General features: G+C 40.9%; 9 protein-coding genes across 18 annotated transcripts; 8 read left to right on the forward strand and 1 right to left on the reverse strand.

The window, feature by feature from the left end:
- The first annotated feature begins 966 nt into the window (after positions 1-966).
- Positions 967-12,019, forward strand: tgfbi (transforming growth factor, beta-induced). Its single transcript, XM_067247150.1, has 17 exons — positions 967-1,109; positions 1,333-1,431; positions 4,724-4,788; positions 4,979-5,136; positions 5,311-5,475; positions 5,682-5,828; positions 6,057-6,198; positions 6,400-6,612; positions 6,750-6,887; positions 7,110-7,252; positions 8,094-8,230; positions 8,912-9,042; positions 9,955-10,079; positions 10,380-10,482; positions 10,699-10,766; positions 10,968-10,992; positions 11,365-12,019. Exons 1-17 carry the CDS (start codon positions 994-996, stop codon positions 11,424-11,426), a joined length of 2,037 nt encoding a protein of 678 aa, XP_067103251.1. The 5' UTR covers positions 967-993; the 3' UTR covers positions 11,427-12,019.
- Positions 12,020-15,148: 3,129 nt separating this feature from the next.
- Positions 15,149-23,480, forward strand: smad5 (SMAD family member 5). Its single transcript, XM_067247151.1, has 7 exons — positions 15,149-15,268; positions 17,404-18,440; positions 19,283-19,561; positions 21,133-21,246; positions 21,548-21,769; positions 21,960-22,216; positions 22,420-23,480. Exons 2-7 carry the CDS (start codon positions 18,038-18,040, stop codon positions 22,561-22,563), a joined length of 1,419 nt encoding a protein of 472 aa, XP_067103252.1. The 5' UTR covers positions 15,149-15,268; positions 17,404-18,037; the 3' UTR covers positions 22,564-23,480.
- A 3,728-nt stretch (positions 23,481-27,208) lies between these two features.
- Positions 27,209-34,030, forward strand: syvn1 (synovial apoptosis inhibitor 1, synoviolin). 2 transcript variants are annotated; one of them, XM_067247360.1, is made up of 16 exons: positions 27,209-27,389; positions 28,162-28,310; positions 28,400-28,492; positions 29,098-29,250; positions 29,530-29,578; positions 29,911-30,014; positions 30,212-30,338; positions 30,452-30,551; positions 30,872-30,937; positions 31,223-31,339; positions 31,454-31,635; positions 31,796-31,948; positions 32,103-32,246; positions 32,462-32,645; positions 32,808-32,935; positions 33,150-34,030. In XM_067247360.1, the coding sequence occupies exons 2-16, from the start codon at positions 28,176-28,178 to the stop codon at positions 33,335-33,337; spliced, it is 1,923 nt and encodes a 640-aa protein (XP_067103461.1). In that variant the 5' UTR covers positions 27,209-27,389; positions 28,162-28,175; the 3' UTR covers positions 33,338-34,030. The 2 variants fall into 2 exon arrangements, with proteins under 2 accessions (XP_067103461.1, XP_067103462.1); XM_067247361.1 differs by having other exon boundaries at positions 31,454-31,608.
- A 126-nt stretch (positions 34,031-34,156) lies between these two features.
- gpr137 (G protein-coupled receptor 137) lies at positions 34,157-38,315 on the reverse strand. Of its 2 annotated transcripts, none has more exons than XM_067247363.1 (8): positions 38,252-38,315; positions 36,610-37,175; positions 36,422-36,471; positions 35,918-36,149; positions 35,556-35,705; positions 35,330-35,458; positions 34,774-34,889; positions 34,157-34,674 (listed from the first exon to the last, which is right to left on the reverse strand). In XM_067247363.1, exons 2-8 carry the CDS (start codon positions 36,985-36,987, stop codon positions 34,578-34,580), a joined length of 1,152 nt encoding a protein of 383 aa, XP_067103464.1. In that variant the 5' UTR covers positions 36,988-37,175; positions 38,252-38,315; the 3' UTR covers positions 34,157-34,577. The 2 variants fall into 2 exon arrangements, with proteins under 2 accessions (XP_067103464.1, XP_067103463.1); XM_067247362.1 differs by lacking the exon at positions 38,252-38,315 and adding an exon at positions 37,833-37,899.
- pld7 (phospholipase D family, member 7) lies at positions 38,019-43,961 on the forward strand. Of its 3 annotated transcripts, none has more exons than XM_067247357.1 (12): positions 38,019-38,324; positions 38,711-38,818; positions 39,020-39,967; positions 40,111-40,298; positions 40,553-40,736; positions 40,858-40,975; positions 41,436-41,563; positions 41,789-41,992; positions 42,208-42,347; positions 42,588-42,753; positions 43,077-43,176; positions 43,491-43,961. In XM_067247357.1, the coding sequence occupies exons 1-12, from the start codon at positions 38,232-38,234 to the stop codon at positions 43,685-43,687; spliced, it is 2,574 nt and encodes an 857-aa protein (XP_067103458.1). In that variant the 5' UTR covers positions 38,019-38,231; the 3' UTR covers positions 43,688-43,961. The 3 variants fall into 3 exon arrangements, with proteins under 3 accessions (XP_067103458.1, XP_067103459.1, XP_067103460.1); XM_067247358.1 differs by having other exon boundaries at positions 40,858-40,972; XM_067247359.1 differs by having other exon boundaries at positions 38,301-38,486.
- A 399-nt stretch (positions 43,962-44,360) lies between these two features.
- polr2g (RNA polymerase II subunit G) lies at positions 44,361-47,250 on the forward strand. Of its 2 annotated transcripts, XM_067247249.1 has the most exons (8): positions 44,361-44,472; positions 44,906-45,015; positions 45,139-45,298; positions 45,792-45,842; positions 46,056-46,121; positions 46,242-46,313; positions 46,466-46,499; positions 46,653-47,250. In XM_067247249.1, the coding sequence occupies exons 1-8, from the start codon at positions 44,461-44,463 to the stop codon at positions 46,664-46,666; spliced, it is 519 nt and encodes a 172-aa protein (XP_067103350.1). In that variant the 5' UTR covers positions 44,361-44,460; the 3' UTR covers positions 46,667-47,250. The 2 variants fall into 2 exon arrangements, with proteins under 2 accessions (XP_067103350.1, XP_067103351.1); XM_067247250.1 differs by lacking the exon at positions 46,653-47,250 and having other exon boundaries at positions 46,466-46,507.
- Positions 47,251-47,709: 459 nt separating this feature from the next.
- On the forward strand, positions 47,710-53,079 carry eef1g (eukaryotic translation elongation factor 1 gamma). Its single transcript, XM_067247251.1, has 10 exons — positions 47,710-47,751; positions 48,685-48,843; positions 49,150-49,213; positions 49,382-49,524; positions 50,321-50,464; positions 50,580-50,709; positions 51,035-51,239; positions 51,399-51,571; positions 51,887-52,011; positions 52,486-53,079. The coding sequence occupies exons 1-10, from the start codon at positions 47,740-47,742 to the stop codon at positions 52,642-52,644; spliced, it is 1,314 nt and encodes a 437-aa protein (XP_067103352.1). The 5' UTR covers positions 47,710-47,739; the 3' UTR covers positions 52,645-53,079.
- Positions 53,080-61,937: 8,858 nt separating this feature from the next.
- Positions 61,938-95,153, forward strand: ahnak (AHNAK nucleoprotein). 4 transcript variants are annotated; one of them, XM_067248327.1, is made up of 8 exons: positions 61,938-62,185; positions 69,401-69,460; positions 75,521-75,576; positions 75,720-75,876; positions 76,091-76,290; positions 76,394-81,782; positions 82,140-90,179; positions 90,894-95,153. In XM_067248327.1, exons 4-8 carry the CDS (start codon positions 75,720-75,722, stop codon positions 94,001-94,003), a joined length of 16,896 nt encoding a protein of 5,631 aa, XP_067104428.1. In that variant the 5' UTR covers positions 61,938-62,185; positions 69,401-69,460; positions 75,521-75,576; the 3' UTR covers positions 94,004-95,153. The 4 variants fall into 4 exon arrangements, with proteins under 4 accessions (XP_067104428.1, XP_067104427.1, XP_067104426.1 ...); XM_067248326.1 differs by having other exon boundaries at positions 82,140-89,996; positions 90,354-95,153; XM_067248325.1 differs by having other exon boundaries at positions 82,140-87,497; positions 87,855-95,153.
- A 5,592-nt stretch (positions 95,154-100,745) lies between these two features.
- On the forward strand, positions 100,746-118,248 carry klhl4 (kelch-like family member 4). 2 transcript variants are annotated; one of them, XM_067247265.1, is made up of 11 exons: positions 100,746-101,332; positions 107,780-107,947; positions 109,201-109,337; positions 109,592-109,788; positions 111,998-112,210; positions 112,672-112,858; positions 113,507-113,731; positions 115,019-115,181; positions 116,098-116,310; positions 116,889-117,060; positions 117,210-118,248. In XM_067247265.1, exons 1-11 carry the CDS (start codon positions 100,884-100,886, stop codon positions 117,267-117,269), a joined length of 2,184 nt encoding a protein of 727 aa, XP_067103366.1. In that variant the 5' UTR covers positions 100,746-100,883; the 3' UTR covers positions 117,270-118,248. The 2 variants fall into 2 exon arrangements, with proteins under 2 accessions (XP_067103366.1, XP_067103367.1); XM_067247266.1 differs by lacking the exon at positions 107,780-107,947.
- Positions 118,249-142,884: the final 24,636 nt, after the last annotated feature.

Below are 142,884 nucleotides of genomic sequence, written 5' to 3' on the forward strand. Positions count from 1 at the left end.
CCAGTTCGAGTCCCGGTCAAGCCAACTGACGTTGTGTCCTTGGGCAAGGCACTTCACCCTACTTGCCTCAGGGGAATGTCCCTGTACTTACTGTAAGTCGCTCTGGATAAGAGCGTCTGCTAAATGACTAAAATGCAAATGTAAAATGTAACCAGCTTTAATATACTGTACATATTGGATGGACTACCAATGCGTTTTTTCAATTGAGAGGTGATGTGTGGGAGAGACAAATGTGTGAACGAAATGGAAATGTTGTCACTGTTCCCAGAAGTATGACTTCTCATATTTGGCAGGAACCTTTGTGTTAAGGTCAAAGAGTGAGCATTTAGACTGTCTGAAGATATTGGCTCTTATTCTTCTTGCAAGATACATTCATTAAATTATCATATATTATTCTGGAGTATACACCGTGATTGTGTTGTCCTGCTTGGCACGTAGGGTCAATCAAATGCCTTCAATGAAACAAAGAGGTCTGTTATCACAGGCACTCTGATCCCATGCAGGGCTATGTACTTCATCAACAGTCTTGTTCCAATCCTCTCTCCTACACTCAGACAAAATGTTAGCTGAGCTCTACATCACTTCACATCTAGGGTTAAGTAAGATCACATAGTATCCTTGTAAATGCCTATTTGATTTGTGCATGCACAGTTAGGCATCCCCCCTCCCACCTATAAGTTTAAGAGCTGTAAATATTTTGCAAGTATCATGCCAGGAGGACATATTTCTAAAGTCAGTGCATGGCAAGATCTGTCAAAATAGGTTTTGGCCAATGACACCTTGATTGGCTACATCTGTGCGCTTTCATTTATCATGGCAGTGCACTTATGAAAGTGCCCTTTATTTATTAATTTTTTTGAACAGGAGCATGTCTGCCTTGCGCGCCAGGCCCCTCCCCATATCCAAAGAGTAACTCCTGTATATATTCATGGACCGAACACTCGCGGACTCGTCTTGTGCGTGTAAGGAGGCGGAATAGTGGGAAACGCCAAGATGAAGAACTTAACTTTGCTCGCTTTGGCACTCACCTTGATTGCAACGATTTGTGTTGCAAAATCGCCCTATCAATCAGTTGTTCAACACAGTAGAATAAGAGGCCGACCACATGGGTAAGTTTTTAAAACGTGACAAAACTTGTGCGTAAAGTTGTGCGTCTTAGAATCCCAACGGGAAGGTATATTTTAACGTACCGTGAAATACATAATTACGATATTGTATCCATGTATCAAATTATACTGATATGATACATGGAATGATACGTTACAGCTACATCGTTTTCAATAGGTGACACAGATGAATTGATTATTTGAAGCTTGGCTTGATTATTTTCAGACCGAACGTTTGTGCGATGCAAAAGATTCAGGGGACCGACAAGAAGTACTTCACCAACTGCAAGCAGTGGTACCATCGCAAAGTCTGCGGCAAGGCCACGTAAGTGTAATTAAAATGATGCAGTTTTGTAAAACAATAATAGCATTTTTTATCTTCTATCCACAAGCAGATTGTGGTTGTGATAGATAGAAAGAACATGGTCCAAAACATAGAATTTAGACAAGCATTATTAACTGTTCTCATAACCGGCGCATGATACAGATACCAATGTTCAAAATGTAGGGTGCATCTTAAAGGTGAAGGCTAGTTTAGTCTTATAAAAGTGCTGTAAAACTGCTTTAACATCAGCTTGCATTAGGCATGATTAGGTGACACTTAAATAACTAGAATTATTTCCACTTTAACAGTAGCCCAAAGGATTCTGTCACAGACCACAATTGCTAACTGCGGTAAAAATGCTTTTCAGCAAGGTTTATTTCAAGTAATTTGGGGATTGGAGTAGCCAATAGAAAATCTTGTTCAGATTAACTTCACTCAGCACTTCTAGAAGCTTCTGAAGTGGAATTTTTGTTGGGGGGGATGCCTTCCCCTCTCTGTTGCGAAAGCGGTTCTGTTCTCTAGGTATTGCCAGAATGTGTAATGCCATCAGACTCCCTCCTCAGCTTCTAACAGCGAATGCCAGCATTGACAGCACCCGTGGGGAAAATGCAGTCTTGTAAAGGTGTTAATGACTTTAATGGTCAGGCTTTAAATGTGAGCATCAACAGCATTTATCCAAGATAAAGGCATCTTTTTAAAATCTGCTACAGGAAAATTGGTCTGGAACAACCCAAGTTTATTTTGTCAGCAAAAGGCAAAGAACTCCGCAAAACAATGACACGATGCAAGATCATGAGACTAACTCTAATCATAACTTGGATTCCATCTTTAATTTTCCAAGTATTCAATCTGTACGTCAATTAACATCATTAGTTTGCTGCTCTTTTCATGACTGACTAAACCTCTAAACATGTTACGTTTTAATTGTATGTCCAACTGCTGTGGGAGCATAATGAAGGCCTTGTGTTTCAATCAATCTGTCATGGTAGCATTAAATGGCATGGCAGGCGCAAAGGGAAGTGGATAACTCATATTACTAACATCAATCTTTCTGGCCTGTCTTAAGCCATGGGGAGCTGCTGTGGACTTAACAGCGAGTGCAATGACAGGCTGCCTCTCGAGGAAGCTCTAGTGTGATTGACGTTGTGGGGGGGGGGGGGGGGGGGGGGGGGGGGTTATTAGTTACTCGCTCTAACATTCCACTGAGATTGAGCTGTAAGGTAAGGAAACCCATGTGTAGACCATTACAGCATTATGCTGAATTGCCCATACCTTTACTCTGTGTGTGAGAGAGACCATAGATGTGTGCGTTTGAGCATGTGTGTGTCTCGAGAAGAATGCTATAAAAAATATGTATATAATTTGAAGAATTACATACAAATTCAAATTTTGGAAAAACAAGCGAGTAACAGGTCTCGCAACAGTGTGTCTTTCATAGCGATTCTCATGAAAGTGAAATAGGAAGTCAACTTCACTGTAGGCGAGAGATCTAGGAAATGACGGCTTCTGGGGATAATGCTGAGTGACTTACATCCTCCTAACACACACAAATCATTCATAGTGGACTCAAAGCGTTTTTCCACGGGTCACTTAGAGCTACAGACACCGACATTCAAAGGGACTAACCGGCTAGTGCAAACACTGGGCTGAGGCTTTTATCATCTCAAATGTTATTAGATTTACAGACGGTCACAGAGTGAGGTTTTTGAAGACCGGGGGTGTCTGAGCTTTCACAGCGAACAATCCTGGTCTTTGTGTGAGGGAGCCATAATGTGGAGTGTGGGATGTAGAGAACGGGAAAGGGGGGAAAGGGGGTGGAGGGCACAGAGAGGTGGTGGTTGCAGCCGGAAGGTCGAAGGTCACGTGAGGAGAGACTCATTAAAATCTCTGTAACCTGTTGCCCCTTCCGAGACCCTCCCTCAACTTTCAGACAAACAAGACACAAAAAATGTGTGATGATCAGAAGTTATTCTAAAAATACCAAAATATGACCCTTGCGAGATAAGAATGTTTTTAGTTTCAGCTCTTGTCATCTGTACCTAATAACTACATAATGTGTTAGTGATAGAATACCTTGAAAGATAACAAATATTTAACAACAGCATGCTAAATCTGTTGGAAATCCAAATCCATTAAACATGCAGATTTTATCGTAAGCCAAATGTTTTCCCGGCACGTCTGTTAGATAGCTCTGCTCTGGCTTCTTTGGAAGTTCAATGCACACAGTGTTTGAAATATGTGACCCCAACTGTTTATTTAGTCAGAAATCCATGGCTACCGTCTTTGTTTATACTTGTAGGGAACAAATAGGAGTTGGGTTACCATCTGTTTTGATAATCAGCTCAGTCTGGTTGCCAGACTCCACAGTTTTACAGGGTTTCCCCCCTTTCAGAGAGTCAGGACTGTCCCTCATGTTTTCAGCACCCTAACAACCCGCCTCTTTGACTTCACCAGTAGCCGATTGCTTACATATTTTTGCCAGCCCCTGTTTCTTTTACAAGTTTTCCACACTTTGATAATGCTCTGTGATGCTTTAAGGATGTTGATGTACATGTGTGTATGGATAGACACATGAATTAACAAGACATTCCCTTCTTTTGACAGCAATGGGTGAACAGTGTTGAAATTTGATTTATTCGATTGGAATGGATCAACTCCTTCTGCTAAGTAATCGAATTGCACTTATATGTATCCAAAAAAAGGCTAATAAGCAGTCTACCCTTTCTAGGCAGCAACTGGTGAGAGAGTTATTTTAATATTACAACTCCTGTGTCATAGTCCTGTGTCCTGTCTTTTTTCTCCTTAGTTCATGACAGCAAACTGCTTGAACCTGCCAATGAATATAGTTAAAAACATCCTTGTCACTTAGTTGAAATGCTTGTTTTTTGCTATTTATATGAAGACAGATCGCTCCGACTCACATTTTTATAAGCTAGCTTAGTGGACACCTTAGCTTGGCAGTTGGATGCTTTGTTTTTACTGGCGAGACCCTGGGTTTCAGCACCGGCCCCATAGTCCCCCTTCAGGAGTTTCACTTGGCCAAATCTGTGTCTGTGGATTCCTCCCCTCTCAAAGGAAATGAGTTTTATTACCTTCAGAGACCGACTGGGCCCAGTTCTGATTTATTGTGGAAATATCCTTTAAATGCACAAAATGGAGAACTATGTAGCCTGCAGTTGCATCAAAATTTGGATATGGATAGTCATTGTTAAGTCGGATAGGGGGACATATCTATTTGAATATGCTTTTGGATGAAACATTGAAACTCATACTTATGTTACTTGGTTCACAGGGTGATCAGCTATGAGTGTTGCCCTGGCTATGAAAAGGTCCCAGGAGAAAAAGGTTGTCCTGCAGGTAAGAGATGCAATTGTTAAATGTCATCACTGCAAATAGTTGCGTTAATATTCCTTGTGGTATTGTATGAAACATGAAAAGTATAGTTTTTATTTAGTCAACTGAGTCAAGAGCATCATTCATGGCATCCATGGCACACCATGTCCTCAAGAACCGACATTGTTGAGAAAAATACTTATGTTTCTTCCAGCCTTGCCTCTGTCCAACATCTACAACACCCTGGGCGCGGTGGGAGCTGCCACAACCCAGATGTACTCTGACAGGGCCGATCTGAGGGAGGAGATAGAGGGACCTGGTAGCTTCACCTTCTTTGCCCCCAGCAATGAGGCCTGGGCCGCCCTTCCCACCGTGAGTCACTGACTATCAGGGGTTGTCGCATACACTCATGCACATGCAAACACACACACACATCTACATGCACAAAAACAGACACATCACACTCTCTCACACTCAGACACTCTTATCCTTCTGGGAACAGCTCAAGTCAGATTGTAATGATTAACTGTAATAGCTGTTTTCTAGGAAATCCTTGATGCTCTGGTGAGCAATGTCAACATTGAGTTGCTCAACGCGCTGCACTACCACATGGTCAACCGTCGTTTGACCTCAGAGGAACTCAAGCACGGCTCTGCCTTCTCCTCCATGTACCAGGACTTTAATGTCCACATTCACCACTACCCCAATGGAGTGAGTCCGATTTGTTCCAACAACGTTTTGCGCTTTTGTTGGAGCTCAGTCTTTATAAATGAGGGAATGTGTCACTTGAGTTCAATCATAAACCTATTTTCTGCCTTCCTTAAATGTTGCTGCAAACAACAAGTCTATGTGGACAATGGAAAGCCTAAATGGCCCAACATGAGACTTTAAACAAATCTATATTTCTCTTGATACAGATTGTCACAGTGAACTGTGCCCGCTTGATAAAGACCGATCAGCATGCCACCAACGGCATTGTTCATGTGGTGGACCGGGTCATCACAGCCATCACCAACAACGTGCACACATTCCTCGACACGGACGATGATCTGGAGACTCTTCGTGTACGTGAATCACAGTGAATCCCCTTCATTATCGTACGGCCTTCATTTTAAGCATTCTATAGATTACTGGTAAAAATCCAGGAATTGTAATGCAGTTATATGATTCACTCTCTTAATGGTCACTCTCTTCCGCTTCAGATGAAATTGCAACACACCCATCCTGTTGTGATTTGTAATAAGGAACTAATAATGTGGCCTTTTTTGTCACGTTTTATGTGTCTGTTTCAGACTGCTATTGCTGCTGCTGGGCTGACTGCCATGCTCGAGTCGGATGGTCATTACACAGTGTTTGCTCCCACCAACGAGGCCTTTGAGAAGATCCCCCCCGAGATGCTCAACAGAATCTTGGGAGACCCGGTGGCTCTGAAAGGTGACCTCTTTAAGAAAGTTGACTAAGACTGACAGAACTTTTGACAGTGGGAACAACAGACAAAAATACAAGCACGCTTAAGATTCATACACCACTATACTGACACTGTCACCATTTAGGTCTGACACCATACTCAAGAGAGAAGAAAGATGGACAACATGGACATTTAATGTAGGAGTTGGACTTGTTTTCTCCCCTCAGACTTGCTAAACTACCACATCCTGAAGAACATGCAATGCTCAGAGGCCATCATGACAGGGACCCCAATGGAGACCCTGCAGGGCACCATGCTGGAGGTTGGCTGCGAGGGAGATGAGATGACCCTCAATGGCAAGGCCATCGTCCAGAAGAAAGATCAGCTGGGCACAAACGGAGTCATCCACTACATCAACGAGTTGCTCATCCCAGACTCAGGTAAGCTGTGCCTTTTTTTAATGGAGAAAGGGAAACCGGGGAACCTCAGGTTGGTTTACCCAACATCCAAGGAGGATTGTGGTAGGTTATATCGGCATGTTCGGCCTTTCATTTATTACATCTGCCTCTTGTTTTAGCCAAGACCCTGCTGGAGCTTGCCCAGGGATCCGCTGTGACCACGGCAACCAAGCTGTTTGTTGATGCTGGTCTCAGTTCCCACCTTACCGGCTCTGAGGCCCTCACCATGCTGGCTCCTCAGAATGAGGCTTTCAAAGGTCGGGTCTCTCTTTTTATTGAACTCACTTTTTGTTTGCAGTATGTCATTCACTTGCACATGCCTTCTACCTCTCTCTCTCTCTCTCTCTCTCTCTCTCTCTCTCTCTCCCTCCAGTTGTTTTTTTATTTATATATTTATATAACGTCTTTAATCTTGACTCATAACCTTATACTTTACACCCTCGCTATCAACATTGAAAATGTTTACTGTTGTTAAACAGGTAGCTTATCAATGACTAGCCCAATGAAGAAACTGATGACAAACCATATTCTGAAGAACCAGCTTTCCTCAAAAAGCCTGTACCACGGACAGTTGCTGGAGACCCTGGGAGGAAGCAAGCTAAGAGTCTTCGTCTACCGCCATGTATGTTTGGACTCATTACATGATTTACAGAAAAGAGCAGTTACTTCGTTATTTCAATTGTACCGATTAGTGTTGTAACAACACTGACACACTAGACTGTACCTCAGAGATAGTAGATTGTACCACTGTGCTAGAACATTACAAAGATATGTGCTTACAAAGGCCTAAATAAACATAGACAAAGCTTATATAGGTAACATAGTAATATCTATGTCACTTGAAGTCGTTTTTGCTGTAACTGAAGTGCTACAGTAATTAAAAAAAATGTCCCTCCAAAAACAGGCATGAGGCCAGAAAACACAATAGTTCCCATAGAACCCTGGTTCTACTGTATTCGTTATTCCTCTGGTTCTTAATCTTCCATTCACAGCCATGTTCTCTTGGGTGGTACTGTAGACTAAGGTTTGTGAGGGTTCTCACATTTCTGCTTAGTAATGAAATTTGCAGACCACAAGAAATTTCCTTTCAACATGGGTAACTCTTTCCAGACACTGCATGTGAGCCATCAGTTTGAAAAAGAAGGGGGAGCAACTGGTATACCCGACCTAGGTCAAAATCGGTTCGAAATCCTCTCATAAATGCATAAGCTTGGTTAACGGAGCTTGTCTGCTCCAATGGAAATAGTGGAATACACCACAAAGGAAATGAAAATAGATTAAAAGACTGTTCACCTGTGACTTCAGGCAAGGTGAACATCAGAAAGAATTTCAAATACTGTTTGACCCAGAATTGACACCTACTACACGTCATTGTGTCGTGAAGTATACTCGACTCACTGGAGTGCTTTTCTGATGAGTACTGTCATTTTCATATATATTGCCTGTTTTGTCTGATTCTGCAGAATCTGTGCATTGAGAATGCCTGCATTGCCGCACATGATAAGACTGGTCGTTTCGCAACCATGTTCACTGTGGACAAGGTTCTGACTCCTCCCATGGGAACTGTCATGGATGTGCTGAAAGCCGATGATCAGTTCAGGTGAGAGATCAATGCTCTATTAGACAAGTCTTCTTGCAGTTAATCGAACAATAATTATTGTACTTAAAAATCCAAACCCTGTGAGGTCCTTACTAATAGTATACTTAATAATACAGAAAAACAGGATAATGGTTTGGTCATGCATTTAAGGTTGTATAAATGTCAGCCCTTGTAATGTCAAGTTTAATAGACGCAAGAGAATGTGCCTTTCAAAAGTCAGTGGAGCTCTATTGAACAGTTACTGTACCCTGAGGGTCTATAACTATCATTCCACTAAAGAAAATTAAGGACTAGTGCCCTGATCAACATAATGCACAAAATAGGTTTCAGAAGTTCTGCGAATTAAGAGGGTTTAGTACTGTATTTTTCTTTGAGGTCTGGACGTTAGTTAGCTTGATACCTTGGGGAGAGTCCCTTTAAACCTCTGTAATCGTTTCAGCAGACTGAATGGAGGGGAATGATCTTCTGCAGTCCAACCTCATTGTTAGTCTTTCCTCTCTGTTCGTTTTTTCCTTTCTTTCTTTCTTTCTTTCTTTCTTTCTTTCACATTTCGATATAATTCAGATACCTGATTTTAGGACTTCAGAAACACATTTCTCTGTCATTATTGTAATAGACTATTTTCTCTTAGAACTACTTTATTCTGCTCTTCAAAATCGTAATTTACTGAATCCCTCCCAGTCTGCTGGTGGGTGCCATTCAGACTGCAGGTCTGACAGAGTTGATGAACCAGCCAGCATCCCACACAGTCTTCGCTCCCACCAACAAAGCCTTCAGCGCCCTGCCACCGGCAGACCTCAACAAACTCATGGGTAATGTAGAAACAGTACACACAAACACACCCAAGCACAGACAGCATAGATGTTCACTAGAACCGTTATCTTGTCTGGCTCTCAAGTCTCAGTCTTCCATACTACAGTAAAAACTCACCAGGAATTAATTTAACCAAAAGGTTTTGTTTGCCCGCTTTCTAAAACTCACCTTTCAGTCTGAAACTCTGACTCAAGTCACCGACTCAAGTCTCCATCTCTGACACACACATATACACGGACTCTCTGTACTCTTTCCGTGACTGTGAACATGAACAGAAATCCCCTTCTCAGCCTACAGTACAGTAGTTACACAAGACCTCAGACACAGGAGCTATGTTAAGCAGAACTATGTACCATCAATGTTTATGTTTCAGTGTTATCTCTGTACAATCATATGTTTTTTCTGAAATACAAACGAAGAATGTTGATCCATAAACTAGACAAGGGGATTTGCCAGTACCTGAACACAATAGGATTCACACACAGTTCTATTTATTAAGGCAATTTGTGTGCTAGTGGTACGGTCTCCCTTGCATTGCAAAATTCCACGATTATTTGATTTGGACACAACCCTGCAACCTCTTTAACAAGAAAATCTTTTAACAAGGTTTCAAAATAGTATAACTGAAGGAGAAAATAGTTTAAGAGAGCCCACCTACATTCAGTGGATGATTACAATATGGCATGCACACATGAATGAATCTTGGCTATAAGGCAGTGCCAAACAGCTGTCTTTAAATGAATCCAGTTGTACTGTACTTTCCTCACACGGTTAAACCAATATTGCAACAGACTGATTCATTCTCTGTGTCTTCATCCTTTGCCTTAGCCTGACTTTGATTCTGGTAGAAGGCCAGAGTACATTGCTAAAATACAATATATTGGTTCTTACTTTCCTGTTTTACTACACAGGGAACAAACAGGAGTTGGCCAAAGTTTTGAAGTACCACATTGGAGAGGAGCTCCTGGTCAGTGGAGGGGTGGGGTCCCACAACAGAGTCAAGACTCTGCAGGGAGACAAGCTGGAGCTGGGCATGGTGGGTAAACAACTCCTGATCCTGGCAGCACAAGCTGTTAACCGTAACTGTCACTACCGTATAGATAAAACTGATGTATCAACGTTTAAAAAACAAATATCTATGGTCACTGAATCACAAATCTAACAATTCAAAATGTCTGTGATTCTAGTTTGTTGTCCCTGTGGACCTCACTTGCACTGAATATTAATGTTGGTATAGATTGTTATACATCTGCTCAGTCAGAAGCAATTGACAGATCTCCCATCTGTAAAGCACACCACCCTCACAGAAATGTTTTTTTGTTTTATTTTTTGTCAGCGTAACTACACCGTGTACGTCAACAAGGTTCCGGTCATCCAGGCCGACCTGATGGCCACCAACGGGGTCGTCCATGCTGTTGAATCCATCATCAAGCCCCTGCGTAAGGAAAATTGACTGTCTCTACATAAATATCCATTTTGCGATTTATATTATACAAGCCCAAAGTGTTCAATTTGGTTCAACTGCAAAGAACGTCTTAAATTTTGTGCTAATAGGTTGTTATATAAGTGTTTCGACTTGTTTCGACATAGATAATGTTACTCAGAATACCAATGTCTTGCAATCCTTTGTCTCATTTTATCTATTTTTCATCCAGCACCGAAGGTTGACAGGGAACAAGCCGATGGGCCTGTTGGCAAAGTCAGACTTGCCTCTGCTTCAAGAGTAAGAATCTTTATGCCTTTATTTCAGTTAGATCATTCGTCATATAGTTGTTAGATCCTACTGTCCTTAGGGAGCTATCATTTTGAAGTGTGGATCTACCACAGCAGATAGATCCACAATACATAGAAAATAAGGTGTTTTCTTTTTACAATTCAAGTATATTAAGTATTACTGAAAGCTGTTTTTTGTTTTTTTTTACAGATCGACTCCCAGGTGTTCAAAAACGGTGAGTTCTTTACCATCTATTCTTCTCACAGCCCACAAGGCATGTGTCAAACAATATGATTTAGCATTCATATTAAATACAATATACTCATTATATGGGATAAGGAATGACCATTTATCACACAAATGTATAGACCAGTACATTGTGTAGCTGTTTTATATTTGCAGTGGAGATAACACTCCAGGCTTCTGCTAGTTAACCCCAGTAGATCAAGATGTTTTTGGTCTAAGGGTGACATTTGCCTTACTTGACAAATTTTATGGTAGGGCCCCAACACAAAAGTGGGGTTCCAAATCACGTCTGCTACATTACACTCCAGAATTGTGTATTTCATCAACTGTCCCACTAATGTTGTTATAATTTGTTTTTCAGATGACCTTTTCCAGAAGGTGATGAAAAGTCATTCCAGTAGGACAATGACTCGCGTCCAGTAAAGCCCAGTAAATTAAGACCACACACATTTGCAATGACGTGATGATTATTCCTGTTGTTAATGGAATATGTTCTCATCTTGAACTCTTAAAGGGTCATCAACCTAATGATTTTGTCAAAAATTGTCAACTAGTTTGTCATAACCCAGTACTAGGTGAAAACAGAAATGAAATATTTTCATGGAATATGTTGTACAATTGCTTTCATATACAAGTGGCCAATATTTGGATTTGAATAGCTGTATCCTTTTTAAACCAAAAAAATGAACAAATAGAGCCATTTTTATTATGGCCAAGATCAAAAATTCCAGAGAAGAATTCTCTCAGAAATGTATACTGTGTTTTGTTTTGATATACATGTAGCATGTTTGCATGGTATGAGCTGGAGTAACCCAAAAAATTGGACACACGCAACTGGAGAATACTTTCAGAAAAAGTGGTTCTCACATCATTTTTGTTAAACTGTTAAATCTGTTGAAAATTTACTCATATGCAAATCACACACATTCAATTTGTAACATAATGTAGCAATATATTTTTTGTGGAACCAAAGATCAATGTCTGCACATTTCTAAATAAAATCTTCATTTTGTAGCCATAGAGTTCAGGTTTGAAATAAGTCACGCGCCAAGGGTACTGGAACTATTTTGCTGAAATCTCATAGTCTATGCAAAATTTACATTATTGCTCCTGTTTAAATTACAGAGATTCCTTCTGAAAGCTTCCATTGAATGTCACTCATATATTAGATTATGAGAATGGGCACAAGAAAAAGAACATTTTCGTGAGATATCAAGAAAGGAATCCAAAACCAATACCTATCATTACCAACTCAGCTTGAATTTTATTTCAACTTTGAAAAAGAGCTTTGAAGTTCCTTTATAGTGTATTTTGTCTGGAGGGAAGTACAGTTCTATGGAAAGGACGCAGAGTGGGGGACCCTCAGATATGAGTTACTATGTTCCATGAGAACCCACAGGAAGGAGGGCTTTTAAAGGGAAGCTTTATTAAAACCAAACGGCAGATATATGGATGCAGTAGCCGGCTATTAGTTGGCAGCCCTTGCAACGAGCGATTTGGAACATTGAATGAAACATTCCAAAAGTGTTTTACACTCCTGCCCAGACACTGGCAAACTGTTTGAGCCACAGGGGACAGGAGGGTGGGGGGGGGGGGCACCACTTGAGAGTGGTGGTTAGACTCGTAGTCACTGCTGACTGGATGCCAAAAAAACGTTTAGCAAGTCTAAATATTGTAATAAAAAACAAAACACAAATGAACACACAATTATCAAGCAAGCAAAGGTCATTGTGTTCACTAGAGCATGGAATTCCCTCAGCTGTAATTTAGGTTGAGGTTTTTTCAAAGCATGTGTTTCTCAAGGTAACAGCTGAACAGAAGGCCTCAGAAATTAGTTTGTGTATAGTTAGGAGTTTAAGAGCTCTTTACAAATTCATAAGGAAGAATGTGCACTGCCAGAGACGGTTAAATATAGTTTATATTTTTGTGAACCAGCGGACACAATGTACCGAAACATATTGTTAATACAAATCTGCAATGACATCATGTTAGGTCATTGAATTCAAAATTTAAACAAAGTGAGTGAGACGTATTCCTAGACATGCAGTTGTCCCTGGAGGTTGAAAGTCCTACTTGAGCTTCAACCATGGTACATCTAAGATTATTTGATTTCTGTTGTGTTTTAATCTTCTTCTGTCTATTGTTTGAATTTAACTATTCATTTTTTCTCCTATTAGTCTACATGTGCATACTGCATGCATCTGTATGTTACTGCTTTAAATATTTGTACTCCTTTTAGAACATGAAACCAATAATCTCAGACATATTTGTTTCACCACATATTGTACTTCAAAACATGTGGCAATCTTTGATATATTTTTTTTTTTACAAAAACTAAATGGGTAAACTACCAGAAAGAGCAGCTCTAATAGGTTCTTCCGTAATCACTTTGAAATCAAATGAATCATAATAATACTAATTCTCTCACTATACATTTGTTTCTAGCATTTGCTGGGAATCTTGGGAGGTTTTGTTCTGCAAGTAATCCTTCCTCCCCTACTGACTGATCCAAGCAGATGTTAAAGCTCTAAACGGAAGGCCCCCAAGTCCACAACATACATGACCTGGGCTACATCTGTTGGCCTCTGCTATGGTCTATTAACAAGTGGTGGCCTGACCCACAATGGCCCACTTATTTCAGCCACAGAACACCCAAGATGAGGGGAGTTTTGTGACCAGACAAAGTGATGTCAGAGACTAGTTGTTGCTCAACATTAGGGTGACCAGACGTCCTCTTTTATCCGGACATGTCCTCTTTTCGAGACCTAAAAAATGCGTCCGGCAGGCATTCCAAAATTGTCTGGGATTTTGTCTCCTCGGATATTTGTGTTTCTCTGGGTCGACCTCTGACTGTAGAGAGAACTGTCATTTTGATCAGATAGTGCGGCATGCAATACACCACCAGCGACCAGCACCCCCCCCCCCTTAACATAACTTTAAAACACTCACCTCTGATGGTGCTATATCAGTGTAACTAATGGTATCTCTTCAAAGTGCTAGATTACCACCACTAGTAGCAACTGAGCTTGTAGCCTACATAGCCCTACAGCCTCACTCAAGTAAGGGACTCAACTACTTAGTATTCTTTAGACTTCATTAGTCGCCAAGGATCGCATAGAGTGCAGATAATATTTGTATACTGTCTTTCAAATGCCTTCATCTTTCACACACATACCTTCATATCAGATGTTTCAATCTGATATGATGAAGAATTGTTTTATTTTAACTTGAATGTCCTTTGAATTACTACTTGCTGTACAAGCGCCTCTATGAAAGGAGGAGAAGGCTCTCATGCTAAGGTACAGGCTGCCCACTGCTGGCCTATCTCATTTGCACTGTAATAGATGCCTACATTTAAAGGCTAATTTCCAGTCAAACCTCTAAGAATTCAAAGACTAAATATGCATACCATTTAACTTCAATTTTAATGCAAATAATGTCACAATCGTGTATATTTTGGCAGAGGATCACCTGGCGTTTGATCCTACATAATTTCACACAGACATCTCAATTTGTAATTTTTTTTTTAATACAAATAAAAAAAGAGATTCAATACCGCACGGATGCCTTTTGAATATCTTCAAATTTAGCAGCAAGAGGGACAAACGTAATTTTATTTGAGAAGGAATGAGAGATAAAGAAACTGCTCTCAGTGTGAGCGGTTTCCAATTGGTCGCCACTTTCGTGAAGCGCACTCCAGACATACTGGAGCCAACTTGTGTGACGTCCCCCAGCCGTAGCACTACCCTAGACTCAAAAGTTGTAACACAGTAACACTTGAGTGATTTAAGAAGTAAGTTACATTGCATCCATCTACGTAAATGCAGTGAACGTGAACATGGTAATGCCATCCACGACATTTTATTTGAGATGTGCTGTAGTTGTTCCGTAGCCTACTAATCCGCAGCCTTGCGTGTTTATATCAGTGGGCTCCACTAGGCTATATGTTCGTATCATATTTACAACCATTGATTCAAAAAAAAAAAATCATAGTGATAAGTGTATAAATGAATGGACATTTGAATACCAGTTTCAAGCCAATTATTTTGGAATTAGATTAACTAGGGAGTTATTCATTACAAATTTACAATTTAGCGGAGGGATATGCGTTCCGCCTCTCCAGTCTTCTTGACGCCAGCTAGAACATGGGAATCGGGAGAGTGGGGAAAGACATTGAAAAAAGGAAAATGAAAAAACAGTTTCTTGCCTGAGCTAACTATAGAAGGGGAATAAGGAAGCTTTCGGCTTGCTTCAAATCTTCAAAGGTATGCAATTTATTCATAGATTGTCCGATAGGTAAGATCAATGGGCACACAATTACTAGCTTCATTTTGATCAGTTTTACTTGGATACTTTTCCAGAGGGGGTGGGGTGTAACTGGCTAGGCTCTAGCTAGCGCTAGCTAGATGAGTGCTAGCTAGAGAAGTGATACAAAAGTTATTTTTTCTGTGGAATAGTGCAGTAACGGGGTAGCCAGCCAGCTAAGTTTCCAAGCTGGTAAAATAAAAACTTTAAACTCGGGTAATTTCAACTTTAAGTGTCCGAAAAGGGGTTTCTTGGTAGAAAAAAGTCTTCGTTTGAAATTCGAGTTTAGGTAGCTAGTTTTGCAGGTAGCTACATGTTAGCTAGCGTGCTAATTAGCATGTAATGTGTCTAACCTACTAGTACTCATCATTGAAGTAAGATTGAGCCGTTAAGGTTAAGTCGTCCTGAAAAGCTAACGTTAGCTAGCTGGTTCATATCCACGTTAGAGACATGGCTTTAAAAAAAGTTTGCGAATTAGATTCTAATTCCTCATTCTAAATCAATTGTTGGGTCAAGTACTTTGGAAATGCCAATGGAATTGTGGAAGGGAAACATGATAATATCAAAGTTAAGTGTAGCAACTTGCTTATTGGAAAAGCAAGTTTCAGGTCTACAATCCCGGAGTGTGGTGTTTCAACATTTGAGTCATTTTCTATTTGCCATGCACAATGTGTGATGCAAGAATACCAGTACGACCGAGTGGGTGTTTGTTAATTAAGCAATATCCCTTGACTATCCCTTTCTTCGGGGACTGGGGAGACTCGTGTGTACACTGTTCCGTGCTTAGTCACTGGAATCTTCTTTTGTCTGTCTGCCTGTTTTGACGAACAGGACATGTTAAAGCATAAGATTTCCACCATTATGTCTTCAACAGCATTGTGCTTTGTCCCATGCATTAGCCATAACGAGCAGGGATAGCATAGGGTACATAACGCATCCTTCCCCAGTAACATGACTTGGATGTACATCATTCTGGCATAAGGACGCCTGTTTTGTCTACTCCAAAGCATCTAAAAGTAGTACACTGGTTTAGGATGGGGTGTCTTTGTGGTGGGAAACAACTGGCGGAAGAGTAACTACTGTCAGCTCCACCCTTGGTGTGTGTGTGTTTGTCCATGTGTGTCAGCCAACATGAGTCAAATCTCCCTTGATCTTTGTAGGGAAAGAATCTGCTTCTGTGTCAGTTTTTTCACAGTTTTGGCTGGTAACGGTGTCACTGAACTGTGAGCTAACAAGACTAACTCGCACACTTACACTAGTGAACTTCCACATCTTGAATGTCTCATTGTTTCACAGCAGCAATGGAAGTAACAATTGATGTCTGTCCCTTCTTTTTCGAGTTCCAGCCCTAGCACTTTGCGGTCAGATATTTAGACCGGCCCATACTTTTTTCCAGAGGTTTCCATGTAGTCTTTTTTTTTATGTGTCCTATTTCTAACAATGAGGCGTGAAAGTGGGAGAACGGTGAAGCTGGACAGCTGTGTGGCGTGGAGGGAGGGAGGGACAAGGACGGGGAGTGCGAGGGAGGAAACGGCCCTCGGCAGCCCTCACATCCTCTCTGCCCTGGCTGTCTGCTTCACAAGTCCTCCAACAGCTGCAGCCAACTACAGACTGCCTGTCTGACTGACCGTGTGACTGCACGTCTGCTTGTTTGTGTGTGCCTGACTGCCTGCCTGTCTTCATGCCTGGCTGTCTTGGCCGTCAGATGGTTTGTCTGTCAGTTTGCCTCTAGCCCGTCTGTCTCTCTCTAGGTTTTCTGTCCGTTTCTGCCTGTCGGTTGGACCATATTTTAGAAAGCCTGCGCCCGATTGTTTTGTTTGACTGTCTAGCTCTCGGAGAACTGGGAGGGGAAGGGACATGTCAGACAGATGTGAAACGATATTCAGCTTGCTGTCTAGGGCTATCTTGGGCTGCCTGTAGGAATGTAAAAATGTAGAGTATATAAATGTAGTAATGTCAGCAAGTGATACATTTAGTCATTTAGTGACTAGTCATTTAGTGATAGGCATCTAAAGGCTGCCTATCTAGGATACTTGTATAGCCTACTGTGCAAGAAAGGTTTCTGACCGAGCAACTGCTTTTTCTGTCTCTCCAGGTTTCTGCCTGCAACCTCTGGGACTGGCTTTTCCCCGTAGCTTGGCATGGGCCAGGGGCCACAGGCTGGTGAGAGATACAAACAAGCGACAGAAAACCAAAAAGGAGTTTGAATAGCAAAGCGCTTCTCTCTCCCATCCTCCATTGAGGCTACGCGTCGGGACCTCCGGCTGCAGCTTTCACTCCACGAGCTGCATCCAAGCATCTTGGAAGACGGCGACGTCCTGATCTCAACCCGTCCCCCGTCCCCCCCTCTCCCCATCTGCTCCCACCCCTTCCCTCCCCTTCCCAGGTTTGTGGCTGGCTAGCTCCTGCACCCCCCCCACCCCCCCACACCCCCCAACCCCCTCTGTGGCGCTGACCCAGCTACGTCCACCTCGCTGAGGGCCCTTCCTGAGCGCTGTGCAGCTGCATCCTGCCTCAAACTTCCTGTCATTGGCTGTACAAGGCTATAGCCTCCTCTCTACCTCCACCCCCCCACTCACACACACTCACACACCCTATTGACCGTTGACCACACACACACCATCCTCCACCCTGTTGACAGCGGTTCAAGGAGAACCCCGCCTCCCATACCCATCCAGGTGCATCCCTCCTGTCCGCATCCTCTCCCCCCCCCCCCCACCTCCTCCACCATGACCTCCATGTCCAGCCTGTTCTCCTTCACCAGCCCGGCCGTCAAGCGCCTGCTGGGCTGGAAACAGGGGGACGAGGAGGAGAAGTGGGCTGAGAAGGCGGTGGACGCCCTGGTCAAGAAGCTGAAGAAGAAGAAGGGGGCCATGGAGGACCTGGAGAAGGCCCTCAGCAGCCCTGGGCAGCCCAGCAAGTGTGTGACCATCCCACGCTCTCTGGACGGGAGGCTCCAGGTGTCTCACAGGAAAGGGCTGCCCCACGTCATCTACTGCAGGGTGTGGCGCTGGCCCGACCTGCAGTCCCACCACGAGCTCAAGCCCCTGGAGGTCTGCGAATACCCCTTCGGCTCTAAGCAGAAGGAAGTCTGCATAAACCCCTACCACTACACGCGGGTGGAGAGTCCGGGTAGGTAGCCACAGAGTACACGAATGATATGTTTAAAGGGAATATTAAAACTCAAATGTAGATTTCGCCATGGGCCCCAAGTTGCTAAAGTTAATATTTCAAGTCCCACAAATGTATATGAGCTGGTGTTGCCAATTGTGTCAAATTGGTTCAAAACCAGTAGAAATGTTGCATTAGCTTGCCATGATTCAATGTAAACATGCGCTAGCTAGCTCTTGAAGCTAATGTTCTCTTAAGCAAAGCTCCTCATTAGACCGGCAGCATTAGTTTATTGAATCTCCTCCATTACGTGGAGAATCAATACTGAAATTCTATTAGATTACTGGTTTCAGAGATGTCAGTGGGATATTGTGCTAGGAGTTAGCCGAACTAAAAGCCCAACTCTAGAGATGTCCTACTGGAAGGCCTTACTGACCTTGCATCTGACTGACATGTTGATGGTCGTCTCCAAAGGAACAGTCCAAGGCCAGATATCACATGTCACTCAGCTGAGGAGGCAGAAAACACTTCTTGCCCTCAACTATTTTGTTTTGAATAAATGGCCTTGAAGCCCTGAGGACAGTATGTGCACAACAAAGTCAATGATATAGTTCTCTTGGAATGTTGCCGAAGGACCTCTACTTTCAGATTGGCCCTTATTTTTATTCACTGACTAGAACTAATTCGTGGATTTGTGTATTTAGCCTGCGTAGAGTCGTAGCCCCCATCCTATGGATTGTGTATGACAGGCTGTAGTTATTGTCCAGTATGTCCAACATGTAAGCACACCGAACCTTCACATTTCTCTATTGCTGTTTTCTTCTTCTTCCCCCTCATTCTCTTCCTTCCCTCTAACTCTCCAGTCCTCCCCCCGGTCCTGGTGCCCCGGCACAGCGAGTTCAACCCCCAGCACAGCCTGCTGGTCCAGTTCCGGAACCTCACCCACAACGAGCCGCACATGCCCCTCAACGCCACCTTCCCAGAGTCCTTCCAGCAGCACAGCGGTGGCAACGGAGGCGGTAGCGGAGGCTCCTCCTTTCCCATTTCGCCCAACTCGCCCTACCCCCCCTCGCCGGCCAGCAGCGGCACCTACCCCAACTCCCCCGCCAGCTCGGGCCCTTCCAGCCCCTTCCAGCTGCCAGGTAGACACTCGGGAGGTTGACACCAAATTCTGCCTTCAGCTCACTCTCTGTAAAGCTGTTGCACACACAGGCGTTTCATTGATATACTGCACACTCCGGTCATTTAAGTTCAAGAATCTGGTTGAATGCGTGAATAACAGTGACATCTTTATCACACACAGGGAGTGGTTAGGCTTTAGAAACGTTGTGCTCTTTAAAATCTCTGCTGAGTGGCATCTAACAGGGTTGTCTCTTTTGTTCTGCCATGTTGAGTATGTCAAACACTCCATGTTTTCCTGAAAAGTAAACAGGCCCATGCATTGGAGTTGGGACAGGAATCAACTAATTCTCAGAACACTCGGTTTGATTACATTTCAATGAAAATCCGATTAAGTTACGACGGTTGGCCATTTAAAGCAGGTCCCTGACAGAACAATGCAAATGCCGACCAAGCAGAGCACCCAAAGCCAGGGTGACTGAACCAGGCCCACACCCCGTCTGGGGTGAGTCTGTGGAGAGCTTGTGCACGCGTACGTGGGCTGTTACCATGAGCTGGGCACAGGCCCGGGGCCTCCATTCTGCAGAAGCTCCGGATCTGCTGATGCACGCTACACTTCCAGTCCATGGACTGCAGCCAGTCAGGCATAATGAAGTTGATGGGTATTGGTGGTGGTAGGGGGGGGATGCAGATTAGATGCAGTATGCAGTGTTTTTATTTGTATTTTATTGTGCTCAATTGGCCCCATCATTGATTTTAGGGTTGATCCATGCAACACTGGTGTGTATTTCTGAAGGGTTCATCAATGGGGTAACAGGAGGAAAGATAAATGGCCTGTTTGTTGATTGATACAGACAGTAGAAAACCCTCCAGCCTGTCTATTTTTTATTGTATTTCTTAGGGTACATAATCAATTACTATAAAGTATTTGTGTATATGTAACTACATCACAAACTACATCACTATCACAATACATACAGAAATTTTGCTTAGATTATTACATATGACAATAAACAGGGCAAATGGCTCTTCAAGGGTAAGTGGTTGTGGCAAAAGTACAGCTGAATATTCAATCAATATAAACATCCATTAACCCCAGTAGAGCTTCCTCCTCCTCAAACATTCTCTGACTTGTGCATTATAAAAAAATTTTTTTACTGCAAGTAATGCTATATAGTTTATAATAATCTAAGTAAAGTGCCCCTTTTTAAGGGTAGGGTAATACTCTAAGCAGGATTTCTTTTCATTCTTTCCCTATCTTGACTCACTCAGTCATAATGTGACAACAATTTCAGACTGTTGCTGAGACTCAAATCAAATCAGTAAACTTGCTTCAAGGGGCTTTAGTTGTTATGCAAGTCTGCCTGGGCTGTGTATAATTTTGGGGGGGAAGTGTAAGACATGACAGTGGACCCTGTTTCCGGGAAAAGATCTTGTGATGGGGGGTCTGACTCCTCCACAGGCAAAGAAGAGTATGTGTGTGTGTATGCGCCTGTGCAGCCATTTGTCATCAGCAGCAGCTGGTCTCCTCTAACTGTTCCTTTTGTTGTGTGTGTGTGTGTGTGTCCCTTCCCCCTCCCACACCTTCCCCCAGCTGACACCCCACCCCCGGCCTACAGGCCCCCTGATGAGCAGATTGGCCAGGAAGGCTCTCAGTCCATGGAGACCGGAAGCAGCATGGTGGTGCCTCAGAACATGCCCAGAGGAGGTAAGGCACCCCAAAGCAAGTGTCTTCCTGCAAGTCACATGAAGGAAAAGCAGAAATGTTGTTGAGGCTATAGAACCCAAACATCAACTTTTAAAAGAAAGTTCTGCCTCATCCAAAATGTATGAAAATAAACGAAACCCTTGTTGATTTTATACGCTCGGCCAATGAGGGGCGTTCTATGTGCACGCTTTGTTTTTCTCTGCGGGTCAATAATCTATGCACCCGTTCCACTGAACAGAGCTGTGCTTAACCCGGTGGTCTTTCCTTCCCCCTCGGCCTCGCTTCATCTCTGTCTCTCCAGATGTTCAGCCGGTGGAGTACGAGGAGCCCAGCCACTGGTGCTCCATTGTCTACTACGAGCTGAACAACCGGGTGGGCGAAGCCTACCATGCCTCCTCCACCAGCGTCCTGGTGGACGGCTTCACCGACCCCTCCAACAACAAGAACCGCTTCTGCCTGGGCCTGCTCTCCAACGTCAACCGCAACTCCACCATCGAGAACACACGCCGGCACATCGGCAAAGGTAGAGGATGATGCAATCAAATGCAAACTTGAACTAATGTCTAGCTCCCAAGGTTAGAGAAGCCAGATTCGTCAATAAGTGCGAGGTTAGGGAACATGGAATGAGTCGGCAAAGCCAAATGTGATTTGTGGATGAAATAGAGGGAGGTGGCTAAAGCGTGCACATGCGTGTCTTCCGTCCTCCTCTGCAGGGGTCCACCTGTACTACGTGGGTGGGGAGGTGTACGCAGAGTGCTTGAGCGACACCAGCATCTTCGTCCAGAGCCGCAACTGCAACTACCACCACGGCTTCCACCCCACTACCGTGTGCAAGATCCCCAGCGGCTGCAGCCTCAAGATCTTCAACAACCAGGAGTTCGCCCAGCTGCTGGCCCAGTCCGTCAACCACGGCTTCGAGGCCGTCTACGAGCTCACCAAGATGTGTACCATCCGAATGAGTTTTGTCAAGGTACTGGAGGGAGTTGGCGGCTTGAACCCTTTGATGCTTTTTTTTTGGCAATGATCAGAGTTGAACCATTAATGCTCTTTATGTTGTTTAAGGAAGTTATCGAACCTTGACTAATTACTTTGGATTTATTTGACGTTCTTGTCCTCTGCCAAACGTTCAGGGGTTTCCTGTATCAATGGTCTTATTTTCTCCGTTCTCCACAGGGTTGGGGAGCAGAGTATCACCGACAGGATGTGACTAGCACCCCCTGCTGGATAGAGGTGCACCTGCATGGCCCACTCCAGTGGCTAGACAAAGTGCTGACACAGATGGGCTCTCCCCTCAATCCAATCTCCTCTGTGTCCTAATGATGGCTCCTACACAGGGAAAGGGAGGGGGTTCAATAGGGGGTTCTTGTACTCTTCTCTTTTTTTTTTTTTTATTGATACTTTTTTATTTTGCAATGTTCTATGAGAAAAGGAGGTCTTAAAGGCCAAACTGTTTACATGCTGACTGTAGAAGGGCTCCTGAACCCTAGAGCATCAGCAGAATTATGTTGTGAAAGAAACTGGGGCTGCAAGCGAATAGAAAGGAGCAGCATGACATGGACACACTACTGCTCACACACTAGCTACCAACTTCTGCATTGAATGAGAGTAGACTGGAAAGCATGTACCTGAAAATGTTCTGATTTTGCATAAAAAAATGTTTCCATCGTTTTTGAATGATTTTAACTTTCTATATGTTTAGTTTTTTGAAAGAAACATTAATTGTGTATCGCTCACTACTCAATCTTACATCAGTCAAACAACATGCAATTAATCTGAACGTGTCAGCCCCTCCCTAAGGTTTGTCTAATGCCAGATATTTACATAAAGTATAGCTGCCATTATATGTTTACCAGACTCAAATCTCCTAAATGTTTCCTTTTTATAGTTTCTATTGCTAGTAACAAAACTCTTGAGTTACTGCCTTTTAAATAAAGTATGTCTAACTATTAACTTTGATATGGGAGAGCAATTACTGAATGTTTCAAACAGCTGGTAAGCTAAGAAAAAAACTTCAGTGACATTTTTTTCAAAAGAAGTACGCATTTGTATTATAATTAAAAATCGACGTCCAGTTTTTGTCCTACTACATTAAAGTGAGATTTTTTGTAGGCTTTAACTCGCTTTATTAACAACGTTGTTGCACACATGGATTTTTTTTAATGTAAGGTAAGTTTTGATTGGGTACCGTGGCATTATGATGATCTATATTATCACTAGCACAATGAAACTAGAGAGGATACAATTTCTGGGGAAATTGTAGGGTGTGCTTGCTTGCGTCGGTTGCACAGGGGTCTGTATATTTTATATAAAAATGCATCGGGCCTACTTATTATTTATAAAGATTACATAGATTTAAAAGCATCTTTTTTTTGCTGCTCATTTACAACTCAAAATACGAGTGAAGTGTAGAATGAAATATGACGTCTTCTCATTTCCCCTGCAAGAGGCAGCTGACAGGCTGAATCAAAACGAATACATTTGGCAGACCGGTGTACAAATGGACCTAATCTCTATGACTTAAACGTCCTTTTAAGTTGTCCCTTCTCGTGATATTTTCAGGCATTTAGCCTACTCATATTGCATTCATTCATTAATAAAGAACCCCCTTTGAAGATTATTCTACGACTTTACCGGCAGAAGATAGAATCGCGATTCAAACAGTACCATCTGCTAACTGAAAATATGCCCCCAAAAACGTAAATAAGCTTGACATTTATTTAGTGGAAAATAGCTCATTCATAAAAAGCTCACTGGTAGCGATCATTGTCAGTAACAACTCAAAATGCGATATAGCCCTGTGTGGAGAAGCTGCCCCGGTAAATTCTACTACTACAGTACAGTACTACTAGTAGACTACTGCTGTGTTCGTCTTGATAGCGATTGCGTTGGTTGAATTCGATTAAACGTTCCGTTGTACGGTTTAGGCTGAAATTAATTATTTTCATGAACAGATCGACAAAGTTTAGGCTGTGGCAATGAAGTTCAGGTTAGTAGTCAGATAGTTTCCCTACTGAAAGACTTTTGAGTAAGGGGAGTGCCGAACATGTTCTGTTGCCGTTTGACTTAAACAGCTGAGGAGTTGTTGTTAGCTACTCACACTAGTGTCTCGGGTACAGTAGGCTACAGCGTTGCAGTGAGCTACACTGGTTTGAAACCACAGGTAATGGTAATTTCACCAACAAATCGTTTACTAATGTCAGAATAAATCCTACAACGAAAATGTATATGTGAGGAATGTTTATTTTAACGATTGAAAACAGATACATCATAGACCACTGTAGTATGTGTTGCCCGGGCAACACAGGCTAATGTCATGATGCTAATATGTCAGTGAAATAGTAGACTACTGTTTCCGAAAGTAGATGTACTTCCTTAATAATATCAGCTTATATTGTACATTACACATCACAATTGTGTGTCATATCACAAAGTAAAATGAGTAAATATTTATCACCCTGGCCTCTTTGTTTGTGGCGTTTCTGCAGCTGCCTTGCAGTAAAGCTATAGTTAGCCTAGCTATCCCCCAAGTTAACAGATGCCAAACGAATGTTCTGCCAAAGGTAGTCACGCGTGTTTTCGTGACATTATTGCAGACCGGTGTAAAAATTGACCTAATCTCTATGATTTAAACGTCATTTTAAGTTTTTCTCTTCTCATGATATTTTCAGGCATTTAGCCTACTCATATTGCATTCATTCATGAATAAACAACCCCTTTGAAGATTATTCTACGACGTTACCCGGCAGTAGAAGATGGAATCGCAATTCAAACGGTACCATCTGCTAACTGAAAATATGCCCCCCAAAACGTAAATAAGCTTGACATTTATTTAGTGGAAAATTGCTCATTCATAAAAAGCTCACTGGTAGCGATCATTGTCAGTAACAACGCAAAATGCGATATAGCCCTGTGTTGAGAAGCTGCCCCGGTAAATTGTACTACTACGGTACAGTACTAGGCTACTGCTGTGTTCGTCTTGGTACTGTAGCGATTGCGTTGGTTGAATTGGATTTAACGTTCCGTTGTACGGTTTAGGCTGAAATTAATTATTTTCATGAACAGATTGACAACGTTTAGGCTGTGGCAATGAAGTTCAGGTTAGTAGTTAGATAGACTTTTGATTTAAGTAAGGGGAGTGCCGAACATTTTCTGTCGCCGTTTGACTTCCTAAACAGCTGTGTACTGTAGCTAGATGTTTTTGTAGTGTGTCTCGCGTAAGCTACAGCGTTGCAGTGAGCTACACTGGTTTGAAACCACAGGTAATGGTAATTTCACCAACAAATCGGTTTCTAATGTCAGAATAAATCCTACAACGAAAATGTATATGTGAGGAATGTTTATTTTAACGATTGAAAACAGATAACGCTACATCATAGACCACTGTAGTATGTGTTGCCCGGGAAACACAGGCTAATGTCATGATGCTAATACTTCAGTGAAATAGTAGACTACTGTTTCCGAAAGTAGATGTACTTCCTTAATAATATCAGCTTATATTGTACATTACACATCACAATTGTGTGTCATATCACAAAGTAAAATGAGTAAATAGTTATCACCCTGGCCTCTTTTCTTGTGGCGTTTCTGCAGCTGCCTTGCAGTAAAGCTATAGTTAGCCTAGCTATCCCCCAAGTTAACAGATGCTAAACAATGTTCTGGCAAAGGTAGTCACGCGTGTTTTCGTGACGTTAGTGACGCAGTGACGTTAGTAACGTCAGTGACTGTGGCTAGCAAATTAGCCACCGTTAGCTTCACTTTTCGCCACAAAAACTTAATTTAAGCTTAAACCATGCAACGGAACGTAAATTCCAATAGAAGCAACTCAATCGCTACCAAGACGAAACTTTTGACACCTACGTTGTCTATGTAGGCCAAGTATTTACTGAGTTTTAGGGGGGCAAAAAGAAATAAAAATAAAAATAATAATAATAATAATATATATGTGAGAGAACAAAGGTTGTGCTCTCGCCGAAGGCTTGAGCACACCCAATAAAACAGGTTACTGGTAACAATGACTGCGCTTACTTGTCTTCTATTACATCCCTATTGACAGTAACTCATTGTATGAAAGGGTATGGGCTAATGAATGAAATCAAAATGTATTTGTATTGCTCTTTTCTTTTTTTTTTTTACAAGCAATGCCACAGCTGTGATGGGATGTTTAGAACAAATCTAAAGTGAATGCACGTTATATGTTTTTATTTGGCAGCGTTGTATATTTAACGTATTTATCCAATCGAGTCGTTAAATATGATCTCAATTTTTTTATCAATAACGTCAAGAACGGAGTTTCCCCTTTGGATTAATTAAGTAGCCTACTAACCTACCCAGTCCTAGATAACGATATTTGAATGAAGAGTTGGTACAGTCATAGCTTGGAAAGCGGTATGATTGGTGAAAAGGAAGTCAACTTGCCAGGCTTCGATAGGTGTAATAATCCTCTTTTAACAACGATTGGTCCGCGTCGGGTTTGTGTTGTTCGTAACTTTCTTTCATTTTTTCTTATACAGTAAATTCTGTTACACGAGTCAATTTACCATGATCTTCCAATTCAAGACAGGCATGCATGCATAGAACACTTGTCCACAATGTCACCTATACCGTGGCACTGTATTAGGTAAAGAACCTAAAAACAAAAATGTGTCAAAATTATTTACACACATCGACCAACATTTTGACTGAGCATACGTGTAACACTGTGCCGTCGGAATGCATGAGCCAGCAAACCAAGCGCACACATTATGCACTAGTTCATTCTGTCGCACCACAATCAGTACTGATGCTACCAAAGCTATAATCAATGATATTAGAGTAATGTGTCAAGAACTACAACATTGATTAAAACATTGATGTCATATGACATTATAACAGTAATACCTCGATCAAATGTTTCCTGAACGCTGAGATCATTGGTGTGGAGTGCCCCGGATATGAGGTGGCCACTTCAAGGAGCAAGCCAAAGATAAACACGTATCAGAAACAGGCTTCAGCAAGGGGATTGCAGCATATTGGGTTGGGAACATGGAATAGTACATACACATGATAAAATAAGGGGTGAGCAGATATATTCGGTTATCCGAGTTTACGCGTTTTACAAGGTGTTGGGCAAATCAAGTGCATTCCTGTGAAAGCGACAAAGATCGGTAAGTTTCGCAGTGCAGTGACAGCTACTGTAGCTAGCCTATCTTAGCTAACTAATGTAGGCTAGCTAGCTTAACTAACGTAGTTAGCATAGCTATAAAGTCTGTGATGGTTTAATTGGATGCAAGTATTACACTAGCTACTGTAGTAAGCCTAGAGAAACGCTAAATGGTAACCTCAATTAAGTATGTTAGCTACATATTTACATTCTGACTTGAGGCAAGTTTATCTTTCAAACCAGAACATGTTGCTATCATTACCACTGTCAAGTTAACCAGGTAGCTAGCTACCGTACATTTATCTCTTCTAGTATAGAGCAGTGTAGACTAATACCCGTCGAGTTACTAGTGTAACTATCTAGCTAACCACCTGAGCTGAGACGGCTAGCAAGAAATGTTGGGGCTGTTAAATTGTTTGATACCCTGATAGCTAAACCTTACATGTTAGCTAAAGCAAGCTGGCTAACATTAAGTTGTTCCCATTAGAGATAACTATGCCACTGTACTTTCATTTATTGGACACTACAGAATAGGGTATATTTGGAGAATGCACTTTATTTGACGTTATGCTCTAATGTCAGGTTAAACATTAGGATTTTCATTTCCTGACATGCATATTTTAACCCAATATTTGTTCTTTTAGTTTCACTATACATCTAGTAGGCTTGCTAGATGGTTTATTTACATAAACTGTTGCTATCTCTTAACAGTTTATTTGAGTTACTGATATTGTTTAAACTGTTCTATCATATTCCAATTTTGTTCTACCCAACAGCTGTGCCTGAGCCCATGATGGTACGTGCAGCCCTCGTAACTGCCACCAGTCTGGTGCTGACTGGAGCAGTGGTTGCCCATGCCTATTTTCTTAAACACCAGTTCTACCCCACAGTGGTGTACCTCACCAAGAGCAGCCCCAGTATGGCGGTGAGTCCAGAGGAGCAAACACACACACACACTTAAATGAAAACATTATGTTATGTCTATCTAATGCTGATTTCCCTCTACCGTGTCAGGTGTTGTACATTCAGGCATTTGTTTTGGTGTTCTTGTTGGGGAAGTTCATGAGGAAAGTCTTTTTTGGACAGCTAAGAGCAGCTGAGATGGAGGTCAGTGTCATCATATCACACGTCACAGTTGGTTTACATCAAACTGTTCTTGTCTAAATGAATGTGTTGCTCAATGACTGGATGGAGTCCCTGATAATGTATACTGCTGCTTATAATTCTGTTTATGCCCCCCAGGCCTAGACTTTTTATTCTGCTCTGTCTAACCAGATGTGTTTCTCCTGTATTCACTTATCAGTTAGCTCTGAATAAAGTCATTGGATCCCTACCAATGAGCTCTGCCAAAATATTATCATAGACTGTTGAATCAAACTAATTTTCTCACAAATTAAAAATACCATATGGCAAAACAAAGTTGGCCCTCAGGGACAAACTCATGAATAAGTATGCGGTCTGACTGAGCTGGCAAGTTAAACAGAATGTGAGGTTTAACAGCCTGCATTCATCCTGGTTACTTACATACTGGGGTTGATCGGCAAGGAAATTGTGTATCAGTTAAAGTAATAATTTGTCCCTGCTGGTGATAGATTGAGTGTGAGTTTTATCATGTTTTTTACACCCTATCTGTAATTTCAGCGTTTCATTTCCACACCAGTATGGTAATGGAGCTATTGTTCCAGTCTGAACTTCTCCTTCTTCCTGTCTAGCATCTGATTGAACGCTCCTGGTACGCAGTGACTGAGACGTGCCTGGCCTTCACAGTGTTCAGGGACGACTTCTCCCCTCGTTTCGTGGCTCTCTTCACCTTGCTGCTCTTCCTCAAGTGCTTCCATTGGCTGGCTGAAGACAGGGTGGACTTTGTGAGTGACTGGAAAGCTTTTATTCAGCTGAATGAGTGCGGAATAAACCTCAGCTCATTGTGCTGGGAAGGTGGGATTTGTGCATTGTTGATTTATTTGATTATTCTAAGAGCGCTTTTCAAATGTATTGTACCTGATGTGCCTGGCTGTCAGATTTACCTCATGTCTATGTGACTGGTGTGGTTTCACTTGTTCTTTTAGATACCGCCATGGAATGTCTGTCGTCGGCCATTGTGGTAGATTTCTAAACCTAATGTTTTTTTCAAACTCTTCTCTCAGATGGAGAGGAGTCCAAATATATCCTGGGTTTTTCATTTCAGAGTCTTATGTGAGTATTCCTTAAAAAGACCCACCTCACTACTGCAATACTGCTGCATTGAGGGGGCGTTTGATGATATGCTCTACTGATACTTTCAGTACAGAACGTTTTTTTAAATTAAGCTGTATGCAAATGAATGAGGATGCACCTGTTGTAGTCACAGTGCACCAAGGAAAGAAAAAACAAAAAACAGTCAGGGTGACTTAAATTGCTTTCTCACAATAATGTGACATTTCCTCAGGGATCAGTCAAGTACCTCTCTACTCTAGAAGCCTGCACATACACACAGGTTTTTGACTGGTCTCCTGTCTGATCCATTGTCTCTCTTGCTCTGCACACAGCCCTGATGGTGCTGCTCGCAGTGCTGGACTTCTTATTTGTCAACCACGCCTGCCATAGTATCATCACTCGTGGAGCCTCTGTCCAGCTCGTTTTTGGATTTGAGGTTTGTAGGCCATACCACAGGGAGATGATTTAATGCCCTAAACCTGGTCCCATTTGAGGACAATGACAGTGATCCTCCTCACTTTGATTCCTGGATGGGTGAAAACTAAAGGGGGAATAAGGAACAATGCACTTTTTTCAAGATTTAAACCACTCAGAAGAGATGAAGTGTAAAAAACACTCTTTTAACCCCCTCAGTACGCCATCCTGATGACCATGGTGCTGACCACCTTCATCAAGTACACCCTCCACACCGTAGACCTTCAGAGTGAAAACCCCTGGGACAACAAGGCTGTCTACATGCTATACACAGAGCTCTTCACTGGTACAGCCACATTTCATGACCAGTCTGGCGTCCCTGTTTAGTTTTTATGTTAGTTCATTTATTGCCCACTTTTTGAACCCAAAGCCTTAACACACATTTTTGTCTTTATCTAGGCTTCATCAAAGTTCTCTTGTATATGGCGTTCATGACCATCATGATCAAAGTACACACCTTCCCCCTCTTCGCCATCCGACCCATGTACCTGGCTATGAGGTGAGCTCTGGAGCAGCTGTGGTACAACTGGATAACCTGATTCCAGCTGGTGTCTGTCCTTAGCATGCTGCCTGTGTACAATAAGGATCTGGATTGCAATTGGATTTGTAATCTTTTGAAATGCTTTACATTAGTCAAGTGCAATATTGGGGTGGAGTTGCATGTTTTGGGATAAGGTCTTTGGTGTATCAAGTTCAGATAAGTAACTGAAATTGTTCAAATTCTTTGGGCAACATCTACTCCAGGGTTTATATGTTGCCACCAAGCCAAAACATATTGCTGTTTGACATATTCTATGTAATCTGTTCCTCGTTTCCCAGGCAATTCAAGAAAGCTGTGACAGACGCCATCATGTCCAGACGAGCTATCCGCAACATGAACACACTGTGAGTGATGTTGCTGATTTGGTGTTACTAAATGTCTTCTGTTCTCTCCTCTCTTTTTTGTCTCTCTCAACCCCCCCCCCCCCCCACACACACACACACACACACTCTAACACTGTCAAGGTTAGGTTGTAATTATTAGGTTTTTGTCACTAATAAGCTACTTGTTGTCCTGGTTCACTGCTGCTGTAACTGTGCAATTTCCCTTGGGAATCAATAAAGTTCCATCTATGTATTTAGGTTCAGTATTCTTGCTTGTTAATGACCTTTATCCTGGTGTGTCACCAGTTACCCGGACGCAACCCCTGAAGATCTTCAGGCCTCTGACAACGTTTGTATTATTTGCCGTGAGGAGATGGTCACTGGAGCTAAGAAACTTCCCTGCAACCACATCTTCCACTCGAGGTATGCAGTTTTACACTGAAAATATTTCTCAAACTTTATTTTGGTTTTCACTCCTATTTGATAAGCATCTATCTCCTTTTTCTGGCTCTTTTCTCTCTTCTCTTGGTCCCCCAGCTGCCTGCGCTCGTGGTTTCAGAGGCAGCAGACGTGTCCCACCTGTCGCATGGACGTCCTCCGGGCTTCCAACCCCAATCAGACGCCCGTGCCGGCCCCAGCCCCGCCCGCTGCCCCAGCTGCCCCCGCCAATGCCCCGGCCCCTCCTGTGAACGGTGAACAGAAGCACAGGATATCAAAGCGTATTATCCGAGTACTTACTTAGTATCCAAGTACTATATCCCCAGTAACTTTATGACATGTTGTCACGCTCGCACATTTTACAATTATTTTACAATGTTTGTCCCTCACTGTGAGCTCCCAAGCAGCTTCTAAAGAGCCTTCCTTACTTCTGTTCTCCAGTGGCCCCAGGAATGATGCCTCACTTCCCCCCTGGCCTCTTCCCCTTCTGGGGTCCGTTCCCTGGGGCAGCCCCTCCCGCTGGGGCTCCTGGCGCCCAGGGCCCCGCAGATACCCCACAAGCTAACACGGACACGAGTCAAACTCAGGGAGCAGGTTAGACGTTCACATTGCAATGAACTGGGATTCAGAGGAGCCGTCATTTGTTACTGACAGTGATTTGGCCGAAAGGCACATGATGGGAAATCCCTCTGAAGGATGACCACATTTATTACGAGCCTTGTCCTAATGGTGTGTGTGTGTGCGTTAGGTGCCGGTCGCCCCACTGGTGTGGATGGAGGTGCTGCTGCTCCTGGTAACCCTGGAGGAGCTATCCCAGGGTTCCCCTTCTCCTTCCCCCCTCCTCCATTCCCATCTGCCCCGTGGTTGCCTATGCCGCCTCCCCCTCCATTTGGTGAGCATGTCCAGCTTTTTTACTACTTAGGGGAAAAATATGTATTCCTTTATTTTTGAATAACCTTTGCATAAATTCTTGATATCATTGTAATTGGAATATCATTGAAAGATTAAAAGTATTCAACGTAAAAAAAAAAAAATTAAAGAAAAGGCATTTCATGCTTACTCAGGCGTGTGGTCTTTATTTCACATGTATGTTTCCGTGTCTCCCAGTGTCGTCGATGCCACCCCCTCCCCCGTCCCTGTCCAGCCTGTCTGAGGCAGAGCTCAGGGAGCTGGAGCAGGAGGGCCGGAGAGGCCTGGAGGCCAGGCTGCAGTGTCTCAACAACATCCACACGCTGCTGGACGCCGCCATGCTCAACATCCATCACTACCTGACCACCGTCGCCACACTCACGTACGCTCTTGTTCACACACACACTCACACACACACAGGCTTTCTCCTCTCCAGCCCTCAATGGAATTCACTCATAGAATGAAGAGGAAGTCCGTTTGTTGCATCTCTTTCTCTTCTGCTGCTTGGTACAATCGTGACAGAGCTCTTCCGCTCTCTCCTCAGTCCCCCACGGCCTCAGTCCAGCACCGGAACGGCCAATGGGTCGACAGTGGCAGAGTCCTCCCCCCCGAACGGTCCTGATGACCAGAATCAGACCCAGGACCAAACCCAGGAGGACAGCTCCCAGAGCTGTAAGTCTGAACTGCCCATGAAGGTCTAAAAAATAATTGAAGTATTGGTGGAAAATTTGTAGGAAGATAAGTGCAAAGAATGTGGTATGATGTGAGCCTCCTCTCTTATGGTGTGATTATGTAAATTAGTGTTGTGTATTTCCAGTATAGGTTAAGAGTCCTTGCAGTGATGGTGTACTTAAGATCTTCCTTTTCTCTCCTCACCAACCCCAAGCTGAACCTGCAATTGGGGCAGAAGGCTTTTCCCAGCCCGCGGACTCCACCACCACTGCGCTCGGTGAAAATGACGAGGTGAGGGAGGAGGAGGAGGCGGCGGCTGTGGATGGGGGTGAGCCTAATGCCGCAGAGCTGAGGCGCCGCCGACTTCGCAAGTTGGAGACCTCACCTCCAGAAGATCACTGATCACATCTGCTGATTTATAGGACTTATGGACTATGGAAATGACTTATCGGTCACCTCCCCCCCACTCCATTTTCTCTGGGTCTGCGTGCCCCCCTTCCCCTACACGATGCCTGAGCGATTAACCCAGAAGGTCAGGAAAAAAGGAACATCCTCGTTTCTGGAATTTTCTTTATTGGGATGTATACCATATAATTATTTTTTTTCCTCACAGTGACATTTATACAAACTTGTACGCAGGTCCTTGCAAGTCTTGCGAATTTAGCGGAACGATGTTGCAGTTCAAAATGCAGGCCATAATTCTTAAGACGGTGACTAGATATGAAGACTGTTTTAAATCTCGGGGGTCACTGGCGCACAATTTCACCTCTGCATCTCCTTGTAAGGATTTAACCCAGCCGTGCGATTTGTTGCTTTTTGTTTTTGTTTACTGTAAATCTTATCACTCTTTATAGCCTGACTTGTCAGATGACGTTACATACAGAATAAGGTCTGACTGTTCAAATACGATTTGGGACAAATTAGATGTAGTGTCTGGATTTATGGACATAGAAGTTGTCATTTTTTCTGTCTGATCTCTAGATTTTTTTGTAAGGGTATTATAAATTAAGTGGGTTGAATGAACCTGTACATACTGTATAAAGAGTTTTAATAGGATGATCTGTACATAACGCAGAATAAACCATTAAAATTGAATTGTGCTGTGTCACTGTGTAAAAAAAAAAAAACGGTTGTAATGTTTTATTTGCTTTATAGACAGTAAAGTAAAAATTTAATTCCCTTCAATTATTCCTCAGGTAAAAATAGGTATTTGGCCTTTAAAAGCTGTTAACCTTTAAAAAGTTACATTTGTAACACACAAAAAAACATCTATATTACAAAGGTTACTGAGAATAATGTCTAGCCTACCTGTTACAACAAAAGGAAAATCCATTCACCTCCATTTGGTAATTGGTTCTGAGGAGCAACATTTCTATAAAACATTATAGTGTGTTATACAAAGACATAAATACATTGAATGGTCATGCTAAAATGCTGGGTAGTGGTATTAACACTATCTTTTATAGCAATGACTATAAAATGGTGTGTTTTGATCTCAAGGTGCATAATCAACTATGGTTGATGACTTCCTGAGTTTTCAGTGCAAAGACGCATTGGTCCAATGGGTGGTGACAAGCCTCCTGTATTTCCCTTCAGCGGCTCACAACCACTTCTCCTTCCCCCTCTCCCCCCAAAAAATGAATCAGTTCTGAGGGGTGGAGTAGAAAGAGTGGTGCTGGTCATTTTCGGCTGTGTTGCTGGCAAAGAGAAGGGGAGTTGTCTCCTTCGATCCATACCAACTATATGAGAAAAAACAGAATTCATGATTTCAATTAGCAAACAGCCTTTAGGCAAACTGGACTAAAAGTAAGTTCACACAGGGTAGAAGTGCCATCTACCCTGTGTGTGGCTGGGCGCTGTGGGCCCACGGAACAGGCGATTCCCCATCCACTCCCTGTGGATCATCAAAGAAATACGGGCGGGGAAGTCTGTTATTGATGACGATGCTGCTGACCTTGGAGAGAAAACAAAACAGAGGTGCTCATAAGAAAAAGGCCCCAGATCTATCAGTTGGCTAGCATTGGTTAAATGGCCATTATCAGAGGATTCTATATCTATATTCCATGTCCCATACTGTTCAGGAATATCTTTACAATGACAACTGAATGGGACCAAATAAATCATGAATGGAAGACGCCATGGAGGAACATGGTAGCTAACACACTTATCTCCCCACGAAGCAACAGTGGGTTGGAGATTGGATTCAGGCAAGGCCATAATATTCAAATCTGGTCAAAATGTCCCCCCCAATATATTGATATAAAAATATAAATGTGCTACGCTATGACAGGCAACCACGCACGCTGTCTGAAATTATCATTACAAATTTAATCCGTCCCCCCCAATGTTGACTCCATGGCTACGGCCTTGGATTCAGGGCCTGCTGACACCTACCGCTTCCTGAGGTGGCCGTCGAACCCTGAATATGAGGATGAGCAGGCTGGTTGGGAGCAGCTCCCATATGAAGAGAATGGCCCCAAAAGCCAGGTAGCCTCGGTCCCCTAGTTCACTACGAAGGTCAGCCTTGAGGCCAGCCAAAACATAAAACCGTCATCATGATGCATCTCACTGTAGAACTTGAATCTGGCATAAACGTTGAGAAACTCTCAGTGAGTATTACCTGGTCAGAGATGTTGTACCAGTCAAAGTCGAACGACTCCACCCTGCAGCTGTGTGACAGCATAAGGACAGCCAGGTTGTAACAGGCCCTACTGGAGAACAGCAGGATGACACCTGCTCCCAGCACTGCCGTACGACACAGTGTCGTACCCTGTGGAGAACCACAGAAAGCTGTGTCAGACCAAACAACGAATACGTTACGAGATTTCCACAGTTGAGTCACCGCTGTGTACTTTGTGCTGTACCTCTTGTATCCAGTATGTCAATTTGAATAACAATTGTGCAAATGCAGGTGACTCTTGAAGCCACATAAGTCAAACCTTTTGTATAGTTCTCCTTTTTTAATCTTGATACACGACCTACCTTACTGTGTAGGTAAAGGTTGGTGGTAGGTGACCGGCGAGCCAGAACAAGCAACAGGCCGGCGAGGCATACCGCCTCAAGGATGAAGAGAAGGTCGTTGACCAGGACCCGGACCAGAACCAAACTCCATGTTCGGCCTCCATCTTCCCCGCGCTGGCCGAGAACAGCACACACCACGTTGACACACAAGAACAAGACGCTTAATGTGGCGTACATACAGCGTGCCAAACACCTAGGAGAAAAGGGAGGGTTTGACAAAGGTCGGTCTTGGCACTTGGTTTCATTGAGACAATAATGTTCTTTCAAAGAAAAAAATTAATCTTAAAAAGTTTATTTTTGGGGCCTTTCTGCCTTAATTATTTTTTACAGTGACATTCTAGAGAGACAGAAAATGGAGGGAGAGAGAGAGAAAGGATGACTGGCAGCGCTCCAAACCTTTTTTCTCAAATGGGAAACATGATTTTCAAAGAAATTATTACTGCCGTGAAGGAAGCTGGTACTCACAGTTCTTTGCCAGGCTCTGAGCTGTACTTTTCTCTCACTTTCAGTAACACCTACACAAAGAGTAAAAGACACTTCTATGAAACACAATTCTTCGAACAGAATGCAATACCATGAAAACAAACATAGCCCAAAATCTATTTACTCTTCCCATTCAAATATTAGGAGTTATTACTTTTTGCCTGTCTTACCTGAGTGAAGTACAGATTAATGAGGCTGAGGGTGAAGAACTGCAAGCACACAGGGAAGCAGTAGAGCAGCCAATAGATGGGCGTGGGCAGATGGTTGGCCTCCAGGGCATTGCAGAAGTAAAAGGAGAACAGAGTGGTACGAAGGGCAGCCCAAAGTAGGCATAAAAACAAGAAAACACTCTGGTAGCTCCACCGCTTGTGTCGATAAAGTAAGAGGAGCCAAAGCTGGGCATATACTACCAGAAAGAGGCTTCCATACAGAGCAGTGTAGAGTATGGTGATTCCAAGCTCTACTGATGGGGCAACTGCTGGATGCAGAGGGATAGGGGGAGACAGGGATGAGTTGGGGGGCAATGGAGGTGTGACTGGAGCTTCCATTTATGTGCAGGCCCACTGCAAACACGTGTCACAAGTGAAACAAGCGCCTCTGTTTGAATACAATCAGCAATGTGTTCTCATCGAATAGGCTAGTGTGCACAATACACTTGCAAGCGCCTTGGTGGGTCCATTTTATGAAATAAAACAGGCTAAGAGCTAAGTTAAATGCTCTTCCAAGCACATTTGACCTGTGAACACATACAAAACATAAAGTTAGTTTATCAGACAGAGATAGCTAGACATCGCTCATTGGTAGATTACGGTTCTTATCTTTGTTAACGCAGCAAGTACCAGCACTACAATGAGCAGACAACGTTATGCAATGGGGAACTCCATGTTCCCAAATGAAAGCGAAAATGTCGATGGCATTTCTTTAATGTAGCCGAATCTATTTAGACTTGTCCAATCCTAAAAGTAATTTAGTACGACACAACCTCTTGCTCGATGACGTTTGCGAGTTAAGCACATCGAAGAAAACCAATGAAAACAGTGACATACACTGACAGTGACAATACTACTATTGTTCTTGGTGAACACTATCCTTAGCTACTTAGCGACTAACGTTAATTATTTCCTTTACGTTAACCTTTCGGAGTTCCTTCGAGTTATTAACGATTTCCACTTAAATAGGTTACTTCTACAGACAATAAATAAAGAGTTACAAAAGATTACTGTGTAGTGTAGCTCTAAGTAGCTAGAGCTGTAGTTGTAACGCAACGTTGACGATCAACGTTACTTGCTGCGTTTCTAATTAAGCCTAGTCTCCGTTAACTACGTTTAATGTGTGTTACTTAACTATATATAAACTAGCTATATATAAGATGCATTCCTATTTAAACCTTTACCTTGTCCGAAGTTATTCTGCTTCTCGACCAAGAGATTTGGGGTTTGTTTACTCCTTTAATCCTTCATTTCCGTATTTCGTGACGTAGTTGATTGTGGGTGGGGCAAAAATACTTATTTGCAGTTAACAGTCCACGCGCAGGAACTTCTCTGTTTACTTCTGAGTTTTGTGTGTGCGCGATCTGTATAAAGTCTCCGTTGTTAAATATATTATGTTGCCAATAATTAGCTGCAATTGGTAACAACAAAGGTGACTACTTGTTTATTAACTATTTGAGAAAATAATTAGTGTGACGTTGCTAGCCAGCCAACTGTCTATTACATTGACAACGTTTGGCTAACACACTAGTTAACAGTACTGTAATCAGCTTTACTGGGAATAGATAAAAGAACATCCGAAGATGCCAATGGAGCTACGAACCAGATCTATCCAAAGAAACAGATCGCCAGCGAGAAGGTCTACCCGTCACAGACGTGGGTTCCCAGGTTTGGAGGTTGGTATGTTTGAATTTAGCTTAACCAAACTCTCCCGCCTTCCTCTTCCTGTGAAATTGCATAGCCACGTAGTTAGCTGGCAGGCGCACAAAGTGAGCGGCCACCCATTCTCCATCCTTGTTCGTGCACCCACAACGAACACATAAGAAATCTGAAAAATGGTAAGAAACAACACAGGCTTAGATCAACTTTTAAAATGTTATGCTTAGCTAACTGAAAGCTGTTGTTATACTTAAATTCTTGCCATGGAACAACATTACGTTGCTACCTTTCTTGACAAGGCTACTAAACTGTGAAGTGCGGGCGTTTTCAGCGAACACTAACGCTGACAAGTGTGTCCTGTTAACTTTGAAGTTACCTCAAGTTGTTGACTTTGTACTGCTAGGACTCGGAGTCTTTCCAGAAGCAAGTGAGTGACTCCGATAGCGACAATGATAGCCGTTCACCTCAGGTACAAGAGGAAGGCGGAGAGAGTGTCTCGCAGGAAGCCACGGTAAGGTGTTTACTTACCTACTCTTCCATCATTGTCTTCAAAGGTACATACCAAAACGAGTTAAAAATAGCAATACGGGTTGTGTAACGTTTTTTTCAAAACAGGTAACTTTGTCAGAATTGTGTCATGGGTTTGGGTGTATGTATATTTCTATGTACGTGTGTGTATTATAGAAATAAAATGTGAAATTCATTTCAACAGGGTTTGAAGGATTGTGCTGTCGTGTTGAACCGACTCAATCCCGAAGATGAAGAAAAAGAAGACCTTATCCGCAAAAGTGGAAAACAGCCTGTCTCAAGAATCCCCACTTTCCAAAGCACGCTAGCCAAGAAAAAACCCACCAGCGGCATTGAGCCAACTGCTCCATCTTTTACCAAGAAAGAGGCTCAGAACCAGATGAGCCAACTCACTGGAAAATCCAGCAGCAGTGGAGACATATCAAAATCAAAACTGCCAAATATGAGAGAAACTGCTCTTATTCCACCATCCATGCTGCGTCCAACTAGCAGCTCAGATCAAACAATCCCCTCTGGTGATGTTCCTACGCCGGCTCTACCAAAAAAACAATCTCCATATCCACTGACAGAGGAGGCTTCAGAAGAGCTTCATTTCATGACTGTAGACCCACGTCCAGCCCTCAGGGCAGAATCGGGGGACTATGTCCCAGACCTACCCGATGAGGCCCAATATTCTATGACTCATTACACAAATGAGAGAGCTCCCTCCCGAACTGCACCAAAAGGCACAGAGGAAGATTCTAAGGCACAGGTCATGTCCAGAGCTGAAAATATAGAACATTTGGAGATGTCTGATGCTAACGAGAAGGACCAAACAGAGAAGGACCAAACAGATCCACATCCTCATCTAAATATAGATGAGGATGTGGGGGACTGTGATGACATGCCTCCCTGTAAGGTGGATGGATCTCTGGACATTGAATTTGTGTTGAAGGACTGTGCTTCTGACTCCACCTGCCTTGATGAGGCTGTCATTGAGAAGCTCAGTGTGGAGAGCCTCGGTGTGCCTGAGCCGGCTTGTGAGACTCAAAAGCAACCTGCCAACCATGGGAATGTTTCTGAAACACCTTGTACAGATACTACAGGGATCCTGTCAGCAGCTGGGAAAACATCCGCAACCAGAAAAGAACAGGTCAGGCAGGGGTTATGTGGCATTACGGAAAGGCATTTAATATTTATTTTTGCTTTACGCTACTGTGTTCAATTCCATTTTTGCTGGTTGTTCTCCTAGTGAAATGTCAGTGTGTCTAACTATCACTGTGACTCTTTTTGCAGACATCTGGATGCTGGAGTTTTTTACTCTTCTGCCTATTACCTTCTACTCTGCTTCTTGTTGGTGGGTTGGGTCAGCATGTGTGGCACTATGGGCCTCCACTGTCAGTGTCACACTTAGTGGCTCAGTTGCAGCTCCACTGGTTGGAGGGATTTTTGATGTCACAAGAGGTGTGCAGCACAGATTGTCGGTGAGAGAGCCACATATGTCAAGTACTCTTTTTGTTTTAAAAGTGATGGCCTGTTTGTCTTATGTACAAAATCAGTTGGACATGTTTTCATGGTTTAACTGTACATTTTGTACAAAACTACATTGTACATTGTATTACTGTATTTGGCAACTTACACTACTGCTCTCATAGAAGAGATGATCACCAAATCCTGTATTTCTTTGTAGGCACCATAGTGGTTTTCAAACAATGTTTGTTCCCTCTCTCCCCTGCAGTGTCCATCTGGTTGAGAGCATCCCTCAGGGTCTCTATCCATCAGAATCCTCCACACTCTTACCAAGCATCTACAACACCTGGATTGATCTGCTAAAGAAGGCAAACCGCTCTGTCGACATAGCTGCCTTCTATGTCACTCTTAGAGACACTGACCAAGGTTTCACAGAGCCTACTACCTCACAGGTATCGAATGGTATAGATTTTGAACATTTGTTTAATGAGATAATTGTTTCAGATATGTCATATAGCCTGTCTTGGCATAACAATTTAATTAATTCCCTTCTGTAATACATGTACTGTGCAGGGTAAAGACGTATTTAAAGAGCTGATGCAACTTCAGTCCAGAGGGCTGAAACTTCAGATAGCTGTCAACGGTCCTCAGTCTTCCACTCAAGACACATCTGATTTGGCTGCAACAGGTAGTAGTAGTCATTTCAATTTAGTCATCACACACCATAGAAAGCATAAACGGTATACAATCTCAAACACAATATTGATAAACCGTCTAGACGGTATAAACAAGGTCAAGTCCGTGTATACGTAAATAATGATGGCAAAGACGCGTAATGCTTAAATATTCCTATTCTACATTGTTATTGATTTATGTACCCTTCAGAAAATAATAATAAAATATTTCATAATACTTATATATTGTAACTCTCAAATTGATTAATGAACCATTCTAGGTAGATAGGCAGGCTATGTTCAAGAAACAGTCGCTGTTCCCTTTAAATGAAAATGTCCCACATATATGTGAATTGCTGCTAGAATAATTGAGAAATTCTGTGAATTATTAAACTTTAATGTATATTATCCATGTAAATATTTGACCGTTTAATAGGTGCTCTAAACCTCTTTTATTCATCTCTATTGTTGTCCTAGGTGCAGAGGTCAGAGAGGTAGATCTCCAGTCCATCACAGGAGGGATCGTCCACACCAAGTTATGGGTGGTTGATCAGAAACACCTTTACCTTGGGAGTGCAAACATGGACTGGCGTTCCCTTACACAGGTCAGTTCTGACCCAGTGCTTTCAGTTTGTTTTCTTCAATGCACCTGAAATCCCATTTTACACTTAACACCTTGTAGTCTGTGTAACACCTGTAATTTAGTTTTAGTTCAAGGACACCAGAGAGATTGTGAGGAATCAGTACTCCACACACCACGAATGACCTCTTCAGCTATACTTGATTTGAATTTCCTTGTTTCGTAAATGTTCTTTTCCCGTGCATTTCAGGTGAAGGAAGTTGGAATAGCTGTGGAGGACTGCAGCTGCCTGGCTCAGGACGCATCGCGGATATTTGGGATCTATTGGAGCATAGGCGCTCAGAAGCATGGCTTTCTACCTCCCTATTGGCCTGCTCGCTATTCTGCCCTGTCTAGCGCCGAGCACCCCCTAACTCTGAAGCTCAATGGAGTCCCTGCTCAAGTCTATCTGTCTGTGAGTTTATCAGGCTGGCTGACTGAGTTTGGTCTTTAGAAGAGGCCTACTTTTCTCTTCCCTCGTGATAACTCTGACTCGACTGAATTGGTGAAATCAAGGTCCAGCCCTGAAGATCTCATCATTTCAGTGTGATCAGTGGAGAGGGTGAGAAGACTTGTTTGAACGTTGTCATAATCTTACCCCTAACATGTGTATCTGTTGCTATGTTTCAGAGCGCTCCTCCCCAGATATCTGCACGGGGGCGCTCAGACGACCTCACCGCCATTCTGTCTGTCATCGCAGACGCTCAGAAGTTTGTTTACATCTCAGTCATGGATTTTCTTCCCCTCTCAGAGTTCACAAAGCCCATCAGGTGACTTGCCAGCTCACTATGTACATTTAGCATCACTCCCAGTCTGTGTGTGTGTGTGTGAGCCAGAAGTGGGATATTCACATACATGTTGTGTCCTTACAAGTATGCAATTTTAAACAAAGCAGGATATATATACATACACAAACACACACACAGTCCCACCTTCAATGTGATTTGAAATGCCACAATAGTGAAAACATTACCCTGTGTTTGTGTAATAATACAATAAAAATACTATAGGTTCTGGCCTGCAATTGACTCTGCTATACGGGCTTCGGCATGCACCAAGGGAGTCGAGGTAAACTTGCTGGTGAGCTGCTGGGCGCACTCCCGAAGCTCTATGTTTGTCTTCCTGCAGTCTCTGACTGTCCTCAACACCCCCCCCCTGAAGTGCAACATCAACGTGGTATGTTGGATGTCCTTGTTATTTTAGTAGTGTTTTTTCAACTGATCATGTACTTTATTGACCCTTGTGTGGGTATGAATGTGCTGAAAAATATTTGGCCTATTAGAGGGCAATGTTGGACTACCTTTTTATTCAGATCCGCATGAAGATTCCATATGGGGAGTAAAGAATATAGATGTTTTTTTTTTTTTTTTACAGTCTTGACATTTTTTGATTTCATTGAAAGTGCTGAAACACTTTGAGTACATTCACTAGATTTAGATTCACCTCCAGAGTGTCTAATTGGGGTATATATTGTCATTATCATGGTTGGTGTTTTACAGAAAGTCTTTGAAGTGCCCTCCACGCCTGAGCAGAAGAAAATACCATTTGCCCGTGTTAACCATGCCAAGTACATGGTTACAGACAGAGTTGTCTACATAGGTACTTTATATCAATGTTCCAAATCAATTACTGTTTCTCATGAGATCAACTAGACCAGGGGTCTCCAACCTTGTTCCTCAGATCTACCTGCATGTAGGTTTTTGTTCCAATACTAATCTAGCACACCTGATTCTAATAATTAGCTGGTTGATAAGGTGTGTAGTGTTGAATCAGGTCAAATAAGTATTGTTGGAGAAAAAAGCAACAGGCATGTAGCTCTCCAGGAACAGGCTTGGACACCCCTGAACTAGACTGAGCATGGTTTGATGTGACATCCAAATACTGATATCAGCTGCTGTTCTCTTGTTATACAGGGACTTCAAACTGGTCAGAGAACTACTTTACTCAGACTGCAGGTGTGGGATTGGTGGTGAACCATACTGGTTCTGGGATGAGTGAAGGCCAGAGCACTTTGCAGAGCCAACTGCAAGAGGTTTTCCAAAGGGACTGGACATCTGAGAATGCTAGACATCTGTCAAATGAGGATGTCAAGAACTGTGGAAGACGATGAACAATATTATGCCAGCAAAAACAAGTTGGCTTTCTCCTATACTGTATTTGACATCGGTATCGTTGTAAAGTTGCTTTACATTGTCTCTTCACGTCATCTTTTATTTTATTTTTGGTGCTTTTTTCACAATTGGTGTTTTACTGTATACATGTTTCCATACAGCTATGATGTCATTTTTTATACACTTTATTTTTACAGATGTAATTCTTCACCATTCTTCTTCAGCTTCTTTGACGATACCTTATGGCAGGTGTACAATGTACTTGTGTTTAAATCTAATAAACTATTTCTGTGTTTGAGAAAGTTGTGTTTTACCATGAAATTTCAATAGAATAATAATTGTATTAGATATTTGAGATTTTATTGAAAAGTTGGGACTTTTTTCACCCAAAATAATTATGGTAAGTAACTATGGTAAGTAACTATCATAGATTCTTTTTGTGGTACTGTGTCATGAAATGCATAGTTTCGTGGGACCCATTATTACAAAGTTAGCTTTTTACCCCAACCACACTATATTCCCATCTATAACATTATGGTTATAATTAAATTTTGGGTTCAGAAATAGTATATTGCATTTTGTGTCTACATGTGCATTGTGCAAATGCCTAAGTTATTTGTGTGCTTTTATTTTGAAAAACCGCGACAATTTGTGACCTGGAAGTACTTCAGTAAACAATATAATTACAAGTCAGTGATTTAAAGTTAGCGGGGCGGTAGGAAGTGTTGTCCAACATTTTTGTACTTTTGTGAACAAACCGAGGACTTGATAAATGTTTTATCATGTGAGTAGTTTGTGGTCATCATGTCGTACGCGAGGTAACTGGGCTAACGTTAGCCAACTAGGGTTGCTAACGGTTGCCGGAGTTCTGTTAGCTATTTAGTGCTAGCTTTGATACAGCTATGCCAAGACAGCGTTTCACATATTGTCGATCAAAAAGTTAAAACCGATCTTATTTATATGTTTGTAGTTGCGATCGTGACTAGTAAATAGTGGAAAACCACTATTAACTGTTAGCACGATATTGCATTCACAACCTAGGTAGGCTACTCACATTTTGACATTGTAGGCTACCATTGCTGTTTTTGGCTTGCTAAACAGCAATGGTAGCAGTACCTGCTGCTCTCCAAGTAAGCCGTTTTAACCTGCAAGCTATGAAGCTTTAAACATGTTATACTACCACGGTTTACTTACGATTCAAATTCATTTATTCATAGATATCCCTGGAGCATGAAATCCTGCTCCATCCCCGGTACTTTGGTCCAAACCTTTTAAACACTGTAAAACAGAAGCTATTTACAGAAGTGGAGGGAACATGCACAGGAAAGTGAGTAAGATTCGGCGAGCATCACACCTTTTGGTGGTGGTCTTGTTTATCTGCCGATATATATTCAGCAACAGCACATCAGGAAAACTGCACTTGCTCATTCATGTCTTGTCTTATTTGCAGGTATGGCTTTGTCATTGCTGTCACCACCATTGACAACATTGGGGCTGGAGTTATACAACCAGGCAGGGGTTTTGTGCTGTACCCTGTCAAGTACAAGGCCATTGTGTTCCGCCCGTTCAAAGGAGAAGTTGTAGATGCTGTGGTTACTCAGGTCAATAAAGTAAGTGCAAAGCTGCCATTAACTATTCCTATCAAGTCAGGTTTGAAACATGGAGTAACAAAATGCAAGGCATGTACAGATGTGCTCAAATTGGTTGGTTACATTGCCTCTAAGGTTGTGCAACTATATATTAGGTTGAGTGTCCCATCATGGCATTTTCATTTGTTTTAATTTAATTATTAGATTAGATTGTGTTGGAAAACAAGAAACTCAAAAGCAAAAGTTTTATTTATATTAAATATGGAATAGACAATGGTGGATGTAAATGACTTTAGTCAGTTTAAAATGGTGAATATTTAGTTTTTTTGTGGAGGGGTACCAGCAAATTTGAGCACATCTCTGTATTTATAATTCTATTATAGAGGGTGAACAAAGTGGTCTTTAGGACCCAATACAGTTAGGTCATATTAACTGATATGGTCTGTCAAAGCCAAGAAATGGTTGGTTAACATATGACTCTTTATAGATGTTTCACTGTTTTTTTTTTTCTCAGGTTGGACTGTTCACAGAAATTGGCCCAATGTCCTGTTTCATTTCTCGCCATGTAAGTCAAAATCAGTGACTCCATTTATTGCTCAAGTAAAATCTTGCAACTGAAAAAGCAGCAAATGACATGCATAACAATTAACTTCCTGTTATAAACACTGCTAAACCCAGCTATGCAACTGCGGGTGGGTGGTATTTATACTGAGGACAAAGTTCAACCCATTCACCTCATTGCTACTTGTTTCTTAAACTAAAGTTTTTCTTTTTGCAGTCAATTCCCTCTGAAATGGAGTTTGACCCCAACTCAAATCCACCTTGCTATAAAACAGTCGATGAGGTAAAGTCTAGCTGGTCTGTGCATGGCTGACTGTGTTGGTGTGGGTTTTGAGAAATTGTAGATTAAGAATTAATCTTGCACAGTTAATTTCAATAATTAGATGGTCTTTTTTCCCTTTAGGACATTGTGATCCAGCAAGATGATGAGATTCGTCTCAAGATTGTGGGCACAAGGGTGGATAAGAATGATATAGTAAGTATACTGTCAAACCAACACCAACCATTGATGTACAATGAAATACAAGTTATTTAAGTATTGGGAGATATGAAAAGCAAGTATAAATTTATGCTTGAAGTTCACACAATTCAGGAAAATAATTTCATGTTTCTGACCCATTTTTTCAGTTTGCCATTGGATCCCTCATGGATGATTATCTGGGTATGTAAAAAAAAAATATATTACTTTTTTGGAGGGGGTCTATGGCTCTCAGGCTATAGCTAACCTAGACCCATCTAATGGATGTCTTGGCCAGAAAGTGTGATAAAATAACCGATTCCTTAAATTCTATGTTTTCTGTTTTTTCCCTGACAGGTCTTGTCAGTTGATTTACCCGAAGGCGTGTGCTGACATACGACTATAAACAAGATGTTACAAAGTTCCTAATTGTATTGTCAATATGAATATTGTTTTACACTGAGAATGTGGTGATCAGAGTTACCGTTGATTCTTGTAGTGCAAAGGAATAGTAAATGATGTTACTATCTAAACATACCATGATACATTTTTGTTAACAACTAATGAAGGTGTATGAAGTAAATAACCTAATATGGGCACATTTGACAGTTTAAAACTTTGATTCAAGCATGTTATGAAGTGACAGAACTGATATTACAAAAAGGTTCTTTTTGCTGTAATATAATTTCCCTAATTGTTTTATATTTACATTTAATAAATGTATTTTTTTTATTTTGTGTAAGACTTTTGAATAAACAGTCAATTGTATCAGATGAAGACTTGTATGAAGATTATCAGGTCTGTTTTGTATTTTATTTATGTGTTTGGGAGTCAGGTGGCTGAGCGGTTAGGGAGTCGGGCTAGTAATCTGAAGGTTACCGGTTCGATTCCCGGCTCTGCCAAATGACGTTGTGTCCTTGGGCAAGGCACTTCACCCTACTTGCCTCGGGGGGAATGTCCCTGTACTTACTGTAAGTCGCTCTGGATAAGAGCGTCTGCTAAATGACTAAATGTAAATGTTTGTGTAAGCAGCGAGCCATACAAGAGAAAAACATTTTGGATGGTACTGGCAAGGACATAACTCATACCATGTTTCTTGAAAGTGCATACATGTTTATTTTTACATGTAGGCTACTGAACTTGAGGAAACTAGCCTACTAAAGATGTTCATGTCCAACCCATCTAAGACATTTGATTCTAATAATTAACCAGTTAAAATAATTAACCAATTACATTTTGTGTTAATTTAATAATGGTTCAAACAAATTCCAAAAAGGGTTGCTATAAAGGGGCAGGGCGCCAAAATACTAAAATATAAAAATATATATTTTAAACGATTTGTAAATTTGTATACATTACGTTTTATTCCAGCGACGCTGGAGAGGTTCGTTAGTAAATACGTCATTGCGGCGCGCCCTCGCTCTTCCTTTCTCTCGTCCTGAAGATGGCGGCAGGGGTGAGTAAGATGGAGAGATGCTCAGGCAACGTGAACTTGTTGGTGTTTCCCGATACAATCCAATGGATATCTGCCCAATCTTACACTCTATACCATATGTTTGTTAGTCTTTAACACCCCTGGAACATAATAGCGACTTTACCAGTCAGATTTATTACAGAAATATGCTTAGGATTGCCCCAGCCGTCAAAGTGTTGACGTAGCGTTAAAGCTATCGAATGACGCCTCTTTCCATGTATTGTGCCACGTTATGCTTTATTCAGGGGTGTGGGTATCGGCTCCACATCATCGCTCTATTACAGCTGTCATTATGTGAAATTATGTAAGGTTTTGGAGGATCCCTTTACACTAAACTGTTAGGTCATTCCACTTATGAGTAGGCTGCTATTGTGTTGGCAAGCTAGACAAGCTAAGGTGGCATATTCCATAGTTTTTTTTTTCATTAAACTGTCAAACTAATAAATGTTAACATTATATTCGGGGTCATTACCAGTTGTCTTGGTAGGTACTTAGTGTATGTTCGTCTCCTTCAAGTAGAACAATTTATTTGATCACATCAGATTTGTATAATGGGGTATGTAGCTTGCTAGTCATGTCTATCCAGCTAACTGGTTTTTAAAAGCCAGCACTAGCTGAATGCTTTTTGTATGTGAAAGTGAGTTTGTCTTGCCTTTGTAAAATGGTCAATTGGCGTGCCAAGTAGGCATTAAAATATGTACAAAACATTAATACAATTAGTTGGTTTTGAACCAATTCACCTACTTTGAGATGTGCTTGTGGAGTCAGCATCTTTTCAGATATCAGGGACTTGGTGCATCTAGTACTGTGAATGTAGCAACAGAAGGCTTAAAACTATGTTATGTTTGTACACGTTTAATAAAATTAAAGTTGTGAAAAATGCTGTAGTTCTAATTTTTCCTCTTTCCTCACCAGACTCTCTACACATACCCAGAGAACTGGCGGGCCTTCAAGGCTCAGATTGCAGCCCAGTACAGTGGTGCTCGCCTCAAGGTGGCCAGCAACGCCCCCGCCTTCACCTTCGGGCAGACAAACCGTACCCCAGCCTTCCTTAACAACTTTCCCTTGGGCAAGGTCAGTTATCTGACACCTTTTTGTGGATTACCAGTCACACTCAACTCTGAAAATGAAATTCTCGGAAGCCCCTTAGGGAGGAACACCCACTTCCACAAACGGCATATCTGATTTGGCTGAGCGACGAACATAGATCATTCTTAATTAATTTAGCTGGTGGTGGATTTAAACGAATGTTGGGAATCTTAACACTGGATATATATGAACCAGTTGGATACTGTTGCATCCTTTAACTTTGGCTAGTGTAAATGTAGTACAATTAAAGTCTCAAACTTGTTTGACACTTTCTTGTAACTACTACCCCAGGTTCCAGCGTACCAGGGAGATGACGGCTTCTGTCTGTTTGAGAGTAATGCCATTGCTCACTACCGTAAGTATTAGACCCTCCCCATTTGGCACCTTTAGCAACAAGCTAAAATGATTTAAAGCACTGAGATGGCACAGCCTAGTAAACTTTAAGATTGGAACAAGGATTGATAGACAAAAAACAAGTGTGTTATGTGTGATTCTCAACTACATTTCTCTGTACGTCTTCCAGTGAGCAATGATGCTCTGCGCGGTGCCAGCCCCCAGGCTGCTGCCCAGGTGCTGCAGTGGGTCAGCTTTGCTGATGCTGAGATCATCCCTCCCGCTAGTGCATGGGTCTTCCCCACCCTGGGAATTATGCAGTTCAACAAGCAGGTACGCAAGAAATATTACCCCACCATTTAACCCTTGTGTTATCTTCGGGTCATTCTGACCCATCAGTCATTGTGACCCACCGTCGTATTGCGACAAATTTACCTCATACAAAAACAAAGTGAAGCATTTTCTTTTAACTGTCGGGCTGTCTCAGACCCCCCACATTGGAATGGTTAAAAGAAAATTTATTTTTATTTGTTTTTGTGGTAAAATTGGGTAAACACAACGATGGTTCGTTATGAACCTTTGGGTTATGTGACCCGAAGGCAGCACGAGGGTTAAATTGTGCACAAGATCAGCAGATAATATTTGTCCAACTACAAGCCCAAGATGCAAGGCTAGTGTTTGGAAGTTGCAACATTTCAAGCTGTTCCGAGGTTTGCGCAAAACCTCTGGACTTGTCATGGTTGGTTATCATGGTGCTTTACTTTGAGACTCACGCCACGTTTTTAGCGGTTCTACAAAAGTCTGCGTGTTGACAGTTCCATAACTGTGTGTCGCGCAGATGTATCACATTACGTTGTCTGTCCAACATATCACCTGCTGGAGCTGCCAACTAGACCAACTGCCTCAGCTTCCTCCTCCCTATCCTGAGGGTTAATACTTCAGTGTACTCCTACTTGGTGTTATTTAAAACACATTGACCCGTTTATACCAACATCTTGTGGAAATCTTAGAGGATGGAAGTCTGTACATAGACTAATCTCTTCTGTTTTGGGACCCCTGAACCCCATGGCTGGTATCTTTTCAATTATTGCATACACTCCTGTCTCATACTCTTCTAACATCTTTCAAGGCCACAGAGCAGGCCAAGGAGGAGGTGAAGAAGGTGCTGTCACTCCTGAACCAGCACCTGAACACCCGTACCTTCCTGGTGGGGGAGAGGATCACCCTGGCAGACATTAGTGTGGCCTGCTCCATGCTCTGGCTTTACAAACAGGTCAGTGCGACACTGTTACTTAAACCATATGCTCCAACCTGACATTCTTGTTACTTGAACTTGTGGTTCCCATTCATTTGCTGCTGGTAGAGCCTAACCCTTCTGCCCTCTCTAGGTCCTGGAGCCATCCTTCGTTCAGCCATATTCCAATGTGACTCGTTGGTTTGTCACCTGCATCAACCAGCCCCAGTTCAAGGCTGTACTCGGAGAGGTCAAGCTCTGTGAAAAGATGGCTCAGTTTGATGGTGTGTCTTCAAGTCACATTTATTTATAAACTATTTTTAAAAACAAGTTGACAAAAGTGCTGTACAATCAAAATAGCACAAGATACAATATAAACACAAGGACCAGTTTACTAGACAAAAAGGAATGAAGATGTTATAAGACCGGATTCAAGACCAGGCAATATAGGGTTTATCTTATTCAATTTGGGTGTACATTTCCCTGGATTGCAGAACAGGACATTTAGCAGATTTAGAATTTTAACTATCGGAGATTTTTGGGGAAGCAGATATAAACACATTCTGATCAGTATTGGAACAGGAATCTCACCCAATTCTGTCTCTTCAGCCAAGAAGTTCTCAGACCTGCAGCCCAAGAGGGAAACCGCTCCCAAGAAAGAGAAAGCCCCTAAGGAGTCCAAGCCCCAAGAAAAGAAAGAGAAGAAGAAGGAGGAGAAGAAGGCTGCTCCTGCAGTTGAGGAGATGGATGAATGTGAAGCAGCTCTGGCCTCAGAACCCAAAGCCAAGGATCCCTTTGCACTCCTTCCAAAGAGGTAGGCATGAGTGAAGGACCCCTAATCCCTGATTGGCCCCATGACTTTAGTTTGCATTAAGTCCTCACCCCCCAGGCCAGTACCCATGTATCTGCTATTGGTGGGTGTGGGTCCAAGCTTTCCTTGATCACATATACAATTTTTCCTTTTTCCTCCCAGCGCATTTGTCATGGATGAGTTTAAGAGGAAGTACTCCAACGAGGACACCCTTTCTGTCGCTGTCCCTTACTTCTGGGAAAACTTTGACCGTGAGGGCTATTCTATCTGGTATGGCGAGTACAAGTTCCCAGAAGAGCTCGCCATGACTTTTATGAGCTGCAACCTCATCACAGGTGAGAAGCCCCATCAACACGACCACCACTACTCGTACCCCCCAGACCCTAGGGCCCTGTAGTTTGCTTCAGGTATAGATTCCCATTCAGACATTGTACATCATTCTATGGTTTCTGTTACTATTTACAGCTTATTGTTGAGACTACTGTATGTCTCCAGGGGTATTGTTTATGAACCCTTGATCCAATCCCAGAAAGGCAGATTATTGAAACTCAGAACATAATGTGAGCCATCTTCTCCTTGGGGGGGTGGGGGGGGACTGTAATGTCTGTGAGGTCAACCTGTGTTCCAAACCTCTCCCTTCTCTTACCAAGGAATGTTCCAGCGTCTCGACAAGCTCCGCAAGAATGGTTTTGCCAGTGTGATCCTTTTCGGTGGCAACAATGACAGCACCATCTCCGGTATCTGGATCTTCAGAGGACAGGACCTGGCTTTCACTGTTAGTAGCTCAGACTAACTACGTCATTGGGTTGTATTTAGTTTAACCCTCCTATTGTCCTTGGGTCAAAATTATATAAAACATTTATCTTATCTACATGGCGTATAGCTTTCAATTTTAAAATTTTCAAAAAATTGTATATGTGGCAGGAAAAAAGTCCAAATGACCTGAGAAGTGATTTATAGCTTTTACCTTTTGGAGGGGACTCTAGAGTTAACAGAACTAAGTATGAAGTTAATTACTGTTTAGTTGTGTTGTACACTTAACTGCACTTAACTATTAAAAGATTTAGAGTGATGAGAGAAATTGGACTCCGGGTCATAGACTCAAAGGTAATAGGTGTTAGTATTTAAGACAATAGGAGGGTTAAACTATGAAATTGCATATGTTTTATGAATGTGAAAGTGGTTTATAGTTCAAATCCTAAGTCTTGAATTTCAAAGGTGATCTGATCCACTGCTCTTCCTCATACAGCTGTCTGAAGACTGGCAGATCGACTACGAGTCTTACGACTGGCGCAAACTGGACGTGGACAGCCAGGAGTGCAAGACCATGGTCAAGGAGTACTTTGCCTGGGAGGGCGAGTTCAAGCACGTAGGGAAGCCTTTCAACCAGGGCAAGGTCTTCAAGTGAGCGGGATCGACTGGCATGGCGGCAACATCCTCCCCCCCCACCCTTACAATCCCTCGATACGTCAGCCGTTTGTCGGCACTTATAACTTGGACATTCAACCACCAATGTACTCAGGCTGAACTGGGGAGATTCAAGTTGGAGTGGCTTGTCTTGGTCACCCAAAAGTGGTTGTTTTTGAGTTGAGAAATAAAACGTTTTCCACAATGCCAACTTCAGATTTGCTTTTGTTTCAGAACTCCAATTGGATAGATGTTGTTTTGACATGTTTGTGTGCCTTGAGTTGTAGACCACCAGAATAAGACAAACCTATTTCACTTTTACGAATCTTCAGTTATGGTAATTGTTGGGCTTACCTGGATCTGGAGGACATGCATTAAGGAAAGTAAAACAAATGGTTGAGAACATGTAATGAACAATAAATGCAACTGAACATTGTCTTGACTCAACTATATAATTAATGGATTTTTATATTTTACTCCTTAAGCATTTGTTGCCAGATAAGTCAGTTCTCAGCTGAAAGCGAATATTGATTTGGGAGTTCTGTAGCTGTGTGTACCATGATGTTCAGTGTAGAAATATTTTAATTACAGGCAACAAAATGGAAGCAATGGTATTTAAACGACTTTTATTGGCAATAGTTTTTTTTAAAGTGCTATATTTTCTTACACCTGCAGAGGGAGTTCTAAACCTGCAAATGTGCAAGTTTAAATGGTCCCATTGGGGTGCTGTTATCAGAAGTATTGCAATCGCCTAGCCACCCTTGCAGTTTATCAGTAATACTTACAACCACTTGTGTTGGACATTCTTTTTCCTTGTATTGATTTCACTTTCAAGCTGATTAGACAATTGACTGTACAGGGGATGTTATTGCACCTTACCAGACACACCTTATGGCTCTACCTTGACATCAGCATACGTTTTGAGAGAAAAGATGTACGGACAGACTTTGAAACCAAGTTGTAAGGAAAGGTGAGCCTTTTGTTCAGGATCTAATGCTAAGTGATGTCATTCCACTGCAATGTGCTTGGAATGGATTCCATCCAGGGAACTGCAACCTGATGTGAGAGAATGAGCTGCTGTCACATAAGAATTGCACAATAGCCTCGGATTCAGGAACATGCAGTGAATCTGTTCTCCACCCTTTTGTCAGTAGTGTCCATGTCTTGTGTCGGATTTAATTGAGATTATCATGGGCTCCTAAAAAAAACATACAAAAATGCTATTCCAACAAAGCTAATGCCTTTTTCAACATGGCTTTATTTTTTCTGTCATACAACAGTTTTAATTATGAATATCTGCATTCAATACATAAAATGCAATACATCCAAATTCTCCCATAAATTATTGTAATTTACCCAAAATATGGCAACTCTACCAATATATGGATAGTATTTTACCATCGTTCTGTATCACTGCCACTTCGACATTGGCACTATCCTACTAAATCAAATCAAAATGTATTTGTATAGCCCTTTTTACAAGCAATGTCACAGAGGGCTTCACATATGCACATAGAACTGCCCCTCACTCCCAGAAAAACTCACTAGAGGAGAAAAAATTGAAGAAACCTTGGAAGGAGCTATTCAGTGAAAGATCCCCCTCCTCCAGAGACGAAACTAAACTGTGATCTAAAGATATGGACAGTAGGTGAATGAAACCCTGTAATAGCTGTAAGGAACCTTAATCAGAGACACCTGAATAGTGTCTTACCAGTGTAGTGGTGAACACACCAAAACACCAAACACATCACACACAAACCAAATGTTGACATGCATTCCAATACACAAGGCATGACATTTTATACACACATTTGTTTTGTTTGGATTGGTTCTCCTGAAAACTTATCTTTTGTTAGGAGGTCATGCCCAATTCCTTTATACGACTGATTATTGAGAGAATGAGTGCACTGCAAATATTACAATCTTGATTCTTTTGTCAGCAATAGGCACAATAGGCACATTGAACGGACTCTAGTTCTAGTGCCACTTCACTGACTTGATAAAATCATGATATGCATAATACAGTTCTGTATTGGAACTAGTGAAACGGCCTATGGCACTTAAGTTTCCTGTTGGCCCAACTACTGAGTTTACTAACACACACACACACACAGGGTGTGCCAGATACTTCAAATGATAAAACTCATGGTTGTCAGATTTGTTATCCCCCTCTGAACAATACCTGCCCATAGATGCGCACACACATGCACACACACAAACCCACCACTAGTGACTATCATATCCAGATATTTAACCTCTGAGGAAAATGAAAAGACATTTGAATTTCAGCTCTCATGGTAATGAGAATATGGAAATGTGCTCACATGCCTCATTGCATGACTCACCCATCCTTTGAATCCTTCTTGATGTCTGTAACCTGAGTAAGCAAGTTCACCCACATACAAAATGTTATTGTCCTAACAGCAGCTTCTAGTGTTGCTGTAGTTCTTGAAAAAGGAGCTATGCAATCATGTCATAGTTATTATACACCAGTGCATAGTACTGTATTAAATATATGAGTTGACAAACACACTGTAGTTTTAGCTCTCTCTCATGCAAACCCACATACACTCATTTACTATGTAAGTGCCAGTGTAACTGTGTTGCTAAATCATGTTCAATTTAACAAGTTGAGTAATAACTTAACTCACAAGTGGGGTTACATTTGTATATGACTCATTTGCTCCCAAAGTAAAAGAACCTTAGTTAAATCCAAGGGGAAGTATGTGGCCTTTCTTCCCAACCTCTCTATCTCTTTACCTCTTCACAGGCAGAGCATGACCATAACAAGGACAACCTCTTCCATCACTGTAGTTTGTTCAGTATGTATAGAGTTCAAACTTAGACCAGCCCAAGAACAATACACATCACTATGCCAATAGCAACACTCTGTTCTTCCAACCTTGCCAAAAACCACCCCCCCCCCTCCAACTCCTGCTTTATTTATTTCTTGTCCTTGTACTCTAACTATTTTCCTTCCTCTCTTGCCTCTCCCTCTCTTCAGACATTTTGTTTCGGTCCTTGACGGGACTGGGCAAAAAAGCGACGGAGGAGAGCAGGGAAGCTTATATGGGTATTGTTGTCCGACCCTCTCTGTCAGTCCCACGTGTGGGCTGGAGAGTGGTAGGCATTTGCTCGGCGTCTGCGTCTCTCCACACATCTGGAAAGAGTGAGATGGTGGAGGGTTTGGAGCAGGGAGAAGAACAAACACTGTTTAGTCAGAGGCCAACCTCTCCCAAAAATTCTCTCCACTCCCTCTTCCTATCTTCCCTTCATCTTTAAACCTAACACAATTGCACACTCTTCTTTTCTAACGTACTTCCAACCATTCTGGAGACAGACTTGTGGATCAGCGTTCATGTCAAAAGTATACATTTTGTTGATATGCTCTCATAATTTTCTGGCATCTCCACAAGGAGGATTTTTGTCATTGCTGGAGGGAGGGAGTAACCCATGTATGGGGATATATTGTATCATGTGGTTTGAGACACATAGGGCTCAACTTGGAGACTTGCCTCAACTGACACATTTATGACTAAGCAAGGAGGTCTGAGTGCAATTGCTAGTACACACCAAGAAGATTATTTAACAAGACGAGGGATGTTCTTTGGCTGACAACTGGAACAGTTTTTTATGTGCTCTGCTGTCCAAAGTTATATCAGTTACTGCCTTAATAGTGTTTCCTTTAAATGTATTGCATTGTTTGACATGTCTCCTCACTTCAAAGAGGAGAGTGCTGTTTGCACTCAAATGCAGCATGGTTATTCAGAACTCGATTGGAATGAGGAGGGTCAAAGGTCAATTTACAAGAAAATAGCTGATAGAGACAGAGGAGGGTTACGATGTTGACATGACATAACAAAGGAGTCGCCAGGCAAGCACAGCCACATTGCAAAGTTGTTTCGAGCCACTCCATCTCTCTTATTTCCTTTGACTTTTCTACCTACGAGTTCAAATCTTCTGAGGGAGAAGAGAAATTGTGTCCCTGAGAGAAGAAAGAAGAGAGGGACTGAGAGGGAAAACAGACAGCCCCTGCATTTCTGGACGTGAGACCCCATAGTTATAGGCTCATATTACCAGAGTTGGGAGGTGGGGCTGACAGTGGAAAGGATTTTGTTTAACAAAGTGGTACTACAATGCTCTGAAATTCTATAAAACAATCAAACATTGGCATTTTAATCGTACGTTTTGCCATCAATCAATGCAAACTAAACTTTTGTTAGTGACAGTTTGGTCTGGTTTTGTCTATTTGTCAGTTATTGCTTTCAAATGTGTTGACTTTGATTGCTAGTATGCAGATATGTAGAATTATCAGACTTCTGTAGTTAATAATATAGATTTGCAATAAGCTATATGCAAACAATTTGTACGCAAAAAGATATTTGGGTTGACTGAAGAAAAACATACACTTTTTGTTCTCTTTTTTATTAATTCTATTTTTGCTGGAGTGTTTTTTATGACAGAATATTAAGGAACTGCACACTTATAAATTTAGGAAGTAAAAGCTTAGTTTTAGGTGACGTTTGTTGTTGCATAATTTTTTTTCCCCATTGTAAGTCAATTATATAGTAATGAGATGGTCAATAGGTTTAATTACCAAGTTGTAATTTTGTGCTGTGTGCCTTTAAAAATAATGATTGTATACTTTTATTATGCATAATACAATTTAGTTCCAGGTCAGACAATGTCGTTATTTTTTGATAAGTGTTAATTGGCAAATTGTAGTTTACAAGAGGAACACAAGTCCTCAATTAGCACAATAAAATCTGTCCCAATTATGTCAGACCCCTCTCCGTATCTTTTGTCTCACTTTTTTTTCTCACTTTTTCTTGCTCATTTTTTCTCTGTCTCTCTCTCTGTCTCTTTTCCAAGACTTTGCTTTTTGTCAGAAGTATCATTTAGATAAGGGCAATTGATCTGGTTCAGCTCTTTGAATGGAAATATGTCCCCCCTGGTATGGATTAATTGCCATTTCATGTATTGACTTCCTGTGGTAAGGCTGATTTTCAAACTCACCCTATCATAGGGTTAGACCTTTGGAACATTTACAACTATGACTGGAATGTTTAGCTCACAGGGAGGTATCTGTCTGTGGTGAAACATAACAGAGGAGGGTTGTGAAGAGAGACTGTTTTGATTGATCCATCACGATGGATCAATGAGGACTTGTTGGACACGACTGAGAAATAAATATGCATTTAGAAAACTGCTTAACTAATCTGAATGCTGCAATGCTTTCATGCTATGGCCTGAAATACTTACAAATCAAATAACTGACTCACCTTCAGATGTTTTTTGTGTGTTGAAATTCTAGGTGGAGCCACATTGTTGGACCTGAGACATAGCCCTGACTTTACTAAATTACCAGTGTGCAGGACAAGAACAAACATGTAGTAGCAGTTGACAATGAGAATGTTTGCCAGTCTAAAGCACTGAGACATTAAGGCTTTTCATAAAGACCGAACCAAAGTTTGTGTAGGTACCAGTAAAGACAATTATAACTTGACAGCACTTATTCAGAATTGTTTGTTACATTTTATGCCACTTTTTGTCTTCTGATATTTACACATACACACACACAGGGCATTTCTATGGAAACATCCCTGCCCTAACTGGTCCCCTTGCTTATTATGTTGCCATGGCAGCCATACCAGAATAGTCTTTTTTTTCATACTCACGCTGTCCCTCCCTCGTGTTCGTGACTCACAACTCGCAGTGGAAACCACAACTCAATCTGTCTCTCATTGCCTTTTTTTCTCTGCATTCTTTCTGTACTAGAAGTACGCTTTTACCCATCTGTATCATATATGCGTGCAGGGAAACCCCAAAGAAAATTAGGAAATGGCTGTTACCATGGCAACAATCATAACTCGTGTATTGCAAGACACTGTACACATGACACAGTTTAATTAACAGATTACTGTTGTTTGTCAATGTTACTTGGATACCATGTGGTCATATACCCTGCAGGTTTTTGCTCAGGTAGTAATCCTTTTTGACCATAGGTTTAATGGTCATTTAACAGAACATTCACCATATTCAAAATACCTCTCCAAAATATACAAACTTTGTGAAAATTTAATAGTTGATTCATGGAATTAAAGATAAGACCACTGACAAGTTTGGTAGTGAAAAATGTCACACAGGCTCAAATATGTTTTATTGAAAAAAATTATAAAAAGAGCTGACTGCAAACAATCTTTACTGCATGCAAGATTTTTTTTGCCAGTCCTTGAAGTGGACTCCTAAAAGCAACCATTTTAGTTTAACAACATTTGCAAGCAACCACAATAGCAGCAAACATGTCAGGCTCAGTTTCAATAAAAGAAAGATGTGCTCACAAAGCATAGCTGCTATTGAAGGGACTCTAAAATATTGTATTATAATATTTTATGGGAATCATGCCAAGACAAAGCATTTACATTTTGTGCAAGTGTTTACAACTTATACAGACTTTTCAGTCGTACAATATATTTACATGTGGGTCAAATAGGAAGATGAAAAGTAAGAGATAGAGCCAAGAAAATTGTAGATTCTATCCCATGATTTCTCAAATGATCTTAGGACACACAGACACTTATTATTCTCCACCAAACACTAGTAGTATTGTTCAGTCAGATGGAATTTCATCTGGCTATCATCAAATCCATTCCAATATTTTACTATTGACATTGTGTACTTTTCACTCCAGTACATAATCATCTTCAATCGAAACGTCAGCCTGTATCATTCTCAACCTGTAAAATGTCAAGAACATGAGTGTCATTTCAGATATTGTTTTCTTTCTGATCTATCAGACTACAATGCCGTTTTAATCCTGGGAGGGATTGATTATGGCATGGCCTAACATACACACCCATCACAATTACCAATCCATCTTTTCGAGCTGTAATCCCATGACTTTCCCTTCTTGCCAGCCTGAGTGATTCTGTTTGCATTGTAGTCATGGGCTATGACTCTAACTCCAACTATTTGCACTGGTTCACACAGGCAGGCACACCTAGACCGACAAGGAAACACACCCATTCCCACATATCCTTGATATCCTCCTATTCATTGTAGTCTTTCCACATTGAGTGCTCACTCACCCTCATTTCAATGGTAGGTTTTGAAATTTAAAACACAAAGTACAGACAAGCATTAGAAAATGTTTTAGGTTTGCTGACATTTTAAGAGGGACATATAGTTGCCAAGCACTGAAAAAAACATACAATTCAGCTGGATCTCCAAGACACACCCCTACAGCCACACCCTAAAAGGGAGTTTGTCAAACATGTATTCAGTCAACAGGTGCAAGGAAGTGCCATCATCAAGTGAAGGCTGCAGATACATATTTACCTAGACAGAAATTCTTTATTATATATTTCTAACACTAACATAAACAAACATCCCTTGTTGAGTTTGAGGACAGACTAACATAAAAATGAATTAAAAAAATGCAGTCAACATTTACTTTTGAGATTCATTATTTTTGGGGGAATCCACGTTTGTCTGACTAAGAGTGTGTGACCATGTGCACAACATTCCTTGTGGGTTGTAAAAAATACATCCTTGATTCTTGAAAAAATTCTACATGACTATTGCTTTGAGGATTCCTTCAGAGTTCTTGACACTCTGGCAGTCCAGAAAGATTAATGGGACACAAATTCCACATAGACCTTTTGGAGTCCCCCCTATCCTACACATGTTTGGTGTTATCTCTTTCACTTTAATCTCGGCATGCAATGATTGGGTATTTTCAAACAAAACAGGCAGTGTCTTTTGTAGAATGGTTCAGACTGTTTTGGTGAGAAAACAGAATCAGGGCTCTTCTGACTCATAGTGTGTGCCACACCCTGTTCTTCTCCACAAAGACATGTTGCTACTTCCTCCCTGTTTGCTCGCCTGCTCTCCTGTTTGCTATTTCACTTCAGTGAGTAAGGGTGTGACATCTAGATATGAAAAAAGGGTGGTTCAAGGATACATCTTGAGACATAAAGGCATCCACACAAATACACACCCACACATACAGTATGCATACAGCCTAACTGCAAGCAAATACTCATGCAAATGTAAACAGACCCATTCTTTCAAACACCCACACCCCCACATTAAAGTTTTATTTGAATTGTAATTCCACTTACATTTCATTCAGTTATTTTCCCACAGTAAGATTAAATCAATCTTAAGTGTTGGTACTTCTTGATCCAATATTAAAATCATCATAGTTTTAATAAACTATATGTCACATGTAACATTTGAGCTGCTTAGAATTTTTTTTAAAGAGAGGTTTCTAACAAGGGATGAGACAACCTTACACTGGACTTGGTTACAGGTAACATAGTCTGATGCAACTGTGGATTCTTGAGTATGCAGCCACAACAGTATGATTTTTTTTTATGAGGTAAGACGATCGCAAAAATTTGAGCACAATCACCATCAAATATATTGTTGCACAGATATTACAAACCATTTAAATGAGTGTGATACAAATAATTTACAAGAATCTAAATAAGTTACAGTTTAATATTACAGTTTATTTGTGAAGCGTTAGAAAGTTGAACAATATTTTTTCTCTGTTCAAACAAATGTCCCACAGAAGTTAAAAGGCAAGATGTTAAATGTTAAGGTAACTTGCTTGCAATCATGAAGGTATTACAGGTAGAAAAGAGCAAAAATGACATATTGGTAAGCGTCATGACAAAACTACAAAGGACATATGTAATAAATCATACAAAGCGCAACATTCATGGGGAGATTTGAACCTGGGACCTCTTGATCCAAAGTCAAGAGCTCTATCCATGAACCTTCTCACCACTTGATGCTTGAAACATTCAATCCAGGTTGTAGACCTAAATCATATCAATATATTTGATGTTATGTTGTTAATGTCTTTACATTTAGGTGGGTTAGGGAGTCAGGTGGCTGAGCGGTTAGGGAATTAGGCTAGTAATCTGAAGGTTGCCAGTCCGATTCCTGACTGTGGAAAATGACGTTGTGTCCTTGGGCAAGGCACTTCACCCCACTTGCCTCGTGGGAATGTCCCTGTACTTACTGTAAGTCGCTCTGGATAAGAGCGTCTGCTAAATGACTAAATGTAAATGTACATTTGTTCCTGCCCCTTTCTGTCAACTTTTTGGGATAGAAAGGTTTTCTATTACATGTCATTTGAGCACTGTAGCTGTATGACTCAGACATTGGGTGGGCCGAGCTAAAGAGCTGGACGACCACTCCCTGTACACCGTTACCTCCCTCCCTCTACAACCAGGAGCCCTACCCTTGCGCCTGTCCATCCATTCTTCATTGCACGGAGTAACAGCGACGCAGACCTGAAAAAAGTGAAAAGCACTCAGAGGGGAGGAAAAAAGGGTGGAGGGAGGAAAAACGCCCTGGAGCCCGAGAGAGAGAGAGAGTCGATACATAAATATTAGAGAGAGGGAGAATCTGTTACAGATAGAAAACTGAGTTTGGGAAGAAGTACTTTTATTGACAGGGACGGAGAAGACAACACTGCCAAGGATGCTCAAGCTGGTGTGAAAGTTTTGGCAGCACAGACTGCGCAGGTAAGATCATTAGAATTGTGTGTATTGAAAACTTTCGATCTTGTATCGTAATGTCCTTGTTTTAATAACTGACTAATAGAAATTCATTGTATAATGTGCGCATGGCGTGGCAATTGTTCTGATCTGAGTTTGTTTTGATACGTCGGGAATTTTAAATGGTCATTATAGCGGAGTAATTAGTTTATACTGAGAAAAAAGACGATTGTTGTTGTCTTGCGATTGTATTTATTGTTCGAAGCTCTACTATTTTGAACACGAGAAGTGGGTGTGTATCCACACCCACATGAATTTGGGACCAGGGTTGCCCACTTTGATCTGCTGTTTTATTGAGCACTGAAGAAGTTGCCTGGGGATTAAAAAAAACTACGTAATTGTAAAGTGAAAGAAACTGTTATTTCATTGCGTGGCAATATTGCCGAATTGTGGTAAACCTTAACTTTCTAAATGTAGCCTAATAGGCTACAGCAGATTAATCGAGTCTGTGCAACGTGGAGGTCGATCCACCACACCTCGACCACAAACTATTCACATTGTGGTGAGAAAACGCCCAAAGATTGCAAAGTTTACTTTAAGAAGCATACACAAAGCCTACCCACATAGTATCCTCTATTGATTGGAGGCATACAGTTGTGAAACAGAAAGATTTTACCATGAGTAGTAATAATAGGTCTTAGGAATAGTTACTGCGATGGATCAGCTAAATCGTGTTAGTGCATATTCTTATGTCTACTCTCTCACCTCCTTTCACCCTCCTTCTCCTTTTCGGGAGACACGCCCAAGGGTAAAGAAAAAGTAAGGCTGCAATCATGTTCAGTCGTTTCAAGACAACGATTTCACTTATCTTCACTAACCAATGCTATACATCAGCATTGATGTAGTATAGGCTATGAAAGAATGGTATTAAAACTGAACTGCCATTTTCTAGACCAGTTTATACTTAAGGTTAGGCTGTGTGTTTTTGTGTCACTCGTTTTAACATGTAGATATGGGTGGAGTTTGGGAACTCTTGTCTGTTTTACATCGATTCTTTTAACCTGGGCTGCAGGCCAGGGTGTGGAGAGGGAGGGAGAGAGAGGCGGAGAAAGGGAGAGGGGGATGGGCGGGGGTGGGGGGTAATGGAATGCAGCGGTTTGGAAAGACTTACTAATTGAAACCAGCTTTGAGGCAAAAAGGGGGAAAAGCAAGACTCAATGAGTTGAGAAAAAGAGGGGATTTATCATCTTAAAATTAGGAAAAGTAAGATGCCTTTGTTAAATTGACAAGTACAACTCAAACATGACTCCGGACAATTTGCCTGTCATTTCTGAGAGACAAACTTTACTAGAATTGCGCAACAATATGTTTAACTAATTCTGATCATTTACAGATATGGAATAAGACAGCTTTAACTAGTTCAAGTCCAGACGTGTTTTGGCTAGTTGGTTGGAAATTCTAATTTCCTCACCCATCCCCCTTTGTGCCACACCCTAAGCTCTCAGGAGTCAGGAAAGCTTCTTCGAAAGCTAGCTTAAGGCTGTCATCAAACTCAACCAAGCTCATGTTTAGTGCCACAAAAATGCCTGGAATTTCTGAAATTGCTGTTCTCAAAGGAATTAAAAGGCAATTTGTGGTGGATGATACATAGTTACAAAGTTAATTATTGTATGTTGAATGTTTTGTGTGTACATGCCACAACTAGTACCTGTATATTGAATTTGTGTCTGCAATTGTTTTATCCAAAGTAAGTCAGCAGTATCTGTAGGCCCACACAAAGCCAAACAAGATACCATATTCCCAATAAACCTGAGGAAAATCCTTTACTTTTCAACTGACTGAGCAAACAAAGCCATACATTTATTGATCTCTCTCCTCATGCTTTGAGATGCTTTGCTGTCTATCATTGCTTTCATGAACACAGTCAGTAGTAGGTGTTCGTCAGAGGGCCCTACCAAACTTGCCATGGTTTTGGCCCTTGCTGAGTGTTGATAGAGGGGAGAGGAGTGGCACGCTGGGTCCTCGCCAGTGTGAAACGGAAAGAGCCTGGAGCAGCACACTTCCTCTGTTACATCCTCCGGGGTGTGTGTGTGTGTGTGTGTGGGTGGGGGGTGGGGGGGGGGGGAGGTAGCAAGGGTGTGTCAGCATGTGGTTGAGGGAGGTTGGTGTGATATGGACTAAATAGAGAAGGACAAGAGAAGAGGGGGATTCAGATGCTTATCAGGTGAAAGTGTGTTTTATCATAGTCTGGATTCACACATTAATTGGTCCCAGGATAAAGTGCTGGATAAAGAAAAAATCTCATCTTGCTGTAACAGTGTTCTTATTCTCACAAGTGACACTTTAGGATAACTATGTCTGTTTGTCAAGATAAACTAAAAACAAACTTCTCTTTGCAGAAGGGATTTGAAAATACAGTATTAAATCTGCCAGTTTTCAGGACAGAAGTAGTTGAAAGTTAGTACAACTTAAGTGCATCTGGGAGATCCCAATGCCTTGTAGGCTCCAAGTGAAATGTAGCAATTGAAGGTAGTGAACGACCATTGCAAAAGACTTGGATAAACTGTAGAACCACTCCCTTTTGTCCACAGTTGTTATGGAATGCTTTGACATGTCTTGAGTATGCACCGAAAGCACTTATCGCCCTGTCTGGATGTTGAGAAATACCAATCACAGAGCTGTGTTACAGACTTTACTAGGACCAATCAACATCAACCTCATGTCACCTATCTAGTTCAGATTTTCCACTCCCTGATCCCAACCAAAAAGGGTTCTTACTCCCTTGACTGGGAGCTTGAGTTCCATTTTGGGGATGTGCTTATGATGTACATTTTTTGCATGATTTGTTAATCAATTAAAATTAAATTCCTCTTAAGGATTGACTCGGCTGCTAGTTTTGCATGGGCATGGATAAGAAAGGCATGAGGGCTTTTTGTCTGTATCTGCATGACCCAAGGGTTTTTTCCTGTGTTGTAGAAGAATTATCCTAAGATTACAAGCTATAAACCTTATATAACCTTAGGTGTGTTCACCTACTCCCCTCCCCTTTTCAACTGACCTCTCCCCACCCTCCTCTTCTATGGAGAAGGGGTGACATGTGGTATCCGTAAAGGTTGTTTGAAACAAGGGCCTGAAATACCAGGGTAGCCGTGGAAATGTAAATTTAGAAATATTTGGTCTTGTTTTGTTTGTAGCAAGCCTGGCAACAGAAGACACTCCCACTGAACCTTAGTAAATACTACTACAACTGTTTTACTCCTTGATTACAAAGAGCACACAAAGCGAAAGCAATGTTGTCTTGTCTCAGGTAAGTGTTATAATAAGGGGATAACATGCAGCGCATGGACCGGGTTGGAATTGAACCCGGGCTGCTGCAGTAAGTTTTCAAATCATGGACATAGTGTTTTTTGATGAAACACAAGTTTCCCCCTCCCTCTCTCCATCTCTTCCACATTCCTCTTTCTCTCTCTTCTGTTGTGAAACTAGTCATGCATGTTTAAAAAAGATTGCGTCTTCATAACACTGGCTCTATGTTGAAGTTCTTCCCTTTATCAATAATCAATATACTTTTTTTGTTCTTGGGGGGGAATTAAGCAGTAACTTTGAAGAGTCTTTTTTTATGCATCCACTGAAAACAGCACAGCAGCAACTCAGCAAGTATGTAGGTCAATCTACACACACAGTAAAAAATATCTAGAACACTCAGTTGGAGTTCTTTGTCAAATTTTACTTCTACACAAGCAGTTGTTGTTTTCTCTTATCTCATAAAAACTAAGTTTCCCCCAATATTTACATAAGTATGTGACTAGCTCCTGCCAACGTCACAATAGTTTAATCAGGAGCAGTCGGGTTGGCGTCAGTGGGAAGACATTGGTCTTCAGCAGGACTGTGGTTGCTGGTGCGGACCAGCATTTGTTTTGACTTACATTCTTCCCACATGTGTCGAATACACATCTCATATCTGTGCTTTCAGGGAAAATGGTCTTTTCCAAGTTGCCTTTTGTCATCTTGTCTAAAAGCCCTGTCTTAAAACCTCAACACTTGGAGAAAGGGAGACAAACGCACAGAGAAAGTTTTGTTTGAAAACGGTCAAGATAGTTCTCTGTCCTTTCAACTGTAGTCTCTTTATTTGTGCTTAATCGAATCGGTGCTTGCCACAGTTTTAGGCTCCTAAAATGCTTGATCTCTAATCAATGTCATGCTGTAGCATTTTACTCCAGTTAGGTTTACTCCCTTTAAGTTAATCACCATGATGGGCTGCTCCGGATCTTTTGATTGGATGTCTTATTGGCCGTCTCCCCAGCCGTCATGATAAACAAGTTAAAAAAACCTCTCTAGGTGTTTCCAAATTGAGGCAGGGTGTGACTTCTTGATGTCACACAGGTACAGGCAGCCGCTGGGTATGACGGCAGTGATGATTGCACAAGCCCTGAGGGGTAAGAAAAAGTTTGTCCTGTTCTGTGTCGGTATGAACCCTGTGCTGACTTGCAGTGTGTGTGGGTGAACTGAGCAAGGCGAGACGGGTCGAGCGGAGAGTCGGGGAGCAGAGACAGAGGACATTTCTTTGGAGTTAGTCACCGTGGGGAGAGGCTGGGCTCTCTTCCAGCTGGCCTGACGGCTCTATCAAGGAATGTGTGTGACTGGAGGGCTGGGTGGGGCTCTGCTCTCTGGGTACTTCTCCCTTAGCAAGCAGCTCTAAGGTGGAGAGCGGGATGGCGTGTCCACCTCTCTATCCCCAACCGCGGTTGCATGTACTGTTTTACATGGGTGTGTACTAACCACTGCCCACTTAATTCCCCATTCAAGTGTGTGTGTGTGTCTGTACATGTGTGGAATGGGAGGAGTTTAATTGTGATGGTCAAAACAGCGCAGTAGGCTACACTGTTTACCTTTTGATGTTGCCCTTAGACATGCTTAGGATCTGAGCCTCGGCTTAAATTTCCTCACTGTACCTGGAATCTTATTCCTGTTCAAACAGTTCCAGGAATATCTCATCAATGACTCTAAACAGACATGACATAGTGTGCTTGAATACAATTGCATTGTTGTTTTTCTGTGAACAGGAAGAAAAAAAAAAGTTCTGAACTAAATCCTGTTTCATGCTTTAAAAGTACACAAGTCAACACGTCATTGTTGACATGGTATCACTTACCATTTAAACCTCATCCAGTGGCCTTTATCTTGTCTGAAATGTCTAAACTGTCATGCCAGACACGAAAACATCTGATCATGGATGTCAAAGATCACCTGTACGTTTCAAATGACAGATTACTTCACATAGCGCTCAGTGTATCTTGAATAATAGAGAGCTCATCAGTGTTGTTTATCTGTACTCTTGTGACAGCCAATTTAATATAATCTGCCTGGGGTCTGATGTCTGAGAGTGTACACAGCTGCTATGGCCCACGTCGCTGTACGCAAACACAGGAACAACCGCACACGGCTTGGCATTTGTCGTGACAGTGCCCTGTCTATTTCAGTGTCAACAGTACCAGCCCAAGTTCAGAAATAAACCGCCAACAGAAAATAAAGCAGTAAGATTGGCATAAGTTTTAGCTGGGAGTTGCGATGACACATTTGAATGAAGGTATGAAATAACTAATGAGTAAAAGGATAGTGTGAAAGGACTGGTTTACTTTTCTGTTTGTGGATGCCATGCATCAGTGAAAGGCTTTGTTTGGGTTATGCAACATTCAACAGGTAAAGATAAACTGATCCAGTAAACTTATTGAAGTTGTTCTTTTGCGTTCCTTTATTCTCTTTTAGTTGTTGACCAAATATATCTCTGTAATTACATGCCTAACAATGTATAGGAATACTATTGGACATGTGCAGTTTGTAAACATTTTATTATAACAGTTATTTGCCACCACTTTCTTTGAGATAACAACCTGTTCAGGATATATAGAGCTTAAAAGGAGGAGGCTAATAATAGTTGTTATGTTGCTGTCACAAGGAAATACCTGCCTGTACAATCATTGCTCATTTGCTTTGTCGATGTTCCAGCTCCAGCGAAAGTTCCTTTATTTCTCAAAACACTCATGTTATTATGACACAAACCTTAAAGACTATAGTCCCGCAAAAACGTTGCATAATGTAAGCAATTTACTGGTTTGTCTTCGTATAGTTTACCTTAAACCATTTGACCTATATACCAACATTTATTAGCAAACAGTATACCTTTTAAGAAACATAGGCAACAGGTGGAGGTTTAGTGTTCACGCAACCTGTGTCTGTGTAAACGTATAAGAAAAACAGGAGAAGCTAGTAACAATTGATAGTGGCTGTTTAGGAGGCCTTTTACCTTTTGCCACTTGATATGATGACTCTCATGACGTGATGGTAAAACTACCCCCATATCAAATCACGATCTCACCACAGCAAGTGTTGCTAGGAGAAAACATAAACACCTTGTGCCCTGCATCTTTGTGACGAGTATGTGTGTTCTTAACCAAAGGGTGACTATGCTACGATGGCCAGAAAATGTACATCTCTGGAATAGTGGATTCTGGAAGTGCATTCTTAGCTCTAGCAATAAAACAACAAAATAGCTTTTTTTTCATGTTTAGTTAAAAACACTTTCATGTTTAGTTAAAACCACAACACTTTAAACAACATTTTTAAAATGGATTTCACAACAGTCCTTTGCAGTGTTCAATGGGTTTAATTGTGTTTAATTGTCTCCAAACTGCACAGACACATTTCTTGTAATTGGGCTCAGGTATGAGACTTTTATTTGACTTGATGTGAAAGCACCACTGTTGGAGCATAACCAAATCAACTCCATTTATTTACTTTAAGGGGGTGTTCAATCCCGTTGCACTCCTACATCAATATCTCCCTCTCTAAGATTTATCATTGCAACCTTGGGGTGCTGTGATTGATAAAGAATTTGTGTTTCAGGTAAAGGTCCATTATGCCTGTGAAGTCAAAACAGATTAAGGAAAGTGTAAATATGTATGCAAGGCAGATAACCCTCTTTGAATACCAGAAGGTGTTTACATTGTACTAGTACAATTTGTTTCTGTGTCTCTCTGACATGAATAAACAAGCCCAGTGTGCCACAAAATGAGATAAGGTACTCTGACAGATACAATGCAGATTGTGTTGCCGAATACTAAGTAGAGATACTCAATTTGTCATTAGTTAATTATTATTAACTTATAATGTAACAAAAATATTGGTCAATGACATTAATTCTTGTCTTTGTTCTCTCCTGTTTGTCCTCTCTGTCTCTATCAGATATCAAGGAAACTAAAGTTGAAGACTAGGAGCCCTTGGCCCTCGCTTGAGCAAACCACAGTAAGTGTCTTCTATACAAAGATAGCCTTCAAAGACAATGATGTCATGACAAAGCCCAAATATACAGTAACTTTCTTAAAAAAGTAGGTGTCAGTGTTGTCATTGATCAACATGCTATGATCAATAGAGTATTGGAAAAACTGGACTCTGGAACAGTCTAGGAATGTTTGCCTCCTTTGAACCTGGAAGGTCATTCCAGCATTCAGCCGTGAATGGCTTGCCTGTGGAAACCTGACACTAAAAACTACCCCCCCCCCCCCCAACCCCCCAGCAATGGCTTGACCACCTGTTGGACGCAACCTCCCCACACACACACCTCTACCCCCTTACTACAAAAGGAGCTGTCGAGCCAATCAAGTTCACACTGTTGAACTGTGTGTGAGAAGCAGCTGCAGGAGATTAATCTTTAGACGACATTGTAGATGTGGTAACCCCGACCAAATGCAGGCCTTGTAGTGGATGTCGTGCAGAGGGAGAAGGGGTGGATCCTGAAATGTTTCTGTGGTTAGGAGGCAGTTAGGAGCAGCTTTTGTCCCAGGCTTCTTCTTTTTCTGGTGGGCCGTCCCAAAGTCCCCTGCAGACTTTGGCACACCACACTGACATACCAAACAAAAAAATACAAAAAAATACATGAATTGGATCTTAACCGGCACTTAACCGACTCGCCTCCCCTCAGTTTATTTTCTTCAACTGTTTCAAGTGTTGCCTTTTGAGCCTTTGTGATGAATTAAGTGATTTGATTACAAAACGTGTGCCTTTCGGTGTTCTTCTCCCTCCTTCAAGGGATTGTTTTATTGTTGTTTTAAACCTTTTGAGGCCTTGACTCCCTATCTTATGATCCGAAGAACAGATAATGTGTTTTTGAGTGCAATCTTTATCTTGTGAAGATATTTAATTGTACTTTCCTGTTATATTTAGTTACTTCCTTTCAGTTTGTCTGGTTCCTTACCATTTACAGTTGTTTTGTCAAGAAAGGTTTATAGGTGAATGGTGACTGCAGAAAAACTAGTTTTACACTAAGGTGTGACTCCATTTCCCTAGTTTTAGCTTGACTCTGGTTTGGACAATGTCTTTTTATTAGTCGCTGGCTGTTTTTGTTCTCCCCCTCCGCCCATCATTCGTAGTCTTATATTCCACAGGAACTGACCTTGGGCAATTCTTCCTCCTTCCCTTTTTCGTCTTTCTCTCCCTCTCTCTCTTTCCCAATTATTCTCGCCCATTTCCTCCATCTTCATTTCTTCTTTCTCCCAACTCTGGGTTCTGCCCCACCCAGAACTCGCTGCCAGGAATATGTCAGAGCTGTGAGAACAAGGACGGGACGAATAGTTCTCTAGATCCTGAAGCCTTAAAACTGGCTGAAGAAAATATGCTTGTACTGTATCAAGTAAGACTACTCGAGTATGACAAAGTGAAAAGTAGAGGAAGCGTACTGGGTGTGGCACTCCTTTAGTTTTCACATCGAAGATGGGAGGAATAATAACAATGTGCTTGTCCTTCTCACTCCTTCACTTGCACACAGAGAGTTGTTGAGTACAGGCAACTGTTGGTGAGTATACTCAACCCCCCCCCCCCCCCCACTGTGAGACCACGCTTTTGTAAATACCTGAATGAGCCAACAATAACATAAGGAGTTGTTTCAGAGTTAAAGCTCTTCGTTTTCATGGGTCCCTCATATCCTGTGTTCCTACACAATGAAGAGAACCCCCGTAAAGCATGGGAAATTTAAAAAATGATATAAAATGTCTCAGTCCTCAGTCAGTATCGAGAAATAACACAAACTAGCCAAATTGACATTTTAGTCTGTTTTAGTTGTTTTCAACTATAAATAAAGCTTGCCAGGTGTGTCTCATTACATGTTAGGCTATCACATGGAGCATCAAGGGTGGAAAAACACAGTTTTTATGTACGCCAAATTGATTTGGGTCATGGTCCTACAGTGCCTAATTTAGGTTTCGTTAATAGCAGTGTCAGTTGACTTGAGTGCAATTTAAACTTCATGAGATAATTTGATTATGGAGATTCTTTGACAGTGCATATGTGGTTTCCATTCCTCCCATCCATTCATACGTCTGATGAAACCACTTTCGGTATATCACACAAACCTTTTGTTATCTGTGTCAACGGGGTAAAGAGAAAAGGAGGAGTGGTGGAAAGGAGGGAAATAGAGAAAGCAAGAGAGATAGAAACAACCTCAGAGAAAACCGCAAGACAACACAGTAGATACCATTATAGCTTTAAGCCAAACATAAGGAACAGTGTGATGTGTGGATGACTTCCCCATGGCCACGGTTGTTTTAGACTGGCTAGCCAAATGTCTATTCTAGAGAGCATCTTAAATTACCTTTAGGCATTGCAGGAATTCTGCAGTATTCCTCGTCACAGGACACCAATGTCTATTTATTTATGACTTGTGTTAATTGGACTATAGCTCATAATGCATCCTTGGACAGTAAGGTCACCAATAGATATTGGTATCCCAACCATCCATTCCATATGCATATGGTCAGTGAGGCCTTTGTCAAATAAGTCCCGGGGCTTCTACCATGTTTCTCTATTTGCTCCTTGGTTGTCACTTTATTTTCAGCATGGAATGGAATTTTTGCTAGATCAAAGGTTTGTATTCTGAATGAGATGAATGATTGTTTACCAGGACTGTGCTATCTGTGGGTGCATACATAACATGCAGTAAATATGAAGTATTTTGCAAATGCATTTGCTTAGTATATGAAAATGGATGTAATGGAAACGATTGCGAAAATATAATTGGGACCAAAACGATTCTCTCATTGATGGAACCTTCCACCAAGCCCTCCCTTCACTGTTCTCTTTTTAGGAATGATTTCATTGCTTGTAGGGAGGTGGTCATTTGTGGTCTCATTATATTAAGTTGCTTGACACAACTTATGATGACTCTCAGCTTGTGGCCTACCAACAACATTTAATTTTCAATCCATTGTAAATCCTATCCATTTTGGACTTACATAGTCATGATAAACATGCAGTCACTAGACACAAACTGTACGTGTTGAAGATTCTGAGAGTTGTCAAGAGGTAGAAAATGTGAAGAAATATATTATTTCCAATGTCTGCATGGTTTCAGGGCAGGGATATGTTGAGGGAGAGGGAGAGGGGGGTAAACAACATTCCAGTGCCTGACACTTGAGTCTTTGTACACACGCTAAGACTTACAGTTCAACTTTTTTCTTTCAAATCCTCAAGGTCTTAAAGAAACATACCAGATAGCATCTTTTCACACCTTGTGTTTACTCTAGGATAAAGAAATATGGCATGTTAGTAGTGTGAGAGAAGAGTGTGGGGCTGTTGCAGGGTGCAGAATTCCATCCCAATTTCAGACATGAACAGCTGTTTCTTTATCTCTTCCTTGGGTTCCTCTTTCTCTCAGCTGTGGGCTATCTTGTGGAACAGTGTGGTGTGGCGAGTACCATAATAGCTACAAACAGTTTAACTATCAGTAAATGGAGGGGTCACTTTCACCCACACAGGGGTTCACGGCCTGGCTTTGCAATAATGTTATTAATAGGGGTGTACATTGGGAGACTCGCCTGCCATGACGATAAGACACTTTCAGTTGCATTTGTGACCAAGACATTTTGTTAGATGAAAGGGATTCTGGATTTTGTACACTAAAATTTGAGAGTGTCAATACTGGTAAGTTGCATATTGGGAGGAATTTCTAAAAGGACTTGAAAGTGATAAACAGGAGGATAAAATAATGCTTAGGGGTGGCAGACATCCTGGAATGTATATGTCTACCTAAGTCTGTCACATCTGTAAATAACCATTCTAAAAGATCCTAAAGATACTATTTGGCTCCAAATATGCCTGTAGCAATACATCAAAACTGGGACTGTCAGTCAAGGAGCTTTTCTTGGTTGCGTCTCCCAAGACTTAAGACAGACGTTTTAACTATTGTGTCTGAGTATATGGCTGATCTGACGCCATGGTCTGTCCCTCCCTCTATTCCTCTCTTCCCATCGAAATGCTCTCTGAAACCTGGTCTTGCTTTTGAGGAAATATTTGAGGTGATGTTATCAAACTTTTATGTTACAGCACTACAACAGTTTTCACACATGGTTTTTGTTGAATTTTCATGTACTCAGGCAATATTAACGCAGTTTTCATTAATTCTATTGAGAAATTTAAATTACAGAATGTTCTAGACTCGAGAATATTGTGAAAATAAACTATTCATATGCTGGAAAGATCCCCCACATTCTTTAGTCTGAGATCATTATTGATGGAATCCAAAAATACATCATTAAGGTCAAAGCACTTACCTCTAAGTGGTTAAATAGAATCAAAATAAGTTAGGGAGAATACTGATTAGAATCAGAAAATGGGTCAAGAAACTGGAAAAAAGTCAGCAATTTCTTAAAATGATTCACATACCATGAAACCCAGGCCCCCGTGGTGCTTGATTCCTTGTGTGGAGTTGCGCATGTATGACCCCTCCCCCCTCTTAACTGTAGTTGCTAAGGCAGCTCCATGAAAACAGAGAGAATCAGTCATAGTTGTGACTCATATCCTGTTTTTTGTTCTATCCTGTTAATATAACAGACTTCCCATTTATATAGGTGTATCATAGACAAAAGGGAATATCACTGCAATTCGAAACGAAGTATGGTATGATTGCATGACCACAGCCATTCCACAAACTTTTAGTAAATGCTGTTGTATTGTTTAACCATATGTAAGTGAACATACAACTGTAATGTTTGTAACTCAACAGTTCACCAACCTACTTTGCTCTTGCTCCAAAGGGTGCCTATGAAAACAAGTACGATGTATCAAATTGAAGCATGGCCTGAGATCCATGTCTGGTGTAGGAAGAGACAGCTAGCTCAGACTTGTATAATTGCAGGTGTGGGTTGTTAGAAGTTGGCATTAGTAAAACAATAGGCTGTCTGTTCTGACAGAGAGTGTAGGACTAGTCAGCATATTTGTTGCGTAGAGACCCAGACTAGAGTGCAAATTAAACACATACTGTACTGCACTGTTGTCTTGTTTTGATGCTGCCATGCCCAGTTCTTACACACTTGCATGAATGTATACATACATATTCATGAATTATTAATTTTTGTAGTTTGACTTTTCTAAACATACAGTCCTATTGTGTGAAGTATGAGGGTTTAGGCCAATGTGATCATCAGTTGTTGCACAGTCTATTGTTTGATGATTTCCAAATTACGTAACATGTTAAACACATTAAAGACAATTCTGATTCTGATGTTGAGATCCCTTAATTTAAATCGTGAAATCAAAAGACTCCGCATATTAATCCCTTTTAGCAATATATGCGGTCACATGACATATGGTCCTTACGTACCTTGAACAGTTTTAGCATGCCCAACTTTATAATTTTAACCCCAAATGAACACATGACAGGGCCAGCTGTATATATCTGTAGGTCTGAATACTGTGTCAACAAAATGATCCATAGGTCTGTCTGTGTTAGTGTGCGTGTGTGTGCCTGTGTGTTAAGAAGAAAGGGTATCCACAGGCATCATTGTAATAAATACTGACATTGGAGCAGAGTTATAGGCACATAATCAGGCTGCTTTCCTCAGGACAAGGTGTGGTTAGACTCCACCCAAATGTCTACATGCAGGATCGAAAAATGTGTGGTTTAAATAAGCCATGGTGGTATTCACCAGCAAGAGCTATGGCGGCATCTAGTGTTTAATACTGATCTTTGCAGGCACAGTTTATTTTTTTACATTTAGCAGACGCTCTTATCCAGAGCGACTTACAGTAAGTACAGGGACATTCCCCCGAGGCAAGTAGGGTGAAGTGCCTTGCCCAAGGCAACACAATGTCATTTTGCACGGCCAGGAATCGAACTGCCAACCTTCAGATTACTAGTCCGATTCCCTAACCGCTCAGCCACCTGACTCCCATTCTTTGTGTAGTTAGTTTGATAATGCATATTTGCATTACATAAAGACAATGCTATGTCAACATTTGAACATCTGAGAGAATAATTTTCATGAAGGCCAATTGCAAAAGCTGTGTTAACATATTTACCACTCTGTTTTTTAGGTACCCTAAGCAGACATCACACCAGGGCGTAAAAAAAGAAATAAAGATTATCAAAGGTATGGCACAACATTTTCTTCCTCTGTTTCTTTCTCCTGTTATGTCTTAAAAAATTTAATGTAAATTAATTTGTGGGGGGCAGGCACTGGGCAATTTCACTCACTCTTAACCCTTATATTGCCTCTTTGTCAACTTTTCAAAGATGGCTGAGGAGGAGGATACCAGGGAAGTGCTCTTTTCAGAATGGATGGGTGCAGACAAAACAGGACTAACCATTGAGCAGAAAGGTGGAGGAGAGATCTTTGTCAAAGAGGTTAAGACGGAGTCCCCTGCTGCACGCACAGGCCGAGTGCACGAAGGTACTGGTTCATTTCTTCAGTACATAAGTTGTAGATACTACAACAGTAATTTTTAACATATCCTCTCCTGCTATTGACATTACTGATAGTGAGTACATGGTAGAATGTCACATTAAATCAGCCAATGAGTTTTGTCTTGTGCAGTAGGATTCCATTTAGTTTCATTCATTTAAATATTAGGATTTAAATATATTGCCATGTATTTTCTGTGTAGGTGATCAGATTGTTGGTGCCACCATCTATTTTGACAACATGAGCTCAGAAGAAACATCAGAGCTACTAAAGACCTTAAACAAACACAAGGTTGGACTGAAACTACAGAACAAGGACAAGTCACCTTGCCGCTCACCCATGGGCACTCTGTCTTTGGAGAGTAGGAGTCGATTTGGAGGATCCAGTCCAGACATTATCCTAGTATGTTCTTTTTCTCAAAAATCACAGCTTTACTTTGTTTAAAGTTGTCATAAAGTTTTCAGTCATTTTCCTTGTTGTTTATGTCACATTCCTATACCAACAGAGTGGAGATGATGAGGACTACAAGAGAATATACACAAAGAAAATCAAACCACGTCTGAAGTCGGAAGACCTGGCAGAAGGGGTGGATGTGCGAACAGAGCGTCACAGCAGCACAAGCAGCGATGGGAGCACAATCACAACCATCACTCGTCGAATTACTACCTACACTGTAGATATGCCAGGGGGCATGGGCGAGCAGCTTGAACTTTCAAGCCCAGAGTTCAAGGGGCTACGAAAATCGGTGGACAGCCCCACTCAGATAAAAGTCTCCTCATCATTAAGCCCCTCAGGTAAAGGGAGTGCAGAGGAGGGGGTTTTCGAGCAAGGAAACGTCTCTTTTACTGGGCCACATATTGGTGGCTCCTCAGAAACACACTGGAGCACTGGCGGGGTGAAGACCACAACAGTAACAAGGGTGGTGGAGGGGGATGGTGCAGGGCTCCAATTTAAGGGACCCAGCTTTGGAATGTCAGGGGGTAAAGGTCAGACAGGCTTTGGCCTTTCAAAAGGATATCAGCAGGGAGATGAAAGCATTCAGGTTTCAGGTGTGTCAAACGTGAAGGTTAAAGAGAGTGTGAGCATGGGCAGCAAGTATGACACTGTAGGAGGTGTTGATATGCCCTCAGGCAGTTGGAAGTCAGGATCAGTCAGCATTTCGCTGCCAGGAAAAACTCAAAACCTAGACCTGCATGGCCCTAGTGTCAGTAGTACAGTATCAGAAACCAATATTGGAGACCAGCATTTCAAGTCAGGAGGTGTCAGTATTCCTGGTGGCAAAGTAGGTGGAGTTTCCTCATCTGGCCTACCAGTAATAGACACAGAATTGAATGGAGGTAAAATGTCACAAGAAATAAAATTGCCTACTGTCGATATGAATATCTCAGGAATCTCCTCAGTGGGCCAACCTAAGGGGGCTGATTCATTTAAAATGTCCATCAAAGAACTTTCAAACAAGGGCACAGCACCAGAGAGTGAAAATGGAGTCACAAGTGGAATTAAAAAGACAACCTTTGGATTGAACATCGGAGGTGCAGAAAGAGGCATGGATGTCAAACTACCACAATTGAAAGGGACTGTAGAAGTTCCAGCTCTTGAAATAAAAAGTGACATAAAATCACCCAAGGTTGACATTAAAGGGCCAAAAGTTGAAAATGCAGATCATAGTGATATTAGCATGTCAAAAATTAAGACATCTTCTTTCGGAATTAAAGGACCCAAAGTTGAAGGGACTAGTGTTGATATTAAACTCCCTAAAGCTAATATTAATGTGAGTGCCCCAACAATGGATTTTGAATGTCAAGATGTCAATGTCAAAGGACCCCAAGGTGAATTTAAGGTGCCAAAGATGAAAGTGCCTTCCTTTGGAATTAAAGGACCAAAAGTGGAGGGTCCTGATGTTAATATTGACCTTGCTTCAGCTGATGTTAATGTTCCCAAAGTTGATATCAAAGGCCCTGGACTTGACATTGAAGGACATGACGCTAAAATCAAAGAACCAAAATTCAAGTTACCCTCCATGTCGGGACCAAAGATCACAATGCCAGATGTTGATATCAATCTCAAAGGCCCCAAAATGAAGGGCGAAGTGGAGCTCAAGGCACCTAAAGTAGATATTAAAGGGCCAAATGTTGATCTACAAGGTCCTGATGGAAAGCTTAGGGGGCCGGATTTCAAGACGCCAACCATTTCCGGACCTAAAATCTCTTTGCCAAATGTGGATATCAATGTCAAAGGACCAAAGGTAAAGGGAGAAGTGGATATGTCAGCGTCAAAGATAGAGGGAGACATCAGAGAACAAAAAGGAGACATTGAAGGGCCAAATGTAAATATTGAAGGTCCTGATTATGGCTTTAAAATACCAAAGATCAAAATTCCTTCATTTGGAATTAGAGGAAACAAAGTGGAGAGTCCTGGTGACTTCCCTAAAACAGAAATTGGTAGCAATGCCCCCAGCCTTGAACTTGACAATGATGGTTACAAGGGCAAAATCAAAGGCCCAAAATTCAATGTGCCATCTGGGCCAATGATCTCAAGTCCAGCTGTGGATGTAAATCTGAAAGGTTCAAAAATAAAGGGAGATGCAGATGTGACAGGTGTGGACGTGTCCATGCCAAAGATAGAGGGAGACCTGAAGGCACCCAAAGTAAGCATTGAAGGGCCAGATGTTGATATTGAAGGTCCTGAAGGTGGATTCAAAATGCCCAAAATGAAGATGCCTTCATTTGGATTCAAAGGACCCAAAGTGGAGGGTCCTGATGTCGATGTTAAACTACCCAAAGCTGACATTGACATCAAGGCACCAAGTGTTGACCTAAAAGGACCAGAAGTTGACATTGAAGGGCCTGACGGCAAAATCAAAGGTTCAAAATTCAAGATGCCATCCATCTCAGGGCCAAAGATCTCAATGCCAGAAATGGATTTCAATCTGAAAGGTCCAAAGGTGAAGGGAGATGTGGATGTGTCAGTGCCAAAGATAGAGGGGGACCTGAAGGCACCCAAGGTAAACATTGAAGGGCCAGATGTTGACATTGAAGGTCCTGAAGGTGGATTCAAAATGCCCAAAATGAAGATGCCTTCATTTGGATTCAAAGGACCCAAAGTGGAGGGTCCTGATGTCGATGTTAAAATACCCAAAGCTGACATTGACATCAAGGCACCAAGTGTTGACATTAAAGGACCAGAAGTTGACATTGAAGGGCCTGACGGCAAAATCAAAGGTTCAAAATTCAAGATGCCATCCATCTCAGGGCCAAAGATCTCAATGCCAGACATGGATTTCAATCTGAAAGGTCCAAAGGTGAAGGGAGATGTGGATGTGTCAGTGCCAAAGATAGAGGGAGACCTGAAGACACCTAAGGTAAACATTGAAGGGCCAGATGTTGACATTGAAGGTCCTGAAGGTGGATTCAAAATGCCCAAAATGAAGATGCCTTCATTTGGATTCAAAGGACCCAAAGTGGATGGTCCTGATGTCGATGTTAAACTCCCCAAAGCTGACATTGACATCAAGGCACCAAGTGTTGACATAAAAGGACCAGAAGTTGACATTGAAGGGCCTGACGGCAAAATCAAAGGTTCAAAATTCAAGATGCCATCCATCTCAGGGCCAAAGATCTCAATGCCAGACATGGATTTCAATCTGAAAGGTCCAAAGGTGAAGGGAGATGTGGATGTGTCAGTGCCAAAGATAGAGGGAGACCTGAAGACACCTAAGGTAAACATTGAAGGGCCAGATGTTGACATTGAAGGTCCTGAAGGTGGATTCAAAATGCCCAAAATGAAGATGCCTTCATTTGGATTCAAAGGACCCAAAGTGGAGGGTCCTGATGTCGATGTTAAACTCACCAAAGCTGACATTGACATCAAGGCACCAAGTGTTGACATAAAAGGACCAGAAGTTGACATTGAAGGGCCTGACGGCAAAATCAAAGGTTCAAAATTCAAGATGCCATCCATATCAGGGCCAAAGATCTCAATGCCAGACATGGATTTCAATATGAAAGGAGCAAAGGTGAAGGGAGATGTGGATGTGACAGTGCCAAAGATAGAGGGAGACCTGAAGGCACCCAAGGTAAACATTGAAGGCCCAGATGTTGACATTGAAGGTCCTGAAGGTGGATTCAAAATGCCCAAAATGAAGATGCCTTCATTTGGATTCAAAGGACCCAAAGTGGATGGTCCTGATGTCGATGTTAAACTCCCCAAAGCTGACATTGACATCAAGGCACCAAGTGTTGACATAAAAGGACCAGAAGTTGACATTGAAGGGCCTGACGGCAAAATCAAAGGTTCAAAATTCAAGATGCCATCCATCTCAGGGCCAAAGATCTCAATGCCAGACATGGATTTCAATATGAAAGGAGCAAAGGTGAAGGGAGATGTGGATGTGACAGTGCCAAAGATAGAGGGAGACCTGAAGGCACCCAAGGTAAACATTGAAGGCCCAGATGTTGACATTGAAGGTCCTGAAGGTGGATTCAAAATGCCCAAAATGAAGATGCCTTCATTTGGATTCAAAGGACCCAAAGTGGAGGGTCCTGATGTCGATGTTAAACTCCACAAAGCTGACATTGACATCAAGGCACCAAGTGTTGACATAAAAGGACCAGAAGTTGACATTGAAGGGCCTGACGGCAAAATCAAAGGTTCAAAATTCAAGATGCCATCCATCTCAGGGCCAAAGATCTCAATGCCAGACATGGATTTCAATATGAAAGGAGCAAAGGTGAAGGGAGATGTGGATGTGACAGTGCCAAAGATAGAGGGAGACCTGAAGGCACCCAAGGTAAACATTGAAGGCCCAGATGTTGACATTGAAGGTCCTGAAGGTGGATTCAAAATGCCCAAAATGAAGATGCCTTCATTTGGATTCAAAGGACCGAAAGTGGAGGGTCCTGATGTCGATGTTAAACTCCCCAAAGCTGACATTGACATCAAGGCACCAAGTATTGACATAAAAGGACCAGAAGTTGACATTGAGGGGCCTGATGGCAAAATCAAAGGTTCAAAATTCAAGATGCCAACCATATCAGGGCCAAAGATCTCAATGCCAGACATGGATTTCAATCTGAAAGGTCCAAAGGTGAAGGGAGATGTGGATGTGTCAGTGCCAAAGATAGAGGGAGACCTGAAGACACCCAAGGTAAACATTGAAGGGCCAGATGTTGACATTGAAGGTCCTGAAGGTGGATTCAAAATGCCAAAGATGAAGATGCCTTCATTTGGATTCAAAGGACCAAAAATCCATGGTCCTGATGTAGACATGAACCTCCCAAAAGGTGACTTTGACATCAATGCACCCAGTGTTGACATTAAAGGACCAGAACTTGATATTGAAGGACCTGATGGCAAAATCAAAGGCCCCAAATTCAAGATGCCATCCATCTCAGGGCCAAAGATCTCAATGCCAGACGTGGATTTCAATCTGAAAGGTCCAAAGGTGAAGGGAGATATGGACATTTCAGTGCCAAAGATAGAGGGAGACCTGAAGGCACCCAAGGTAAACATTGAAGGCCCAGATATTGACATTGAAGGTCCTGAAGGTGGATTCAAAATGCCAAAAATGAAGATGCCTTCATTTGGATTCAAAGGACCTAAAATCCATGGTCCTGATGTAGACATGAACCTCCCGAAAGGTGACTTTGACATCAAAGCACCCAGTGTTGACATTAAAGGACCAGAACTTGATATCGAAGGACCTGATGGCAAAATCAAAGGCACCAAATTCAAGATGCCATCCATCTCAGGGCCAAATATTTCAATGCCTGATGTGGATTTCAATCTGAAAGGTCCAAAGGTGAAGGGAGATATGGACATGTCAGGGCCAAAGATAGAGGGAGACCTGAAGGCACCAAAAGTAAACATTGAAGGCCCAGACATTGACATTGAAGGTCCTGAAGGTGGATTCAAAATGCCAAAAATGAAGATGCCTTCTTTTGGATTCAAAGGACCTAAAATCCATGGTCCTGATGTAGACATGAACCTCCCGAAAGGTGACTTTGACATCAATGCACCCAGTGTTGACATTAAAGGACAAGAACTTGATATTGAAGGACCTGATGGCAAAATCAAAGGCCCCAAATTCAAGATGCCATCCATCTCAGGGCCAAAGATCTCAATGCCAGACGTGGATTTCAATCTGAAAGGTCCAAAGGTGAAGGGAGATATGGATGTGTCAGTGCCAAAGATAGAGGGAGACCTGAAGGCACCCAAGGTAAACATTGAAGGCCCAGATATTGACATTGAAGGTCCTGAAGGTGGATTCAAAATGCCAAAAATGAAGATGCCTTCATTTGGATTCAAAGGACCTAAAATCCATGGTCCTGATGTAGACATGAACCTCCCGAAAGGTGACTTTGACATCAAAGCACCCAGTGTTGACATTAAAGGACCAGAACTTGATATCGAAGGACCTGATGGCAAAATCAAAGGCCCCAAATTCAAGATGCCATCCATCTCAGGGCCAAATATTTCAATGCCTGATGTGGATTTCAATCTGAAAGGTCCAAAGGTGAAGGGAGATATGGACATGTCAGGGCCAAAGATAGAGGGAGACCTGAAGGCACCGAAAGTAAACATTGAAGGGCCAGATGTTGACATTGAAGGTCCTGAAGGTGGATTCAAAATGCCAAAGATGAAGATGCCTTCATTTGGATTCAAAGGACCAAAAATCCATGGTCCTGATGTAGACATGAACCTCCCAAAAGGTGACTTTGACATCAATGCACCCAGTGTTGACATTAAAGGACCAGAACTTGATATTGAAGGACCTGACGGCAAAATCAAAGGTTCAAAATTCAAGATGCCATCCATCTCAGGGCCAAAGATCTCAATGCCAGACGTGGATTTCAATCTGAAAGGTCCAAAGGTAAAGGGAGATATAGACGTGTCAGTGCCAAAGATAGAGGGAGACCTGAAGGCACCGAAAGTAAACATTGAAGGCCCAGACATTGACATTGAAGGTCCTGAAGGTGGATTCAAAATGCCAAAGATGAAGATGCCTTCATTTGGATTCAAGGGACCTAAAATCCATGGTCCTGATGTCGACATGAACCTCCCAAAAGGTGACTTTGACATCAATGCACCCAGTGTTGACATTAAAGGACCAGAACTTGATATTGAAGGACCTGATGGCAAAATCAAAGGTTCAAAATTCAAGATGCCATCCATCTCAGGGCCAAAGATCTCAATGCCAGACGTGGATTTCAATCTGAAAGGTCCAAAGGTGAAGGGAGATATGGATGTGTCAGTGCCAAAGATAGAGGGAGACCTGAAGGCACCCAAGGTAAACATTGAAGGGCCAGAAGTTGACATTGAAGGTCCTGAAGGTGGATTCAAAATGCCCAAAATGAAGATGCCTTCATTTGGATTCAAAGGACCTAAAATCCATGGTCCTGATGTAGACATGAACCTCCCGAAAGGTGACTTTGACATCAATGCTCCCAGTGTTGACATTAAAGGACCAGATCTTGATATTGAAGGACCTGACGGCAAAATCAAAGGTTCAAAATTCAAGATGCCATCCATCTCAGGGCCAAAGATCTCAATGCCAGACGTGGATTTCAATCTGAAAGGTCCAAAGGTAAAGGGAGATATAGACGTGTCAGTGCCAAAGATAGAGGGAGACCTGAAGGCACCGAAAGTAAACATTGAAGGCCCAGACATTGACATTGAAGGTCCTGAAGGTGGATTCAAAATCCCAAAGATGAAGATGCCTTCATTTGGATTCAAGGGACCCAAAATCCATGGTCCTGATGTCGACATGAACCTCCCAAAAGGTGACTTTGACATCAATGCACCCAGTGTTGACATTAAAGGACCAGAACTTGATATTGAAGGACCTGATGGCAAAATCAAAGGTTCAAAATTCAAGATGCCATCCATCTCAGGGCCAAAGATCTCAATGCCAGACGTGGATTTCAATCTGAAAGGTCCAAAGGTGAAGGGAGATATGGATGTGTCAGTGCCAAAGATAGAGGGAGACCTGAAGGCACCCAAGGTAAACATTGAAGGGCCAGAAGTTGACATTGAAGGTCCTGAAGGTGGATTCAAAATGCCCAAAATGAAGATGCCTTCATTTGGATTCAAAGGACCTAAAATCCATGGTCCTGATGTAGACATGAACCTCCCGAAAGGTGACTTTGACATCAATGCTCCCAGTGTTGACATTAAAGGACCAGATCTTGATATTGAAGGACCTGACGGCAAAATCAAAGGTTCAAAATTCAAGATGCCATCCATCTCAGGGCCAAAGATCTCAATGCCAGACGTAGATTTCAATCTGAAAGGTCCAAAGGTGAAGGGAGATATGGACGTGTCGGTACCAAAGATAGAGGGAGACCTGAAGACACCCAAGGTAAACATTGAAGGGCCAGATGTTGACATTGAAGGTCCTGAAGGTGGATTCAAAATGCCCAAAATGAAGATGCCTTCATTTGGATTCAAAGGACCCAAAGTGGAGGGTCCTGATGTCGATGTTAAACTCCCCAAAGCAGACATTGACATCAAGTCACCAAGTGTTGACATAAAAGGACCAGAACTTGATATTGAAGGACCTGACGGCAAAATCAAAGGTTCAAAATTCAAGATGCCATCCATCTCAGGGCCAAAGATCTCAATGCCAGACGTGGATTTCAATCTGAAAGGTCCAAAGGTGAAAGGAGATATGGACGTGTCAGTGCCAAAGATAGAGGGAGACCTGAAGGCACCGAAAGTAAACATTGAAGGGCCAGATGTTGACATTGAAGGTCCTGAAGGTGGATTCAAAATGCCAAAAATGAATATGCCTTCATTTGGATTCAAAGGACCTAAAATCCATGGTCCCGATGTAGATATGAACCTCCCGAAGGGTGACTTTGACATCAATGCACCCAGTGTTGACATTAAAGGACCAGGACTTGATATTGAAGGACCTGACGGCAAAATCAAAGGCCCCAAATTCAAGATGCCATCCATCTCAGGGCCAAAGATCTCAATGCCAGACGTGGATTTCAATCTGAAAGGTCCAAAGGTGAAGGGAGATATGGATGTGTCAGTGCCAAAGATAGAGGGAGACCTGAAGGCACCGAAAGTAAACATTGAAGGGCCAGATGTTGACATTGAAGGTCCTGAAGGTGGATTCAAAATGCCAAAAATAAACATGCCTTCATTTGGATTCAAAGGACCTAAATTGGAGAGTCCTGATGTCAATGTTAAACTCCCAAAAGCTGATATTGACATCAAGGCACCAAATGTTGACATAGAAGGTCCAGGCGTTGACATCGAAGGACCTGATGGCAAAATCAAAGGTCCAAAATTCAAGATGCCATCCATCTCAGGGCCAAAGATCTCAATGCCAGACATGGATATGAATCTGAAAGGTCCAAAGGTGAAGGGAAATGTGGATGTGTCAGTTCCAAAGATAGAGGGAGACCTGAAGGCACCTAAGGTAAACATTGAAGGAGCAGATATTGGCATTGAAGTACCAGAAGGACACCTAAAAGGACCCACATTTAAAATGCCATCAATCTCAGGACCTAAGTTGTCAATGCCTGATGTGGATTTCAATCTTAAAGGGCCAAAGATGAAAGGAGAAATACATGGTGATGTCAGTGGTCCTAAAGCTGAAATTCATGCTGGTGACATGTCCCTTGACAGCCCTGAAATTGGAACAAAAAAATCCAAGTTTAAAATGCCCAAATTTGGATTTAAAGGTAGCAAAGGGAAGGGCCTTGATATTGATGTCAATGTTCCAAAACCAGATATCAATATTAAAGGTCCAAAAGTAAAGGGTGACATAGACGTCTCAATCCCAACTGGCGAGGCCGACTTAAAATCACCAACTGTCTCAATAGACGCTGATGTGAAGGGTGCTGAAGGAGGATTCAGGATGCCAAAATTCAAAATGCCCAAATTTGGCTTCAAAAGCCCTAAAATAGAAAAGCCGGACATCGATGTAAATCTTCCAGATGTTGACTTGAAAAGCCCAGATCTGGATATTGAAGGACCAGAAGGCAAGGTCAAAGGGACAAAATTCAAGATGCCATCCATCTCAGGGCCAAACATCTCAATGCCAGATGTGGATTTCAATCTGAAAAGTCCAAAGGTGAAGGGAGATATGGATGTGTCAGTGCCAAAGATAGAGGGAGACCTGAAAGCACCCAAGCTAAATATTGAAGGCCCAGATGTTGACATTGAAGGTCCTGAAGGTGGATTCAAAATGCCAAAGATGAAGATGCCTTCATTTGGATTCAAAGGACCCACAATGGAGGGTCCTGATATTGATATTAAACTACCCAAAGCTGACATAGACATCAAGGCACCAAGTGTTGACATAAAAGGACCAGAAGTTGACATTGAAGGACCTGACGGCAAAATCAAAGGTCCAAAATTCAAGATGCCATCCATCTCAGGGCCAAACATCTCAATGCCAGACGTGGATTTCAATCTGAAAGGTCCAAAGGTGAAGGGAGATGTGGACCTGTCAGTGCCAAAGATAGATGGAGACCTGAAGGCACCGAAAGTAAAAATTGAAGGGCCAGATGTTGACATTGAAGGTCCTGAAGGTGGATTCAAAATGCCCAAAATGAAGATGCCTTCATTTGGATTCAAAGGACCTAAAATCCATGGTCCTGATGTAGACATGAACCTCCCGGGAGGTGACTTTGAAATCAATGCACCCAGTGTTGACATTAAAGGACCAGAACTTGATATTGAAGGACCTGATGGCAAAATCAAAGGTTCCAAATTCAAGATGCCATCCATCTCAGGGCCAAAGATTTCAATGCCAGACGTGGATTTCAATCTGAAAGGTCCAAAGGTGAAGGGAGATATGGATGTGTCAGTGCCAAAGATAGAGGGAGACCTGAAGGCACCGAAAGTAAACATTGATGGCCCGGATATTGACATTGATGGTCCTGAAGGTGGATTCAAAATGCCAAAAATGAAAATGCCCTCATTTGGATTCAAAGGACCTAAAATCCATGGTCCTGATGTAGACATGAACCTCCCGGAAGGTGACTTTGAAATCAATGCACCCAGTGTTGACATTAAAGGACCAGAACTTGATATTGAAGGACCTGACGGAAAAATCAAAGGCCCCAAATTCAAGATGCCATCCATCTCAGGGCCAAAGATCTCAATGCCAGACGTGGATTTCAATCTGAAAGGTCCAAAAGTGAAGGGAGATATGGACGTGTCAGTACCAAAGATAGAGGCAGACCTGAAGGCACCCAAGGTAAACATTGAAGGGCCAGATGTTGACATTGAAGGTCCAGAAGGTGGGTTCAAAATGCCAAAAATGAAAATGCCCTCATTTGGATTCAAAGGACCTAAAATCCATGGTCCTGATGTAGACATTAACCTTCCGAAAGGTGACTTTGACATCAATGCACCCAGTGTCGACATTAAAGGACCAGAACTTGATATCGAAGGACCTGACGGCAAAATCAAAGGCCCCAAATTCAAGATGCCATCCATCTCAGGGCCAAAGATCTCAATGCCAGACGTGGATTTCAATCTGAAAGGTCCAAAGGTGAAGGGAGATATGGATGTGTCAGTGCCAAAGATAGAGGGAGACCTGAAGGCACCGAAAGTAAACATTGAAGGGCCAGATGTTGACATTGAAGGTCCTGAAGGTGGATTCAAAATGCCCAAAATTAAGATGCCTTCATTTGGATTCAAAGGACCAAAAATCCATGGTCCTGATGTAGACATGAACCTCCCGAAAGGTGACTTTGACATCAATGCACCCAGTGTTGACATTAAAGGACCAGAACTTGATATTGAAGGACCTGACGGCAAAATCAAAGGCCCCAAATTCAAGATGCCATCCATCTCAGGGCCAAAGATCTCAATGCCAGACGTGGATTTCAATCTGAAAGGTCCAAAGGTGAAGGGAGATATGGACATTTCAGTGCCAAAGATAGAGGGAGACCTGAAGGCACCCAAGGTAAACATTGAAGGCCCAGATATTGACATTGAAGGTCCTGAAGGTGGATTCAAAATGCCAAAAATGAAGATGCCTTCATTTGGATTCAAAGGACCTAAAATCCATGGTCCTGATGTAGACATGAACCTCCCGAAAGGTGACTTTGACATCAAAGCACCCAGTGTTGACATTAAAGGACCAGAACTTGATATCGAAGGACCTGATGGCAAAATCAAAGGCCCCAAATTCAAGATGCCATCCATCTCAGGGCCAAATATTTCAATGCCTGATGTGGATTTCAATCTGAAAGGTCCAAAGGTGAAGGGAGATATGGACGTGTCAGGGCCAAAGATAGAGGGAGACCTGAAGGCACCAAAAGTAAACATTGAAGGCCCAGACATTGACATTGAAGGTCCTGAAGGTGGATTCAAAATGCCAAAAATTAAGATGCCTTCTTTTGGATTCAAAGGACCTAAAATCCATGGTCCTGATGTAGACATGAACCTCCCGAAAGGTGACTTTGACATCAATGCACCCAGTGTTGACATTAAAGGACAAGAACTTGATATTGAAGGACCTGATGGCAAAATCAAAGGCCCCAAATTCAAGATGCCATCCATCTCAGGGCCAAAGATCTCAATGCCAGACGTGGATTTCAATCTGAAAGGTCCAAAGGTGAAGGGAGATATGGATGTGTCAGTGCCAAAGATAGAGGGAGACCTGAAGGCACCCAAGGTAAACATTGAAGGCCCAGATATTGACATTGAAGGTCCTGAAGGTGGATTCAAAATGCCAAAAATGAAGATGCCTTCATTTGGATTCAAAGGACCTAAAATCCATGGTCCTGATGTAGACATGAACCTCCCGAAAGGTGACTTTGACATCAAAGCACCCAGTGTTGACATTAAAGGACCAGAACTTGATATCGAAGGACCTGATGGCAAAATCAAAGGCCCCAAATTCAAGATGCCATCCATCTCAGGGCCAAATATTTCAATGCCTGATGTGGATTTCAATCTGAAAGGTCCAAAGGTGAAGGGAGATATGGACATGTCAGGGCCAAAGATAGAGGGAGACCTGAAGGCACCGAAAGTAAACATTGAAGGCCCAGACATTGACATTGAAGGTCCTGAAGGTGGATTCAAAATGCCAAAAATGAAGATGCCTTCTTTTGGATTCAAAGGACCTAAAATCCATGGTCCTGATGTAGACATGAACCTCCCGAAAGGTGACTTTGACATCAATGCACCCAGTGTTGACATTAAAGGACCAGAACTTGATATTGAAGGACCTGATGGCAAAATCAAAGGCCCCAAATTCAAGATGCCATCCATCTCAGGGCCAAAGATCTCAATGCCAGACGTGGATTTCAATCTGAAAGGTCCAAAGGTGAAGGGAGATATGGATGTGTCAGTGCCAAAGATAGAGGGAGACCTGAAGGCACCCAAGGTAAACATTGAAGGCCCAGATATTGACATTGAAGGTCCTGAAGGTGGATTCAAAATGCCAAAAATGAAGATGCCTTCATTTGGATTCAAAGGACCTAAAATCCATGGTCCTGATGTAGACATGAACCTCCCGAAAGGTGACTTTGACATCAAAGCACCCAGTGTTGACATTAAAGGACCAGAACTTGATATTGAAGGGCCTGATGGCAAAATCAAAGGCCCCAAATTCAAGATGCCATCCATCTCAGGGCCAAATATTTCAATGCCTGATGTGGATTTCAATCTGAAAGGTCCAAAGGTGAAGGGAGATATGGACGTGTCAGGGCCAAAGATAGAGGGAGACCTGAAGGCACCGAAAGTAAACATTGAAGGCCCAGACATTGACATTGAAGGTCCTGAAGGTGGATTCAAAATGCCAAAAATGAAGATGCCTTCTTTTGGATTCAAAGGACCTAAAATCCATGGTCCCGATGTAGACATGAACCTCCCGAAAGGTGACTTTGACATCAATGCACCCAGTGTTGACATTAAAGGACCAGAACTTGATATTGAAGGACCTGATGGCAAAATCAAAGGCCCCAAATTCAAGATGCCATCCATCTCAGGGCCAAAGATCTCAATGCCAGACGTGGATTTCAATCTGAAAGGTCCAAAGGTAAAGGGAGATATAGACGTGTCAGTGCCAAAGATAGAGGGAGACCTGAAGGCACCGAAAGTAAACATTGAAGGCCCAGACATTGACATTGAAGGTCCTGAAGGTGGATTCAAAATCCCAAAGATGAAGATGCCTTCATTTGGATTCAAGGGACCCAAAATCCATGGTCCTGATGTCGACATGAACCTCCCAAAAGGTGACTTTGACATCAATGCACCCAGTGTTGACATTAAAGGACCAGAACTTGATATTGAAGGACCTGATGGCAAAATCAAAGGTTCAAAATTCAAGATGCCATCCATCTCAGGGCCAAAGATCTCAATGCCAGACGTGGATTTCAATCTGAAAGGTCCAAAGGTGAAGGGAGATATGGATGTGTCAGTGCCAAAGATAGAGGGAGACCTGAAGGCACCCAAGGTAAACATTGAAGGGCCAGAAGTTGACATTGAAGGTCCTGAAGGTGGATTCAAAATGCCCAAAATGAAGATGCCTTCATTTGGATTCAAAGGACCTAAAATCCATGGTCCTGATGTAGACATGAACCTCCCGAAAGGTGACTTTGACATCAATGCTCCCAGTGTTGACATTAAAGGACCAGATCTTGATATTGAAGGACCTGACGGCAAAATCAAAGGTTCAAAATTCAAGATGCCATCCATCTCAGGGCCAAAGATCTCAATGCCAGACGTGGATTTCAATCTGAAAGGTCCAAAGGTGAAGGGAGATATGGATGTGTCAGTGCCAAAGATAGAGGGAGACCTGAAGGCACCCAAGGTAAACATTGAAGGCCCAGATATTGACATTGAAGGTCCTGAAGGTGGATTCAAAATGCCAAAAATGAAGATGCCTTCATTTGGATTCAAAGGACCTAAAATCCATGGTCCTGATGTAGACATGAACCTCCCGAAAGGTGACTTTGACATCAAAGCACCCAGTGTTGACATTAAAGGACCAGAACTTGATATTGAAGGGCCTGATGGCAAAATCAAAGGCCCCAAATTCAAGATGCCATCCATCTCAGGGCCAAATATTTCAATGCCTGATGTGGATTTCAATCTGAAAGGTCCAAAGGTGAAGGGAGATATGGACGTGTCAGGGCCAAAGATAGAGGGAGACCTGAAGGCACCGAAAGTAAACATTGAAGGCCCAGACATTGACATTGAAGGTCCTGAAGGTGGATTCAAAATGCCAAAAATGAAGATGCCTTCTTTTGGATTCAAAGGACCTAAAATCCATGGTCCTGATGTAGACATGAACCTCCCGAAAGGTGACTTTGACATCAATGCACCCAGTGTTGACATTAAAGGACCAGAACTTGATATTGAAGGACCTGATGGCAAAATCAAAGGCCCCAAATTCAAGATGCCATCCATCTCAGGGCCAAAGATCTCAATGCCAGACGTGGATTTCAATCTGAAAGGTCCAAAGGTGAAGGGAGATATGGATGTGTCAGTGCCAAAGATAGAGGGAGACCTGAAGGCACCCAAGGTAAACATTGAAGGCCCAGATATTGACATTGAAGGTCCTGAAGGTGGATTCAAAATGCCAAAAATGAAGATGCCTTCTTTTGGATTCAAAGGACCTAAAATCCATGGTCCTGATGTGGACATGAACCTCCCGAAAGGTGACTTTGACATCAATGCACCCAGTGTTGACATTAAAGGACCAGAACTTGATATTCAAGGACCTGACGGCAAAATCAAAGGCTCCAAATTCAAGATGCCATCAATCTCAGGTCCAAATATTTCAATGCCTGATGTGGATTTCAATATGAAAGGTCCAAAGGTGAAGGGAGATATGGACATGTCAGTGCCAAAGATAGAGGGAGACCTGAAGGCACCAAAAGTAAACATTGAAGGCCCAGATATTGACATTGAAGGTCCTGAAGGTGGATTCAAAATGCCCAAAATGAAGATGCCTTCATTTGGATTAAAAGGACCTAAAATCCATGGTCCTGATGTAGACATGAACCTCCCGAAAGGTGACTTTGACATCAACGCACCCAGTGTTGACATTAAAGGACCAGAACTTGATATTGAAGGACCTGACGGCAAAATCAAAGGCCCCAAATTCAAGATGCCATCAATATCAGGTCCAAATATGTCAATGCCTGATGTGGATTTCAATCTGAAAGGTCCAAAGGTGAAGGGAGATATGGACATGTCAGTGCCAAAGATAGAGGGAGACCTGAAGGCACCAAAAGTAAACATTGAAGGCCCAGATATTGACATTGAAGGACCTGAAGGTGGATTCAAAATGCCAAAAATGAAGATGCCTTCATTTGGATTCAAAGGACCTAAAATCCATGGTCCTGATGTAGACATGAACCTCCCAAAAGGTGCATTCGACATCAATGCACCTAGCATTGATGTAAAAGGACCTGAACTTGACATTGAAGGTCCAGAGGGTAAAATGAAAGGTCCACAGTTCAAAATGCCATCAATCTCAGGTCCAAATATTTCAATGCCTGATGTGGACTTCAATCTTAAAGGACCAAAGATGAAAGGAGAGGTTGACTTGCCCAAAGTGCAAGGAGACATTAAAATCCCTGCAGTAGACATTGAGGGGTCAGATGCTGACTTTGAAGGTGGATTCAAGATGCCAAAGATTAAAATCCCTACATTTGGATTTAGAGGACCCAAAATCGATGGTTCTGATGTGGATGTTCATCTTCCTACAGCTGACATTGATGTCAGTTCTCCCAGTGTTAACATTAAAGGACCAGAAATTGATACTGGAGGTCTAGATGGGAAAATGAAAAGCCACAAAGTCAAAATTCCATCAATAGATACTAGTCTTGAAGCCAGCGATGTTGACATCAATGTCAAAGGGAAGAAGGGAAAGTTTAAACTACCTAAAATGAAAGGGAAGGTTAGGAAAACTGATATTGATGTTGAAACACCCCATGTTGATATGGATGTAGAGTCACCTGATATCAAACTGAAAGGAACAAAGGTAAAAAAGCCATTTTTTGGAAGGCTTCATTTTCCTGATGTCGAATTTGATATAAAATCTCCAAAAGTAAAACATGAAAGTTCACTGGCTGTAGGATTGAAATCATCTGACTTGGACTTGCCATCTGCCAGCCTAAAATCAAATGTGAAGGACTTGGATCTGAATTTAGAAGGCCCAGATGTAAAATTATCAACACCCAAAGTCAAAATGCCAAAAATGAACACAACAATTCCGGATACTGACATCAATTTAAATGGACAAGGAGATGCATCTTTTTCAGGGGGTTTTAAAGGACCAAAACTAGATTTTAAGGGAGAAGCAGAGTTGGACTCAGCTGGGGGAATACATTATCCAGAGGGGAATGTAACATTTCCAAAACTTAAGGTACCAAAGTTTGGCATTGCTTTGCCTCAGTTGGAGGGAAGAGAGGTAGGAGTAGACGTGGAGTCTGGTGCATCAGCAAGTGAAAATAAAACAGTTCAAGCCCCAACTTTCAGTGGAAAGGTTATGTCTCCGAGTGTAGAGGTCCAGAGTCCAGAATTGAAGCACAGTGGTGGGAAAGTTAAGGGGAAAATGCCAAAGTTCTTTGGAAAATCTAAATCAAAGGGTGGCAGTGCAGTTGATTTAAGCCTCCAGGGGCCAGAGCTAGAAATGAGTGGAAAGGGTGGTAAAGTCTCTAAAGAGTTAAGTTTAAGTTCTGGGGAATTGTTAAGTAGGAAGTTGGAAGCAGAAGGTGGTTCCGGGCTAAGTGTGTCACCCAAGAGCAAATCTGCCTCACTGGATCTGTTTAAAAAATCGAGGCATCGCTCCACTTCTCTGAGTGACGAGGGAGATCTTGGTTCTTCTTCTCCTTCGGGTCACTTAGAGGCAGAGGGTGGTGACATTTCGTTGGATCTGGGTGGGGCTAAGGTGAAAGGAAAGAAAGGCAAGTTAAAGTTTGGGACCTTTGGAGGTTTTGGCTCCAAGTCAAAAGGCTCATATGAAGTGTCACTAGGCGAAGATAGTGAAGCAAGAGTAGAGGGAAGTGCAGGTGTTTCTCTCCCCTCAAAGAAATCTAGAATATCTTCATCCTCCAGTAGTGACAGTGGGTCAAGAGGAGGTTTTCGTTTTCCGAAAGTTGAACTGACTGTGTCACCTAAGAAATGATCAATTATAAGGCTATAAAATTAAACCTTCTCATGTAATGCCCAATACTCTGTTTCATACATAGAACATTCACATCTGCTCAAGTATTACAAAACTTGACAGAAAGCTCACAATCATCTCAATCAATATAGAGCAATAATCTTCCCCTCAACTTTCCCCAAATTTCACAGGGTTGCATGAGACCGTTTTGAATAACATTTAACTGTAAATAAGATAAATTTGTATTGTAATATTAAATATTGTCTTTTGTACATAGTCAAAATTTATTGAACATAAACCATCTTACAAAATCTCTACAAAAACCACCAATAGTGCCTCACATGATTAGTCCAAGTGTCTTACTGAATTCTGTTAAATGGATTAGGTGTGGTATTTTTTTATCCCGGGTTCTTTGCACAGAAATGATATGGTATCATTTGTAATGTATATTACTTTGATTATGTAACCAAACAGCAAAAACAACTGCTTTTGTTTTGAAGCTTTGAATATATAATCAATGCAGACATATTTACTCACCTCAGAGCTGGACCTAGACATTCTACCTAAAGTTATGCCGTTAGAGATCATAATAGCAAAGTCATTTCATACTCCTGTAAACTATAAATTGTATTTACTACTGTCAAAACAAAATCATATATTGTATGGATAATCAATACACCAATGTTATTTTTTGCAATATGTCTCTTTTCATTTAACACAAAACTAATATACTGTACTTTCACTGTAGAAATTAAATTGAGCTCAAAAGTCAAATTGAGATTTACTCAAACATTGCAATCTACAGAACAATTCCTGTTTCAGAACTGCTAAGATGAGGTTTATCTGAACAATGCATCACTTTTTATCTGTATTAGACCACATGGATGGTTCTGTTCTTTCATTCTCAGTCTCTTCAATTCTCACTTCTGTTAATTAAAGCTTTTTGTGTATTTTCTGTTTGATTAAAGGAATTGTCACAAGTAAAAAGTCACACATTGCTCAAATCACTTGTATAGAGAATGAAACTATCTGCAGTGTTTATACTAGAAACAAACTTCCAAACTGCAAATTGTCTTTCATTTAATTGATAGACATTGAGATGAATTATATGAGTGTTTTGTTTTTATGTATGCATTCTGCAAAACAAATCAAATAAACTAATGAGTCACCAGCTGCGGAATTTCTTGAATGTTGTGTAATTAGCTTCATCCCCAAGCAATAGCTTTCACAATCAGCTCTCTGTTAATATTCTTTTTTAAATTAATAGACGGTAGGAAGCACTGTTTTTACAAGGTAACGGCTATTAGATATTGATATTGAATTCTATGCTTATCACTTACTAACATTCATGGACTGTGGGGATGAATAGGAAGTTTCATTGTCTTTTTGTATTAGAACATCACAAATACAACACCTCTCTATTATGTGGGGTCTTTTGTTAAGTGGCATACATTGGTAAAATAATGCAACTTGTGTTTTCATTGACACAGAGACTAAAGAAAATTTTTGAGTTATGCAATATCTTAACAACCACTTCCATTCTTAAACGGAGGCACAAATATGGAAAAACGCATTTTGGAATGAAGAGTATGTATTACACACGTACACACAACCAGACTTCCTGTAGTTCCAAAGATCATGACGTTGCCATGGTGACACAAGGGCAGGTGAATAAAGTGATTATGTGCTGTTCAGCTGCAACGGCTTGCTAGGCTACCTGGTTGGAATGTATTTATATTTTACAATACAATTCAAAACAATACAATATCTGACCACCCAGCTAACGCAATTTTATTCCAGGAAGTTACCTCAATGTTATTTTAGTCTCTGCAAAGTCACGGTTAGGGACTTGTGGTGTCAATTGAGTAATGGCAGTATTTTGTTTAACATGCTTTTTTTTGCATGTAAAACCATGCTACATTGGCAAGAACTCCTGAACACAAGTGCATATGGATCAGATTTATACCATTTAGCAAGAATCATCCAGTACAATCAAATCAACCAATCAGATTAAGATGCATTTTATCCCTTTCCTGTTTTATCATATTTCAATTTCAGAGTGCACACATACAATTCACTTCAAGTTACACTAGATAAAAGCAGTGTATTCATGGAGATCTTTTTAAAGTAGTCAAGAAATAACATGCCAGTTCTGTTTAGCGTGGCCCACCATTGTCAAAGCACTGTTTTGCCAAGAACACAGGAAGGGATCCCTATGTTCCTGGTTGTTTGAATGCAATTGTTGGGGTAGCGGTGAGGAAGGAACTTGTCAGGAATTTCCTCTAGAAGAGGAAAGTGTTCCTTTCCTCTTCAAAGGAAAATATTTGTTCGCAAAAAGAGCACAAGAGACAGAAACATTGGAGGAACGCTGTTGGAGGTTCATTAATGTTGTAGACATTTTGAGTTTGAGCACATTAACGTGTTTATTGCTGTCGTCATTAAATAGAGATAGAGTTTGGAGGCATTTCAGTGACTGGAATCACTCAAAAGGTAAAAAAATCGTGGTGTATGTGTGTGAGTGTAAAGTAGGCAAAGTAATACACATTGCTACTTGGTACTATATTACAAAAAAAGTCATTCTTGAGATGTTTATAATTCTTATTAACTGCAAGTTTCTTTCTGAAAGCTATGGTATAATTTACCAATTCTTGTTTTGATTGTCAACCTACAGCCTGAAAAATGTACAGTAACTGAAGTATTGTTTGCTGATTCGAATGCTACTTACCATTTATGTTAAAATCTCAGATGTGTGGTGAATGTTGGGTTAAGACGAATGGTATACTATACTTAAAACATAAAACATAAAATGGAACGAAAGAAAGGGATTTTCATTTAACACATTGCATTGTCTTTAAGAATGCTAATTCCTGGAAAACTGACTATGCCAGTTCAAATACAATTGCTCTTCTGTGTCTTTTAGATGTTTACTAAAATGACAAATTATCTGATATTCATTCTGGGCATAATCTCATACAAAAGTCAGTTGGCTGAGCGGTGAGGGAGTCGGGTTAGTAATCCGAAGGTTGCCAGTTCGATTCCCGGTCATGCCAACTGACGTTGTGTCCTTGGGCAAGGCACTTCACCCTACTTGCCTCGGGGGAATGTCCCTGTACTTACTGTAAGTCGCTCTGGATAAGAGCGTCTGCTAAATGACTAAATGTAAATGTAAAAGACTTTTTCTAATAATCAACCAGACAAAAAATTAATAAAAATATAACAGAAAAAGTATAAAATATTTCAGTTGGCATTATGCACATTTTCAAAACATTGTCTGCTTTATGACGTGTATTAAGTGTGCAGACATGTTGTATCTGGAAAGTATTGCATTTTAATTATTTGGTATTAGGTTATTTAGGATAATTTCATTATTTACAGTGCATAGTAGGTCTACAAGATATGAAAGACAGTCCCCAATGAGACAGATGTTTGAGCATAATTTGGATAGCACTGGTACAGACTGTCATGTCATGTGTCATGTGGAGCTGAAGCAGATGGTGTCCTTGACTCCTGTAGAAATAAAAGGTGGATACTGAGTCCTATTGCATTGTTATAATTAATATTAGTAAATCACTTCACTGCTCATTCTGACGTTCTTCTGTAACAACAAAGACAGAACAAGAAATGTTTTGTTAAGTGAAATTACTGTACATGACAATACAATCAGCTGCTGATTGTATTGTAATACTGTAATGTATTGTAATACTGTAATGTATTGTAATTTTGGTTCAGCCCTGCACAGAACCCAAAATATATTTGGTATTTTTATTCAGATTGTTCGTGAAGCTATGTAACATTTCCATCAAGAATAAGGGGAGAGCACTGTCCTTTGGTATTTAAAATGCAGTACATAAATTAGCATAGTGTTAAGGCCACCTGGGGTGATTAAGGCAAGATAAGGACACTTTGTGATTAATCACCTCAGCGTTGGACTGTAAGTGGGGGAGAACTCATGTGGCAATGATTTCTGCATTTACAAAATTAGATCACTGGATTAGAGTAGTCATGTGTGCTCAAAGTTGGACAATAATTCACTTTACTTAATATGGCTATATACTATACTAATAGTACTAAATATAATACTAAATACTATAAATAAATGTAAAAAAAAAACTACAAAACAATGTCTGTGTAACAAATGGTATGGTTTCCTGCTCAGTTAGAGTTCCTCCATAAAGAAGCTATTTGTTAACACAACATTATGTTGTTCATGAAGTGATCACAACATACCTGCTGGACAGGGCAAATGGACATATACACAGAATATGAGAAATTAGTATTGTATTTAGTTTTAACAATGTACAATAGGAATTAATAAACAGATAACTGTTAAATAATTACAGCTCTTAATACCCTTAGATAGTGTGCAAACAAAGGAGCAGAAACATCAGTTTTTTATTTAAAAAAATATTTGCATGAAAACAAATGATGATCCATTCAGTCAACACTATGCCCCCAACCCCCTGCTGTTACTTGCATATTTCATAATACGTGCATCCAAGGTGTTAAATAAAAGCCTAGCAAGGAGAATGTGAAAGTCCAATTAGCCCGAGAAATATCTGAAGAAAAAAAACATGTTGATACTGTACATATCTGTGACTGAGTGGCATGAATATGTAACGTATTTCTCAGCCTTGACGTATAATTACATGCATATTGGCAGTTAAGAAAAGGGCACAGAGTTGGAATTAAGCTATAGTGCAAGGATCTTGGAGTGTTCCTTAACACTCTCAGAAAACAGTATTGGTAAATACTGGCCAGTACAGACTTCACAGGGTTCTAATTAACACTCATTAAACTACTGAAAGTAGAAAAGTTGTCTATTATTGGACTCTATTTTTCCTGAGCATGAGCAACACAGTTTCAAATAGGGCATTCATATTTCAGGAATGTTACGGAGAGATGCTAATGCTATGGGCTAACTGTTTAATGTTTCTTGGCCCAAAGATTCAACAGTCAAGTGGTGCACTCAGGATATGAATAAACCATAGATAGCACCAGTGGTACCGAAGCAGCAACAAATCCCTTGTATACAGCAGGAGAGAAGATGAGGCAGATGACATACACAGCAGCATATTGACATTTATCTTTAACAGTATGCATGTTACACTCACTTCTCCTCTCAGTCGTAGTGTGTGGGCTACCAAAGTCTCACGTGATACAAATGGGACAAGAAAAACACACATACTCACATATTGCTTCTATTTTGGGGTTTGCCATTCACCAATGGTCAGCTTTGGGTGATATCCTCAAATTTCTATGTAATGCGCAGACATCATTATAAACATATATCAAAATAAAAATATACAATAGCAAACATTTTACTTGCTAACATGTGCCATCAGTGGGCTGTATAATTCCAACCTTGTATTATTGATGGTCAAAATCTATCAATCACACAACAAGGGCTATTTGGCTTGTATGTGTAGTTGTGTCCAAGGATTTTCTCGTTTTCAACTCTCAGTGTATCATGTCCCATGGACTCCAGCTGATGTTCCATATCAGTTAAACTGTCCACATTTTCCCACTAATCCCAACCCCCTATATTTTAGTTCCTGTTTTTTTGATAACTGATAACTGAGATAACTGATTTGCCCCTGTGATAAAAACATCTTTGCATGCCTTCCTACTGTATATAATCCAAAGTTTAAATGAAATAGCATTTACCTCTGACATTGAAATGTGTGAAGTTAAGATTTTTGGGGAAATTGGCAAGACAAGTGTGTTGTGTGTTTGAGGCTTTATCACCATTTATCTTTCACCCGGGTTTAAGAATGATGGTGGTATAATAATCCTTCTGCATGGTTACCTGCACTGGGAGATTATTCCTGTCTCTCTCCTGGGAGTTTGTCAGATGTGGAGGCAGTGGTGGAAATGCATGTGAGTGTATACATTAGTTAACCTATATGTCTGTATGTGTGTGTGTGTCCGTGTATGTCCAGCATGAGCGTGTGCACGTGTTTGTGTAATTGTGAGGGCATGTGTTTTTTAGTTCATGTATGAAAATATTTGAGCATATGTGGATGTACGATAGAGCATGGTTGCGTGTATATAAAGTGGGTGTACAGATTAATGTGTATGATGGTTACAGTTGCTTGTACGCTTGCGTTAATACTTAATATACATGTTGGAAGAGATCCAGTGTGGGTGTATCCTCCACATACGAGCGCGATAGCCCAGTGTGGACCCTGCTACCAGAGAGAGTGATGGTGTAGTTCGCTGGGGCTGCTTTCCCTCCTTCGCTGAGATTTGATTTACTTGTCTGAGGTGTGACCTCATCATCCAGGCTGTGTGATACCCCACCTCCCAAAGGCAGGATCCACCTCAACATCATCAGCTGGTAGAAACTGGGCAGGGCTTGTGTGAGACATCTCTGATTCCTGTTAGTTTGACGCATGTGTGCTTGCTTGCGTGTGTGTAGGAGAGACACAGGGAGTGTGTGCATGTGTCTATGAGAGAGAGAGAGAGAGAGAGAGAGAGAGAGAGAGAGAGAGAGAGAGAGAGAGAGAGAGAGAGAGAAGGTAGCGCAAGAGTGAGCGAGAGAGAGAGAGACAAAGCAATACAGCGCGTATCATGCATGTGCATTAACTGAGTCCCAGCAGCGGCAGAGGCAGAAACAGCAGCAGAGAGAGAGAGAGAGAGAGAGAGAGAGAGAGAGAGAGAGAGAGAGAGAGAGAGAGAGAGAGAGAGAGAGAGAGCGAGAGTTAGAGGGAGGGAAGATAAGCTCGGTCACAGAACAAAAGCTGCAGAGACTGTTCATGGTCTTAGCTTATGCCTTCTAAAAAAGAGCAGTGGGGTAAAGGAGCACAATAGAAAAGGCACAGTGACACTGAATCCAAAGCGGCTTCTTCTCCATGTTTTTGGGGATCCTGCATTCGACTGCCCTCATCTCCAAACAGAAAGGATGTCCGTGTCGGGGAAGAAGGACTTTGACGTGAAGCAGATCCTTAGGCTCCGCTGGCGTTGGTTCAGTCACTCCTCCCAGAGTTCTGCTGGAGGGGGAGGCGGAGGTGGAGGAGCTTACATCCAGCAAGAGGGCTTCGACCACAGGGGCACACCAGTCCAGAGTCGGCTCAAGAGTCACTCCCGGGACAGAGGTGGGCTCCGGAAGAGCAGCAACAGTCCAGTCCATAGTATCCTGGTGCCGACTCCTGGTCCCACACCTGTATGTGTCAGGGCAGGCCGTCAATCATGGCACAACCTGCACAGGCCCATCTACCACCTGGCAGCCAGCCAGGAGGCTCCAAAAACAGGTGATTCCTCCAACAACACTGAGGAGGCAGAAGCCAAGAGCAACCTGGAGAATGTGAATAGCAACACAGAGGACCTCTCCGAGGTGGAAGCAGGAGAAAGGTATGACATTACTCAAGGAATTTCACTTGGGAAGAGACAGGATAGATGTCCTAAAGGAGAGTATATGAACTTCTCTGAAAATAACGCCTTGTTGTCAGTGATGGTAAAGAATGTCATGGGCTCGTATTCTGATTATTAATCATATAATCTGAGGAGTTACTTTACCAATTGTTATTTGATCAGGCCTTTGAGCTGTGCCACGGACCAGGATTCTTTTTTTAATACCTTACTTTGAACTTGTACGTATGATGTTTTGCAAGTTGTCTCAGTAATTAACCAGTTAGTTGCATGAAGCTATCATTTTCCAATTAACTTTAGTGAAGCAGCTGTCCCTATCCCTCACCTGGGGATAGTTTATTTAGTGTTCATGGGGCTCAGCCAGGCAAGCCAATAAAACATCTTCTAAATTATTCATTGGAGGGACATCAAGGTTTCGCATGTTACTTTGTGCTCTTCTGCAGATAATGTGTTACTATTAGAAGCTACAGTAGCTCTTTAGAGTTATTCATGATATCACCCAGCAACTGAGTTGCACATCTTTTTGCACAGAATGTATTCACCAAGCAGAGTAAGAAGTGGTTACAGGAAGAACAGCATTACATCACAGAACACTGATGCCGGTTGCTTAAAAGAGAAAGCAGAAGAGAGGGAAAGAGCAAACGCATTAATTATCCACACCAGAGCAAATACCACAGTTCACATGAAACCCCCATTCTGCGGTTTGCCCACTAGAACCCATTCCAATTCCGACATTCTCCTCTTGCCCTCATATACTCTAGGTGTTTTTTATGCGGTCTGTTCATATGGCATCTTATTTTCCCCTGTGTGATCTCGCGCGGTTCTTGGAGGTAAACAGGTGTTGTAGGAGCAGGTTGTGTGATGTCTGGTGTGCACTAAAGGCACCTGTCACCAGGATGAAAAGAACTTCACTCCTTTCATCTGTTATCTGGCACACTTAGGCGGATTGGCCCTTGTGTGAGATTGACTACTATTTTCTTTAGTGGATGATGGAGTCTTCAAACGAACGCCTGTCCAATTCCTTGTTCAGGGACTAGAGACTTCTGTATGTCCTGAACGTCATCATAAACATCACAAACCATTTTCAGTCCCAGTATGATAATCTTTATTTTAATTTCCATAATCCTAAACGACTCCTGTAAATATGATGATTTATTATGAAATTGTCAGCTGCTCTTCAAATCAAACACCCAATGGCCTATATTGATAGCTGCTTATGTGCTCAGCATGAGTGCATAAACAAAATAACACAAGATGTGCATGAATAATAGTCAGACCAGAAAATACTGTCTTACATATCTTCCCTGTTGGAATTATTTACAGTTAATAATAGTTTACAGTTACAGTTTTTTCTGCCGGGTCATTGAGTTCACTCATTAGAATATGAACAAACATTATGATCTTACTTTATGTCACTTTTTAAATATCAAATTCATGCCCATCCTTAGCTTTTGTCCCAACATCATTTGACATTATGCTATATAACTCTAAAATGAGAGGAGATGCAAATAGAAAAAGCCTCTAGAGGTTCTGGATGACAGCCTCCATGAATGAGAAGCTATATTTTAAACCATAAAAAGATATTTAAATCACAATTTCCTACTATATAGATGAATTGATTATGCTGTCAGCATCTGTTTTACATAATCATTGAATAAGGGAGATTTTTTTTCAACCACAGCATTTATTGAATCAGTAAACCATGGCATTTCGGTTGCAAAGCATTTTCAACATGGAACATAATCGTGAGAAACATATTTGCAAGCTTTTCAATGAATTGGTACCATGTTGTAAACATGAAGTTAAGCTAGTCCTATCATCCGCAGTATGTACCTCGATGCACTAAAGTGTGAAGTATGTCCACATTACAAGTTATTGCTGTAATGTTCATCCTCAGCCAAAGCAGATGTGTGTGTGACAACGATATACACATTCATTTGCGCCAACTGCCGGTTGCTCCCATTACGTCTCACTTCATAAATTGTTGACACGTAATTTGTCACAATCTCACAAGGCTATATGTAGAATACAGAAGTGTTGCGTGAATCTTGCAAAATATGTTCATCATATTCTCTGGGACTAGCATAGAAAGTAAATTGGGGTTTGTGTCCTGAAAGTCCACTTGTTTAATGGGGATACATTTTCAGGTGAAGTTTTACTTTAATTAGTGTAATCCTTTTGTGACAGTATATTTTTAGTATGACAATTTGCCTTCAAAGCCCATAGCCTAAATGTTTTGCAGCATACTTAATAACATACTTAGATATGTTTGTGTTATGTGCATGTTTCTCCCACCTCCCTTTGTCTGGAGAAATATGATGGAGCTCAACCCAAATGAAATAGGAACCCTGACCTCCCTATAAAGAGCGCAACCAGAGGTTAGAGTCAGCAGCTGTTCGTTTGAATGATATCTCAATTCCCTCTCGATTGCCTTGGAGTAGGAGTCAGACCACACCTTCCCCTGTCAACAGCTGTAACTCAGAGCATTCCTTGATTCCTTCACCTACCACAAGGTTTATAAGGTCTGACTTGGTAGCTGACACTTAGATAGATGTTGTTAAAACATAATACATTAGGTGACAAAATTGACTTTTTGTATGTTGAGGAATGGCAACCTTGTGAGCGAGAAATTATTGTACACATTTTGTGATGTCATACTATGTCATGGTTTCACAGTTTGCTGTCAACACTGACAACTCAATTTATTTATGATAACAATGTTTTCGAGGGTAGATTGAAGTGAAGGACAGTGAAATCACTGCGATCAGCCCCTTTGCTTTCCCATCCTACAAAGGAAATAACAGAATAGACTGCATCTTATGCCAAACGCTCTTGTATAATAGGGTTCAAAGAATTTTCCTGGAATAAACTTGAATCCAATAATGTAATCCCTGACACAGCTTTCCAAGTATTTCATATGCATATGAATTAGAAAAGACCACAGCTTAGTCCACCAATGCCTCTAGGCAGTCTTATTCAATCATTTGCATTCACAGTTGAATAACAGAGTTTTGGCTTTAGGATGCTGGTGTGCAGTACTGGTGTAGAAAATATGGACGGCATAAAAAAAATATTCAAAATATGAGAGACAGACTGATGCTGTGTTGATGTTCCCCTTCAATTACACTTATTTTATTTCTCCTCTTTCAACAGACAATTTGCAAAGTGCTTTACCATGTGTACCAAGGTTCTTTACCTTGTACCATGTATGTGTTCAGTACTAATACACTCCATGGGCAACTTATCACATAAATAGAGCTATGAGAAATATGTGGTCTAATCTAGTCACAGCAATCCAATGTTTGTTTGTTTTTGACAATCTTTTCAACAGTGGTGCCTTAGCTTAATATATAGGTAAGTGTGTTAATCTGTCCGCGACTCTAATTTACACCAGACACTGATTAATTGTAAGTAACATATTGTAGGTATGCGTTAGATCTCATACTGGAGGCCTTGGACTTCTATCCACAAAGTAGCTAGAGGGAAACATTTAGCTGAGACCAGCACAATTTTCACTTAAACATAAATTCCCACTTTCCAGAAAAATTCCCTTGGCATTATGATGCAGCCTCAGCAGTATAATCACAGGTAATCTCCGGGAAGGGATTCCAAATCTCTATAAGGAATTAACTGTAGCCCTTACCACCGCAAAATACTCCTCTGTGCTTTAACGGCAAAAAAAGGCAGCTGTTAAAAACATATTTCCTATGGCAACATGTTACTATCGTAGTGTTTCACCTCTCCCAGCCCGTTTGATTCATATGTTGAGAACTGACACCAGTCTTCCCGCACAGTCAAATCTATTAATCTCACTAATTCTTGGAACCTCTGATTGATCACTTAACATTCTAGCCTGCCTAGATTTTCATCCTCCCTGATGTTATATTCAATATTCAAAATATGAATCAATAACTTACCAGCAACGTAGTACATCATCTATCACGCCTGGGGGTGAAATTATGCTGACATAACTTTACAACATGACTTTACTAGGTTTCTTTACAACACATGGGGATTGGTAATAGCAGAGAAAGATACATGGAGGCAATAACTCATTTCCATAAATCTCTTTAGCAATTTCCTCCAGGGCCACCACAGAAAAAAAGCATGTGGTAATTTTTTGGGCTTGATACCTCTCTGTTCTGGGGAAATCAAACATTAAGAACCTCAAGCCACAGGCCTACAGTTACAGGTGCCTTTCCCACATTCCATATCACTATCAAATGTTTCAAATGCAGATGTACAAGAAATTGAATCAGGAATAGAGATTAGCTGTCGGTTTTGCTGGTTGGGGGGGGAGGAGGGGTTTAAAGTGAATGAATTTACCTCTTTCTCTGTATGTGCAAATCCTGAACACTAACATATTGGGTAAAAAGGACAGAAACAGCAGGATATTATAGACTGTTGTATGTGGATTATGGACTTGGCATGCTACATGGGTCTTTGTCTGCGTTGATTCTCAACCAACTCAACTGCCTTGAGGGACAATGGGGATTCTGTAATCCATTTTTAAAGCGAGCTCCCGCTGTACCCAGGGTTTTTCCCCGCTCGTACGAGGATGGAGTTGACACATTAGTTAGAATAAGACTCACTGTCCCAATAGGAATTATGACTCATGCCCCTTCCTGCTCTAGGCTACCCTGAGGATGACAAATACATCTAACATCAGGGCCCCAAACCATGCAGCCTTCTTTAGATAACAACACCATTAGCATAAGAGCACACTAACAACATCTTCAGACACTTTAAGATATATTTTGGATGCGCCTGCAAAGATTTGTTCCCTGATTTAATTAGTTGGGTTCAGGTGTTAAAGCTACCCATGAAGGCGTGTAGACAAGGTGTTTGGAGGGTGGCGTGTGTTTGGATAAATCTCATTAATGTCTCTTTCTGAAAGTCAAGTCATTCTTGAAGGATGTGAGAGTGAATAGTATCTGGGTCTCTTCAAAACTCATCGTATTTGATGAATTTATTTGTAAACTTACATCCTATGTGTAAACTGAGTTACTGTTATACATGTGACTGTAATGTACTGTCTAGACTGCATTCTCTGTGGAGTCTGAGACAGTATTTCTGGTTTCACTGTTACATTTAACGGCCAGCCGGGGTCTTAATGAACAACCCTATACCCAAAGAAAATAAACACCTCAAAGAAATTTACTGCTCCCAAGAATGTGATACCAAAGCAATTAGTGTCCCCGAGATTGGTGGGCATGAAAAGTCCTTACAGCATGCCTTGCAGCGGTCACAAAGGTAATGCATCTAGATTTTACTGCCCAATTTCGTATTCAGTCTTGTTCAGTTTTCCTATCCAAGAGTCCTGAGTCAGATGGGTATTATCATGACAGGGCAATAAATTATGCCTGTATTTAGCATAAAGCATCCCAATAAAGGCCTAACTATTGGGTATGGTTAGAAACAGCATGTCATAAAAACGATTCCCCATGGAGGAGTAGTTTCTTGTGATGATTAAAATCAAGATACCAAAGTTTTACGCTGAAACTTTGTGGCAGTTTGTCTTTACAAGTGTAGTGGGGACACTGCTTCTTCTTTCCTTGAAATGTTGTTTTGTTCAAAGGCACATGTTTATAATAGTAATCTAAAACGTGAAAAAGATCATCAAATTGGTTTGAGTCAACTACAGTAATGTATATGGTACAAACCGCATTATACTATTATAACATAGTGGTGTGTCCTGGAATCATGAAGCCATTACTCAGTAGATGTTGACAGCTGTTCATTGCCAGGAGAAAACAAAAAAACTTTGAAAACTATAATTCTCCAAAGAGGGGCAGCATTCGACTTCAGTTAATTCCCCCAGACAGTTTGATCCATTTATGCTGTGTAACAAACAACCCTAAATGTCAGCAAGTGGATTATTCTCCGTGAAGGACACACCAGTGTTACTGGCCTAGGTTATTTCTCCACAAGTAGGAGGGATTATTTAGGAACTGTATAACAGCATGTAATCTGTCTGCCTTCAGGGAGAGGGGCTCAGCCTTACCACAATACTGTGAGGAAGATGCCAGCTCACTTGCAAAATCCCTATCTGTCCAAAAGACACATTGTGTTCAGACGACTGGAATTGGCCAGATTGTATTCAAGTCCCATTGGAACTTCCTGGGTCTTTTGTCCGTTTTAATTTCGGCCCAGAATGACGAAGAGGATGCCCATACTGTAGACAAGCTTGAATCTAAGAATCACATTTGTCCTTAAATTAATGAAAATTCAAGTTTGACTCAAAGTTGATGTGTTGGGAGAAGAAAAATTATTCACAAGTAAAAAAGAGCTGAATGTAGTCTTGAATAGTAATGGGACATATCATTCTTCAGTTGAACAGAAAAACATACCGATTTAAGATGAGTTTCAAAAGCATCTTAAAAAGGATCAAAGGTTAGTTGGTCATGGTCCTCCTCTTTCTCTTTACAGGTTGACTCTAAGTAGCTACTCAAGGATGAGCTCCAATTGCTCTGATGAGTTCTTCCAGGCTACGAACCATGCGGAACAGACCTTCCGCAAGATGGAGACGTATCTTCAGCACAAACAGCTGTGTGATGTTCTCCTGATCGCAGGAGATCATAAGATCCCAGCCCACAGGTCGGTGACTGAACTTTAATTGAATTGCATCCACCTCCACTTTTGGTTTCAGAGCTCACAGATCAACAGCATAAAGTTGTCAATACAGGCATAGGCTCATTGATTAACTTTGGTAGTGTGATCTTTCGCTTTTCTGAAATCTGGGAGAAAACTAAGGATCACTTTTAATTACAGATCACTCTTTGTGCATAAGTTGGTCTACTTATCAACAAACAAGGCAGATACATCTATAAAGCATGGGCTCTCTGTGTGCGTCTGTGTATGACAACTCGCTCAACCATTGTGCATGTAATGACTTCTGTAATGAACTAAATGTCTACATGGTTGTGGGGGTAAGACAGTTTAACAGAGAACCAATATAATACATTTTGTTCAACATGACATAAGCAATTGATAATGCAAGAAACAGCAGACAATTGTAGGCTACATAATCATTTGCATGAATGCACCATATAATTGGCAATTTGTTTAAAATAATGAGAAATGCTTTCATGATGTGCATAAGTGACTAGATTATGTGGAGGTTGAAGTACTTTTGAGAATTTCAATTGTGATCTGAGTAATGTAGGTACCAAAGCCACTGAGAAGAACTGTCATCACCAGCTGCATGATACGCAATGAACTATATATCTATAATTCCAGAAATCTGTGTGAGTCTTAATTACTGACTGCATCATGGGCACTGTGCCCTCTCTATAATTCCAGGACTCATTGTGTGTGTGTCACCTACTTCATTACGGGCACTGTGCACTATCTATCTATAGTTCCAAGCAGGTCTGGACTGGGACGGAAAAACAGCCCGGGACTTTGAAACGCACACCGGCCCATGACAGTGTATATTATGCTATATATATATTTTGCATTATGCCGCGGCCGTTTGACCGGCCGTTCGGGAAATCTCCCCACTCTCCCGACGGCCAGTCCGACCCTGGCTCCAAGAATTATAGATAGATAGAATTCCACTTATCTGATTTAACAATACTGTTTCAAGAACCTACAAAATCATTGAAAAGGTTATTTCACATACATGGTGTGACTCATGCACACTAGAACAACTTCAGAACCCAGCAGGCCTCTGTCTCTAACAGTAGACGCTGGAACCTTAACACACACATCTCGTTTAGAATGGCCAAGCTCCTTGGAAATGAAACCGCATTTATGACACTGGCAAATCCATAGGGAATAACACAATAAAACATGGTCACATATAATTGTTTATGTTGGTTTCTCTGTCCCTTTTAATATTCATGCAGACTTGTCCTAAGTGCGGTCTCAGACTACTTTGCTGCCATGTTTACCAATGATGTGAGAGAGGCAAAACAGGAGGAAATCAAGATGGAGGGTGTGGATCCTGATGCCTTGAGATCATTGGTTCATTTTGCTTACACTGGTGAGTGCTTGTAAAACCACTCATTGGGTCCCATAAGTAGTTATTGGGCTTTCTGTGTGCTCCAATGATTAAAAAGACCAGTAAAGCCATGTCACACTTAACTGTTTTCATTTGGTAATACTATACATGTTTTGGCAACTGATCAGTTTTTATTTATATTTTTTATCTCTGGGTTAATCATCTCGTTTGTCCGTTTTTTTGCCAAATGCTTTAAATGTTCTCTCCGAACCGGGATTGTCTGCTTCACTGAACAGGTGTCCTTGAACTGAAGGAGGAGACTATTGAGAGTTTATTGGCAGCTGCCTGCCTGCTCCAGCTCTCACAGGTCATCGAGGTCTGCTGTAACTTCCTCATGAAGCAGCTCCATCCTTCCAACTGCCTGGGGATACGCTCCTTCGCAGATGCCCAGGGATGCGTGGACCTGCTCAATGTGGCCCACACCTACACCATGGTAAGACATATTCACACACTACGTCTTACCATGAAATGTAAACATTGTTCATGTAAGTAGAATGTCAGTACAGTATGCATTTGTGAATCAAAACATCTAGTGTATACTGTATTTATACTAAATTGTGTCGATACATTTTCTTAAGCATTAGATATTGGAATGTATTGTATCAATGCTACAGGTAGCCCAGATTAACAGCTTTGGTACCTTTTATTTAGTGTATAATAGGCACCATCTTCCCATAAAACTGTAAGTGTTTAATCATGATATAAATAGGGGAAGGTATTCTCAAGTTTCAAAACACACAAATACCTAAAAACATCGATACAAACAGCAAACATTTGAAAGTAGAATACATTGTGTATGTCACACCAAAATTTGTAGAAAATGAATTTAATTTTTTACAAATTTTAATTTAAGAGCTTACACATTTTCCTATTTTCTGTAAACATGCCACTGAATTCTAATTAGTTGACGTGGGATAAAAAGGACAATATACAATTTGAAAAAAAGCTCAATTTCCTGCTTGAAATGAATCTATTCACACTATATAGCTGTTGTTTCGAGATACCGAGCATGGCATTATTTAAGTAAAGAATAGACTTCCCCAATGCTTTCGCAGGATTTATTTTGTGTGGTGATATTGAGATCTATAGCACATATTTGCCGGATAATGTCTTCACCCAGCACGGAAACAACTTTGGAAAGATAGCAGTTATCTCCTGAAGGACATCTGCTCAGCCTGTTTGCACAGGGCCCTTCCAGGACTAGGAGGTTAATCTAATCATCCAGCACAAGAGCCACTGCTTCCTGTTCAATCGGTTCAATAATGACCACGGAGAGAGCAGGGACTTCCTGGAACTCTCCCTCGTCCTTCGGGTTCCAAGAGAACTGCCCTGTTTGTATAAGCTTTGTTTTTCCTGGTTTTGCACGTCGGGGGACCAAAGAACATCCTCATTTTCTGTAAAAAGTGCAATTTTCCGTCCTGAAGCCATTTCATAGTTCCAAACCAGGTCCCAGGTTATCCTCAGATGACTGGAAACATTTACCCATACCAGCACGCCCACATACTCATGTGATGTTTGTTGTGTTTGTGAAGAGCAGCCAAAGCATATTCAGTTCTGAGTCAAGTTTATCACAGTATTATAATATCAATAACACAATAGAAAGTATTAATATTCTGCTGCTGTAAAGTACCTCCTTCTTTCTTATCTAATCATCCCTTACCATAGATCAATGTGAATATCCTAATGTTCCCCCACTGAGTTGACTAATTTAAATAGTACATGCCATTAAATTGTTTTGAAATCAGTGGTTTGCAGTGTGGTAGAATTCATGTATACATTTTTTTCGTCAGAATTTCAAGGAGGGTAATTACAAATAACAAATCATTACATATGTTAAACAGCGAGATGTAGCATCTCCTTCAGTGGATCAATGAATGGGCCTCATCCCATTAAGCCTGTCACTGTTAGGCTCTTAAAGCCTATGCCCATGATAGATATATGTTCAAGGCACTGTAATTTGTTACAGATTAATGATCAATAGCATTCCTGTTTTTCTTAATTGTTAACATACTTTGCATCAAGGAGCATTGGGTTTTGTGTTTCTTGTTGTGTGATAAATAATGTGCAGAAGGCTTGTTTCAAGGGGCGCAGGGCCAAGGCTCTCCCTGTACTTCTTTATGTTTTTATGTCCAACATTACAAAGCAGTATAAAGCGTAGTGTTTTATATGGCATCATCTCTAATGAAAGTGTCCAGGGACAATGTCCTTGTAGAGGCATTGAAGCGGAGCTGTACGATTGCTTGAGCTTAGGGCCAGTGGATGGGACATCAATCTTTAGCAACATGTGTAGCTATTATACAGAACTCATTTTCTGCAAAACCCTCATTGGACATTTACGTCAATGTAACTCTTTATGTTTCTGCCTTACCTTCTTTCTATTAACCCACACACCATGATTAGTCACCAACTCCTTAATGTGTCTTTCTACATTCACTGTACCATACACTAGGGCTTTGCCAGAGAGATTTGTCTGTAATAACTTAAATTATGAGGGTCTCTTTGTTGAGTGGACTCCTCAAAGCTGTACCGATGATATTCAGCATTGTCCACATGGTAAACTTCAGACTCAATCAGAGCTTTCTGTTTCCTCGTTGATACAAGAAGAACTGACTGAGCTCTTCTGTGCCTCATCTCTGTTCCAGGAGCATTTTCTGGAGGTAATCCAGAACCAGGAGTTCCTCTTGCTCCCGACCGCTGAGATAGTCAAGCTGCTGTCCAGCGATGACATCAATGTCCCCGACGAGGAGACCATCTTCCAGGCGCTGATGTTGTGGGTTAGGTACGACGTTCAGCAGCGACAGCAAGACCTGGGGCTGCTCCTGGCCAACATTCGTCTACCCCTTCTACCCCCACAGGTACAGACATATGCAGCATATGGTGTACAATTACACACACCAAACCTTGGTCAAATAGCACCTGGGACTATGAAATCCAGAAATGTATTTTGTTCCCTGGCCATGTAGACTGCATTCTTGGTGGAGGTTGCTTTGTGAGGAACATAATATTCAACACTGATTTTATTACAAGAGGCAAGCTTTCTCAAGTACTTTGAATGAGTCTATGATGAGTCTTTTGAACATATTGACATAAAATAACTAAAAGGAATGTTATAGCATGTAATATAATACATTGCCAGAGTAGCCTTGGTTTATAGATTCTGTCTGTGCTCACGAGTTTTTGATTTTAGTTCATTATTCAACTCTCATTACCATACCTCTGATTCCATCTGTCCACTGTCTCAGGCATATTGTATCTGCCCCCGAGGACCATTTCATACTCAGCACATTCACTAAATAACTCTCCTCTTCCCATCTAGCTCCTAGCCGACTTGGAAAACAACAAGATGTTTTCGGATGACCTGGAATGCCAAAAGCTACTTATGGAGGCTATGAAGTACCACTTACTGCCGGAACGTCGGCCGATGTTCCAGAGCCCCAGAACCAAACCAAGAAAGTCCACTGTCGGAGCTCTTTACGCTGTTGGAGGAATGGATGCTACCAAAGGCGAGCCTGTAGTTCTGAATAATATTTGTGAATACTGTAAAGAAAATTGTGTAATGGAAAATGTTTACAATGACCTATACAATTGATTTGGTTCATCAAGTCCAATGAAGCAAATATACCAAAAGTGTAAAGTCCGAAAAAAGGCTAGTGCACATCATATCGTCTCAAATCATTGATCTTTGTATGGTCCTGACCACCTCTTGCCAAATCAATTACATGTCCTTCTCCTTAATGGCTCAGGACTATTATTACAGACACACAGGTTTTATCAATGTGGCCATTAAGAAGATGGATGTCCTGTAATGAAGTGATGTCAACATGTCAGGGCATGCTCTTACAGTTACAGAGTACAAGCCTATTAATGTTCTTCTGTCCTGCAGTACCACACAGGGTCTACACATCTAATGGAAATTGAGCATATTCACCACAAGCTATGTTTAGTTAGAACAGTAATTCAGTACAGTGCATAATACTTACTGTGGAGCAGTAACAAGTCTTACAATTTAAGACAAACAGGTTGATGTGCTTAACTCGTTTTTTAAGTTTATCTTTCATTTTATGGAGGAATCGCTATGCCTGTTTCTTATGTTTCATTTAAGCTTTGTTTTAAATGATTACCAGAGATAAATGACCATTCTCCATGCATAGGCTCCACAACCATTGAGAAGTATGACCTAAGGACCAACACCTGGATACAGGTGGGCATCATGAATGGGCGCAGGCTCCAGTTCGGGGTGGCGGTCATCGATAACAAGCTCTATGTGGTCGGGGGCAGAGATGGACTCAAGACCTCCAACATGGTGGAGTGCTACAATCCCATCAACAAAGTGTGGTCCACAATGCCCCCCATGTCAACACACAGGCATGGCTTAGGTCTGTTTTTGAATTCATTACTTTAGATTTATACTTTGAAGTGGTTCTTGTGCCAGTGTAATATCTGTAAATACAACAGAACACAAACAATGTACATTAATTAAAAAGCATAGTAAAAACAAGTCCATTATTAATCTATTTAAACTATTTTTGAAATTCTACTTATCATGGTAGATCTTACAGCACATTTCTTTATAGGTCTAATGACATACTGTTCATTAGACAGCCATTCATTGATAGTTTAGACCTTGATTTACTTTTACTTTATCATGGTGGGTATTCTGGCAACTTCTCTCTGCCTTTTCCCACATATTTTTCTATTTTATGTTAGACATGGTTTGATACACAGCTGGACAGAGCTGAACTAGTATAACAGGGATATCTTGTCAAGTATTCAACTCGCTCGCCTTGTGTGGTTGAAGGTAGCGGTGAGCATGGTTGCCCAAGAGATAACACCTTATAGATTACCTGCAGGTCTCTGATCTCCACTGTTGCAGATATCTCTCCTATTTTGCTCACGTCGTGCACAGTTTTGACTAAAGCTGTGGATCTTTCTCCCGGCCTTGGGGTCCACCCACTGTGTACTTCCAGGAAAAAGAAGACAGAGCTGTGCTGTCGTTTTTTCAAAGCCACATCAACTGGTCATACAGTAAAAAAAAAATAATTTTCTGTGAAAAGCATTTGTTTAAAACATATTTATAATGTAGAGGGCGTGAGTTTACATTTTGAAGTCCCCATCAAGGAAATGGTATCTATCCTGCTTAAGTGACCAGCAATATATTAATCCAATTGCTTCATTGCATCCTTTGTATTGTTGTTGTTGAAACCACTTCCCTCTGTGACCCCAGCATGGGGAATAACAATCCATTTTACATTCATCTTGCAGAACACATTCAGAGTCACTTCCATAGCTATGACTCATCTGTACTGTTGCCTATTCCAGGTGTTCTAAAAATGAGTTCTATAGCCTCTGGTTAGAACTCACTGTACTGTAGGAACTGTCAAAGAAAAAGATACCTTAGAAATCTGGATGGCAGTCCTCCTTTTATTGTTATTGATTATACAGTAGTGAGGAGAGGTTTAACGACATGACATTTTATCGGTGTCTGGAGTGTTTGTATGTGATTTTGCTATTAAGTAAACTATGTAGCAAAAGTCATTAATTTCCCAAACGATCCCACTGGAAATCATAAAAAGGTTAGAATGACGAACAACCTTGTCATCTACATTATTTGCAACGCTCCTTTTTGCCACTAAATGACTGAATATCTACTCTGCTCGCCACAGGTATTGCTGTGTTAGAGGGTCCTATGTATGCTGTCGGGGGCCATGATGGATGGAGCTATCTGAACACGGTGGAGAGGTGGGATCCCCAGGCCAGACAGTGGAACTACGTGGCCAGCATGTCCACTCCACGCAGCACCGTAGGAGTTACTGCACTCAATGGGAAGTAAGTCACAGAACTAAAGCCAATGGCTATCTCATACTCTCTATGCTAACCTGTTGGAAAATGATGTCTGCTTAAGATGCAGGGCATAACGTAACTCTTCCTAAGTCCCCACAAAGCCACGCGTACAAAGCAAGAGGCAAACTTGTACTGTGTAGGGTTATAATTTTATAGTGAACACTTCACATAAGTATCTGTATTTCTGTGTGATTACTATTGTGGAGTGTGGCAGGTTCTGTACTTAATCAACATCATACTGTACTTAAACTCTGCTGAGGGCTATCATTATGGTAAGGTAGGGCTGCGATGCTTACTGTGAGTGCAGTGTAGGTGGGTTTCACAGTAATATGAGCACACAAGTGTCAGCAGCACCAACATTATTGCACTCATGGTGACACATTGACACACACCTATAAATGTCCTTGGTCAGTCAAACAGGAATGCCCTCATCATTTCACACTAAGAGCCGTGCCTCAGCTACAGCCAGATAGAAAATACAGGAATACAGAGACCTGACAAAGCATTTTCAAATTGAATAGGTCCTAAAGTAATTTCTGCAACTTGGTCAAAAATAGACAACAAGGAAGTTCTTTCCTCAGCCTACACTTCCCTGAAAGGCCATGGGAAGGATACATTATCCTCTAATATGACCCTGCTGATGGACGATGTTTTCGAAGACAGGGAAATGAGCATTGCTCAAGGCCTAGTTCTGCATCTGAGATGTAAAGCTTATTAATTTGTATTTTTTTTTTATCCCAAAAACCTGGCATCAAGATGAACCGTTTGTCAATAGCATTTAACAATAAATGAAACAAATATGATAACAAAATATTTCAAACATAATATGTTAGAAATGTTAAAAAGCTGGTTTTGCTTTGGACCAGCTTTGTAACATATCTAACATTTTACAATATTCCAGATTGTTTGCAGTTGGAGGCAGAGATGGGAGCTCATGTTTGAGATCCATGGAATGCTTCGATCCACACACCAACAAGTGGAGCATGTGCGCGCCCATGGCAAAGAGGCGAGGGGGGGTGGGTGTGGCCACCTACAACAGTTTCCTGTATGCGGTCGGAGGCCATGATGCACCAGCGTCAAATCACTGCTCTCGACTCTCGGATTGTGTAGAGAGGTAAAAGATGTCAAAATGTTACACGTTCTGGGTATAGAAAAAAGCATGTTTCAGAATTTTTTTTTGTTGCAACACTGGTGCAACATGGAATTCAGAAGTACATGTCAAGAAAATGGGTGGGAAGATTGAACCACAACCATTTTCTCTTCTTCTCTCAATTTGTAGCATATTTGGGCTATTGCTTGGCAGCGTATGCGTCAAGCAGTGCATAGTATGGTGTCTAGTTCCCTCTGCTGGCTAAATAGTAAATTGCAACCAGTATGCTCAAGCTCCTAATATCGCTGCAGTGTTTGTCCACAAAATCCATAGTTTATTTTTAACAGAGTGACTGTGATTTCTTCCAACATATTGTAATATTCCCTCAGTCTAAACTAGCTTCTTACTAAATAACCATCTATATGTTGGCGACATTTATGAGTATACAGTCTGTACTATAGTCCTATAGGCTTCTAGTCATAAATATTTTGATTGGGTTTTAAAATATCATGTCATATCATGTACTGTAACAGACAGTTACTTTCATCTCTCAGACTCCAAAATAGCCACTGTCTCAGTTTTGTCCTCGTCTGCCCCTGCAGGTATGACCCAAAGACAGACACATGGACAACCGTGTCGTCCCTCAGTGTCCCCAGAGACGCTGTTGGAGTGTGTCTGCTGGGAGACAGGCTCTACGCTGTGGGAGGATATGATGGTCAGTCTTACCTGCACAACGTTGAGTCCTATGATGCACTGAACAACGAATGGACTGAGGTAACCCAGAATGTGTTTGAACTCACACCGAAAGCCAATTTGATTCCCCTTTCTGCCACAAAGTAATTTCACAAACCTCTTGCTGTATTTCAATAAAAGTTTGAGACTGAGAGACAGACTGTTCATTCCCCTTCTCTGTCTCTCAACAGGAGGTGCCGCTCAACATTGGCAGAGCGGGTGCCTGTGTTGTGGTAGTGAAACTGCCTTGAGGACTTAAAAAAAAGAATTCTGGGAAGAGGTACAAAAAAAAAACTACACTGGACATGCAAGCAGGAGATTCTCCACTGAGAATCACTTTTCTTTGTTTTTCTACTTGGAAAACACTAGAAACACACGAAGCATTGTTTTATATCTTTTCAGACAACTTGAAAGGACATTTAATTGTTAGTAAGAATGCACCATAAATTCTCAACATGATGAACAGATGCAATTTGTAAGAAACAGTGCCATGCTTTTGTCAGTATGCTTGTCTGAAATCCTTTGTAAAATAGAAACATAGGACAAATAAAGCTATGTTTAAAATTAGTTATCCTATCGGAGGATTAGTTTTACATTTATAAAGTAAAGTGACATTATATATTTGTCTCATCCCATATATTTTTGAGGTTTATATATTCCCTTGTATTCCTCTCTTTTAGCCAGTTGGAAAGTATGTGTAATTTTAATACATTTGAAGCTTCTGTAAATGATTGAATTGACTTGACTTCATTTGAGTTCATTAGCTGATGCTCTGTGAATATGTCCTTTTTTATTCTTGAATTAAGTGTTTTTGAAGGACCACTGTGAACACTGTAATTATTAAGTTTGCTATTGCAATACTTGTGTCTCCAATTGGAGGAAATTGCTCATGCACAGGACTCTGCTCAACACTTAGTTTTTAGTCTGGAAATAATGTCCTAACGGACCTTTACTAAAATGTTTCTTGATGGAAGTTGTAGCTAAATAACACCAAAGTAATTAGCTTGTATTAGTCATGTACACTTAACAAACTTTTACACAATTGTGGAGATAAGAAATGCAGTATATCATATTGATATTTAAAGTCATTTGCAAGCTTGCCAAAAGTATGTCATATTTATACACTTTCTAGAGCTAGGCCTGCCTGGTAGGGGTAGAGGCAACACATTAAACCATTATCAGGAATTAAATACATGCTATGTGTATAAATGAGTTTCTGTACAGTTTATTTCATTGGGAACATATTCAATGATAAACACACTGTACTTTTCTATCCCGTTATGTGCTAGCAGTTGGTCATGAAAGTCCAAAAATGTAATCACACTAGTCAAAATTGTTGTCACCCTTTGGAACAAAATAACAGTAACCTATAATGTAATTTTGATTCAATGAAGAAAGTTAGGGATGACACTTAGGTATTAAGCTTCTGTGGTTACAACTAGGCATTACACTGTCTGTTTTGTTAGAGTAAGGCTTACAGTTGGTGAGGGTTTCTAAGGTTAGAATAACTCCAGGACCCAAAAGCCAAATTAAATCGCTAGCACTTTACTGGGATCAAAACCAGAACCCTTAGGTTAAGCACAACCTATTTACAAAAACGTCTGCTGTGTTAAATTAAATTATATTCACATTTCCCTTCAAACTGCTGATGCTATTCTAACATGGTTAAGTTTCAGAGCATGTTCTATCTCGGACACACAGTATGTGCGCAAATGGGAAGCATTGTGTACAAAACAGCAAATGCTGTGAAGGTGGTGGGGAAGATATGGAGGACAGATGAATCTCCGGATTACACCAACTGAGTGAAAAGCTTTTGGCTCTACTTTTGATGCAGACCCTTACTATCAAACATGAATTTACATGTCTATATGTATGAAGAAAAAACAACAGTGACATTAATTTTTTATTTTGAATTGCATCTTGTTACAGACTACTAGAAATATAAGAAATTCATACATTTCCAATGCCCTACAAAAACAGAAAAAATCTGTCTAAATTGCCACAGCCAAAATGTTTAGTACTGTAGGCAATAAATACATTATGAACCAGGCTACAGGGTACATAGCCTAGAATTATGGGAGTGTTATGGAATGACCATTGGCTTGATAAGTGATTTCTGAAATTAAGTAGCCTTGTCAGTTAAATAACAATTTCCATAACTTATTCGATATTATTCATATTATTTGCTCCACAAATCAACTAAACAGTGTCCCAAAAACGGTCAAAATAGGTTATTTCAAAAGTTTTGGCAGTGACAAAATCATGTTTAGAGAAAAACTTGTCTTTTAAGGAACTACAGTACAGCTACTTTCCCCAGGTCATTTGGGTCTTCTCTGTATAAGGTAATTTTTGAATAACTACCCATTGTACTGACAATGTGTTTTGAGGTGTTGTGGCATCAGAGGCCATAATTGCCCCGGGAATTAGTTTATATGATCGTTTTTTGTATTTACTGAAAGACATTGTGATTGTGAAAGTTGAACATTAATGTTGAAACTCTTTCTGAGTAGGATGATTTGTAATAGTAATAATGACATGCTTTAAGCCAAAATATTGATTTCTATCATGATTTTATATTGCATGCTGAATTCAACATGATACAATGTATGAATACTTTTTTGGTTATTTGTTCACAACGGATACTGTTACTATTGCCTACAAACAAATAAACAAAAGGAATGTAATAAATATATGGTATCTAACTGACTAAAACATGAAAAACATATTACCCATACCGATCCAAAAAGCTTATGCCGGAACATTGAAGATTTGTTCATGTCCCAGCAAGCTCTAAAGTGGTTAACTTTTAAGTTTTGTCTTTGCTGTTTAGACTAAGCAGTGGCATTCCCCTTGGTGCACGGTAGGCAGTTCCCTGTTGCATAGTGGAACATGTCAAAAGATTGAAAAAACAGTCCTGCAGGAAGACAAGGTGAGGAGGTAGGGGTGATGAGGATGGAGGTGGAATAACTGCTTGTTCTCCCAACTGCTTGCCCTACTTCCCAACCCATTCTGAATCGAGAGCACTCCCATGGCTACAATGTAAATGAAAACAAAGCTTGCAGTGCAGTGCCTTCCTACTGACTTTCCATGTATGGTTACTAGTTTACTCATTTCCTACTATGTCACATGCATGTCAACATGTCAACAAAGGTCTGTGAGATCAAGTTGTTTGGATGCTCAGCTCTTCCTCTCCAAACATTGTTTAATCACTCATGATTGTATGAACACTTCATCAGAGCCAGGTACCAGGTACCAGACCCAGGTACCAGATGCAGGTACCAGGTACCAGACGCAGGTACCAGGTACCAGACGCAGGTACCAGGTATCAGACGCAGGTACCAGGTACCAGACGCAGGTACCAGGTACCATAACCAAGATGGTGTAACATTGTGAATGAGCTACAGAGGGCACTGTTGGATTGCAGAAGTCACCAGTGAGACAAACATAAAAATCAAATAACTCCGTTTTTATTGCTGTTCACAATAAATGTCAACATGTATTAAGAATGCCAAGGACAAATACTTGCGCTAATAACCTTGATGATGAAATATTATGAAATTTAAAGTAAAAAAAAATCATTTTAAATAAGCATCTTGCTGAGTTATAAAAGTAGTGTACAACAAAGCCAATAGAGTAGATAGTATATCAAGACTTATAGTGACTTTGCCAAACACATTAAACATCCAGTAGTTTGTCTTTAAGGAGGAAATGGAACATAGTGTCCCTGCTTCATGCCCAGTTATATACTTTCCTGATAATCTCCACACAATAAATAAATAAATAATAAATACAACTGAAGACACAAGTGGAAATTAATGATCTCAGCATGATAATTTAAACACAGTATAGTGTGTTATTCACACGTCAAAAGAATGTGTAACAAGTAGAAGTGAGAATGAAAACCAGTGTTTTGGGGGTCATCTCAGCTTCTTAACAGATGGAACAGATGGATCTCTGTGTAACAAAGCCTGTGATAGACCTTCTCATAGGAACGTCAGTGGGATGTTGGAGTGGAACAAAGGGGAAGCCTATCTCGTGGGACTATGATCAAAATGTATTTTTTAGACACGAAAAACAAAGAATAGTGAATATGTTGAATATTTCATTATCTTCTGATTTTGGTGGTCTTTTGGATTCAGGAATCCTCAAAGTCAACATGAAGAACAACAGAGTTGAGACGTCAGTATTGGCAGGCGTGTTCCTCCTCAACTGTCTGTCGAGGCATGATGGAAATTGTTTGTATGAGAGGTGTGCAAGTGCTTTCAATCAACACAGTGATGTGATAGGAAAGCTCTCATGGTTCCACTGAAGTGACAGCTGCTTTTCTGTCCTGATCAAAGACAGTGGATAAGTGTTGTCGAACGTTTTGAACCCCCCCATCTCCATTGTCTCTCTCCCCTTTTCTCTTTCTGTCTAATTCTTTCTTTCTAAGATAGCTTGAATACACTGCTATCTCATTATCTACTGTATGAAGACGAAGAGAACCTCCAGTATTTACAGGCGGCCCATTTCTCGTCATGATACAAGCTCTGAGATTGGCTGAGAAAATTATCATCTTATTACGTGGAGTGAGAGCTATGATGTGCACCCCATCTGTTTAGTACTACACTTGCTGTCCTTCATCTTCATGCAGTATTGACTGGAATGACACACTGGTAAACAACACATGGACATTGCTTTCACAAATAACAAATTATTCGAATGACTTGATGGATGCATTTTGAACCTTTATTAACTTTGGATATATAAGCACATTTTCATTGTACCTGTTGTACTTGAATGGATCTTGAATGAAGACAACATGGGCTGATATGTACTGAAACATTTCAGAATACTGGAGTGAACTAAAATATAAATGTTGATGTGCACGACCGGTATGAAATGAAAATGAATCCAGCAATGTTTTTTTGTTTTTTTTACCAGATTTGAATTTATGCATGGGAAGCATGTCAGGCAGCATGAGGTGGTATGGACACTGGCTTTCTGTTTGTCAAGATTTACATTTCTCTCGCTTTGAGCTTGCTGCCAAAATGCCTGAAAACCTAAATTCAACATTCAACAACTTCTCACAGGAATGAAGGCAATTAAACTTTGGTGGGTGTAAAACATCTATCATTTTAATGGGCTTCAACTTTCCTAGGGGACACTAATAAAACTACACACACATTTTTTGTTTTGTCTTCTATTGTGAACAGTAAACTATTAACCCATCAGTGATACATTTTCAATGAAAAGCTTCCCCTCTGTGAAGTAAGGTCTGTAGAGGAGAAGCAAAATAGCTATGTTCTTTTTAGAACTAAAAATATATGTCCAGCTAAATATCCTGTTAAAGCACTAATATTTTGTTGTACACTTCATTTTGAATGGCCATTATATTTTTTTTACTGCTTAGATTGACTGCTATTCTGTGAACAGTAGTTTATTTTCTAGCTTCTTTTCAAAGCCAACTTATTTTGACTTCTATGATTCAAACCTCACTTGACATCACTTTCACCTAGATAATGTACTGTGTAATTTTTTCTTCAAGGACAGAACGGCTTAACTTTCAGTAGATTCAAAGGGTAGTCCAATACCATTGGACTTTTGTAGTGCTTTTGTGTCTAATAGCAGTTACCTAACATAAGTCTGTCCCCAGCATTATCAATTGCCTCAGCTACATTCTTTTACCATACCACACATAGGACTAAATTACTTCCTTTGTCATAGTGTTTGGCTTTATTTTTTATAACCATTTTTGACTGCTTTTGTAAGTTAAGAGGAACTACCTTCAGCAATTAGAGCTGTGGGCCATTACTTCTGTTGAAAAGAGTATTAGACATCAACATAAAGCGATTCAAATGATTAATGCGAAAGTCATTCAAAATATACTGTATATCAACCTTATTTTACCTCAAGGTTGATCTTGTTTGCGTCCCTTTTAAAATATATACCTGCATATGTTATAAACCATGTAAAATAAGAAGAAAGTTTAATAAAAGGTGATAATTGTATTTGTAAATATGAGCAGCTTTCTCATCCTTGTTTCAGTGTAACAGTGGTATTCACATTGAACAGCCGTGTAAAACAGGTACAGTAAGGGCAAATATTGAGTCCAAACATTACTCACAAGAATGATGTAAACAAGTAACAGTAAGTTTTCAGGTAAGAGAAGAATTGCTTTGGGCAAGAGTTTAAAACTGCCAGCTGGTTGGATCTGAGCAGTAGCAAACTGGTTTGATTTAATCAATTTCTGGAACATTTTGTTTCTTGCATCACCTCAGGCAAACGGCATCACAGGGACTATACCCACACAGCAGCTATAGTGCCGAGAGGAACGCCAAAGTCTGAGAAAGATTGAACCTCTCTTATCCCACTATATCCCAGGTATCTAAATATATAGGATGAGGCATACTCGCAGCTAACAACTTCAAAGATTAATTCAATTTTTTAACGTTTTGTAGGTAGGCCTTGCCCTGCTATAACTCTATGTGTTTCATAGCCTTTAGCTTTGTAAAGAGGTTTCCCTTTAAAATTCATCTTTGAGCTCTAACCCCCCAAAGAAGCCAGACAGAAGTATGTTTCAATCATTTAACAAGCATTGGTATTTTTCATAGATATCTCTGTAGAATTTTAACAAAACTCCAAGGTTAGTCTATTGAATAAAAGCAGGCTAAATGGGATTGTGGGACCATTAGATCAACTTTCTAAAGTATGAAGCATGTCCAACTATTATCAATTGATGACAAAGTGAACCAACAAAACAATAATATAATTGGGCTATGTGCATTTATGCACTATATGCAGCTCTACAGTATTTTTTGTTTAGGTAAGACATACATGTAACTAGGCTATTGCCTTAGAAAGTAAGGTGACCTTCAGTATGTTCAGTCTGTTCCTTCTTTGTCCCTGTCAGGCCTTCCAAGAGATTTTGAGCATGTTGAAATGTGGTTCACATAATGCACATGGCCAGAGCCAGGAGGGAAGATGCTACTCCATGAAGGATATTGCCTCTTTAAGTCTCCTGTGTGGCATGTTAAGCAATGGTAATCTGCCGCAGTGCAGACAATAAATTCCACCCCGTAACTAAGCTTCACCATGACACTGTACCTGGATAGAATATTTTATGGGACGTGGTAGTGAGAAGAAAAAAACGGGGACACCTCAAAGTAACATGGCAACAATCTACCTTCCTCCTCTTTTCCTATTCACTTTGGAAACCCCATGCCCCTCACTGAATAAACATGTGTCACAAATGTTAGACAAGAAGCGGACGAGATCAGAGCAAAATGAGGCATGTCAACTCTAAGGACGTGCTCTGTACTTCAAAAACTGTACATAAATTATTTCCCCCCAGCTTACGTTGATTTTGGTTGGTGTTCGATTCATCTGCTCAGGGCAACAATGTAGCTCGTCTGCTATGACAAATCTGAGGAGCTTGGCTGTCTTCCAGCCCCCCAAAAGCTTAATAGTGTGCCATGTGGAGAATGATGTAACAGGAAGACACAAGTGAGTTATGCGCACAAGCTATGGAGAAGAGAAGGGAAGAGGGAGAGAGACTCAAAGGGCCTGATTACTGCATATCATCCAGCATGCAACTTGTACCGCCCAAATCTCCAGTGAGATTCTCAATACTGCCAGAATATGATAACAGACATGAAGAGAGACGGGCTTCGTAACATAGCAGACTTACAATGGCCTGGGAAAATGATCAGGGTATTTGTGCAGAAGGACTAGGCTCTTCCAGTTATTTGAAAAACTGAAAGACATTTCAGGTTGTCTCAAGCAAAAATGTTTCGAACACCCAGTAGCAAGGACACAGAATCAAACACAAAGACACATTTTTATTTACAGTATGGATTTTGATATAACTAACCCTTTTATGACATTTCATGAAGCATTGAACTTGTATAGTTCTTCTTTTTTCTTTCAAGAAAAATACTGGGGGCCATACTACATGGCATACAGCATCGCACAGCTGCACTGGATGAAACATCCTTTGCATAGATATTGCATTGGCACCTTAATGTTTCAAAAGCAATTTCTTGTCTGACAACTAACTGTCAGCTGTAATGAGAAATGCTTATCAAAATGGTGAAAATATGTGGAGTGTATTATGGAAGCTCTACTTTACAACCTCTCATATTTAGGCTGACCAGCAAGGATAATGATTTCTGTAAAACTAACTTCTTGATTAGACATTACTAAACCAGTGCCAACCATTCTAGGTATGATAAGAGGTCTCTAAATATATCCATAACTCAGTCACTCAAAATACTTTATATCACCAAATGGCCAAACTAAACTAAGTCTAGCCTGTTTGAATATTAACTGTCTGAGCTGCTTGCAATGCAACACTCCTGAACTTCTTTCTTTTTTCTGTACTACTTTCATTTGTGTCAATCCCAAACTACAAGATAATGCCTGACCTTAACAACACAAGGGGAATCATTAAGTCTAACTGGAATGCCTAGGTAGCAACACAAAAATGACCAAATTGTTCATTGTGCATGTCTGGCAACAAATTACTGAGACTGTTATAGTAACTAATTTTACATACGGTAGGAAAAAAAGTGCTCAGGATTTGTATTGTTGCATGGCAACGTCAGCAAGTGTTTTGAAAGGTGGCACATTTTGTAAAAATCTGCAAATGCCATTATATTGGACTGATAGTTTGTCACTTAACGTTTATTTTAATAAATTGCTTTGACTCAAACACAAAAGGAAGCCTGATGGAGGGTCTGTTAGAAGAGTAGAGGATTCTCCAAAGTATCGTAAATCCATTATCTGATTTTATTATTCCGTGGCACAACAACCAATTATATTATATCAGGAGGAATCTTTCCTGATTGCTCTATTCCAGGTGGAACGTTTTGCATTTTACAGGACTTGGACTTACGTCTACAGTGAAAGTGCTCTCACATAATGAGGCTAGAATATAATATGAGCATCTCTAGAAATTGACCAACTGAGAGCTTATCATCCATCATAAGGCGGTAACCTGCATAACAATGTATGATTATTTTACACGTCCATATATGTTTATTTTTTTCAGAAAATTGTATAAGCTGTCTGGGTTGTAAGCAGGTCTGGACTGGGACTGAAAAATGGCCCGGGACTTTGAAACGCAGACTGGCCCACGACCGTGTGTTATTATTATATATTCCTTTTTTTGCATTATGCCCGCGGCCATTTGACCGGCCGTTCCGGAAATCTCCCGACTCTCCCGATGGCCAGTCCGACCCTGGTTGTAAGATACTTTGGTATAAGATTTCAAGCCACAGTGATTCAAAGCCATGATCATCGATTGTTTTCAGATTCAGCATGGGAGCTGCAAAATCTTTCAGAAAGACAGAAGTAATATTGCATTAAAGATCAGACACACAGTATGTGAATAAGGAAATGGGGAAAAAGTATGTTTGTCATCACTCTTTAATATGTGAATAGTAGGCCTAGTAGCCTACAGTTTGGCATCATACCGAATGTACCGGATTATCTGAAACACTGTGAGTCTGTCTCTGGGTGACAAAGAAAGGACAGATTCACTGTAATCTTTCCTCTTCAAATTTTAGTGGTGGAGTCAATTTGTCGCATCCACCAGTAACTTCCTCTTCACTATGCAGGGTTTTCCGTTAGCCCTGGCCTCTTGGACAAAAGGCAGTGGTGGGAGCTGGAGGCGTTTCATTTCATGCTCTGTCGCCTCAAACCCAGATGTTCACCTCTAAAACATCTCCACTGTTACAGGTAGGGACTTAATGGCCTGCAAAGTGTCCCAGAGCTCAGGTAATGAAACGCAACCTCTGTATGATTTTAATTGAGAACTCTGGACTGATATCAAATGATAATGTGCTCTGTATGCATGGCAAGTTTTAAGAAACATGAATGTTGTGTCTGGTGTGTAAGTGCATTTTTGCGTGCCAGGGAAAATGAGTTCCCTTGTGAAAGTCGCCTCGTTTAATTGTGGTGGAGAGCACTGTGTGATGAAGGATTCGGTCATGGTTACACATTGGTTAAATGAAGCATATATTGTACACAACGCTAAATGCTCTTTGGAGCCATGTATTTACAATTCAATCATACTAGACGCCATTGAGGTTGCAGGGTAGAATGCAGTTCATGAACTGGGATCGTGATACAGAGCTTTTAAAGGTGGATTTCAGTTGATACACCCCAATTATACATCATTTATAGCTTTATGCACAAAAAAGATTGAAGTCTAAAAGTGTAGTTCAAGTTTACTGTATGTCTCTTATACAGACCTCATATAAAGACAGAGGTGCACACCAACTTAAGTATGCAAATGATTCATCTACTTGTCCTTTCCCCATTCTGCCACTCCCAGATGTTGCTCTAATGATGCACACTGCTACTTCGGGGGGCTGGTCTACTCTGGTCTGGGTCTGGCACATGGCTAGCTGGCTGAAATAGCCTGAAGTTGACTCTGAAGTAAGGTGCAAAGACTTTGACAAGCAGCAGGTGACAGAGCCAGGCTGCCACAGCTGCTTGTGCCCCACCTCTGCTCAGCTGTCCGTGGCAGAGCAGGCTTTGAACAGCCTATTACCTCCACACCACACCGGGGGGAAGGCAATCAACTCCAGAGGTGCACTCCTTTCACACCAGATGGTGGGGGAGATGAATCGAGCCATTATATTAGTGGTTGATAATTCCTCAGATGAAGCTAATTAAAAAACCATGCTATATTTCTCTTTCCCCCTACACATTGAGCTGAGGTTAATACCGAAGTCACTCCATGACTCTTAAGTTCCAGACGAACAGGCAAAATAAGGAAAAGAAAATTATTAAAGATTGAGAATGAGTCTACTGACATTGACACAGTTCTTCTTTCATTTAAGCATGGACTTTAATGAACGATTTGTAAAAATGTTTTATCAGATTATTCATCAAGTACCTCCACCTGCCCGAGATCCTCTTCTGGGAGCATCATGACTAATTTTAATCAGCATCTGTGATTAAGGCCTGAATAAACGATCAACTGAAATGCTTCAGATCAATCTCTAGGATGCCTTTGATCTCTTTTGATTGTTGCGTTTCGTTCTCAAGTCCTTTACCTGTTATTTGGTGAATATATGCCAATGGCATCGTCTTTTCATTTGACGTTCAGTGCAATCACTTTGCAGGTATTACAGTGCTACTGAAAGTGAATGTATTCGACAAATACTCTTGAAGCCCCCTGTCAATCCAAAGTTTCTGAATAGAGCTGATGGGTTTGATGTAGTTGGGGGAACATGTGAACAGGTAAAGGAAAGTATGATTAGGATTAATGTTTTGCCAACTTTCATGACAAGTCTGAAAACGTTTCCTCTCCATAGACACCCTTCAAGACAGATAACTCAACTAAAGTAGTATTAAGAAATTCAAATTTAAACATCCCTAAAAGATCCTAAAAGATGAGAGGCAACTTGGTGAAAGCTCATTTGTGTGTTCATACTGCTTTGGAGTGGTCTAAAAAAGAATTATTTTCATACAGCTCAACCGCTGAAATGATGATGACACTTTATTTCAACTTCTTATCACCGACGCAACCTTTCCTAAGTTGTCCTGGCAGAGAAAAGGTAATACACACCCGAATAGGTATGACTGTAATCCCTGTGGATATAAATCTACATTGGCAAAAGGACAATAGTAATCATATTCCCCTAATCTCCCTTGACAGATTCAGGACATGCTTTTCATTAACGCAGAAGTGGATAACAGAGCAATAAGCACTGTTTCAGAGTTTACTTAAATCCTTTGATGCTAACAGAGAGTTCCACATTTGGATGCCTTTGGTTGTCTGCTTGGGCTTACGCCAATACAGGTACCAAATTTACAGAGCTCCATGACATTTTTTGCTGAATTTTGTATGAATTAAACAATAGTGGGTAGAAAGTAAATTTTCCTCAGTTGGCCATGTCAACCTTCAATATTTAAAAAAAAGATTGGACCGCACCGAGATATCACAACTTGAGGCCCAATATTTACGTTTCGATTTGATAGGGTGAGGGGAAAGATGGAACAAAGGTAGTCCCAGTTTTGCTACATCTATAAATCATTTACAACAGTTCTATAAAATTATGCCACCTGCCAGTCAAGGAGCGTGAATTCCAGTTATCAAAGGTCATGTGTCCACAAAGAACTGACACCCCCACACCTGAACGGCTTCATTGCATACAAACGTAACATTCAAATCCGTGTACAGGTTTCTAAACAGCTCTCTCCCGACATGACTCAAGTCACTAGAGTGGGTTATGCTGTCAGCACAAAAGTATAATTTTAATGTAACAGAAAAGTGCATAACATGCAATTACGGAGCCCAGATCAGTCGGTATCACTCCAAGTAACACCAGACCTGCTTGTTCCTGACAAAACATTCTTTTTGCATGCATACGGCATCTATTGCAAAGATTCAGACAGATGGTCAGCAGAGGCAAATTGATCTTCTTGAAGGCAACAGTCTTACAGTAATGGACATTTTGACATCTCTCATCATCATCATCTGCCACAAAATGAAATTGAGTGCAATTTGTTTAAACAATATTACATACATCCAAGTTTGAACTTAGATCTGCAACTGTCAGTATGTTCCCCTGTAGACATGAGCTTTTAAAATTCATAGAGTATTGATCAAGTAACAACACCAAAGTAAAATACCTCCCAACCTGTATTGCATGTGTCTCTGTGTGTGTGTGTGTGTGTGTGTGTGCGTGTGTATGTGTGTATCTATGGAGATCTGGGGATAAATCCACCTTATTGCAAATCTTGACACTCCCGATGACGTTATGGTGATCAGTATAGCTTTAATCAACTGTACAATCTATCCCAATAAAAAATGTATTAATGTGTGACTAATTGGACTAAAAAACACTTAATATACTGAGATCTGTTTTCTCATTGTTCAACTTTTGTTGGTAAAAATGTGCTTGCACAAATGTTTTTTGGAAAGCCATGTTTATGTCTGGCCTACGTAAAGTGGCCGGCATATGCCTAGTTTTGTCTGGCCTTCCTATTTCCTTCCAGTTTTCCATCCAGTCTTACAGGTTGTCCAATGTGAATGATGGTTGTTTAGTCATCTATTCTGTCTATTACTGTCATTTCAGACCCAACATTCAATCCCAGGGTGCAAAATGAGCATGTTGATTTGTAATAGTAACTAAAATCATGCAAATGGGATCTGAGTATTTCGTTGGCCACTCTCAAAAGCCGCAACAACCAACACACCCAATCTGCACTGACATTACCATACCTTAACTGTTAACAGCAGTCCCATAATGTTGAAGTTGTCCGACTACACGAGACATATACAATCAGGCCAGAAGTAATCCATAAAACAGCCTTGCACTTCTGTAAACTGTAATTTCCATTTCAATATGTGATTGCAGTGCACGTTGTTGAGTGAATTGAAATGGAATAGTGTTTATAGTTCCCAGCACTGTTGATTTCTTTATCCCCTGCTGGATGCTGCTCTGAATGTATTCCTCAGCCATGGTCAACCATGTACAGCTCATGAGAGGCTGGCTTGCTGGTCATCTGTCTGTTTCAGTATTGATCAGTGTTTGATATCCTAGAATAATACTTCTTTCTTTGTCTTCGTCAAAATGCTGCACTGTATCTTTCTTAAAATGGTATTACTCACAAAGATTAGGTGGTTAGTACAAGTATTTGTATTTGTCTTCAGACAAAAATAACCTTGAACGAAAGGAAACCACAGGCTTTTTATGCTTTGTATAATGAAAAATGTATACTTAAATTATATTCAAATTTGCTATTGTCTCAACATAATTCCAACCTTGATATGCTAATATTTTGCATGTTTTAAAAGCTGTCTGACAGAAAGACGGAAATATGAGTTTGATGTTTATGCAAATCATGGTCTGTTGACAGATGTAGCGCGGTCTTTGGGTGTACCAGCAAAAACAATACAAAGGATGCAGAAAGTGAAAAACGATGAGCGTGTTTATTATTTCGACAGCTGTGTCCCCTGTATCTGCTATCTAGGCAGGAGCAGGCAGTCAAGATGAATGAAATGCTGTTCTTACTGATCAAAAAGTATACTCAAATATTTTCCATCATTCTGCTTAAATTAGCTAAATCCATCCCTTAGGTTTAATAATTTTTGGAATCATACAAAGTCGACCCATCAAGTGTAAATTCAGCTTGATTTTGGATTGTGGAGTCAGTAATAAACTTTTCAGCAGCAATATTGCAATCTGAAAATGTCAGGCTTGACCAGGCCTCAATTTAAAAACAAATGGTCGTACCTTGGTTTAATATAGAGATAATCTTAATACCTTGACTGCTATATTCAACGCTTTAAACTTCAATCAATGATGAGAAATTAGAGACCATGTGAATGAATTTAACTAGGAGTTGAGCAGAGAGAACAGACTTGTTAGTGGGAGCAGGGAGATGTGGAGAGAAGACCATGGCAAAGGCTGCTCACTATCCTCCCTTTTTCTCCATTTAATTTTCCAATCCACTTCCTTCATATAGTTAGGAGAAGGGAGTTTTGTTCTGGTTTGATACACCATCTAATGAGAGGTACTAAGAGCCTGTTGAAATTGTTCCCTAATAACGCATTCTGAAGGCTTCGAATGATGAACATTTTCTCTCCTTTTCAGCTGTTTAATATATTCCATTGCTCTTTACTTCCTCTCTGTATTTTTTACACTTTAATTATAGCAGAGTTCAACTATTCTGGAGATAAGAGATGTGGGAAATTGTAACAGACCGGTATTACGTGAATTTGAGTATCCACATTTTTTAAAGAGATATTTGTAATTCTGGAGATACTCTAGCTGTTGGAAGAAAAACACAGTTGGGAGGAATTATACCCACCACAAAATGAACATCACATAGTTTTGTTCAAGGTCTTCAAGGCAGAGATCCCTAAATGCACCTGTTGGTGTGGGCATGAGAATGTATTTCATCAATAATGGCACATACTCACTTAACTTATCTGGTTCTTCCAAAGGTATTATATTACTGGGTCATTTGGTTTTTAATGTTGTATTGGTTGCACCTCTGAGACAAAGGGTATTTGAATTGTTTATCTGTTGATGTTTATTGAATGAAAGGATGTACAACTACGCTGTGGGTCCAATTGCTAGTATGAAAATATATTTACATGTCTTTTTATGATGCAGAAACCTACACTATCTTGGGATATGGCATATAATAATGCAGATATGGCATACAGCTATACATAATAAAAACTGGTTTCTCATTCATTAAGATGCAGAATGTGTTGTATGCATCACCCATGAGGGTTGTCAGAAAGCGGGAGGTGCACAGTTGTTGCATTAGTTGCAGTGGTTCAGTACTGTATCAATTCTTCTAACCTGACACTTTCTCCAGTTGCACCGCAATGGGACTGTGATCCGACTGGCATTACAATACAGTCCAGTTGCTGCTGTAAAGTTATCTGTGATTTTAATATAATCTGTTAGGAAGATAAAAGATGACGCCATCTCCCTTCCTCCCCCATCCCTACTCCTCTGTTGGAAGGCTTCTGGGTGTTAGTAATACCAAACCACCACTGGTTGGTATTCTGCTTTGAATCCCCGAATTGTATCTGCACCTTGATGTTTGATTGGATCTGTGCAAATACATGTATATGCAAATTCGCCAGATATCAGTCCTTGCTCGAGGCAAAATGGGAAACAGTGGTTGCATTCTGAGGAGCTGCATGGGGTTCTCTATCTCTCTTTATTTCCTTTCCTTTTACTTTCCTAATAGAATACAGTTCGGTGATCTATAAATTCCCAGTAAATCTTCCCCCTCTGTTCGACGCCTGACATTTTCTGACTCCACACTCTGCATTTTCCAACAGGTAAAAAATCGATAATCTGTGTCAATGGTATCATACGCAGTATTCACAAAAGGCCGCCGTCTGAACTGAACCTGACTTGGATGTGGTGCAGAGCCCAGACAAGTTAGAAATGTTTATTCTTGCCTCTGTCATCCGGCTTAAGCCTACATGGTATTCTCAATCAATGGAGGATATTTATTTCACAGCACTGGGAATCCAAAGCTTCCTATGCTGTTAACCACTTTGACTTTTCTGAGTTAGGTGGCTTACCACCAAAAATATGCAGGACTGAGAGCTGTTCAGTATTGTTTATGACCTATGGTAGAGAATAGACTTTCCATTATGATGTCCATTTCAAGAGATATTCCGCTGTCATACATCAAAACAGCTATTTCCCAATCTTGCTTCCCAACCATGCATTTTATAAACCTGTCTTCTGTTGCATTCATAGGAAAGGCCATTTCAGTGTACTGAAGAATTAACTTGGAGAAGAATTGCAAGCGCTCTGTAATGTACTGCTTTGCTCTGTGTTTAATGAGGAGACACATCATAACGACAATACTGTGTTAGGTAAGACACCTTTTTGTCTCTATCTACAGTAAAGTGGTTTTATACACTTACAATGGAATAGCACATCATTCTAATATGATGATAATGACATAGTTACAGTGATATGCGACACAGTATGCATTAAAGGTGTTTGTTCTATTGATAATGGACTGGTTAATGAATGAACTTTACTGTATAGGAACACAGTCATTGGATCTCCATTAGTTAAACATCTTAGGCTAGCTGGAGAAAAATACCCTGCACATGTTGAACATGGCTTTGTAAACACAGTTTCTACTATTGTTTCTATTATTAACTGTATGCATTTTGACAACGGCAAGATTGTTTCTCTTAGTAATCTTTGCAATTAATCTACCTTGACATGATAATTTGCGTCTGCTTTATTTGAGGCGCCTGTACGAACCTTTGCTCAGCGGGGTGGCGCCGCGGTGTGTGACTGGGGAAGAAACAGGAGGCAGATCCTTTCTATGCAGCGTCTGTCAACACAATGAGGTTGTTAACAGAACAGACTGAGCCCAGTGCATTGTGTCATTAAATTACTTTTGACAAGTGGAGGGGAAATTGTCGGATTGATGAACAAAAGAATCTCCCGTTTGTAATTAATACTGTACTAATGGATGTGTGGTTGTCTACAGGGCAGACAAATGTAGGGTTTCAATGCTAATGATGTTCACTTGAAGCTAACCCACCATAGGGGGACATATTTTCTTTAAATGTAAAGATCTGGTGTTGATGTGTGGGATTATGCTCCTTCCATCAGACCCTGTCTGTTGAGGGAATCACAACAAGTGTTAAAGACTGTGTACTGGAACATAAGGTTGACGAATAAACTTGTCCTGACAATATTGATTGGCCTTTTGTTTATTGATCACTTAGTTAAATGGAAAAACGGAATGAACTGAGTCTGTACATGTTCTTACCATTACAAAATGTCTTCAAGGCGAAATACGTCATTGTATTCTAATTTGGACACACCGCAAAGTTTAAACACAGACTGAGGGTGAGCAAATGTCCCTGTTGGCAGAGACGGATCCTGATGGGCGAGACTCTGGCGACATTTCAACACGGCGCCGTTTCTATCTGGATTAAATGCTTGGAAAACATGGCCCCGGGAGTGTGCTCATGCATCTAGTTACAGCTCCTGAAGAGGTAGAGGAGGACACATTTGAGCTGTTACTCGTCCAAGTGCATGGATAGGCCATGTCTCGCATCTGTTATTAGCTAGACTTAGATTCCAGGGAGAGTCTCAATACAGAGGTTTTGGAAAGAGCAAGATGCAAACATTCACATGGAAATGGATGTAGCATAGTCTACGATCCTATTACAATTGCCCAAAATCTGCAGATTGAATCACACACTGGCCCGTATTTTTTTAAGCATACTGTGTCTGGTTGTAAAGGCTACTACTGTAAATAAAAAAATTCTACATAAAATTAAAACATCAACGTTAAAACTGTTCCTTAGGTTTTAAGAGACGTTAGAATTGCGTTCCTCAGTGGGCTATTACCCTAGCGTGGTTAGGAAATGACTTTGCTTTGTCTCTGGAAGGTCATTTAGAATTATGTGAAATTAAATAAAAAATAAAACTTTGGGTACCTTCTAAACTAACTTCTGCTCAAGAACAATGTTTTATCCACTAATCCTTTGATGGAAGTTTTGACCAAACCCTATACTACAACTAATGACGTGGCAGTGCTAGTTTCTTTCTGAAACAAAATGGCATATTAGACCGCTACTGTAAGTTTGTGCAGACAGATGAGTCACTGATTTTACATCAGCTTAGTATGCCTCAGGGCAGACCACATTGGTGAAGAGGCAACATGAAGTTCCTAATCAATAGCAAAAGGCCTGTGAAGACTTCTGGCAAGACTGGAGGAAAGGCCTCATCACTGATCCTCTGGGCTGAGGCCTAACCTTTTCCAAAGAGAGGTGATGAAGAAGCTCATCATTTCTAATGAGGTATTAGTGATTTGGGAGAAAAATGGGCATCAGCACTGCATCCAGGAGTCTGAAAGGTCTCTATGAAGTAAGAAGTGTTACACAGTATTCAGATGAGACCATGAAGACATTTTTGTTTTCTGAGTTGTTGTTGGATGGGTTTGCAGAAACATGCCTGTAGTCTGTTGATTTTACTTCCTGAATAGTCAACCTCATTGTTAACTTTGAGGAAATAGCCACAAAGATCACAAACTACAGTGTTAAGGATTTTTCTTGTAGCAGACAAAAATAAATATAAAAAAGCTGCATAAGACATAGACTTCTTTAATTTGAACACATTTCAATGAATGCATCCTGTGTAACCTGACACTTTATATTTCATAGAAGAATGATGAATCACTACAATTGACAGAAAGAGATTCAAAGCTCATTAAAAATATAATTACATTCACTTTAGCCATTTAGAGGAAGATGAATGTAAAATCATTAAGCACCCTTTGAAAACCAGATGTTCGTTACATCATGTGTATAGGAACAACGTTTTTCAATGGATTTCCAAAATATGTGCTGACTGTCAAGTCACATTACTTTTTTGATGCTGTGAATTTAACACATTAAACTTGAATTTAAACATGTAAAACTAAAATGCGTATCTAACTAAACTGGGAAAATTGTTCTCAATCTCTTTTTTGTTCGTCTACAGCCAACAGGAGGAAAAGTAATTCTAACTCAAAGAAGTCTTATCCATCTCAGGAAACACAAATAGGTACAGTATGCTATAGTAAATCTTTTTATTGATAATAACTAACCTAGCTATTGTTATGCGGGTCATTTTCTGTGAAGCTAGTATGATCACAGCTAAGATAAAAAGTCCTTACTGCCTGTCCTTAGACAAAAGCAATCTCTGGAGGACACTAACAATTATGGTCTAGTTCCCCATCCCTAATTAGCCCCTGCTGTTTAACTTATTGGGTTGTTCTAACAGTCCCATCGCACATTTCTATTAAACTGACTGTTATTCAAATGTCTTTGTGGTTTTGAAACAAGCCACCATCAAAGAAAAATGTGACTTACATGAGATGCTAGAAGTATGCGATTTATTGTGAAGAACTGTTTTTATTGGGTGTGTATTGAATGGGAAAAAATGTAAGGTTAGTTAATCACTTCCGAGTGTGTGTAAACTCACATGAACTCAAGCAGCAAAGATCTGTTGAAACCCATACATTATCTCAGTTAGTCTCTGGTAAAGACTATATAGCTACCACAGTCCAGACCACAATTGCATCTTGTCTTCACTATGGTTCCAGAATGCATAACGAGCCACAGCATGACATAAACATCCACAGCTACAGGTCGGTACATCCAAAAATGGGTCTTTAAGATCCGATAGTCTGGCTTTTGTGGGGCCAGTACAGATTCAGTATTGATTCATTTGCATGGTAGCAGAAAGAAAGCAGAAAAGGAGTCCTCTTATTTCCCCCCTCCAGATGCCTCAGATCTCTCCTTTACTTGCTTGTACATCAACAGCTTGTCCAATAACTGTGTTATTGCTCTGTCAAATGCAAAGGGAATCTGACTCAGGCTGCTTTTTTTCACTGTTAAAAGCTATTCTAAGTAATTTCAATTTGTCTGTCCTCCATTGAAGTCTCAACAACAGGGGAAGACTGTTTTCACTATAAATGCTTCACTACTGGATACAATTCAAATTAATAGAGCAATGTTCCATACTTGTTCAAGAGAAATGTGTTATGCTACATGTTTATTTATCTAATTACCACAGCCAGATGTATATTTTTTCATGGAACTGTAGGTTTATAGTTTGAGTGCAATCATTATTATCAAAACATCATATTGCATAGAATAAACAAAGAGATCCCACTAGCCAGGACCGAGATCATCAGGGCTGCTTTCATACAGTCACATTCAGCATTTTATTATAAGGATTCATTCATTATGTTTCCTATGGCTGAAATCTCATCATTAACCCAATATCAGGAAATCTGGTCTTGGTTATCTTAAACGTGATATTCTTTAAATACAAACTAAAGTAGAAAGAATACAAGGTAACCTATGCCTGGAGTGGAGAACTGCTCAAAGCTGTCTCCATCATTCAACCTATTCTATCCTTCCAGAATCAAGTGAGTGTTTTAAATGGTATCACTAGGTGGCAATATGGTAACATAAAACATGCCGACTCTATTAGGCCCCGTTCAAACTCTGAATGAAGATTCACACCTTTGAGTTAAGTTGATGATACCGATGAATAGGAGGAAGTTTGGGAACTAACCTACACAGGATGTCTGATACATTGGATCAGAAAATCTTCAAAAGTGCATAATTTGCATCTGTTTGCTAATTAAACTTTTTTAAAGGTCATTATTGCACAATTGCAAACATCACCTACTATTTGCACTACTGTTGCAGTCACTGTCCATCCAAAAATGTATGATCGTTCACTGAGGAACTGTTATCTACAAAATGGTATCCAACTTTAGCAGGACAATTATAAATAGAAGGATCAATGATTTATTTTTTGGTGTCAGAATGAACATGAATTCAAAATAGATTACATAAAATAGTCTCGAACAAACCTCAGGCCTTAAGATTTGAAGTTGTCTACGGCAATATGGTAATAATGTTTAGAGATTATTCGAAATGATGGTCATTATTCTGTCCCGTCCCAAATGGCCGACTTTGAGGATTGTCTACTAAGAGCCTTCCGTCTCCTCTCCTGAATCAGGAAAAGTGACAGATCCTGGAATGGGAGTTGAACTGGCAAACGTCAAAGCTCTCAGTGATTTCTAAAGAGGAGTTGAAAGTTGTCCTTAAAGGAACACAAATCAAAAACTGACAATGGCATCAACTCTTAAAATATCTATTCCAGGTGGAAACGAGGTGGCAGATCTAAAGACAGAATAAATGGGATTCTCATGCTGGTAGAAGCTTCCACAGATACAACACAACTACAACATCCAGCCAATACAGCCATACTTGATAAGTGAATACATTCAGTGCTATGTAATGAACATTTTTGCCAATTATTAAAAATAAATAACTGAATGGCCATTGCATGATATATATAGTTGCATTTTGGTACAAAAACATAATGTTGTATTGCTTGGTGGACACCTGATGCAAGTTTTTCAACAAGCCAACACTTTCCCAAATAACTCAATTCCAATAGGGTTCAGGTTAGACATTTCCATTTGTTAGGGTTCCTAAAAGAAATACAAAACTATTAGTTAGAATAAAGGTTAATAGAACAAAACAGCTTCATGTCTGACATTGGCTAGTTTGAACATTCAAGTATTACAAACTAGTTACGCCCTTCACACTCTACCGTTGTTGTCATTTTAGTTAGGTACACACAATGAATTGAGATGATAAAATGTAAGGGGAAATGTTCAGTAAAGCCTATTGCATTGGATGTAGTCCACAACTCTGACCAAAACGCTGACCTCTCATGCTATACTGCAGTGTTCATAGGTCATGGTACTGTACTGTATGGACATTACACTATGTAAAATGTGCTTCTGTGAACTCAGGTTATTAGAGTCAAATATAAGGACATTAGATCATCCGGGACCTATTCTCCTGTGATCCTAATGCTGTGTGCCAATACAAACTACTGTAAGGCAATAGACTATGAGAAAATGTCTGTTCATTTTTGTAGTCATGACAAATACATTATTAAGGTATACGTAAGTTTGTGGAGATGTATAGTTTTTCATTTAACAGCGGCACTCCAGAATTACTTTAGTTGTTTTCGCAGACACACAAGCATTGTTTCCCCTTGTCTGGTGCAAATGTCTGTGTGATGTTTCGACTCCAGTATGTTCCGTCCACGCTTTGCAGTGCAGCAGACAGGAGCTTTTAATGTGTCTTTGTGCTTCTCTACCTCTTCACAGACTGCATGAGGATATAGACTACTGTAGGTGCACGGTCTGAAAACAAGCAAAACACATCTAAGGCCTTTAATAATGTAAACCCAAGAGCCACCCTGTCTCATCTGCACAATGCACTAAGAAATTAGCGTCAGAGGGTGCATCCTCTCAAATGACTTTAGAGACCACTGTGGACTGCAAATAAATATGTCAAAAGTATTGGCGTGTGTTATAAATAATGGACATTTTAATACATGACTGTGTTGTATTGTATAGCAAAAGAGGCAGTATGAAATATACATCATCTAATTAGACCATGTTCTCGGATGTGAACCAGCCGACGTTGATCAATACATAATAGGATCCAGTATCAATTAGGCCCCTCTTCAACGGGACAGCTAGGGCACAGTGTTATGAATAGATGCTACTAAGGGTAACTAAATCCATCTAAAGTACCAAATTTAGCACAATGGAGTCTAGGTTTTGTAACAGGACTTAATGCTGAAAACTATACTCAAACATTCTGTCTTGGTGGTGGTGGTGGTGGTGGGGGGTGGGATTGGGGCTTGTGGGAAATGCACCTCTGCAAAGGATTAAAACACATTCAACTATGTGTCAAATCTACAGTTGGGCTGTTTACTTTTGTCATCGAATATTTAAAGAAAATCCAATATGTGGACCATATGTCAACATAAAATAACTTAGCACCCCAGATGAGCTCTCTGAGAAAGAAAGAACAGATAGATGACCCCAGTCAAACCAACACCAACAGCAGCATACTGTAACTGCAACACCGGGAGAGTGTGGGAGTCACTGAAGCAAAGACAGAGCATGCACTTGAATGATTGAGGTTACCTAGGTGACCTCATAAACCAAAATCCATGGCAGACTCCCAAGGTGAACGCTGAATTATGCTGTCATTAAAGGACAGGCCCAGTTGCCAAGGTTAGTATGTAAAGTATAATCATCTTCCTCCCTCTTCCCAGTCACTCATTAGTCCTCTTCATGGGCCATCCGAGATTATACCTTGAACTTGCTTTGCTATCGCTATGTTCCCGCAGGGAATGGATCTGCTGCCGGCCATTTATTTCTCCCACATGAGCAGACTATGCTAGTGAGTGTGTGGCCAGCTCCTTCCACCCATCATGGAGTTGGCCCCATAAAAAATGAGGGATGCCTTGACTTACGGTCACGTTATGTCCCAATTTATAAAGGAACCTCTGGGAAGAGACCTGTTGGGTTGTATCAATTTGTTAGAATTAGAACAATTTGTTTTCTTTCACTGGGCTATTCAATGCGGATATGGATCCCTCTGAGCAGTGGAATAAGGCAGTTATGACGGGCCCTAGTGCACGCTATTATTACGGGCCTTAGTGCACGTTAGATACAAGTTATGAATCACGCACACGCACACACCGTTAGGCGTATAACAATAAATAACAAACACTGATGAAAACCATGGTTTGGTACGATGGCACACACTGCTTTAACAAAATAAGTTGTGTCCCCTATAAACATGTTGTGTAAGCCAATAAGATCCTCTGAGAGTTGTTTAAAATGGAGTAAGGGATTTGAATGTATGTCTCCTACTGCAGCTTTGATTGAGTTTTTTGAACACAGACGTTTTTCCGAGGTGTCAATCTGAACCATTTGCAAGCGCCTGTTCTACGCCCAACACATTGAGGGCCTGCTCTCCCTACAGCTGACGGGCCCCAGTGCAACCTGACTACCTGCACTGTCTGCATTTACACCCCCACCTCTGAGGTTTTAAATATATCATGTCATAAGTGGCAGTAACAATGGCTAACACATCTGAATTTATAATGGTGTAACAGTCAGTTGAGTCTGTACTGAAATACATTGCAATCAAAATACATATTGCAATCAAGTCTGGACTCTCGAAAGGGTTCTTAATCACATTAGCATGCATGCAAGACAGCGTCCAATCATCTCCACTCTGTAATAACTAGTTTTAAAAGATTTAAAATACAGTTAGTAGGAAGTCCACACATGAAAGTCAATCTAGATGAAACTTTAAGTGCTGAGTGTAGTTGTCATGAATGGATGCTTAAAATTCTATCAGGTATAGTTTTCTGTAATACCAGACATACACTTGAAGATATTGTTTATGTTTTTCTACCTAGTGATAGATCATATTTACCCAATGTTGCAAGTAATACAGCCAATTACTCACTCACAAACCTTTTTTTGTTTGTTGTGAGGACCCATCAGCCACTAAGAGCGGTATTCATTTCTAAATTGGCAGCGAAATGAAGCACACTTTAAGCTATAAGTGTTTTTGGACAAATATAGCCTCACAATCTAACACATTCATTTGGACTTGAGTTACTGTGAATTGTTCTTACCCTGCCAGCATTTTGAAATTCCTTGAATCCAGTGAAGTTTGGCTGATGATTTGATTTGCATGTGTGATGGTTACTGTCAGGCCTACTGTGCGTTTGTCATATGTGAGAACTGAACGATGTGGAATGAAACCATACTACAACATATTTTTGTTCTCAAAAGACAAGAGGCAGTGTGCTCATTTTTAAGATGCCCCTATCAAAAAAGGGCAGCCTTTGAGCCATTGCTGTATGTCTGCTGGACAAAAACAGGCTGTGATATCAACATATGGGCTGGGGTATTCTCGTTATTAAACTTCACCCATTTAAACAAACATACCAAGCTTTCAAAATGGGATTGGTGGTATTTCATTGTGTGTAACCTATAGTAAGTGCACCTTACACTTTATGCAGCAGTTTAATTCTATTAAATTACATTTATTTCATTGATTGCTGAAGGAAATTCAATTGTTCAGGTAACCTCTTGTGCACAGATAAACAATAAGAAAAAGTTAAATGTTAAGGTGACACGTAGAATACACAGAGTAGAAATGCAAGATCTGGATAAATTAAGAAATGTGATTCCAACTCATCGTATAGCAGAGTAAAAGTGGAGTAAAAAGATAACATTGTGCAATGTGGATGCAACTGTAGAATAGAGATAAATAAAGAGAAGCTGATGGCTCTACCAGTACACATCAATGCACATGTGAGATTAAAATCAATTTACATAGTCACAGTCTTATAATGACACAATTACATATCACAATGACACTTTGTTCATGCAAATCAGTTACTCATCAGAGACTTCATACTCATTAATCTATAACTACAGTCATACAGCGACACAAGCAAAAAGTCAAATGGCCTATAATGATAAAAACACTTACGATTAGGCTAGCTCTTTAGGAAGTTCGGTGGAATGTAGCTACCACAGATGCTTCTAGAAATGTCTAGATTCCACAATCCCTCTTCAAACACTGGATCACTGCCCAGTGTAAAAGAAAACAAGTTGTTTGTTCATGCTTTAGTAAACAGTTCTCCCTATATGAAACCAGACAGTCAATTACATGCTTAGAAATGGATTACCCAACATTTGCTACGGTCAGGGATGGGATATATATATGTTTTGTGGTTTAGGTTTATGATTAGGATTACTAGTATATTTAAAAAATACACTTGACTGGATCAAACTTAAGATTTTATATTTCAGCACATGTACTATATCAGACAATTAGCAAATTATTACACAATCCAACGCCTACAATTTTCTTTGCACAATAATTCAGTGACACTTTTTGTCTCTAAAACAGTCAGAGATAATTAAATAACACTGACTGACTCTACA

This window comes from Osmerus mordax, chromosome 12 (genome assembly GCF_038355195.1).
Source record: "Osmerus mordax isolate fOsmMor3 chromosome 12, fOsmMor3.pri, whole genome shotgun sequence".
In the NCBI taxonomy this organism is placed as follows: Eukaryota; Metazoa; Chordata; class Actinopteri; order Osmeriformes; family Osmeridae; genus Osmerus; species Osmerus mordax.

Coding starts and splice junctions, on each gene's coding strand:
- tgfbi (XM_067247150.1), top strand. CDS start 994: ATGAAGAACTTAACTTTGCTCGCTTTGGCACTCACCTTGATTGCAACG. Junction 6,199..6,399: donor AGACCCGGTGGCTCTGAAAG/GTGACCTCTTTA, acceptor TTCTCCCCTCAG/ACTTGCTAAACTACCACATC. Junction 10,993..11,364: donor CTCCCAGGTGTTCAAAAACG/GTGAGTTCTTTA, acceptor TTTGTTTTTCAG/ATGACCTTTTCCAGAAGGTG.
- smad5 (XM_067247151.1), top strand. CDS start 18,038: ATGACCTCCATGTCCAGCCTGTTCTCCTTCACCAGCCCGGCCGTCAAG. Junction 21,770..21,959: donor ACGCCGGCACATCGGCAAAG/GTAGAGGATGAT, acceptor CCTCCTCTGCAG/GGGTCCACCTGTACTACGTG. Junction 22,217..22,419: donor TCCGAATGAGTTTTGTCAAG/GTACTGGAGGGA, acceptor CGTTCTCCACAG/GGTTGGGGAGCAGAGTATCA.
- syvn1 (XM_067247360.1), top strand. CDS start 28,176: ATGATGGTACGTGCAGCCCTCGTAACTGCCACCAGTCTGGTGCTGACT. Junction 31,636..31,795: donor GAAGCACAGGATATCAAAGC/GTATTATCCGAG, acceptor TCTGTTCTCCAG/TGGCCCCAGGAATGATGCCT. Junction 32,936..33,149: donor GGAGGACAGCTCCCAGAGCT/GTAAGTCTGAAC, acceptor ACCAACCCCAAG/CTGAACCTGCAATTGGGGCA.
- gpr137 (XM_067247363.1), bottom strand. CDS start 36,987: ATGGAAGCTCCAGTCACACCTCCATTGCCCCCCAACTCATCCCTGTCT. Junction 36,472..36,609: donor TTAATCTGTACTTCACTCAG/GTAAGACAGGCA, acceptor CTCTTTGTGTAG/GTGTTACTGAAAGTGAGAGA. Junction 35,459..35,555: donor GGTACAACATCTCTGACCAG/GTAATACTCACT, acceptor GCTGGCCTCAAG/GCTGACCTTCGTAGTGAACT.
- pld7 (XM_067247357.1), top strand. CDS start 38,232: ATGCCAATGGAGCTACGAACCAGATCTATCCAAAGAAACAGATCGCCA. Junction 40,299..40,552: donor GTGTGCAGCACAGATTGTCG/GTGAGAGAGCCA, acceptor TCTCCCCTGCAG/TGTCCATCTGGTTGAGAGCA. Junction 43,177..43,490: donor AGACAGAGTTGTCTACATAG/GTACTTTATATC, acceptor CTTGTTATACAG/GGACTTCAAACTGGTCAGAG.
- polr2g (XM_067247249.1), top strand. Junction 45,016..45,138: donor GAGGGAACATGCACAGGAAA/GTGAGTAAGATT, acceptor TCTTATTTGCAG/GTATGGCTTTGTCATTGCTG. Junction 45,299..45,791: donor TGGTTACTCAGGTCAATAAA/GTAAGTGCAAAG, acceptor TTTTTTTCTCAG/GTTGGACTGTTCACAGAAAT.
- eef1g (XM_067247251.1), top strand. Junction 50,710..51,034: donor AAAGATGGCTCAGTTTGATG/GTGTGTCTTCAA, acceptor CTGTCTCTTCAG/CCAAGAAGTTCTCAGACCTG. Junction 51,572..51,886: donor GAGCTGCAACCTCATCACAG/GTGAGAAGCCCC, acceptor TCTCTTACCAAG/GAATGTTCCAGCGTCTCGAC.
- ahnak (XM_067248324.1), top strand. CDS start 75,720: ATGGCTGAGGAGGAGGATACCAGGGAAGTGCTCTTTTCAGAATGGATG. Junction 75,877..76,090: donor CACAGGCCGAGTGCACGAAG/GTACTGGTTCAT, acceptor TTTTCTGTGTAG/GTGATCAGATTGTTGGTGCC. Junction 81,783..82,139: donor CCCAGACATTGACATTGAAG/GTCCTGAAGGTG, acceptor TTGACATTGAAG/GTCCTGAAGGTGGATTCAAA.
- klhl4 (XM_067247265.1), top strand. CDS start 100,884: ATGTCCGTGTCGGGGAAGAAGGACTTTGACGTGAAGCAGATCCTTAGG. Junction 101,333..107,779: donor GAGGTGGAAGCAGGAGAAAG/GTATGACATTAC, acceptor TTCTCTTTACAG/GTTGACTCTAAGTAGCTACT. Junction 107,948..109,200: donor CATAAGATCCCAGCCCACAG/GTCGGTGACTGA, acceptor ATATTCATGCAG/ACTTGTCCTAAGTGCGGTCT.